This window comes from Hyla sarda, chromosome 5 (genome assembly GCF_029499605.1).
Source record: "Hyla sarda isolate aHylSar1 chromosome 5, aHylSar1.hap1, whole genome shotgun sequence".
Taxonomy (NCBI): domain Eukaryota; kingdom Metazoa; phylum Chordata; class Amphibia; order Anura; family Hylidae; genus Hyla; species Hyla sarda.
Genome location: NC_079193.1, coordinates 190,146,082 through 190,290,260, shown reverse-complemented (window position 1 = coordinate 190,290,260; position 144,179 = coordinate 190,146,082). Strand labels below are relative to the sequence as shown.

At 42.5% G+C, this 144,179-nt stretch overlaps 1 protein-coding gene across 3 annotated transcripts; it reads left to right on the top strand.

Moving 5' to 3' along the window:
- Positions 1–57,455: 57,455 nt before the first annotated feature.
- BASP1 (brain abundant membrane attached signal protein 1) lies at positions 57,456–124,988 on the top strand. Of its 3 annotated transcripts, none has more exons than XM_056520949.1 (2): positions 57,456–57,605; positions 123,382–124,988. In XM_056520949.1, exon 2 carries the CDS (start codon positions 123,392–123,394, stop codon positions 124,103–124,105), a length of 714 nt encoding a protein of 237 aa, XP_056376924.1. In that variant the 5' UTR covers positions 57,456–57,605; positions 123,382–123,391; the 3' UTR covers positions 124,106–124,988. The 3 variants fall into 3 exon arrangements, with proteins under 3 accessions (XP_056376924.1, XP_056376923.1, XP_056376925.1); XM_056520948.1 differs by lacking the exon at positions 57,456–57,605 and adding an exon at positions 57,946–58,081; XM_056520950.1 differs by lacking the exon at positions 57,456–57,605 and adding an exon at positions 59,128–59,179.
- Positions 124,989–144,179: the final 19,191 nt, after the last annotated feature.

The window sequence follows — 144,179 nt, the reverse complement described above, 5'->3', positions numbered from 1 at the left end:
ATATGCGAAAATAAAACGAGAATATAACGAATATGCGAATATTCGCGAATATATGACGAATATTCGTCCATATATTCGCGAATATTCGCGAATTCGAATATGGCCTATGCCGCTCAACACTACTGGTGATCACTAGATCCCAAGCTTTTGCCTATAATGACAACATATACCAAATCCCCATTTGTGAATACCTAATCCAAAATGGCCTCCCTCAGGGTTGGCTCCTCAACCATGTTTTGTAGAGATAATCCCAGTAGGGGATTAAAGATTACAGCTAATTTTATTGTTGCAATTTTGTTTTTAACCCATATAAGGTTTAGTTTTTTGCACGACCAATTGTACTTTGTGACATCCTTCACAGTTCATAAACCAAAACTTTTTGGTAAGGTGAAATAAAAAAAATTAAAAATACTATTTTGCAAATTTTTTGGGGGGGAGGGGGAGTTCTCTTTTTTTTACACCGTTTAACATGTGGCCAAACTGATATGTTATATTTACAGGTCAATGCATTACCTATGCCACAACATTTGTGAGGTAGGAGCTCCGTCTGTTGCGACAACAGGTCTCTTGACAGCATTCACACAGTGACCGGTGAATCCAACCCCCTGCACCACCAATGATAGCTGTAACATGCATTTAGATGCTGCTGTCTACTTTAATAGCCGGCCACAGCGACCACATGCTGGTTATTATCGGCATTGCTACTGAAATCAGCCAGGAGTCACCAGGTATGGAGCAGGCTCTGTACACCCTTAGTGGCACCATGACAAATCCTTCATGGGTCGCAAATTGGTTAAAATAGTTACAGTGACCCCCCGACCTACGATGGCCCCGACATATGATGAAATCGACATACGATGGCCTCTCAGAGGCCATCGCATGTCGATGTCAGCATCGACATACAATGCTTTTTTATGTCGGGGCCATCGCATTAAGTGCTATCCGGCAGCGCCAAATGCTTAAGCTGCTGCTGGATAGCAGCTTAATGTTCCCCGTGTGGTGCGGTAAGTATTACTTACCCCTCCACGATGCTCCGGGGTGCCCTCCGGGTCCAGTGCTGGTCTTCCGGTGTCTTCTCGGCCCTCTCCGATGACGTCAATACGCTGCTGCACACACCATCCAATAGGAATGGCGTACGCAGCGGCGTAATGACGTCACTACGCAGGCCCAGTAAGGCCTTGCGGAAGACAGAAGAGGACCGGAGAAGACAGAAGAGGACCGGAGAAGACCAGGAGAGCCCAGCGGAGGCCCGGGATCACCATCGGGAGCTGCGGGGACACCATCTCGAGGGGCAGGGACAGGTGAGTACAGCTTCCTATACTTTACATTGCACGAATCCCTCAACATACGATGGATTCGACAAACAATGGCTCGTTTGGAACGAATTACCATCGTATGTTGAGGGACCACTGTATTTAGTTAAATAGTCATTTTACATGACAAAGCTACACCCCCCCCCCACCCACACACACACACAATTTATGGTGTATAGTCCAATATCAAATGAAAAATAATCTGTTGCAGAAAAGTGAAAAGTCTATCGCAAACTATCCCATACATTTTAATAGGGTTTGTAAAAATGCCATTTACTTACTGCAGAAACAAGCCATTTACATGCATGAAACATATTGCTGCAGCAAATCTACATCTTGTGAAGTCACCATAAAATACTTTTAGGATAAAATGAAAAAAGCTGTTTGTAGCTGACTGCTCAACCAGTCATGAAGAACAGATTCTCTACTGTAGACTGTCCATCAGGTCAGACATCAAAAAGCCCCCTAGTTATACATCCCTCTTTGAATATTAAAGAAAGACCTGTAGAGTCTTAAAAAACGTTAGCTGTTATCTTCAATACTTAAAGGGGTACTCCGCTCTAAAAATCTTATCCCCTATCTAAAGGATAGGGGAAAAGATGATAAATCGCGGGGGTTCCGCCACAGGGGACCCCTGCGTTCTCTGGGCCAACAGCAGTGGTGTCAAGAACATGGAAGCTTGCAGCTTCGGTGTTCGTGACATCATGCTACGCCCCCTCCATTCATGTCTATGGGAGGGGGCGTGGCGGCTAGTACAGATTACATGAGGAAGGTCTATTTTTTTTTTTTTACAGTATGTCGCCCCTGTAGTAAGGTAATTAGGTAATTACATGAGGAGGTTTGTTACAGTGTGTCATCCCAATAGTAAGGTGGGGTGTGTCAAAGGGTGGAGACAATAGGAGTCAAGGGGTAAGCAAAATTAGCTTTTGCCTAGGCAAAAATCCTTGCACCAGCTCTGCTTCTAACTAGTTTGAGCACCATGGCTGGGTTATACAAGTGGTTAGGTAAAAACCTCCATACAAGGGTCACTGGTGAAAACCTAAAGAATTCCTTAGACTGTCTGCTTTAGTCAGTGCTTGACCATCGGTTTAACACTCAGTAAAGATAAGTAACGCAATGAATTAAGTAGACATAGATATTGTCACCCAGTGTCCCAGAAAAAAAAAATAATTATAAACAGATTAACAAGAAAGCTTTACATGTCATCTGAATAGGGAAATGCTTTTTAAGGAAGTGAAAGGTCAGAAAAGTTTGTAAAAATCAGAGAATTCTATTTTTGCTAGAACAGAATTTTTATGTGTGTTACTATACATATGTATGACTATTATAATAAAAAGTATCACACACAAAAAAGAATTCAAGGTTGCAGCGACGCCCATAAAAAAAACTAATGCAAATTTTATTGGCAGCTAATATGAACAATTAGGCAATCTAAACTAAACTGTATGCCTTGGTGTATTCTCCAATTCCCACACTGATCACTTTACAGAGTGCCTCAGAAACATGAGAGCTTGTCAGCTTTTTACAACAAAAACTGTCATGGATATTAAGGATTTACTTTCTCACCAGTAACTCCTCAGAATATTACCAAGCAAGTCTCACAATAACACTACTAGGAAAGCTGCATTGTCATATAAGCACTGCCCTCGGTATGGCATTTATGGAATTTCCTTAATGACTTGCTTAGGAATAAGACACCTTCCAATTCTTACTAAGGTGAAAAACTCAAGTGGTTGGATATTTCGGTGCCTACTTTTATGAGTAATGCAAACCGTTGCCATATGAATATAGCAGGTGGCTATAGATGTCTGAATGTTCTAAAGAACGTACAGTGAAATAAATATTGTAGTTGGATATACAGCTCTGGGAAAAAAATTCAGAGACTACTCACAATTTTTCTTTTAAGTTATTTTCAGTCTGACCACAGTGCTCTCTGATGACACCTCTGTCCATGTCAGGAACTGTCGAGAGCAGGATAGGTTTGCTATGGGGATGTGCTCCTTCTCTGCACAGTTCCTGACACAAACAGAGGCATCAGCAGAGAGCACTGTGGTCAGACAGAAAAGAACTATACAATTTCCTCTGTAGTATACAGCAGCTGATAAGTGCTGGAAGGATTATGATGTAATAATAGAAGTAATTTACATATCTGTTTAACTTTCTGGCACCAGTTGATTTGAAAAAAAAAAAAAAGAAGTGTTTCACCCAAATACCCCTTTAAGGGTATGTTCACACTGCGGAAATCCTGTGGAATTCTGTGAGCGGAATTCCGCAAGTGGAATTCCATGCAGAACGTTACCATCAGTGTGAATGGGTCTTCCGTGAGACCCGTTCACACTGCGGAATTTCAGCTGCGGACAATTCCACTGCTGAAATTGTTCCGCGCAAAGAAAAAACATGTTCATCCTTTAAGCGGAAGTTCGCGAGCACTGCATAGCCTTCAATGGTGACGGCGCAGTGCCATGCAGTCTTACCGCCGAAGTTTTTTCGCCGGTGGTCGCCATACAGAATCTCCTCTCACTTAATTCAGCGAGCGGAGATTCCACAGTGTGAACATACCCAAGGGTTGGGTCACACTTGCCATATTTTGCTGTGTATTTTGCTGCATATTTTCCTACTCATTGAAGTCAATGATTAGCAAAATCCGCTGCAGAAAATATGCAGCAGAATACAACACGTGTGACCTAACTCACCTAAACCAAAACTAATTTAATGAGAAAAAATATAAAAATCTCTGCAGTTGTCAACACTATCCTCTCACAATAGGATTGCAAAAAAAGGAAAGTAGTACCTTTTTAAGGTAATTTGAAAAAATAACAGTTCAGCTATTCAATTATTCAAGAATAAAAATAAAAATAAAAAAAAAGCTGGCTTTACTGGTGGAGGGACACAGTGTACATCAGGTTTATTCCATCTTAAAAATTTCGAATATGGCGATTCATAAAATCCAAGTTCAAGCTACAGATATTGGGTACAACATAGCTACAGACTACAGGGTGAAAAACACAGTCCACTCCACAGTCAAGATGACCAGCATATCATTTGAATATGACTCAACAACTGTAGGACCTACAAAAAGAATGGCAAACAGAATCTGGGGTGAAGTGCACGGCTGGGCTCATATTCAAAACAGGCTCCTAGGGGCAGGACTTAAGTTGTGCAAAGCTGGAAAAAAGCCCTTCTTCAATGAGAAGCGAAGAAGAATAGAGTATGATAGTCTTCTCTGACAAGTCACACTAAAAGGGGTACTCCGATGGAAAAAAAAATGTTTTCATATCAACTGGCCCCAGAAAAATAAAACAGATTTGTAAATGACTTATATAAAAAAAAATCCTTCCTGTACTTATCAGCTGTTCTATACTAAAGAGGAAGTTGAGTTGCTCTTTTCTGTCTGACCACAGTGTTCCCTGCTGACACCTCTGTCCATGTCAGGAAATGTCCAGAGCAGAAGCAAATCCCCAAAGCAAACCTCTCCTGCTCTGGACATTTCCTGACATGGACAAAGCTATCAACAGAGAGCATTGTGGTCCAACAGAAAAGAACTATACAACTTCCTGCGGAGCAAACAGCAGCTGATAAGTACTGGCACCAGTTTAATTTGAAATGTTTTTTCCCACCGGAGTACCTCTTTAAGCTGTGCCTGACACTTGTAACCTGAAAGTGTAATTACACACTTTTATTATTTTATCTACTGAAGAGGGGGTCGTGCAATTATTCTAAGTACCCTGAAACGCGTCTAGACTTCACCTTGTCTGAATACAGCACTACATGCACAGTTACCTGCTTTTGGACACTTGCATTCATCCATGATCTGCCGGAGTGGCGGCTTAGACAGCTGTGCCGGGATCCAGAGAGCGCAGTATTAGTACATAGCGCATATTGCCAGCTGCACCCTGGAAAGATCTCCCAGTGCCCACGCTAAGACAACGAACCAGCTAGAGGAAACAGCTGCAGACAATTCAATCAGGTCCGTCACAGTACAGGACCAGCGGCAGGCAGTATACTGGTGAGACTTATCTGAACTGTATCTAAGATTGCATGTAACCAGACATATCTACTACAATATTATTATATGGACATTTAATTAGATTGCAGGTCTATTAGGACACTAACACTATATGTGAGCAAGTGATATTATAAGATCCTAAATTGCTTAATGCAGTAATGGTGCTGTTATTAATTATACATATCCATCACTAGGGCCCAGTGGTAGGAATATTATTAGTGCTTTTAATATATCACACACACTGGTAGAAAGCAGCTGGCACTGCTGCCCCTTTCGAGCACACTCTCTCCCTTCTTCCCCTCCAGCCTTGAGATTCCAGCACAGTCACTTGCTGTCACTTGGATGTCGGTGGTGCACAGCTCAACAGCCAAGGAGATGCAATATAACTTGAGATGGAAGAAACAAGTAGCAGCTCACCAAAATAGTAGCAAACAAGCTGGTTTATTACAACACACGTGGGATACAAAGTAATGCAGGATGCAGACAAACACAAAGGAGCAACATCCGTTTTGCACGAAATGTACTTCTTACGGCTCAAACAAATGACATACAAACACTCTCTTATATGCAACCAACAAATGACATCAGCTGAAGGAGGGCGCCAACTACTCCGCAGGAGAAGAGGGTTGCAGGTTGCCCGTGAGGCAGAAGCTGAGCCAGTAAGTCGGTAGCATGGTTGCAGTCAGCACGGTGGCAGAAGTGGAAACTCTGGACCCAAACTTGCCTAGGGGAGACCACCTGCTCCGCGGCAGTCTACCTTCCCAGGAGGTAGTGGAAAAGGGGTTCCTGGAGAAGGCGGCAGTAGCAGTCAATTAGTGAAGACTGTTGGTGGGAAAATCAGCTACTCGGCGGTGTGGCAGTTTTTCATCAAGCATCCAGAGGAGGTTAACATAGCCACATAAAAGATGTGTCTGCAGAAGGTGAAGCATGGCCATGGTCCCAATGTTGGCACCACGGCCTTGAGTCAACATATGCTGCGCCACCATAAAGCGGTCTGGGAGAATCGTGGCTCCAATGTGGTGATCCAGCCTGCTTCATCACCCAGTGGCAAGCCGCTCCCTCTTTCATCCAGCCAAGGCTCCACCACCTCAGCCAAAGGGAGTTGTGTGTCATACCCTCCTTCTGTCACTCCAAATGCTCATGCTCCTCCTACTTCGAGTAAGTCATTCTGCCAGCAATCCATTGGCGCAGCCATGTCCAAGAGACAATAGTATGCGCCCACTCATCCAACAGCGCAGAAGCTAAATGTGCTCCTGTCCAAGTTGCTGGTGCTGCAGTCCACCCCAAGTGGTGGACTCGGCACCTTTCAGAGAACTGATGGCTTGTGCCGAGCCGATGTGGAGAGTCCCAAGCCATCATTTCTTTGAGAATAAGCCAGTACCAGCTCTGCACAATTTTTTGGAAGAGAAAGTGGGCCAGTCCTTGAGCCTGGCGGTGTGTACCAAAGTGCACGGTAGTGCCGACGTCTGGAGCTGTAACTATGGTTAGGGACAATACATGTCCTTTATGGCCGACTGGGTGAATGTGGTTCCTGCACTGCCACAACACCAACTTGGACAGGTCACACCGCTTCCTCCTCCACGCTCTCAGGCCGTTGGTCCTGTGACAGTATGCGACTACGCCTCCTCATCCTTCACCGTGTCCTCAGCCTCCAATGCATGCAAGTCTCAGTGCCCCTTCAGCATACCATGTTTGAAGGGCACGGCGGTGTCAACACAGTGGAGGAACTGCTAAAAGTCATTCATAAAGAAATTGGAGCATGGCTTACTTCACGAAAACTGGAAATGGGAACCATGGTGACTGACAATGGGAAGAACATCTTGTCTGCGCTGCGACAAGGAAGGCTAAGCCATACACCCTGCATGGCACACGTGTTCAATCTGGTTGTCAAGCGGTTCCTGAAGTGTTCCCCCCATTTGCAAGACATCCTAAAAATGGGAAGGAAACTTTGCATGCACTTCAGCCACTCGTACACCGCAAAGCACACCCTCCTTGAGCTGCAGCGTCAGACCGGTATCCCCCAACATAGTCTGATTTGCGACATTGCCACATGTTGGAATTCCATATGTTGGACCAACTGTACAAACAGAGAAAAGCCATCTCTGATTTCTTGATGATCCAAGCGGATAGGGGTACTCCTTTGTGTAACTTCAATGTGAACCCGTGGCAGCTCATAGGTGACAACTGCCATTTGCTCAGGCCCTTTGAGGAAGCCACATTATTAGTCAGTCACCAGGATTACGGGATGAACAACATCATTCCACTGCTTCATTTCCTACAACACGTGTTAGAAATGATGGCTGGTCAGGGTACTGGAGACCCGGTGCTTACATCTCACGGACACATGAACTCTGTGGGGCTGAACTGGAGGAGGATGGGGAGGAGCACAGTGGAGCACAGTTTAGGTTTCAAGAAATGGGCGGTTTTTCTAGTCATCTGACAGGAGAGGAGGAGCAGGAGCATCCAGAGGTGCTAGAGGGTTATGAGGAAGGCGAGACAGAGGATCCAGACACACCATGGCAGTATGCAGTGTAGATGGAGGCAGGGAGTCCCTCCGAATCACTTGCACAAAGGGCACGATGCATGCTCAGTTGCTTGTGTAGTGACTGCCGAATTGTTACCATTCGGCGGTGGGATGACTTCTGGCTCTCCACCTTATTGGACCCTTGCTTCCGGCACACAATGTGGGCCTTTTTAACACACACTGAGGGGGAGGACAAACTGACCTACTACAGAGACATCCTACGTAGTCAGTTGGCCGATGCCTATCGGCGCCATCATCCATCCTCTCGCAGGTCTGACTCGTGGGGCCCTCTGCGCTCACTTTCCACTGCCATGACTGCTGGGGAGGGGTGGGGTAGCAGGAGCAGTACCAGCTCCATCAGCAGCAGCCTGAGTCTACAGTTGCTGATGAGGACCTGGACCAGCATGTGGTGGTGTGGTGTCCCGGTATAGTACCTTGTACCGTACCTTGTGTGCTAAGTCCCCAAAGTCAGAGTTTCTGCATACCGGTAGGATCCTCCTAGTGGGATAACCCTTGTCCCCTCTTCCTTCTTTAATTTTATGTTATTTGATGTATATAAATTGTATATGTTTTATTATGTGTATAGTACTTCCAGGACCTTAGGTCACATGACTAATAAGTCTAATCTTAGGTTAAGCTTAAGGACCTTCCAGGTCACGTGATGTGGTCATATGATGTACCATAATGCTTTGTGAAAGGACTGACAGCTGGTGGGAACCAATAAGCTTTATGCCTGCCCCTCTACATATAAGGGGCCTGTTAACCAATCCTCGTTCTCTTGGGTTCCGGACTAGCAGAGAGAGAGGAGATCCGTGCAAACCTACAAGACAAAACTAGGCCGGTGGCCTACCAATTCAGCAGCTTATTAAACATGAGTCTATCAACTCTAAATCCCATTAATCCTGCGTGACTGCTGGACCTAAATAATTACCCTAAATCCAGCATAACCGCATAATTCCAGACTCAGATCTTATATATTACAAGGCCGAAACCAACTGTGAGGAACTTACAGACTACTCTTCTGTATAGACTGTTTGCCGTTATCAACCTGCATAAAAGCTGCAGTAAAGTACAGTTTACTAAACCTCCGGTTGTGGACAATCCTTTATTCCTCCCTATCGTTCCTTGGACGGGTGGCGGTAGGATATATATATATATATACTGAGGAAGAACCCGCACTCTGGCGTCACGACAGTTAAGGGTTAATTCAACACCCTTTCATCACTGCACAGCTACACCACCTACACCCTACACCCCCAAGCTACCACAGTGGCATACGTTGACATGCCTATGCCAACACACCTTGAAGATCCGCTGGACTTCTGGGCAGCCAAACGTGTTTTGTGGCCGCATCTATCAGAGTTTGCCCTGGAAAAGCTGTCCTGCCCGGCCAGTAGTGTGCCATCAGAGCTGGTGTTTAGTGTGGCAGGGGCCATACTCACCCCAAGGAGAACTCGTCTGTCTACAAAAAATGTGGAGTGACTTACCTTTGTGAAGATGAATCAGGCATGGATCAGCCAGAATTTCCATCCACCAATGCCTGATGCATCAGAGTAGATTGACCATGGTGCCACACCAACACTTCACCAATATGGATAGTGCCAAACAGATTTAAGGCGCTGCTCTCCAGTTACAAACAATCCTCCACATCAGACCTTTTTTCACCCACCTTCGTCACCGGGCACTGGTATTGCCACTCTGTCACCGGGTCACTTTCAGGACTATTGATGCTGCTGCTGCCACCTCCAGGCTGTCTCATTCTTCCACCATATGTTCTGCTCATGCTGCCGCCACCTCCACGCTGTGTCATTCAGCCACTAGAGATGTCGCGAATTGTTCGCCCGCGAACAGTTCCCGGCGAACTTAGCATGATCCCGTTAGCATCGCCGGGCGAACATATGTGAAGTTCAATCCGCCCCCTATATTTTAACATTGCGGTAAACTTTGACCCTGTGAGTCAGAGTCAGCAGACACATTAAAGCCAATCAACAGCAGTCCCTCCCTTCCAGACCCTCCTACCTCCTGCACGGACGCCATTTTACCTTCATTCGGCATGCTGCAAGCTTAGAAAGTGGAGGGACAGAGAAGCTGCTTCTGCTGTAATAGGGAAAGCGATAGCTAGGTTGCTGCTAGGTGGTGTATTCAGGGTCCACTCTACTCCTAAAGCACTAGTCTAACATCTGCTTTAAGGACAGCAAGCAAAAAAGCCCTTTTTAGGGCTCAGATATCAGTCCGTGTGTCTTGCAACAGCTGGAGGCACCCTGGTTGGGAGGGGACCGCTGGATAAAAGGGGTACTCCAGTGCAAAACTTAAGTTCCTTCAAGCAACTACCTACAGTATTAAAAGGGCTATAAGTTCAGTCTGTGTGTCTTGCAACTGCTGGAGGCACCCTGGTTGTGGACCTCTGCTAAAAAGGGGAACTCCGCTGGCAACCTTTTTTGCTCATTGTCACCCTAGTGAAAATCACATTTGGTGTGACACTTGTGCAAATAATAAAAAATAAAAAAAATACCTTTTTTGGCTGTGAAATAAAACCAGTAAGTTCACGTCACAGTTGTGAGTTTTTTTTGCCTGCAGGGCTAATTGTGTCACCCTAGTGCAAATCACATTTGGTGTGACACTTGTGCAAATAAAAAAAAAATATATACCTTTTTTGTCTGTGAAATAAAACCAGTCAGTTCATGTCACAGTTGGGATTTTTGCTTGCCTGCAGGGCTAATTGTGTCACTAACCATTACACCAAGGAACGCTTGTTACGTGTGATTTTTTAACTTAAATTTTCAAAAATAAAATACAGAGAGGGATGAACTCTGTTTCTTTATTTGATGAAAAATTTTATTTAGAAAATAATTTCTTTGTCTGTTTCTCTGTCCTGCATTATAGAGTCTTCTGGACTCTTGGATATGCGCTTGTTCTTATTTTTCAACCATGTGTATATGCCTAATTTTTCTGGTACTCTCTGCTGACATCTCTGTCCATTTTAGCAACCGTGCATATTAGATGTTTGGTAAGGGTAGCATGGTGGCTCAGAGGTTAGCACTACTGACTTGCAGCGCTGGGGCCTTGGGTTCAAATCCCACTATGTGCTGCCTAAAGGGGGGTTCTAACTATGTGGTGCCTAAAGGGGGGCTCTAATTATGTGCTGCCTAATATGGGGGAATCTATGTGCTGCCTAAAGGGGGGATCTAAATATGTGCTGCCTAAAGGGGGCTCTATGTGGTGCCCAAAGGGAGGCTCTAACTATGTGCTGCCTAATATGGGGGAATCTATGTGCTGCCTAAAGGGGGGGCTCTAACTATGTGATGCCTAAAGGGGGCATCTAACTATGTGCTGCCTAAAGGGAGGCGCTACCTATGTGCTGCCTAAAGGGGGCTCTAACTATGTGCTGCCTAATATGGGGGAATCTATGTGCTGCCTAAAGGGGGCTAAAGCACATTATTCCAAAGAATTTAGGAATAATAGGTGATTTATGCCCTTTATGGATTAAAACCAGACTCTGCATCAACTATGTAATTTTCCATGGGAGTTTTGCCATGTATCCCCCTCCAGCACACCACAGTCCAGTTATTAGTCCCCTTGAAACAACTTTTAAATCACTATTGTGGCCAGAAAGAGTCCCTGTGGGTTTTAAAATTCGCTTGCCCATTGAAGTCAATGGCTGTTTGCCCCGTTCACGAACATTTGCGGAAGTTCGCGTTCGTCGTTCACGAACCGAAAATTTTATATTCGCGACATCACTATCAGCCACTATACGTCATCCTCATGCTGCTGCCAACTCCGGGCTATGCCATTCACCCACTATATGGTCTCCTCATGCTTCTGCCACCTCCAGGCTGCATCATTCAGCCGCTATATGGTGTTCTCTTGCTGCCACAAACTCCAGGCTGTCATTCAGCCACTATATGTTCTGCTCATGCTGCTGCAAACTCCAGGCTGTGCCATTCAGACACAATATGGTCTCCTCATGCTGCCACCAACTCCAGGCTATGCCATTTAGCCACTATATGGTCTCCTCATGCTTTCGCCACCTCCAGGCTGTGTCATTCAGCCACTATATGGTCTCCTCTTGCTGCCGCAAACACCAGGCTGTGTCATTCAGCCACTATATGGTTTACTGATGCTGCTGGACCTGGGACATTACCTAAGCATTTTTATGGTAGCATTAGCTACCATTAATCTTCAATTTAAATTTGAAAATTCATCTTTTAATCTTAGGGATTGTGAAGCCCTATCGTGTCCTCATGCTGTCGCCAACTCCAGGCTGTGTCATTCAGCCACTATAGGGTTTACTCTTGCTGCCGCCAATGCAAGGCTGTGTCATTCTGCAGATTATGGTCTCCTCATGCTGCTGCCACCTCTAATCTCTGTCATTGTGCCGCCATGTGACTCCTTGTTAGATTGGGTTTTGTGGTCATAAAGTATTAGTTCAAAGTAAATGCAAGGACATTAAACTTGGGAATCTCATATAAATCTTAAATTTAAAAAAATCATAATCTTTTCAAGACTGAGGCCCTTTGGTCATTGACGTCATGTTACCTGTGAAATTATGGCAAGAATGCAATGAAACAGCTTGTAGCGATAACAATGGACCTTAACTGATTAAATGAAACATTCACACTTTCACAGTCAGACAGGGGCTGAGAGGCAGGGGCTGGAACAGGTGCTATCTCGTCTGGCATCTGAATGCTCACCAGTATGGGTAATCAAAAAATTAAAATAAATTAAAATTAAATAAAATAAAAATTATGTAAAATATCTGCCACATCCAGACGCTCTGTGGCAGTGATTCTAATAGCGATGCCTGTAATGTGCATGTCATAGTGAATAACAGTATTATTTCACTAACATGGCACACTCCCTATGCATGTTAGGACAAGGCAAAAAGTGTTCCACACCACTATTGAGCCTCTTTTTAGGCCAGAAAGTAGACATTTTTTATAGCGATTCGCCGTAAATAAATTTGGGGGGAATCGTCCGAATTGAATTTTTAAGAAATCTCCTACCTGTGTTTGTGGCCGCTTTTACATAGGGAAGACGATCCGGAGCCTGAGCGTTAGGATAAGAGAACGCCTAAAATCTATTACTACAGGAGTAGGATGCCCTAGACTTATTCAGCATGTGAGGGAGGTTCATAATAGCGAGACATCGGTCCTCAAATTTGCAGATTTGGAACTTGTCAATTGCGCACTAAATGGGGGTGATAGGGATAAACTCCTCCTGCAGCGCAAAACTAGATGGATCCTGAGCACGGGTGCCATGGGCACGGCAGGTCTGAATAATAAGACAGACATGAGTATGTTTCTGCAATGTACTTTCCTTTTGTTTTTAACTTTGTTTTTAAGTCACAAGTTTCAGTGTACTTTTTCACTCTTTTTTGCCCCTTCTTTTTAGTGCTGAGATGGTCATGTGATGCCGGGTTGCTGTGGAGACGAGGGGAAGCCACGACGGGTCAGCTAACAAGGTTTGCCGTTTTGCGCCGGTGTCGCATCCAGCCCGTATCCACTGCAACAGAGCACTTGATTCATGCCGTTGTAATGAAGATGTCACCTGAAGAATATGGGCAGAGAAGCCTGCGGAGTAGTTGGCGCCCTCCTTCAGCTGATGTCATTTGTTGGTTGCATGTAAGAGACTGTTTGTACATCATTTGTTTGAGCTAGAAGTGCTAAACGGACGTTGCTCATTTGTGTTCATCTGCCTCCTGCATCACTTTGTGTCCCATGTGTGTTGTAACAAACCAGCTTGTTTGATACTATTTCGGTGAGCTGCCACTTGTTTCTTCCATCTCAAGTTGTATTGCTTTTAATATATGTGTATATTTTTATTTGATGTAAATAAATAACTTGTTAAATTGAAGCACGTTCTGTTTTCAATCTATTCTTGCCATTATGTATCATATTTTATGGTGGGGTCTTTGAGGTGTGGTTATTAGCTTTTACCATTAGATTTGTAAATTCATTCTATTAAAAAAAAAATCGTAATCCTTTCAGTACTTATCAGCTGCTGTATGATCCACAGGAAGGATTAAGATTTTTAAGAGAAGTAATTTACTAATCTGTTTAACTTTGTGGCACCAGTTGATTTAGTTATTTTTTTTTCCATTGGAGTACCCCTTTAAACAGAGTAGCCAACCTGATGACAGAAGCCATTTAGTTTCAGATTTTTTGCCATTTTTCCCATTGATGTCAAAGAAGAAAAAAAAGAAAAGAATGATAATATAATGACATGCTGTACTTTAGATTGTTCCTTACTAAAAGCATGTTTCTTTAAGTAACATATGCCATTGCCACCATACTGATGATGCATTTTGGCTAACTATACAGACTTCAGACTATTCCCCCCTGCCTTGCACCTGACTCAGAGATCATTTGAATTATGCATGGAGCAGGGTTCCTAACTAACAATGGGATGTCTAACTTCCCTACATGGGCCATTTCTAATAGAATACCAAACCAAATCAAAGAAGATTTGGATTGTGGAGGATAGTATTGTGAAGCCAACTCTCCAGTGAAGATATAAAGTGATAAACATAATAATGTAGTGAGGTATTAGTTACTGGAGAAATATTTTATGTTACTCTTCAAATTGCAAAAATCCTGGCAAATCTGTCAATGGTAAATGAGTTTGTTAGTGACTGGAGGTCTCATTGAATGCAGCCTTTAATATTATCCATTCTATTATCTCAGTGTTTGTGCATTTGTAGTTAGGATGTCAGCTCTCATCGGATCAAGCAGAGCTGCAGGCAGTCAGTGGACACGCATCGATTCTGCTCCCCCACCCATTTAAACTCTAAATGACCGAACTACAGTTTTTTTTATTGCTGTCTTAGGTCTTGTGCTGTGTTCTTGCTGTCCTCTTTTACTACCTGTTCTTACCTTTGGATGTTATACCTAGTTTTTAAAATCACAGATGCAGTAGAGCTGAATTTTTTTTTTTATCTAGCTCGTGTTTAGAATATTATGCTATAGGATCTATGGTAACTCCTGTTAAACATCGGGACCAGTCTTATCCCACAGTCTTACCCCACAATGATGGCTTATCTAAAAGGCCCCAGGCTCCCCCACTACCAAACCTGGTACAAACAGTGTTGATACTGGCACTTAGAGTGCATTCACATATGTAAGTAAAATCCGACTAGTTTACCTCTAGTGTCACATACTCTGCATTCTTAATAATCATAATTGTTACATTATTGCCCAGCAAGACAGACATTTGCTTTTATCATTCATTGGCAAAGGTTACAAAAGTATGTCAGACAGATTGGTTATATATGATCTTCCCATGGCTGACCCTGACAGTGTTGTACTATTTGCCCCCAGCTCTATACTGAATTGTACTGCAGCTGTATGCTGACCTAGATTTTTTACCCTAGACTGATAACCACTAGCACTTATTTCCAGCGTAGTCTCAATCTGCACACCCAAGTTCAGTGAAAGCCAAAACCAATGACTCCATTCAATACACATTTAACTTGAGATTTATGGAAACTGTTATGCATACTATAAAAAAGGCAGAACACCATATTTCAATGAGCATCTTTCCATTAAATTGTATCAATAATCAGTGTTCAGGGCAGTAAAAAGTACTGTTGTCAGGGGCCTAGTCTAATTAAAGGCTTTACTGCCAGATCACCATCCACTCAAGCAGTCACCCTCTAAAATCCTAAAAAACTAATAAAGTTCTACCTGCCAGCACATACCACTAAGGGGAGCTCACTACATTTTCTGTTGTGTTTAAAGGGGTACTCCGGCCCTAATATATCTTATCCCCTATCCAAAGGAAAGGATAGGGGATAAAATGTATGATCACGGGAGTCCTGCCACTGGGGACCCCCACAATCTGTCATTCAGTACCCACCTTTGTGAGCTCTCCGCAGCGCTGGAGGCTCCGAGTGTGAAGCGTGATGACCACGGAGCCGGAGTATCGTGACATCATGGCTCCACCCCCGTGTAAGGTCATGCCCCCTCAATGCAAGTTTATGGGAGGGGGCGTGATGGGGCGTGATGTCACACGGGGGCAGAGTCGGACGTCACGATACTCCGGCCCCATGGTCGACATGCTTGACACTCCAGTGCTGCGGAGAGCTCACAAAGGTATGTGCGGAATGACAGATTGCGGGGGTCCCCAGCGGGGGGCCCCCGCGATCATACATCTTATCCCCTATACTTTGGATAGGGGATAAGATGTATTAGGGCCGGAGTACCCCTTTAATAGCTGTAATGTGTCCAGCTAAAAAGTCGCTAGCAATTGAGGGGGCTTAGAGTTCTACCGAGATAAAGGACCTGACCATATATTTATGTAGTCTTAATATTACAACCTAAAAGACATTTAAAATTGAATCAACACAAATGCCCCTGTAATTATATATATACTACTTTATGCCCATTGCATTTTATAATGTTTTATACTGTTCATAATACTATGGCTGCATTATACCAGATATGGTTGTGAGCAGAAGGGATTAATATACACACAGCTAGGAATTTTTCAGGGAAGGAAGGAGTTGCTCTGGTCCAGCATCTCTACTGCAGGGGAGGAAAATGATGAGTTTGTCTAATGTGTATAAGCGCGGCATGCACTAACCTCTTTTCCTGTCAGAGTTTGTTAGGAGTCCAGGACAGCTCCTGCTATGATCACAATCCACAGGACACCACTTCAGCCTCGTTCCCCATTTGAGGGCAGAAAGTAGAATGAAAGGAAAATACAGATAAGTTGCGCAAGGGCCCTATAGCAAGTCACATTGTTTTAGGACCTGCACTCCATCAGTAGGAACTGCAGCACCGGCAGGAGACAAGTGGATATAGCTTGCCACCTCTTAGCTTAGCCAAAATAAGGTACTTTCTGTGAAAGGTGCAAGCCAAACAACGTTAACCTGTTCCAGGGAGAAAGACACATGGACTAGCAAAATCATCAAAGGCTAGAGTGAAGTGGACCAGCTCTAAGTACCCTAGGAACCAAGCATTGTGGGTCACCCTATATGTTAAAATGTTCTCCAGTAAAGAAATTGTAAGTCTGTTTTAGTTTATTACTGTGTCTTGTCTAATCTTTGCACACTGTAAAGAAAAAACCTTGTGACCATTTAGAACTATACTGTAACCACTAAGGGCTACTACTTCAATCATCTCAGTAATACCCACTGAGCCTTTAGTCATGAAACATTTAACTCCTAAGCTGCTGCAGAAGGAAAGGGTAATGTGGTGAACTAGCATACTGTAACTGTACCCTCTACTTTGCCAAACTTGGCTAGGGTGGCTGTAGTTTTATAGGGTTTGCTGGACAGTTTTGTGTCTGAAGTGCTGATGGCCTATATGGCCTATTATTGTATTGCATGTGCTTATTTTTGTGTTCCTGTGGCAAAACATGCATGCACTGAGTATTCTACAGAATGTAAGGGGTGTGCATGCATTGACTTTGCAAAATGTATTTTTTGTACAGAGAAAAAGAAAAAGCTGTATTTGTCCCATGTCTAACTCTTGTCCAATAGTTGTCCGCTCTAATCCCTTTGCCTAGGATAGGATGTAGAACCAACTCTTTATTTAGTCAGTGCTAGCTGTTGCTCAAGTACAGTAAGATTTAAATGTATAAGAATGTATTGCAGCTCACAAACGTTTCTAGTAAGTGTTCAGGTTAACTGAAAGATTGTATGTATATATACCAAATATGCAGAATAAATGAAAATAGACTAAAGACAAAAGGGCAGTCCTCAAATCAGCCCCAGAAAAATAGACTGTATAACAATGAATGTAACAAGCACATAATGTTGATTTTACTAAGCAATAACTTAGATATCTTTAATGTTTATAATACAATGATTTGTTTTGCCACAGGGCCCTTGTGGCTAGAGATGAGCAAATTTTAGAAAATTCTATTCAGCCGATTCGGTCCGAATTTATTCACAGTGAATCTCTATTAAAAACATCTAATTCTGGGAAACAGAGAGCCTCAATAGGGGTGTTGAACACTTTGCCTTGTCGTAACACGCATATGGAGTGTGCTGTGTTAGTAAAACAATAATGTTATTCAGTATGACATGCAGATTACAGGAGTCGCTATTAGAATCACTGTCACAGAGCGGTACAATCCCAGAGCCTGGAGTTGGCACCAGTATGAGGAGACCATATTGGGGCAGAATGACACAGCCTGGAGGTGGCGGCACCATAAGGAGACCATATAGTGGCTGAATGACACAGCGTGGAGGTGGCGGCAGCATGAGGAGAATATATATAAAGTTAGCTGAATGACACAGCGTGGAGGTGGCGGCAGCTTGGAGACCATATAGTGGCTGAATGACCCGGCCTGGAGGTGGAAACAGCCTAATGAGATCACAGGGCCTCACAAATGAAAAGATTAAAGATTTTTTTTTAACATTTGAATTGAAGATTTCCAAGAGATGAACTTAAAAAGTTTTATTTAATGTGCCAGAAGCATGAGGAGACCACATGGCAGCACAGTGACATAGCCTGGAGGTGGCAGCAGCATAAGGAGACCGTAATCTGGCAGAATGACACAGCCTGAATTTGGCGGCAGCAAAAGGGGACAAAATAATGGCTGACTGGCACAGCTTGGAGTTGGCAACAACCTGATGAGACCATAGGGCCTCACAATTGAAAAGATTAAAGATTTTTTTTTAACATTTAAATTGAAGATTTCAAATAGATGAACCTAAAAAGTTTTATTTAATGTGCCAGCAGCATGAGAAGACCACATGGCGACACAGTGACACAGCCTGGAGGTGGCAGCAGCATGAGGAGCCCATAATCTGGCAGAATGACACAGTCTGAAGTTGGCGGCAGCAAAGGGAGATCATATAGTGACTTAATGCCACAGCCTGGAAGTGGTGGCAGCATTAGTAGACCATAATCTGTCAGAATGACACAGCCTGGAGTTGGTGGCAGCAAGAGGAGACCATATAGTGGCTGAATGACACAGCCTGGAGGTGGCAGAAAGATGAGGTGAACATGTGGTGGCAGAATGAGACAGCCTGGAGCTGGCATCAGCATGAGGAGAACATATGGTGGCAGAATGAGACAGCCTGGAGGTGGCATTAGCAGCATCAGGAGTCCAGAAAGTGACCCGGTGACAGAGTGGGGTGGTGGGTGGCAATACCAGTATCCGGTGACAAAGGAGAACTTGACATCAGATGTGTGGCATCAGGTGGGTGGCAGGATCAGAATAGTAGCTGAGGCAGAAGAAAACGTTCTCTTTTGCAAAGGCTTTAGTGTGCACAAGTAAGTATTGAGGATATGCATTACGTAAAACTTAACTTTTAATAATATTCTTAGGATAAAATATATGTACCCCAATTTTTTTTATTTAACAAAAGGAAAGGTGGGCAAAAAAAACACCATGTGCCACCTATACCACCAAGTATTGATGTGATGCAAAGACCTCTAAAAGGTGGAAGGGAACAATGTATGGTCTGTTGTAACAGGTGGGGGTAAAATCTTCCCCTGTAGGGCCCTACCCTTGCACTATTAATTCCCTTATTGGCAAGTGTTACTCGCCCCAAAAAGGGCAGCCCCACACAGGAACCTCTCCCTATTTCCACCTAAAAACACTGCCATTTCCCAGGGTTTTCAGGTGAAAATAGGGAGAGGTTTCTGTGTGGGGCTGCCCTTTTTAGGCCAAGAAAGGAATTAATAGTGCGAGAGTATGGCATTACAGGGGAAGTTTTTCCCCCACCTGTTACAATGGACCATACGTTGTTCCCTTCCACCTTTTAGAGGTCTTTGCATCGCATCAATACTTGGTGGTGTAGGTGGCACATGGTGTTTTTCGCACACCTTTCCTTTTGTTAGATTTCAAAAAATTTATATATATGTATATATATATATATATTATCCTAAGAAAAGGTAAGTTTTAGCTAATGCATATCCTCAATACTTACTTCTGGTCTAATGCGGAGGAATTTCTGCAACTGGGGACCAGCACCTTAATTATGTTTTGCAGCATCCATGGCAGCACAATGAGAGAGCCTGGAGGTTGCAGCAACAGCATGAGGGTCATGCCAAATGAGGGTTGAGTCTGAGGAACCCATCGACTGTTGACTGGGGGTGTCAGATGTCAATTGGGATGAAGTGGATGACCGAGGGAACCAATCAATCACGGCTGCTGGGTTTCTGGTCGAGACAGGACTGCTAGCTGGCACCAGGAGCTCAGACCTCTCGCTGCGACTAATGCTGCCACATGCCCCTACACTGCTTCAACCTCTGCCTGCGCCTGATGAATTTAGGCCACTCCTCTGTGCACGTCGTGGCACTTCTCTGCCTGACATACTGATACACTAGCGTATATGTTATACTTATGAGAGGAGGACAATGCGCTCCACTACGCTTAAAACTGTATTAAACTACAGAAACAAGTGTGTGGCTTTGTCTGGCCTTTCACTGTAACTAGGCCCAAATTAGTTAAATAGGAACATCTATAAAAAGGACACCACGTAGGTGTACGTACAGTTTACACTTTTGAGAGGTGGACAATACACTCCCCTACAAACTGTGTAAAACTAAAGAAACAAGTGTGTAGCTTTGGCTAGCCTTTCACAGTAACTAGGCCCAAATTGGTTTAACAGGAAAATATATACAGGACACCATGTAGGTGTACGTACAGTTTAAACTTGTAACTTTTTACAGCACAGGACCAGCGGCAGTATACTGGTGAGACTTATCTGAACTGTATCTAAGATTGCATGTAACCGGACATATCTACTACAAAATTATTATTATATGGACATTCAATTAGGAGTGCCGGAGTAACGATTGCAGGTCTACTGGACACCAACACTATATATGAGCAAGTGATATTATAAGATCCTGAATTGCTTAATACAGTAACGGTGCTGTTATTATACATATACACTACTAGGGCCGTCAGGCCCAAGGCCTGATTATTAAAATCCTATATGTGTATTATAAATTATATTTGTGTATAAACTAAGACATGGGTGAGGGGTCATTCAGACTGTATTTTGTGTATTGCATTTTATTGGGGTCTGGCTGTTTGTTTACATCTCCTTTGAAGTCAAAGGCTTTTTTGAAGTCATGCACTCTGGTCCCATCATATAATCAAACAGATAAGGGCCCAGGAAGAGAGAAGACCCCCTGGTGGGATCAGAGGGGAGGGGGGAATGGAGTCTCCCTCCTATAAGGCAGATATATGATATTTAAAACAATGCTAGACTCAGGAGGTGGAATGCTGTGCAACAAGCTGACAAGACCATCCTAAGAACAGCTGGACTCTCACTGACAAGGACTGCTATACAATCATGCTGTAAGAACTTCACCTTTTGTTTTCTGAACTTGCCTTGCTAAACTCTTTCATATTTTTGTAACTGTATGTCATTTGTTTCTGTATTTTTATATAGTCAGCACTGTGATACCTTTTATCAGATTAAATGTTTAATTAATCAGCTCTGGTCTTTGATCTCTAAATATATGAGCTCACCTTTCTTAAGGAGGCTCTGGTAAAACACGTTTATCTAAGGGTTAATTTGGTGACTTGTTGGGACTAGTAGTGGATACCCAGAGGTCTGGCAGCTTTAACCCTTGCACCATCACACTCTCTCTAGCGTCTTGGCTGGACCGATAGGGTGTGATCGTGACAAGGGCCCATTGGTAGGACATATTATTAGTGCTTTTAATATATGTGTGAATATTTTATTTGATGTAAATAAATAACTTGTGAAAGGAATGCACGTTCGGTTTACAATCCATTCATACCATTATGCACCATATTTTACGGTGGGGTGTTTGAGGTGTGGTTATTAGTTTTTAACATTAGCTATTCTTGACCGGTGTGGATCGGTACTTAAAAGGGATATTCCAGGATTTTTTTTTGGGACTATGCTACAGGGGCTGTAAAGTTAGTGTAGTTCATAATATAGTGTCTGTACCTGTGTGTGACGGTTTTCTCAATTCTTCTGTGATTTTCACCCCAATATTTATTTTTTATCAGCATACAAAATGACTGTTGTCTCAGATTTTTCCCAGGTTGCAATGCGGCTGAGACCTGACTCCCCAGTCAGCTGATGACAGGGAGCCTGTCTGCTTCAATGGGTGGAGGGATCGCTTGGTGGGAGAGAGATCAATCTGCAACTAATACAACAGCTGTAGGCACCCTGATTGAAAACCACAGGTCTTTTGAAAGGATCCAGCTCATTTATGTTTCATTGGGTGGGGTGGCTGATGTGTGGGAGGGAGGAAAATGGAATTGTGGGATTTGTAGTAAAAAAAAAGAATAAAAAGTCAAACAGGAAATACCAGTTCCCAAAAAGCTAGCCACAGTATTATGGTAATCTCACAACATAACCATTTAGCCCCAAGACAAGCGCAGATCCTTCCTAATCATGTCCATTACTGTATGTCAGGTAAGTAATAAAACCACCTTATGGTGGATAACCCGTTTAACCACGTAAGCCTTCGGACTCTATAACTTAGCTGCACACACCTGTTTTATAATTTACAAATCTGTTTATCTTTCTGACAGCAGTTGATTTAAAAATGTTTTCCAATGGAGTACCCCTTTATGTATGGGGATAAGTCTACTCTCATAGTAGCACAAATAGGTAAAATAAGCATAATTATGAGCCACTGATTTTATCTCTGTGTCTATTCCCTACCTCTTTGTCACTATCAGCAGTGCTTAACAGGACTGTGTGTATGCCAACAGACAGAAGCCCATCAGTCACTACAAAGAGAGGCGAGGAGAGTACTTGCCTCATGAATATACAGGAATACAGCAAATTTTAGCTGAGAGCGAGTTCACTGCACACTATGTAACCTTCCAATCTACAGCTGTATTCCCTGAGATTGTTTCTCTGAAGCCATATTATAATGCAGTTAATTTACATATTTTGTTCTGTAGAAATGTGTGGTCTCATTGAATTGAGCTGTAAATAATAGGCACACATTGTTATATTGTTACAATAATATTTACAGTACATCTTGGTGTCAATATTCCATTCTTACTTGTTGTGGTTTGTTTAATAATGAATGCCATTCTTCTCAGGTGCTAGATAACATTAGTTATTCAAGAAAACAATCCCGGTAGCGATTTGTTTGAAGACTTTTACTCCTGTAGGTCAATAAATAATTTACTGAAACTGAATGCCTTTCAATTTTCTTGGCCAATTGTCTTGTCCCCTGGATACATAATACATTTACCTTCTTTCTGATCGCTTTGATTTGGTTGCGTTATTAAAGAGTCACATGGTCAATGCAGACTCGTACTTTATGTGAAACATCTATTCAACTCTATAAAACAACCATGTTTCATATTAATGGCCATATTCTTATTTACAAATAAGATACATTCAGTAAAGCCACCCAATAGAAATTATTCTCAGTAGGCAGTATGACTAGAAGCTAAGCCATTACAGATTACTGGAAACAAATTAATATTTTTTTAACAACAAAATACTAATGGTTTAAAAGGGGTTATCCAGGAAAAAACTAATAGATTATATATCTATATCTATATCTATATATATATATATATATATATATATATATATATATATATATATATATAGGTAAAGAGGAGAGACAGCACCGATCCCAATCAGCGTGTGCAAGTAATCATCCGGGAATGCCAACCCGGAAAGGCATGCATAAGTCCAAAGTGGATACAGCACCAAATAGCTGAGGACTCAGGCTAGTAGATGGAATGAGACTTTATTTGCTATCCATGTGCAACGTTTCGGCAATAAACTGCCTTTTTCAAGCATTTTATGCTAGGGACGTTAGGGACCCACTCTAAATAGGTGGCCTTGACGTGGCGAGTGGGCTTTGTACTTTTTGATCAAAACGTATATACTAACAACCGGTTAGTTTTTGAAATTATGCTGAGAAGAAATTGGATCATTGTGCAAGACTGTAGATGTGCACCATGTCTGTTTTCTACTTGAGTACATATATATATATATATATATATATATATATATATATACATATATATATATATATATATATATATATATATATATTATATATATCTCAACTGGCTCCAGAAAGTTAAACAGATTTGTAAATTACTTCTCTTAAAAAATCTTATTCCTTTCAGTACTGAGTTGAGTTGTTCTTTTCTGTCTCTCTGATGACACCTGTCTTTTGAACTGTCCAAAGTAGAAGCAAATTAGAATCAAATCCCCTTCTACTCTGTGCAGTTCCCAAAACAAGCAGAGATGTCAGCAGAGAGCACTATGGTCAGACAGAAAAGAACAACTCAACTTCAGCAGATGATAATTATTGGAAGGATTAAGATTTTTTAATAGAAGTAATTTACAAAACTGTTTAACTTTCTGGAGCCAGTTGATTATATATATATATATATATATATATATACATATACATATACACACATATATACAAAAAAATGTTTTTTCCTGGAAAACCTCTTTAACCCCTTAACGACCACGGACGTAAATGTACGTCCTGGTTTGGCGGGACTTCCCGCACCAGGACGTACATTTACGTCCTGTGTATGACCGCGAGCATCTGAAGGGTGCTCGCGTCATACACGGCAGGTTCCCGCCCGTAATGGCAGGTTCCGGCCCGTAATGGCCGACATCCGCGATCGCGCGGATGTGTGCCATTAACCCCTCAGATGCCATGGTCAATACAGATCACGGCATCTGCGGCATTGCAGTACTTTGATTGGATGATCGGATCGCCCGCAGCGCTGCCGCGGCGATCCGATCATCTGTAATGGCGGCCGGAGGTCCCCTCAAAAATGTAAAAATAAAAAGTAAAAAAAAAAGTGAAAATATCCTCCCCCAATAAAAATGAAAATTGTCAGTTTTTCCTATTTTATCCCCAAAAAGCGTAAATCTGTTTCATAACTCTTCCTACTTACCATATTTTCTGACCACATATGTCGAACACTTTTTAACCAATCTCCCAGATCCCAAACTATAATCTCAACGGAAGACTTGCTCTGTATTGCTAAGAATCGCTGAAGGCAATTACTTCTCGTTGTCAATTATTTTCTTCCATTGATATGTTTTATGCATACTTAATTATATTTGCTGTCCATTACTGTTCTTGCTGCGGAACAATATTGCTCCATAACGGTGAATTTACATGTGTATCTGCAATATTCTTTCTGTTGTTCTATGTCGGTTGGATATGTGACGAGGAGGCTTCCTTTGGACTGTTGCTTACTGCCACCTGTCCTCTTCCTACAATCCCTTCCCTTCTTTTTATTTTTACTTACTTGCTGTTATGATTTTTTTCTTCTTTCATTATATGTACTTGTTTTCCCTTGTATTGGAAAATTTTAAACTTTAGATAAATAAACAGTTATAAAAAAATTTAAAAAAGTACAAACAGTGAAAATTCAGCAAAGTGAAACCATAGAACCTGATCTCCTACCCATCGTTTTGCTTCCTCATAGCTCGTCAGGGAGACCCAAACATAGGTGGTTACATCTGAATAGACAAAGTTGCAGTGGCAACGTAACATAGACCTGTGGCAAACTCCTCCCATAGTATAAACATACCTACACATAATACATCCATCATAATACATGCAGCAATCCTCACATCCAGAGGTGAACTCACATCAGGTTACAATCTCGTAGTGCAGCGTCAAAAGGAACATCTCCCAGAGTCCAGGCCACGCCTCCTCCCCAATATCACTGCCTGAACAACGCAAAGGGGGAGTGAAAGTGAGTTACTTACAGATCAGCGCGTCCCCGGCCGAGAATTAGATTCAAGTCAGCCTCCCGCAGGTTAGCCCGGAGTGTTAGATCAATTCATAACAAGTATGTCAATACAGTGGTCCCTCAACATACGATGGTAATTCATTCCAAACAAGCCATCGTTTGTCGAATCCATCGTATGTTGAGGGATACGTGCAATGTAAAGTATAGGAAGCTGTACTCACCTGTCCCCGCCGCTCGAGATGGTGTCCCCGGGCCTCCGCTGGGCTCTCCGCTGTCTTCTCCGGTCCTCTGCTGTCTTCCGCAAGGCCTTACTGGGCCTGCGTAGCGACGTCATTCCTATTGGATGACGTGCGCAGCAGCGTATTGACATCATCGGAGAGGGCCGAGAAGACACCGGAAGACCAGCACAGGACTTGGAGGGGTAAGTAATACTTACCGCACCACACAGGGAATATTAAGCTGCTATCCGGCAGCAGCTTAAGCATTTGGCGCTGCCGGATAGCACTTAATGCGATGGCCCTGACATAAAAAAGCATTGTATGTCGATGCTGACATCGACATGCGATGGCCTCTGAGAGGCCTTCGTATGTCGATTTCAACATATGTCGGGGCCATCGTAGGTCGGGGGGTCACTGAACTAAATACAACAATCTAGATGGTAGTTTTGATTGATTGTAATTTTGTGAACAATACAAACAGGGGTGATTGCCATATATCGGCAGGATGACAGTTAGTGAATACACAGATGACGTCAAGGTAATCCGCTGGGTTTTACAACTGCAGTTACATTTATTATCTGTTGTATGTTTTGTTGGGGTTACCTGTTTTTATCTTTCTAACCTCCAAATAAAAGTTAAATTTTATCTTTTCAGTCATACCCCAGTTTTCTATACCTTTTGATATTCACAAGGTGGGGACTTACTGAGCTCATATGGTACATCCCATTAAGCTGTAAAACATACCAAAAGCTAAACTGGTTTGATAAGTAGAACTCCTCCACTTTTTGTCTTTAATAGTTATCATACAATGAGCCCACAGCATGGATTCTGCAATGCAACACAGTCATAACATGATTCTTTGTGACATGAAAGTGTGGTTTCCTGCATTGCAACACACGGCTTACAACACAGGCGATCATCATGAATAATTGTGTGATTTAATATTTTTTGCTAAAGTGTCATGTTAATTTTACTTGCTAGGAATGTCAGCAAAATATCAAAATATTATACAAATAAAATGGCTACAACACCACTAGAAAGTACAGCTCTGGTTTAGGGGGCTAGGAGGAAACATAAATTTCCATATAATGCCTAAAAAATGTTTCTATTCATTGTGGTGAGGGTGTGATGAGGGCAGATGGAACTACCCTAGGGGCAGATGGCATTAACCCCTTGTGTTTATGATGCCAGGGCATGGTTTATCCTCTACACCACCGAAAGGTATACCGCTGGATCCTGGGCTAGGCATGGGGGCAAATAATGACTCCGACGCCAAGTTATGGAACAACGGCAGCTTTACTGAGTTAGTCAGATGGAGCAGTCTATACAACTTGGCTAGGCCCAAGTAGGTGACCAGTAACTTAAGAGGCCACAGGGCCTGCTGGGACTTATGGTGGACTTGGACAATTTGATGCAGGGCCACGCTGACTTGAGACAGATTAACTTGGACTGACTTGACTGAGACTGACTAGACAGACTTTACCCCGTCTGTAGCTTCCCAGGTTTTGACTTTGACCTGGGGGGTAGTGGACTTGTGGATCTGTGGCTGCATAGTAGACTTTAGGCCTCTTTAGTAGTGTTGAGAGCGAATATTCGAAATGCGAATGGGAATTACATATGAGATTTTTTGAACTTGTAACTGCTTGCTGGAGAAACAAGGAGAGTTCGGTTCGGGCTGCTGGGAGGCTTTCTACCCGAATGCCTTTGCTGCTAGTGCCCTTCGGCTTTAGCTACTTCTCCCCAGAACGTTATACAAATAGATATACATTTTCTGACAAAATATGACACTATTACCTATACATAGTAACTCTGCCTCTACACATGTTTACTTAGGCTTCCAGGAGAACTCTCTGAACAGTAGAGCACCCTGTACACGATGGACAGGAAAATAGTTAGACATTAGACATGACATTTGATGACTGATGTGGACTGGAAATATAAACTGGATAGCTACAGTCCTAACTAGACATGACATTTGACTAGTTTAGATACGCACAATACCATTGTACAACACTGACTATCTGTACATGAAATGATATTAGAATTATGTATTCTATACTGACTATGGGCATACTATGGACAAATAACTTTTGTGCAAAGGCACTATTATTCTCTGCACCTGGCTGGTAACTGTCCTTGTGTAGGCCTTTGGGATCTGCGCAGCACCACCTCTGGAGAATCAGGAACCCAGGCTCTTCTTCAGCGAACTCAGGACCTGGAATTGGTTCAGAACTTGCTGGACTCAGGATTGCTGGCATTTGTACCCGAGACACTGGAGACATTGTTGGTGCTCTGGAGACAGGTGTATAAGCCGGAGCCAACGGTGATAGAGCAGGGACTGGCGTGTTGACTAACGTTGGTTGGCTTAATCCCGGGGTTGGAGACACATAGAAGAATGCTGGCTGATTTGGAAATCCATGGATGGGTGGATCCCCTCGCCAGGGACATACTCCCTTGCAGGTCGGACATCTGGGGGAGGCGGCGATGAAAATACTGGTAAATCTTCTTTAAGACAGCCTTTGATGTGATTTTGATGAATGACTTGGTGCTCATACCCAGGCTTCTGGACCTCGTACACATTGGACTCAGGATAGGGTATGGCCATCACAGTATAGGGTTCTGTCTTCCAGATGGAATCCAATTTGTTGGTTCTCGGGAACTTCCGCAGCCAGACTTCATCACCCACCTGCAGTGGTTTAGCAGAGGCATGGCGGTTGTAGTGTTCTTGTTGTCTTTGTTGGGTCTCACCCATTTTCTTACTGACAAATCTCCTTGGCCTCTTGAATCCTTCTCTCATGGTCAGAAACCCACTCCAGGGGCGCTTGTGGAGAATTGTTGATCGGGGCCTGCAACCCAAATGTCCGTTCTTTTGGCAGCTGCCCATGTTGTCCTATAATCAAGAAGAAGGGGGTGTATCCGGTGGATCAGTGCACTATATTGTTGTAAATTTCCAACAACTCGGGTAGTAACAGGGGCCATTTTTTGTTGATGAACAGCGCCAGAACAGCCAGATATATCTCTGGCTGTTCTGGCGCTGTTTATCGGCATCCTGACCGGGACTGATTGATGCAAGCTAACGTGGAGGGGGTATATCTGGTGAACTATACACCTAGATTCCCCACTGTGGAGTAAGTGAGAATCCATCTTACCCATTATTTTATGTCTACCTAGTCACCCTTCATTGAGCGCTGGTCATTTTTCTATGGTTGTTTTTTTCTATTTACTGGTATTCTACGGGCATTCCTTGTCCCCGGAAGACCACGTGCTCTCCAGACCTGTGGATATATGAAGAGGCCACGTTATATGTTGATTGATCTGACTTCTGTATAGGCTCGTGGGTGTTAGTGGGGTTGGTCACCTGTTTCTGGGTGCCGCTCCACTCACACCGGGTGAGTCCTCTTCCTTATAATAACAGTGGTGGTCCTTGGATTTGAGCGCTTCTACATATTTTTATATATATATATATATATATATATATATATATATATACACACACACACACACACACTTCTCAGGTGGGCCAACTGGTTATTATCAGTGTAGACAGTAAATGGCATGGCAGCCAAATAATCCTTGAATTTTTCTGTCACGGCCCATATCAGGGCAAGAAGTTCCAATTTGAATGAGCTGTAATTGGCATAGTTCTTCTCTGCTCCTCGCAGGTTATGACTGGCATAGGCAATCCCTCTCTCTTGTCCTTCTTGGACTTGGGACAGAACAGCTCCCAGACCTTCAAAACTGGCATCAGTATATAGCAGGAACGGCTGACTGTAGTCTGGATACGCCAAGATGGGTGGTTCTGTCAGCAGATGTTTAAGAGTTCGGAATGATGTCTTTTGCTCTTCGGCCCATTCAATAGGTAGTCTTCCATTATAATTCTCCTTCGCCGTGCCCCGTAGGAGAGCTGTGAGGGGTTCTGCAATTTGGATGAAGTGTGGGATGAAGCGATGGTAGTAGCCGGCGAATCCCAGGAAGCTCCTGACATCTTTCTCTGTGCGCGGGGTCGGCCAGTTCTTGACAGCATCCACCTTTTTAGGATTTGGCTGGATTCCCTTTGTGCTAACAACATGTCCCAAGTAATGCACTTGAGGTTTGAGCAAGTGACACTTGGATGGTTTGATCTTCAACCCATGCTTGATCAAAACTTGAAAGACATTTGACAAATGACTAAAGGTGTTCCGGTTAAGACTTGGAATACACGATGACATCAAGACACTTTGGAAATTCAAATGACCCAGGCACCTTTCCATCAGATGCTGGAATGTAGCAGGGGCATTATATGGCCTGAACTGCATACTTTTAAACTAGAAAAACACCATGGGTGTCATGAAGGCGGTCTTCTCCTGATCCTCCATGGCCATGGGCACTTGCCAGTATCTGCTTGTCAAATCCAGTGTGGAGAAGTAAACTGTAAACCTGAGGGCCATAAGCGACTCCTCGATCCTTGGCAAAGGATAAGCATCCTTATGTGTAACATTGTTCAGTTTCCTGTAGTCGATACAGAAGCGGATGGTTCCATCTTTCTTTTTGACCAGGACAAGTGGTGCTGCCCAGGGACTCTGACTTTCTTGTATTACATATGTCTCTTTCATGTCGGACAGCATCTTCTTGACAGTCTGGTACATGCCTCTCATGACTGGGCAGTGTCTCTCCTGTGAGAATCCGATGTTGGATCATGAACGTTTTCCCAAAGTGGGTGGGGTGCTTGCTGAAATGTTCAGGATATCTGTTAGCGACAAGGCGGCAAGGGGAAACAGGAAGTGCTGACACAGTGTCAGCGAGTAGCAGTAACCAATTAAGGGTGTACTGGCCCTTTAAAATCGCAGCAAGCCGGAGCGCCACACCCTAGAGAGCAGACACACACACGCATTTGCAATTGGGGCGTATCCCGCAATGCAAACCGCAGCACTGCCGGCAGAGGAGGACGGGGCAGGAGAGCACTCGCGGCCAGCGTGTCCAGCTGGAGCGCTAGTTGTAACAGTACCCCCCTTTGGTCTCCCCCTCTTTTTAGGTTGCAGGAAATTGAGGACCAGGTAACGGTCCAAGATATTCTCCTCCGGCTTCCAGGACTTTTCTTCAGGACCGAACCCCTTCCAATCAAGAAAATACCATCTCCCTCTAATGGTTTTAGTAGCTAAAATTTCCTTAACCTCAAAGACATCAGAGGAACCAGACACGGGAGTAGGGGTGATGTCCTTTTTCCGAAAACCGATTGATGATGAAAGGCTTGAGGAGGGAGACGTGGAAAGAGTTCGAAAATCACAAAGAAGAAGGCAGATGATGTTTGCATGACTTAGATTAAGGCAATGCATAACCTTGTAAGGAGCCTGGAAGTGAGGACCCAACTTGTAGCTGGGAACCTTAAACTGATATATTTGGCCGAGAGACAGACCTTGTCGCCAGGAGAATAAGTTGGAGGGGGGTCTTCTCTTATCTGCCTGAGACTTCATACGGGAGGAGGCGAGAACTAAAAAGAGCGCCTGGTCTCTTGCCAGATGGTCATAAAATCCCGTAATTGGTCATTAACAGCGTGCACTCCAGAAAAGGAAGAGGAGGACAAGGGTGAGGGTGAAGTTTGTGTACACTCAGAATCCTTGTCGTTATAAAAGAGAACTCCGCCCAAGATAAAAGGTCGACCCAATCGTCCTGTCAGGCTGAAACAAAATGACGAAGATAGTCTCCAAGGATTTGATTCACTCTCTCAATCTGGCCATTTGTCTGGGGATGGTAGGCAGAAGAAAAGTCCAGTTAGATTTTAAGACATGAACAGAGGACCCACCAGAACTTTGAGACGAACGGAACTCCTCAATCAGAGATGATGTGAGTCGGAAGACCATGTAGGCAAAAGATATGCTGAAGGAAGTGTTTTGCCAGCTGTGGAGCAGAGGAAAACCAGGCAGAGGCACGAAATGAGCCATCTTGGAGAAACAATCACCCAGATCACTGTGTTGTTACAGGAAGGTGGTAGATCAGTGATGAAGTCCATAGCAATATGAGACCATGGATTTTCCGGAATAGGCAAAAGGCTGTAAAAGACCTGCAGGTTTAAGCCGAGGAGTCTTGTTGCAGGCACAGGTAGTACAGGAAAAGACAAAATCAGTGACAAGGTTCGGCCCCCAGAAATGCTGGGAGATAAGTTGTATGGACTTCCTTACTCCAGAATGCCCAGCCAGCAAAGAGGAATGTCCCCAGTTCAACACTCTGCTTATAAATTGAGAAGACACAAAAGACTTCCCCGGGGGAACATGCTGAAGATCGACAGGCGCTGCTGAAATCAAACACTCAGGTGGTACAATATGCCGTGGAGTCCAGTCCTACCACATTAGAGGACCTAGAGAGAGCATCGACTCTGACATTCTTGTCCACAGGACAAAAATTAATAAAGAAATTAAACCTGGAAAAGAATACAGACCATCTGGCCTGCCGAGGGTTCAGTCGCTGTGCAGACTGGAGATGTAAAAGATTCTTGTGATCCGTATAGATGCTGACTGGATAAGATGAACCTTCCAATAGATGTCGTCACTCTTCCAAAGCAAGATTAATTGCGAGAAGTCCCCGGTCTCCAATAGAATAGTTCCTCTCTGCAGGAGAAAAGATCTTGGAGAAGAAGCCATAGCGCTAGCTCATACAGATGAGGTGTCGACCTCTAGGAAGAAAGGTTTCTCAGGATCGGGTCTTGACAAGACTGGCGCCGAGGCAAAAGCCGATTTTAATCGGGAGAAGGCTTCTTCAGCCTCAGGAGACCAGGATTTGGGGATTACAGTTCTTTTTTTAGTAAGAGCCACAATCGGTGCAACCAAAGAAGAAAAGTGTGGAATGAACTGACTATAATAATTGGCAAACCCCAGAAAGCAAAGCATTGTATTGCCCATAGGCCAGTAGGTCGAGGCCAGTCCAAAATTGCTGAAAGCTTATCGGGATCCATCTGGAGACCTTGGTTGGAAACAATATACCCAAGAAATGGAAGACTTGACTTCTCGAAAATGCATTTCTCGAGTTTGGCATATAAATGATTGGTCAAAGGAAGAGAGGTAGAATTCACACCTAGGGATGCACAATAGAGACATAAGTTTTCATTGCGCCAGCGGGACCTATCCTGCTGGGTTAATCGAGCACGATCCACCTGCATAGCATCTTTGTCAGAGGGCAAGGAGGATGGTTGAGGTAGACGTTGGAACACAGGTGCCAAACGGGGAAAATGTTGTGTCAGAGTAGGTTCACGCTCTTGACGAAGCTTCTCCTGCCTCTAGGCAAAGCGCACATGAATTTGAGTGGCCAACTGAATAAGATCACTCAGGGAAGATGGAGGATCCCGTGCAGCGAGAACATCCTTGACTCTACTAGAAAGTCCCTTTTTAAAAAGGTGGCACACAGGGCCTCGTCATTCCAGGCCAATTCAGAGGCTAGGGTGCGTAATTGAACTGCATAATCACCAACAGAAGAGTCTCCTTGGTGTAAGTTCAGTAGTGAAATCTTGGCTGAGGTTCAAATAATTTTTATTGAATTTTTCCAGAATTTTTTTTTCACAAAACAGAATTGGCCAATAGATAACAAACACAGCCAAAAGAACAATACAGAAATAAATAGAACAGAATCATACAAATTCTTTAGAAATGATCACTCAGTTTAGAGACACTGGAGGGGCCACTGGAAGTGGTTGTGGCTGTTGCGGCTGTTGTGCAGTGAGGAGCTGCTGCATCATTGTGGATAACTGGTTCAGTTGTTGCGCTTGTTGCTTTATCTGCATAGACTGTTGTGCCACAATAGCATAAAGATCAGTGACATCCAGCAGTGGCATCTTGGTGGGATCCATGGCCGGATCTTACTTTAAGCGGCCCTTAAGAAGTGTATCCGCTGAACCTATGTGGATGATGGTGTGCGCCGTACCAGAGAGCGGAGACTAAGGTGCCACTGGTATTCACCAGAGCCCGCCACAAGGAACGCTTTCTCTTGGTTAATGAACACAAAGATCTGGCAAGGGGAAACAGGAAGTGCTGACACGCGCTCCCTAGAACGACCTGGGACAGTGGAGGAAGCAGGAGGTTTGGGTAGGACAGTAGTAGAATCAGACAGGTTTACTAACCGCAAAGTGAATCTCCCGTTGGTGACAGAGACAAGGCTTCTTGCAGCTCGGACAAGAGGATGATCTTCTAACTGCATGGGTTCCAGCAGGGCCTGATAGTCCCTATTCTTGATTCCGGGATGTGCACGACACCAGATGATGGTCTCAGTGTTGGGTTGTAAGGTCACCGACCTGATATCTTAAACTTGTACTCTGCAGATTTCACCTTGCTTGTTGGCAAACTTCTGGTCCGCCTGTAGAACTTTCAATTGGTGCTGCACAGCCCGCTGGTCTCAAGGGGACATATGGGGAAGAGAGACATATAAGGCATCTAATATCTCAGTGAAACAATTTTTCATAATGTACATCCCCAATATAAAGCTCAGCAGACCCCTTATCTGGCACATTATTTGCAATCACTCCCTACCCGGTAAGTACATGCTCTCCTAACTGAATAGTTGGCTCCCAGTATCCATGTCTGGAGACTGCTTGCCCATTACCTGCAACTACCCTGAAATTAACATCATCAGGCTCACATAATAAACTAGCATCCCAATGTTGATAGAAAACACGTTTAGATATGGTAGAAACTTGTGAACCTGTATGTATCAATGCCTCTAAAAGGTACACCTTCTACAATGACTTTTACAAAGGGGCAGGAGGCGACATAAAGGGAGAGCCCTGATTAAGGTTGTTCGGGGGTTTGACCTGATGACGGTTTTCTTGAGGGCCGGTCCTCAACCTCATGGTGAATTTGTTTAAATCCCAGCACTGCATTTTCCAATGGCCGGGTTTATTACAATAGGTGCAGAAAGGTCCGAATATTGATTAGGTGGAGGATTACAGTAATTGGGATTGCTGGGATCAGGAGCATGGTCAGGTTTCCTAGGCAAGGGTGGTCCACGGTCAGGTGGAGTAGGCCGGGTGGCAAGCCCCTTAACAGCCTTGGTCAATTGCTCAATGTCCTGTCTAACACTTTGTAAATCTAAGGCTGTGGTGGCTGACAAAGTAGGTTGCACTGCGGCAGGGACAGGGGACTGTGATGGTATAGGCCTGGCTACCACCCCTAGAGGCTCTTGAAGAGGTGTAAGTGGAGTACAAACTAAATGAATCTGTCCATTAACACTTTGTTGCCCTTTTCGGGAGTTATACCATCTAACTTTTGTACAGTCTCTAGGGCATTCTGTAAGGCTACAGCATACGCTCTTGTGGTGCCTTGTGGGTGTGAATGGTGGTTGGAATGTTGCTGTGCAGGTTATAAAGGGTGCTGTTAACCCTTGTCAGTCGTGATGCCAGGGTGAGGGTTAAATGCTGTAGTCTTTGTAACAGAGTCTATGAACAGCTTAGCTTAGATTGATCGTTGGTTGGGACTTTTAGTAAGTTGTTACGCCTAGCGCTCCGGGTCCCCGCTCCTCCCCGGAGCGCTCACGGCGTCTTTCTCCCTGCAGCGCCCCGGTCAGTCCCGCTGACCGGGAGCGCTGTACTGTCATGGCCGTCGGGGATGCGATTCGCACAGCGGGACGCGCCCGCTCGCGAATCGCATCCCAGGTCACTTACCCGTCCCGGTCCCCTGCTGTCTTGTGCTGGCGCGCGCGGCTCCGCTCTCTAGGGCGCGCGCGCGCCAGCTCTCTGAGACTTAAAGGGCCAGTGCACCAATGATTGGTGCCTGGCCCAATTAGCTTAATTGGCTTCCATCTGCTCCCTGGTTATATCTGATCTCCTCCCTTGCACTCCCTTGCCGGATCTTGTTGCCTTGTGCCAGTGAAAGCGTTTAGTGTGTCCAAAGCCTGTGTACCTGAACTTCTGCTATCCATCCTGACTACGAACCTTGCCGCCTGCCCCCGACCTTCTGCTACGTCTGACCTTGCCTCTGCCTAGTCCTTCTGTCCCACGCCTTCTCAGCAGTCAGCGAGGTAGAGCCGTTGCTAGTGGATACGACCTGGTTGCTACTGCCGCAGCAAGACCATCCCGCTTTGCGGCGGGCTCTGGTGAACACCAGTAGCCTCTTAGAACCGGTCCACTAGCACGGTCCACGCCAATCCCTCGCTGACACAGAGGATCCACTACCTGGAAGCCGAATCGTGACAGTAGATCCGGCCATGGATCCCGCTGAGGTGCCGCTGCCAAGTCTCGCTGACCTTACCACGGTGGTCGCTCAGCAATCGCAGCAAATTGCCCAAAAAGGACAGCAGCTGTCGCAGTTGACCGCCACGTTACAGCAACTTCTGCCTCTGCTACAGCAGCAACCATCTCCTCCGCCAGCTCCTGCACCTCCTCCGCAGCGAGTGGCCGCTCCTAGCCTCCGCTTGTCCCTGCCGGACAAATTTGATGGGGACTCTAAACTCTGCCGTGGATTTTTGTCTTAGTGTTCCCTGCATATGGAGATGTTGTCGGACTTGTTTCCTTCAGAACGGTCTAAGGTGGCGTTCGTAGTAAGCCTTCTTTCAGGAAAGGCCTTGTCTTGGGCCACACCGCTCTGGGACCGCAATGATCCTGCCACAGCCACAGTCCAGGCCTTCTTCGCTGAACTCCGGAGTGTCTTCGAGGAGCCAGCCCGAGCTTCTTCTGCCGAGACTGCCCTGTTGAACCTGGTCCAGGGTAATTCTTCAGTGGGCGAGTACGCCATCCAATTTCGTACTCTTGCTTCCGAGTTATCATGGAATAACGAGGCTCTCTGCGCGACCTTTAAAAAAGGCCTATCCAGTCGCATCAAGGATGTGCTGGCCGCACGAGAGATTCCTGTCAACCTGCAAGAACTCATCCATTTAGCTACCCGCATTGACATGCGTTTTTCTGAGCGACACCAAGAGCTCCGCCAGGAAAAAGACTTCGATCTCTGGGCACCTCTCCCACAGTATCCGTTGCAATCTACGCCTGGGCCTCCCGCCGAGGAGGCCATGCAAGTGGATAGGTCTCGCCTGACCCAGGAAGAGAGGAATCGCCGTAGGGAAGAAAATCTCTGTCTTTACTGTGCCAGTACCGAGCATTTCTTGGTGGATTGCCCTATCCGTCCTCCACGTCTGGGAAACGCACGCACGCACCCAGCTCACGTCGGTGTGGCGTCTCTTGGTTCCAAGTCTGCTCCTCCACGTCTCACGGTGCCCGTGCGGATTTCTCCTTCAGCCAACTCCTCCCTCTCAGCCGTGGCCTGCTTGGACTCCGGTGCCTCTGGAAATTTTATTTTGGAGTCGTTTGTTAATAAATTCCGCATCCCGGTGACCCGTCTTGTCAAGCCGCTCTACATTTCCGCGGTCAATGGAGTCAGACTGGATTGCACCGTGCGTTACCGCACAGAACCCCTCCTGATGTGTTTTGGACCCCACCACGAAAGGATTGAGCTCTTCGTTCTCCCCAACTGTACCTCTGAGGTCCTCCTCGGTCTGCCGTGGCTCCGGCTTCATTCTCCCACCCTTGATTGGACCACTGGGGAGATCAAGAACTGGGACTCTGCCTGCCTTAGGAAGTGCCTCTCCCCCCCTCCCAGTCCCGTCAGGCAAGCCTCTGTGCCTCCTCATGGCTCCCGTCCTTGTGTCACCCTGCCCCGTGCCAAGCTTCACCCTCTGCCCTCCCTCCCCATTCCTACTCCTGCTGCTCTGCCTGCCGTTGAGGAAACCCTCCATTCTTTCCCGGTGTCCTCATCCCAGGGGAGGCAGTTACCGGACAAAAAAAAGGGGAGACCTAAGGGGGGGGTACTGTTACGCCTAGCGCTCCGGGTCCCCGCTCCTCCCCGGAGCGCTCACGGCGTCTTTCTCCCTGCAGCGCCCCAGTCAGTCCCGCTGACCGGGAGCGCTGTACTGTCATGGCCGTCGGGGATGCGATTCGCACAGCGGGACACGCCCGCTCGCGAATCGCATCCCAGGTCACTTACCCGTCCCGGTCCCCTGCTGTCTTGTGCTGGCGCGCGCGGCTCCGCTCTCTAGGGCGCGCGCGCGCCAGCTCTCTGAGACTTAAAGGGCCAGTGCACCAATGATTGGTGCCTGGCCCAATTAGCTTAATTGGCTTCCATCTGCTCCCTGGCTATATCTGATCTCCTCCCTTGCACTCCCTTGCCGGATCTTGTTGCCTTGTGCCAGTGAAAGCGTTTAGTGTGTCCAAAGTCTGTGTACCTGAACTTCTGCTATCCATCCTGACTACGAACCTTGCCGCCTGCCCCCGACCTTCTGCTACGTCTGACCTTGCCTCTGCCTAGTCCTTCTGTCCCACGCCTTCTCAGCAGTCAGCGAGGTAGAGCCGTTGCTAGTGGATACGACCTGGTTGCTTCTGCCGCAGCAAGACCATCCCGCTTTGCGGCGGGCTCTGGTGAACACCAGTAGCCTCTTAGAACCGGTCCACTAGCACGGTCCACGCCAATCCCTCGCTGACACAGAGGATCCACTACCTGGAAGCCGAATTGTGACATAAGTTCTTTAGCTTGTAGGCATTTAGTATGTGCAGATCCGCTGGATTTAGGGTTATGTTTAGGTCCAGAGTCCTTGCCAATAATTGCAGGGAATTTAGAAGAACTCACTGTGTAATTCAGCCGAGACCGCAAGGCTTTGGCCTAGTAATTGTCGTTGAAAGTTGCGGAGGTCCTACCTCATTCAGTGACAGCAACCCAAGAGAGAGAATAATGGCCGCAGCTCCCTCATATGGGCAGGGGCTGGCCGTTTCAGGATTGGTCCACGCCATCTGTCAATCAGCTTCACAAAGCATGGTGGGTATCATGTGTTCTATGAACCTCCAAAGGTCCTGTTCATTTACCATAGAGACTAGAGCCTCGTCACGTGACCCGCAGGTCCTGCGACGCAAGCGCAAGGTAAGTACACTTTCTATATACAGTTACCTGAGTAATATATTAATTATTTAAGGGGTGACTAGGGGAAGACTAGACCTGAGGACCCCACGGTTCCTAGGAACTCTGACTTTGGGGACCCCTACCAAGGTACTGTATGTAATATGGTACCGGGACACCACACTCTCAAGGTCTCACCTGGCTTTTGTCCTCTTTCATACAGACGGAGAAGTACTACTGATGGAGAACGTGACTCAAATACCTGGTACAGTCCTTCAAAGATCTTCTCCACCATCGCCTTTTCAGATGCTGGGCAGGTGAGGACTTTCTCTAGTACCGGTCGCCGGAGTTGTCCTGTTAGTAGTTGCACCTGTTGGTTAGGAGGGAAAGAGTACTCTGGATCCTCTCTTTGAAATCCCTCAGGGTGAAGGGGTCTCCATTGTAGGTGGGAAGGACAGGATTTCCCATAAATACCGGTGCTGTCGCTGAAACACCAGGATTGTTGATGCTTGCAGGGGCCAGGACACTGGCTGCTAGAGCAGGTGATGACCTCACCGCTGGAGATGAAGGGGCACTAGCGCCCTGTTGGTCTGTGGTGCTGGGTGAAGACGTCCTGTTGATTTTTGAGTGCGCTGTCGCTTTAAGAAGAATGAGGTGTGTTCCCCTTTAAGAGAACTGAAAGTGCTGTGATGGCTCCAGTTTGATTGATGTGGGTACTGCAGTGGGCACTCCCCCTCTATTTTGCAGGTACCCTGTGATGAACAGTCTTGTGACCAGACTTGCAGACAGGGACGTGACAGTAATGACAGATTCGGGCACCGGAGACTTGATACTGATGATCGGTGGTGGTCGCGGAGCCTGTGATGCAGCGTGGCTTTGCAGGTGACTGCCAGAGACAGGCGCAGCCGCCAGAACCTCCATGATGGCTGCACCCAGGGAACTTCCTGTCTAGGTCCGGTCAGCAAAATCTTCCCCTGTCCTCCTCACTTGATTGAAGAAGAGTCCCCGCCAGGGACTGAGGCGCCTGGGAAACGCCGGACCAGATTACCTCTTTCAGGTACAGACTCTATACAGTTCACAATGGCAGATGCCAGTCTTTTCTTCACCTCCCTGTCTATTTCACAAGCGCCTAAGAATAAACACTTTTCACTGATGAAGTCCCGTAAACTTTCTGGTGCAATTTTTGCTCGCATCTGCATGGAAATTTTTGGCAACACTGGCTACAGTTCAGACTGGGGGGGTACTTTTTGCATAAGGTGCACATCCATATACTGTTTGTGATGCCAAAAGTTGTGGTGAGGGTGGGATGAGGGCAGATAGAATTACCCTAGGGGCAGATGGCATTAACCCCTTGTGTTTGTGACACCAGGGCGTGGTTTATCCTCTACACCATCCGAAGGCATACTGCTGGATCCTGGGTAAGGCACGTGGGCAAATAATGACTCAGACTCCAAGTTACGGAACAACGGCAGCTTTACTGAGTCAGACAGATGTAACAGTCTATACAGCTTGGCTAGGCCTAAGGAGGTGACCAGTGACTTCAGAGACCACAGGGCTTGCTGGGACTTATGGTGGACTTGGGCAACTGATGCAGGGCCACACTGACTTGAGGCATATTGATTTGGACTGACTTGACTGAGACTGACTAGACGGACTTTACCAAGTTTGTAGCTTGCCAGGTTTTGACTTGGACCTGGGGGGTAGTGGACTTGTGGATCCGTGGCTGCGTGGTAGACTTTAGGCCTCTTTAGAACACAAGACACTCTCTCCAGACTTGACCTCACTGCAACTCAGCAGCACTAAAGAGACTGAGGAAGCTCCACCCAGGGCTTAAATGTGGGAGACTCAGAAGGGGTCCCATAGGTCACCCTGTAGGTCACATGGTCACTGGTACCTTCCTTAGTTACAATCACATGACAACACTTAAAAGGTATATCCCATTTTATGTACAAATACACTGGATAACATAGGTACTTAGGATTTATATACAAGATACAAGTGTAGGGGGGCCCATGGGTCACTAATGGAGTCTGCCAGACAGGGCAGCAAGGGTACAGGGTTGCAACTCCTGTACTGGGCCATCACATCATGATATTGTATACAATGATAAATAACATCATAATACTAACATTCCATGTAATCTATGTATATGTAATACTATAACAAAAGGATCCAAATACAACAGATATACAGAATAAAGCTGTCCAATTGAACCTTCATTGAAACACTATTTTTTTGATTATTTTTCCCAAATTTTGTGTATTAATATCAGCACTTTTTATAAGGCGTGTTAGCAGAATGCAGCCTTGTGATTAACGAGAGGAGCAAACAGAGGACGAGTGCAGCAGGCGCTGCAACTTTACTGGTTGTGCCATAGTCTGCTGTGAAATGAGATGTTCTGCTAGATCTCTGGGTGGGGAACTGGAAAAAGTGCTGGGGAAGTAAAGTGAGCAAGGTGGGTGGGTTGCGATGAAGAGGTGAGGAAACTGAGCAACTATTAAACCAAGAACACCAAAACAAAATTCTATTTTGGTGGTTTCAGAACTGGAGCAGACAGGTAAGCAATGATGTATTCTTCTGCAATATTTTTGTTGAAGAACCACTTTAATTTCCCTATGGCTTTTTATTCCCAAGTATAACATGCATCAGACCAAAAATTAAATTGATCAAAGAATAATATATATTTTTAGCATATAGTATAAATTAGGCAAAGATTTCACTTTGTATTTTCTTGTGTCTTGCAATAAATAAGTCCTTTACTACATCTAAAACAATGTAGTTAATTTAGTTACCATTAAGTAACAGATAGCTAGGCATCTACAGTGCGTACTCCTATATAAGGCTCAAGGTCAGGTTTCTTAGTTCTCATGTTATTCACTCATCCAAGTGACACAGATAGAGTTCTTAGTATTTGAGCTTCAAACAATTAAGGCTATTTATCAAGCATAAATTCTATATTCCAAGCAAAATGTCTTCCACATGACATCCGGGTTGATTAATGAAAAGCCTTTTGGCTGCTAACACTTGAGAAGTGGCAGGACATCGCAATGATGAATATTGCAAGACCAGAAATCTAAGAGGCAATGAATTTATCTGCTGGTTATCCAGTTCAGTAACAAGCCTTCAGAAATGAAGAGCTTACAGTAAAACATAGAGATGACTAAGTGATAGGAGCCCATAGACCTTAAAGTGTCTTACATTTTAGCAAATTAATCCCAAATAAATAAGCCCCTACTTTCAGACTGCATAGCATCAACTGCAACATATCATGGAGCCTGTCATCACTCAGACTGTGTCCCCAATGGACCTTCATTAGACCATCTGATTGCCAAGAGCAAAAGAAAAAGAGTCAAGATGTATAATAATTCCACTAAAGAGACATTGAGGGGAAGTTTTCATTGTGTGCAAACTGTATTTTTGTTCTAAATTTGTTGCAGTTATCATGTGAGTTTTTGGATGAAAAGTCGCAAAGTCCTCAGTTTGTCTTAAAACTGTCTGGCTTAGAAAACTAGCTGTGGACAGCATTAGTACAAAAGTCACACACGCTGTTCCAATTGGTTAAAAATTTGCCAAAAAAGTTGCAGAGGAGGAACCATACAAAGTGCTGAACTGAAGCATAAATAAAAAATAAAAATAAAAAAAAATAAAATAAAAAAAGGTGTACCTGCACCATATTTCTCACATGCCATGAAACCATTTAATAGATTTGGTGCACGTACACATCACCATTACACAAATTATAGGGGTAGAAAAATTGTTCACCTACACTACCCTTGATAAATCCCCCCTCAGTAAGGCTTCCTGATTTGGATTCAGGAGTGTGCTGAGGTTTTTCTACTGTAATCTAGTATGGGTTGTAACATACTATCTGCACCTGTTAAGAAAACACCAAAGTACAATGATTTTCTATATACGCCTATCACCAGTGGGACACCCAATATAGAGATACATGCACTATACATTAAATGGAAAGAGGAAGGGTATTCATGTGAATTACATTTTTACAATAATGCTGAGATAGGTGCTCAAGCTAAATAACGCTATACTTACCTTTCTTGTCCCCCTGTGGTTATCACACATTTTTATATACAGTATATCTATGGTCAGGTTAAAGGGATACTCCGGCAAAAAACATCTTATCCCCTATCCAAAGGATAGAGGATAAGATGTCTGATCATGGGGGTCCCGCCGCTGGGGACCCCCACGATCTCCGGCGCAGCACCACGATCATCCATGCACGGAGCGAAGTCCATCACTACAGGTATCACGCCCCCACCCATGAATGGAGGGGGCATGGCGTGACATCACGAATGCGGTAGCTCCAGGCTTCCGTGTACCAGGTGTCGCTGCCACTGCTGGCCCGGATATAACATCCGGATATAACGGCGGGAACCCCGCGATCAGACATTTTATCCTCTATCCTTAGGCTAGGGGATAAGATGTTTTTTTGCATGAGTACCCCTTTAAGCAGATTGGGCGACTCCAAATATTAACATGACCCTGGAAGCGCTATGAAGCGAAGTATGAAATTTTTTACCATAAGCACAAGGTATGTTGTTACTATAGGTTTGGTTGCATCATGTGCCGGTATCTTAAGTGATATCTTACAGTTGATGTCAAAGCTCTGCAGTCGTATGGTAATATGGCGGAGAAGCCTCCTTCTTCTCAGCTTGTTAGGAATGTTAAGCAGCGCAGATTATCTGCAGCACCAGAGGGGACATATAGAAGCAAGAGAGGACTGAAAATGTATTATTTATGACACTGCCAACAACTTTAGAATTGGCTATGTGCAGTATTTCTTTTTATATACAATGTTGTGAACAATTCCTTTAATTGCTGTAAAGAAACAAGACTTGACATATGCCAATAAGCACATTTAGCTACTTCCATTTCCAATGTAGCCACCAGCTCCTTGCAGACTCTACCAAGCAGAATGAAATTAATTCCTCTTTTTCACACTAATTCTGCTTTTCGCAGCTAATCTGCAAGCATCTTCCCCTTTTAAACTTCCCTTTAAGATTTGCTGTGCTAGTTTTATTGTTTCCAGTCAATGTGGCTTTTAGCGAAAATTCATCTGTGGAAGGAACAGTCATGTTTTAGGATGGGGCCTATATATTTAGCACATGACATATGATTTTACATGATACAAAATGCTGCATTTAGTGGAGAAAAACATAGCAATTACAATGACAAGGGATGATTTTTCTTGGTCAGTTTTCCATTGCCATGCTGTGTGAGAACAGCAATGTAGATAAATAAAGCAACATGCTCAAAAGACACGTCTTCAGGGCCCCCTGTACTTTTGCTCCTGAAATCGCTCCAGTTTCCATAGCAACTAAAAGATCATTATTCCAATCACACTATCCTCAGAGCATGGCATTCCTCTTGATCAGACAGGAGGGGCACAGCTAGTACACAGCACATATGCATTCACAGAGACGCAACAGTTGTGTCATAGGTTCGCTTTAATATGCTGATGGAGGGTGCTGAAAAAAATTAGGGTGAAATCACGCTCGAGAGATTTGTAATAGAAATCTTTGATACTAAAAAACACAGTTCCATTCATCTGAAGTGGGATATTCCAGATAAAAAAAATGACATTGGCACAAATCTGCAGTGTGTTGATTCACCCCGAAGCTAACTAGACCTCCAAAAACTCAATGTAATCCTATGCAAAATGCTATCCTTATGTTACAGGCTCTATCTGTGCACTTCATTCATTCAGTATCTAACAATAGTAATGTTTCCAAAACCAGCGTGCCTTCAGTTGTTGCAAAACTACAACTCCCAACATTTTAGGAATTGCAGTCTTGTAACAGCTGAAGCGACTCTGGTTGGGAAACATTGCATTAGGAGGTACCGTTTCTCCTTAAAGGGGTACTCCCGTGGAAAAGGTTTTTTTTTTGATCAACTGGTGCCAGAAAGTTAAACAGATTTGTAAAATCACTTCTATTAAAAAATCTTAATCCTTCCAGTACTTTTTAGGGGCTGTATACTAAAAGAGAAATACAAAAAAGAAATGCATTTCCTGTGATGTCCTGACCACAGTGCTCTCTGCTGACCTCTGCTGTCCATTTTAGGAACTGTCCAGAGCAGCATATGTTTGCTATGGGGATTTTCTCCTGTTCTGGACAGTTCCTAAAATGGACAGCAGAGAGCACTGTGGTCAGGACATCACAGGAAATGCATTTCTTTTTTGGATTTCTCTTTAGTATACAGCCCCTAAAAAGTACTGGAAGGATTAAGATTTTTAATAGAGTGATTTACAAATCTGTTTAACTTTCTAGCACCAGTTGATTTAAAAAAAATAAAATAAAAAAAGTTTCACGCGAGTACCCCTTTAAGAAGGGCAACTCAGAAACAGAAAAAAAAAATCTCTGTTACGCCGAGCGCTCCGGGTCCCCGCTCCTCCCCGGAGCACTCGCGGCGTTCTCCTCTCTGCAGCGCCCCGGTCAGACCCGCTGACCGAGAGCGCTGCACTGTCACTGCCGGCGGGGATGCGTTCCGCGTAGTGGGACGCGCCCGCCCGCGGGTCGCATCCCAATCTACTCACCTGTCCCGTTCCCCGGCTGTCACGTTCCGGCGCGTGCATCCCCGCTCTCTAGGGCGCGCGCGCGACGACTCTCTGAGATTTAAAGGGCCAGTGCACCATTAATTGGTGCCTGGCCCAATCAGTGTCAAATAGCTTCCATCTGCTCCAGGCATATAAAAACCCACTTCCCCTTCCTGTCCTTGTTGGATCTTTTTGCCTTGTGCCTAGTGAAAGCGTTTTTGCGTGTGCCATTACCAGTGTTTCCAGACCTTCTGCCGTTGCCCTTGACTACGAACCATTGCCGCCTGCCCTGACCTTCTGCTACATCTGACCTCGCCTCTGTCTAGTCCTCCTGTACCACGCCAGTCTCAGCAGTCAGTGAGGTTGAGCCGCTTCCGGTGGACACGACGTGGTTGCTACCGCCGCAGCAAGACCATCCCGCTCTGCGGCGGGCTCTGGTGAAAACCAGTAGCAACTTAGAACCGGTCCTCCGGTACGTTCCACGCCAATCCCTCACTGACACAGAGGATCCACCACCAGCCTGACGAATCCTGACAATCTCTCCCTCTATTTCTCCCTATTGGAAAGAGCCAATAAGTAAGTGCCTGATCCTTTAACAAGCCTTACAAAATGACTAGAAATATCAGCAAGACCTTCTCCAAAAAGGAAGAAAACCCCATCTAGAGCTTTGGGGTTCTTGCTAGAGATGAGCGAAGTTACAGCACTCCGATCCTGCACGAATCGAAGTGCTGTAACTTCGCTCATCTCTAGTTCTTGCCCCTCATCAGTATAGACTAGAGTGTTGGTTGGCTAGATGAGAGGCCTTTAATGTAGCTTGTAAGATTCAAATGCTACCATTTCTCCTGGCAGAGACCACCAGCTGACATAGGGAGTCTTCTATGCCAGGTAAAGTTTCCTAAAAAAAAAAAAAAAAAAAAATATTCATGCAAATTCTCTCTCCTCCAAGAAGAAAGATGTCCCTCTAGTGCCACCTATACAGCAAAGCTTGTAAAAGGCTCTCACATTGATGTTGCTTGTTTCGAGTGAAGAAAGTCAGGAGAATGTCAGGGGATACACTAGTCCTCAATAATTCTAGGTAAACGGGTAGTAATCGGTACCGTCTCTACCCAGTGGGGGATCAACGTGTTGGTACATCTTCGGCCAGGGAGAAGTACTGCCAGACAAAAGAGGAGTGCTACTCGGAGAAAAGGAACACCATGGGGCTTGAGGTCGATTAGGAAAGGGGGTTCTGTAAGTTGCTGAGGCTAGGAATATTATATGAGCTTTGCTATGAGAATTCTGGCTGCACGTCAGTGTTTGTGCATGTGTCCAAGTTCACAAACCTCCCCCAACCTTTCTGACAAAATCCTGTGTGCCCCTGGGGGTAGTGTCCTGGATACATGAGGAATTTGCCCTTGAATATCTCATAGATTGAATTTGCTGGTATCACTTTCTATTTGATGACAAGGATAATTTACTGTTAGTTGGACACCTACGGTATTGGGGACAACAAAAAGACTAAAGTTAAAGTCATATAAAAACACCAAGGAGACCAGATAAAAAAAAAAAAGAAGTATAAAAAAAAAGAAAAGAAAAGCAAAACAACATTTAAATGGTTAAATTACCACATTTCAGAAAGAGGCTGAATAAATTCCAGCTTCTGGAATTGTTCTAATATCTTTCTATTTACACAGTCTATTGGGCAAGGGCATTTTGACCTGAGTTTTGTGTTTTACCCATTGTTTGGTATGATTAGGGCAAGTCTTACTATGATTTCTTAACCCTCCACTACATTACTTGATTTAATGTTAAGTAGATAAAATACTTAAAACGTGGTTGAAGACAAAATACACACATTTATTATAAAACCAAATCTAACATAATCACAGTAGTTAAATACAAGAGGCTTATTCACAGAGTTTGGGTACACTCCGGGAACAATAGACAACAATGTGTAAGAAAAATGGCATTAACAATTTCAAGCAGTTTGTGAAAACACAGTTTAACCTCATGTGGGCGTAAGATAAAACAGTGCTGTAAAACCAATAAATGGCGTGGGGGGGGGGGGGGGGGTGCGTTTATCTAAATGAGGTAGAAAAAAAAAAACAGGAAGTGCTGCCTATACCAAACATCAGATTCTACATCTTATTTTGCATTATTTTATTTTCTAAACAATGACATGACATATTGCGGTGAGAATTTACTTTCATTAGTTTCTATGCACCAATTTTGAGAACTTTCCCCAATGTATAACATGTCTATAAATCATATTATATGTAAGGAGATATGTCATTCAGAATGATAATACTGTCACCTACATCAGTCAGCTACTCCAGTCCTGCCATGGTGACACGACTATGATGCTACCATTACAATAGTATACATGTTAGTAACTGGTATAACACATGCACAAAGTACATCACTTAGACTGCTAGTCCTCTATAGACGGCAATGCTAAAATCCTGAGAGCATACACAGTGCTATAAATCACAACAAAAGCGGAGTTTTTTTTTTTTTTTTGCCTGGAGTTACATTGTCACTTGCGTATCACTCCATTTAGAACCGAATGTTCTGTACAAAATATGGTTCCCAGTAGTGCTTTGGAAGTTTATGGTCAGTTTTTAGAATTAGCACAATAACTCAATATAAAAGTCAATCATGCAAGCTAGGTCCAAATATTGATGGTCCTAAATACAGAGCTAAAGCAACGATTCAATGGCTAGATTTTTTATGCCCCTATTTCGATTATAAAGCATATGCTGATGTAACGGAGCCAGAATAAATGTGTGGTCCTCCACTTTATGCCTGTCTGTGATCTGTACTTGAGGATACATAATGGAAGAAAATACGAATGAAAAATGGTGCTAGATCATTGACATATCTAAAGCCATAAAATATATGCAATTACAGGACATACTATATTAAGGCTGTTTCCACTTTTTTTTTTTCTGGCAGTTTTTGGATATCTGCTACTGCAGTTTTTGAGCCAAAGTAAGAAGTGGATCCATAAGGGAGAAGTACAAGTCATTCCTTTATATGTCCTATTCCTTTTGAATACACTTCTGGCTTTGGCTCAAAAACTGCAGTGGCAGATCTCCAAAAACTGCCAGAAAAAAGCCAAGTGGAAACTTAGCCTAATAATGCTTGATACATGCATGCCGCAGCCTTGGAACCTGCCCCTATGGAGCATTTATAGACTAGTCACATCCTGTGTGCTATAAATATATCAAGTTCTAATCCATCAGAATTCATACAATACTTATTGTGAAAACAACACACTTAAATGTACTTGTATAAACAAAGCCGTTGGCTAGGGCTACATGGTAACTATGTTGGTATGAGATAAAGATCGCATCTACTGACATGTAGTCAATGAGACTTGTGGCATGAAATGAGTGCGACACTAACACAAAATCCAACCTTGATGCGTTTTCGATTGCAGGTTGCACCTAACTTTACCAACGTTGACCTCAGTGCAAGTTGCATGTGATTGTGACACACGTCTATTTATTTTTATTTTTTTTAAAAGCAAAACCACAACCGTAATTAAGTCACATGACAGCAAATCACAGATAAGTCAAATCAGATATTTTGGTTGAGCATCTTAGATGCGATTTGTATCACACAATACATGTTGCTGTGTTGCCCTGCATGAGTAAGAGATAACAAGGGAGAACCAATGGATTCATAACCTTATCCGATTGATTTTTATTTTGTTACTTAGGTGCGGTCATGCAGGATGGATACACTGCAGATTTTCCATCTGGTTTTGCAGGAAGAAAATCCTCAGTTGCATCATTATAATAGTTCCTGCCCTCTGTATATATACAGTATAGATGCCATCTGTGTGAATTAGGTGATTTCTCAGAGATATAGCAAATAGTTGCATAGCACTGATCTAGGGGTAGTTTGAGAAAGAAGCTTAAAGGGGTACTCTGCCCCTAGACATCTAACCCCCTATCCAAAGGATCGGGGATAAGATGTCTGATTGCGGGGGTCCTGCCGCTGGGGACCCCACGATTTCAATTGCAGCACCCCAGACATCCGTGCATGGCAATGCGGAGTATCGTGACATCACGGTCACACCCCTCAATGCAAGTCTATGGGAGGGGGTGTGACAGCAATCACACCCCCTCCCATAGACTTGCATTGAGGAGGCGTGGCTTTGACATCACGAGGAGGCACGGCCGTGATGTCACAAGTCTCCGGAGCTGCATGCAACGCTCTAAACAAATGCTGGGTGCAGCAGAGAGATGGCGGGGGTCCCCTTCTGTTGAAGTCAATGGGTAGGAAAATACGCAGCACCAAATACGCAGCAAATACGCAGCAAAATACGCTACGTGGGAATGCACCCTAAGTGTGTAGTTAGATGCAGATTTTCTGACATTGATTTTGCTATCCATTGACTTGAATGTATAGCAAAATCTGCAGGAAAATATGCGTGTTTGAATGTACCCTTACAGCGATGAAGCAACTCTGTGTAGCCGGTCTCCAATATCTAGGCTGAAAAATAAGTGACCGTAAATAATGAATTGTTTCCATACTGTTATTCTAAATGAATGATTTCTAGTCAGTATTATAGCATTATTAGATCATTTTACAGCATGTACAGCTCTGAAGTTACAAAAATAGTTTTATAAAAATTAGGTAAAAAGGTCAAGGTAAATGTATAGGTGTATACAGTGGGTAAAAGCTATTTCTACTGTATTATGAAGCAGCACTCCGCATTCTTTGTTTCTATTAAACCTATTTTCAAGCAGAAATGTATTGGTTCTTTTGATAATTAAAATCACAGTTGCTGAAGAAAATCAATGACGGCTCTGAAACAAATGGTTAAGTTCACTACTCACAAGCTGTAAGAGAGTAAGGGTTTATTTTATTATACCTAGCGGACTTTCTGAAATGAAGCAAGTGAGTTGATTGCCTCAGTCATGGTGGAGTCAACTACTGTTTGCGGGTTCAAGCATGTAACGCCCAGCAAGTTAGAACACGCTTCAAGCGGACAGGGATCATGGTCGAAGTACAATAACAGGAGAGACAGGTCAAGTTCCAGGGGATAAGACAGAAGCAAGGTCCAGTAGTAAAGCAATGGTAAGGAACACTAGATCAGCAGATAACTCAGAGACCTAAGCTGTGCAGGAAACTACAAAGTTGCCACGGCATCAGAAACAGGTGGAGCTGCTATATAAAAGGGGTGCCTAGTAGGGATTGGGGGGGGGGAACCATTATGAAGTGCACATTAGCCCTATAAGTTCCAGGCTAAGTTCCAGACATTACTCACGTGCGGCTCCTAGTGGACTAAGCAGAAACTGCAGCAAAGGCTGCAGCAGGGGAGAATTCAGAGGATGTCGTATGATCCTAGTAAGAACACAGTTAGCCGGTGGCTTTCAACCAACGGTGTTACAAAACATCAGCTGCCCGTAGCCTAATCACTACCAGGACAGCGCTAAGGGTCCTTTTAGATGGACACGCCACTGCTCAATACAAGAAATTGTGCTGTTGGGTGTCAATCGCAGCCCTGAAGGGACCAGCAATAGTTAGATAACTCTTTAAATGCCACAGTCACTATTGACCACAGTATCTGGGGGTTAAACAACCAGCATTATGGCATCTGCAAATAGCAGCTGAGTCCTGAGCCCACTCCATTCTCACTTTACAATGTACCTATATATTAAATGTTGGGAAGGGGGTAAAGGAAATATTAATGAATACCAGTTTTATAAACTTCTGAGAGGTCATAGTGACATGTAAAAAGCTTTGAATGGTGCAGGTACAGAGACCCCCACTGTCACTTAAATGAAGGGGCAGAGGGGCTCTGCTAAGTGCTGTCCCTCTTTGTTCCTGATCAGTTGTGCTTGGGTTTCCTTAACATGTATTTAGGCTAAAATAACTGCTATTAAACCAATCGGTATAGAAACTGAGCGATTATAGTCAGCAAAGCAGATTTCATCATCAACACTGAGCTTTCAAGACATTGCCTTTCATAACAGGAAATGTAGTAAGAGATCAGGAGAATGTCCAGAATGTTAGGTAAGTGACGCGAGTGATATTTTACCATGAGGCTATTTGCACTCAGCTTTTTGAACCTTTGTTTTGGAATGTAAAATGGCCCAAAACACAGCTATTTTATGCCCAAAAAAACGTAACTAAAATGTTGTTGCGGTGGCAAGATACACTTTTAAAACTCCCAGCAACCACATAGCCTGCTGCTAAAGCGACTGCCAGCAGTCCCATAGACAACATTGTAGTTACTATTTCAGTGCCAGACTTTTTTCCCTCTAAATACGTGGCAAAAAAAAGTCAAAATGTTTCAGATTTTTCCTGCCAGCATTCCTCCCCTCCCTACCCCAAAAAAGCAGACAATTTTCAGCCATGAAATCTGTCCTGGAAAAAAGTTGTTTGCACATTGTCTAAATATTTTCAGGGGAAAAAAAAATGCAAGTCTGCTCAACTCCTCCAAAACAATAGAAACCCGACAAACCTCATTAAACCCCCTAAGGACTCAGCCCATTGTGGACCTCGCCACTATTGTTTTTTCCTCCTCCCATTCTTTAAATCATAACACTTTAAATTTTGCACCTATAGACCAATATAAGGGTTTGATTTTTTGCATCACCAATTGTACTTTGAAATGACATCACTTATTTTATGACACAATCTTCAGTGAAACCAAAAAAAAATGTATTTAAAAAATAAAACGCCATTTTGTAAATTTTGGGAGCTTCCGTTTCTACGTAGTGCACTTTTTGGTAAAAATTACAACCTTATCTTTATTCTGTAGGTCCATACGGTCACAAGGATACCCAATTTATGTAGATTTTTTTTTAATCAACTGGTGCCAGAACGTTAAACAGATTTGTAAATTACTTCTATTTAAAAATCTTAACCCTTCCAATACTTATCAGCTGCTGTATGCTCCACAGGAAGTTGTTTTCTTTTAAAATGTTTACACCTTATCTTTATTCTGTAGGTCCATACGATTAAAATGATATCCTGCTTATATAGGTTTGATTTTGTCGTACTTCTGGAAAAAATCATGAATACATGCAGGAAAATTTATATGTTTAAAATTGTCATCTTCTGACCCCTTCTTATTTTTCCGCGTACGGGGTGGTATGAGGGCTCATTTTTTGTGCCGTGATCTGAAGTTTTTAGCGGTACCATTTATGTATTGATCGGACTTTATCGCTTTTTATTCATTTTTTCATGATATAAAAATTATCCAAAAATGCGCTATTTTGGCAATTGGAATTTTTTTGGGCGCGTACGCCATTGACCGTGCGGTTTAATTAACAATATATTTTTATAATTCGGATATTTCCGCATGCGGCAATATCACATTTTTTTTTTTCATTTACACAGTTTTTTTTTTAATTTTTTTATGGGAAAAGGGGGGTGATTCAAACTTATTAGGGAAGGGGTTAGATGATCTTTATTAACTTAACTTTTTTTTTTGCAATGTTATAGGGGGCTATAACACTGCACACACTGCTCTTTTACACTGATCTTTATTATCCCATAGGGTAACATAGATCAATGATTCTGCCTCTTGACTGCTCATGCCTGGATCTCAGGCACTGAGCAGTCATTTGGCGATCGGACACCAGGAGGCAGGGAAGGGGACCCTCCTCATGTCCTACAGCTGTTCGGGATGCTGCGATCCCGATCAGCCCCCTAAGCTAACCGGCAGCAGTTTAGTTTCACTTTAGACGCTGCGATCAGTGCCGTGTCTAAAGGGTTAATAGCGCACGGCACCGCGATCAGTGCCGTGCGCTATTAGCCATGGGTCCCGGCCGTTGCTAGGTGCAGGGCCCGACCCGCTACCCAACTGCGTTATAGTAAGGGAGAGGATTCTGGACGTACCAGTATGTCCTTGGTCCTTAAGGGGTTAATATAGATATATATGTAAAGGTCTGTATCTTTTTCCTTTTTTATATTGTATTTTTTTTTATGTGTTCGCCATCGACCGTGTGGTTTAACTAACCTTACATTTTGATAGTTCGGACATTTATGCACGCGGCAATACCACATATGTTTGTTTATTTTTAATTACATTATTTTATTTAAAAAAAATGGGAAATGTGAGGGTGATTCAAACTTTTATTAGAGGAGGGGCTTATTCACATTTATTAACTTAACTTTTCTTTTTTCTTTTTTACACTTTCAACTTTTTTTAGTCCCCATAGGAGGCTATGCCATGCAATCTTTCGATTGCATACACTATTGAATGTTATGCTATAGCATAGCATGAATCAGTGCTCTGCTGCTACAGTCTGCCATGGCTGGCTGGGATCTTCAGAGCACCGATTAGACAAGGAGGAGGCAGGTAAAGGCCCTCCGGCCATCCTCTCAGCTGATCGGGACATCACGATTTCACCGCGATGGTCCCAATCAGCTCCTCTGTGCCTCCGGGATCCTTCTCTTTATATTTCAGACGCCACGATCAACTTTGATTGCAGCATTTAAAGTGTTAATGCTGGGCATTGGCCCTATCAGCAATCCCCGGCATTAAGCCTGGGTCCTGGTTGCTGATAGCAGTCAGGACCCACTGGGTATGAAGCGTGCTCTGCTCATGTGCACGCTTCAAACATCGTTAACAGGACCAGGGTATACATATACGCCCTGTGTCCTTAAAGAGTACCTGTCATCAACAAAACTTTCCCTGATCCCCCTCCCCATCTGTCCCTTACTCTAACTGTGCCTATCCCTGTGTTTATTGAGGTTTAAAATGCTGTGGAAATACCTGTTTTTATTCCTCTTCATTAGCTCAGGAGCACTGTCTTTCTGAGGGGTGGAAGGAGGCGGGTCCCGGCAGGCATGATGTCACATGAAGCCTGGCTGGGAGTCTGCTTCTGCCAGTCTTCCTGTATGCTGCTCTCCCTCTGCAGAAGTGTTTCCCAAACAGGGTACCTCCAGCTGTTGCAAAACTACAACTCCCAGCATGCCCAGACAGCCAACAGCTGTCCGGGCATGCTGGGAGTTGTAGTTTTGCAACAGCTGGAGGCACCCTGGTTGGGAAACACTGCTCTGCAGTGTGCATACAGACTAAGTACAGGGGACGGACGGCAGCCTCTGTCCCTCTGCACTAAAAAATCAATGCTAAGAACCAGGGGTAGTGGGGGGGGGGGGGGGGCACAGAGCAGGGAGTGCAGTGACATAATACAATGTATAAGATGACGTGTGGTGAGGGGCAGGGAGAACACAGAGCAGGGGGAGGGGGAGGTGACTGGCCTCTGTTATATGAGAGGCATGTGCAGGCTTGTAGCTCACAGTGAGCTGAGAGTACTGAACTTCCTGTGGAAGGACCAGTGCCCTTTCAGCATTAGTCCTAAAAGCTGTAGACTTACTATGAAAAGCATAGGAAGCTGCCTGCAGACCAGCCATAGAAGAGAGACCCCTAGTGGCCAAAAGTATAAAATGAAAAAACTGGTATCAATATTAATATTTTTTAATGAAGATATATTACAATATGTCTTCATTAATGATTATGAACAACATATTAAAAGTTTTGGTTGATGACAGGTACTCTAATTATCAGGACGCAAGAGCATACCCATCCGCTCTGCATCCTTAAGGAGTTAAGTCAATGAAATCTGTTAGGACCTGTTGTTATCCATTGTGCAAAGGACCCGTTTGGCTCCATTTCGTGACACTGAAGGGACCCTGTGACAAAGCTAAACAATAGTGTGAATGTAGCCTAAGAGATAAGTGAACCCCCAATTATTACCAAACTCCAAATATGCAGAAAATTACAATACAACATGGGGTTTCTTGCAACACTGCAGATTTGTTGCAGATAATAAACTTCCCCAATAAAGTCAAATGGAAAAATTTGCATTACATTCAGAGCATGTCCAGCACAAAAACGGAGATGCTGTGAAAATTTAATCTACATCACAAGTCCATTTCCATATGTATTTTGTAAAAAAAAAAATCTGCAGCATATGGATGAGATTTTTTTTTATTTTTTTTATTTCAACCACTTCACTGCTAATGTAAATGCTGCGAAAATCTGCAGCAAACATGCTACTTGTGACCCTACCTTTTGGCTAGATTTCCATCCAGGTTCTTTCTGGCATCTTTTTGGAAAACTGCCACTGCAGTTTTTGAACTAAAGTCAGAAGTGTATTCAAGAGAAATGGGATCCATTGGATCCACATTTGACTTTGGCTCAAAAACTGCACTGACAGTTAAAAAAAAAAAAAAAAAAGAAACAAGCAATAAATAAATAAATAAATAAATAAAAACACACAATACCAGAAAAAAACCTGTGTGTAAACCTAGCCTAATAGTGGTTTCACAAAAGACATTGGGGGGGGGGGGGGGGGGGGGGGGGTTGGGGGGGATAATCGATCATTAATATAAAATCTGTAAGGGTGCTTTATCAAAACCTGTCCAGAGGAAAAGTTGCTGAGTTGCCCATTGCAACCAATCAGATCGCTTTAAAAAAATGTAAGTAAATCTGATTGGTTGCTATGGGCAACTCAGCAACTTTTCCTTAGGGCAGGTTTCGATAAATCTCTCCCTGTATTTTTGCTTTAAAAAGTGTCCCAAGATTTTGTTCAGCCTACAAAAGGTTAGAACTTTTTTTTAGAGCTATACGTGACTCGTGTTGATTTTTGGTAATTTTTTAAATTTTTCTTTTCAAGTTTACCACAAAAAAAAAAGTTGCGTTCTGGCACCACACATGGGGTGCTTTATTTTCAAGCCTAAATCAATGTATTACAGTGATCCCTCAAATTACAATGGCCTCAACATACAATAATCTATTCCGGACCATTGTAACTTGAAACCAGACTCAACATACAATGCTATAGACAGTCCAGATCTGTGAAACGTGTCAATGGCTGGAAGAACTGACCATGTACTGCATGTACTGACTGGCTGTCTGGTAGCGCCCCCTACAGTACAGGGAGGTATAACATGTTCTGTATTACTCTTTAACGGTGCGAGGGTTAGCTGTTCCTTTTGACACCAGGTGGGGGCGGCTCAGAACAATGGGGGATGTTTATCAAAGCGGTCTAAGTCCTGCATCAATATAGACCAAACTACAGAGGGTTAGGCTGGTCTATTGTGCGCCTAATTTATCAAATGGCGCATGGCTCTTGATAAAACCTGTGCACAGACTTTGTGATCTATGCTTTAGTCTAGATTTAAACCTGATCCAACATGGTCTGACATTTCGGCGTACTTTCAGCCGATGCTGAAAAGTCGCTTTTGATAAATTCAGCACCAATGCATTTTCCAATGCATTTCCGTCTAAAATAGACTAGAATGCATCATGTTCTAAAAATCCTCTACAGCAAAAGTCACAAAAAAGTCGCACATATTTAGACTGCGACAAATTTAGACAGGAAAAAACAGTCTAAATCCTTTGATAAATCTCTCCCATTGCGTGTACTGCACAGGACCCTGAAGAAGCTCCTGTCCTTTTCATAGACAGTAATTTACAACTCCCAGTAGATCTTTCTTACTTTTATATGTAAGGATTTGCTTTATCTATATTAGTTATCTACTTATTTTTCCTATTTTTGGATGACATTATGGTAGCTTCAGAACCAGTTACCAGATTTCCATAGAGATATGGTCTCAACATACAATGGTCATCCTGGACCCAATTAATATTGTAACTTGAGGGACCACTGTATAGGATTTATGTACGATCGGCACACAGGCCATGAAATAAATAAGTGCGTCTAACTAACGAAAAATGACACACAGGAAAAATATCTAACACCACCTTTAGCAACATACTAGCAACACAAGAAACTGAGCAAATGATAAATCCCCCACATAATATGTAAGAAAAAAGGAACGCCACTGCAGTTTTTGCTAAATATTTTGTGAGCCAAAAGGCAGAAAAGGATCCAGCAGGAAGGAGAAGTAGATGTCCCTGCTGTTCCTAATTCCTTATGAATCTACTCCTGACTTTGACAAGAAAAAAATAATAATAAAAAAAACAACATTATATATATATATATATATATATTCTCATGAAAAACGATGTATGTGAAACCAGCCTCATCAAAGTTTAATGAAAATACCAAAGAATCCTAAACACCTGTGGAAGGCTGCAGATACCTGAACACATGCGTGCAGCATTGATGTCAGTGACTCTGGTGCACAGCATGCCCTGCAGGGGGAGCCAAAGTGCCGAACATCTCAAATTTACCAAACATTTTCAATTCTTTTAAAAATATTGAAATAAGCCAAGGAAACACACATAAAAAGTTACTTCTCCATAGACTTCTTAACAATTAGGCGACTAATGGTGTGAAAACACCAGCAGCAATATAACCCAGAACACTCCATTACTTCAAGCAGGTTGGCTAAAAACCATTGAGCATGTAGCTGTAGACCTGGGTATGTCCTGGAAGGCACGGCAGCCCTCTGCAAAGATTCATTCCACTAAAAAGTAGGGTCCAAGTAGTGCAATCTCCATAGTGGACGCGGATCAGCTGGCCTGTAATCACCCTGTGGGTTCTGTGCAGAGCTGTGAGCAGGTGTTCCCCAGCCATCAGGTAAGAGGAGCACATACAGTCATATAGATCTGCAGCATCACATCCAAGGGTACCCCAATATCCACTCCAGTGCTGTAGAAGGAAAGAAGCCCTCCACACTGTGCATCCTGCCATCCCTATCTACAGCTCAGGGTAGGTAGGGTGCTCTCCTAAATTTGAGAGCAAGTATGATCAGCACACACTTTAATATTTATTTTAAAAAAAAAAAAAAAAAAACAGACCCACAGTGGCTTATGGACGGGGGAGAGGGAGGGAGCTGGAGAAGAGAGGGAAAGGGGGAGACGGGGGAGGAGAAGCACAAGGGGAGGAGGGAGAGGGAGAAATGCAGAGGCAGCAGCAGCAGAGACATTGCTACAACGCCTGCTAATCATTACAGTGCCAGCCACCGAGCAAGGGAGACACAGGCACCCAGGGCAGGACCCTCTGTGACACCAGGGCACACTTACACCCAGGACAGGCACAGGCTATACTACAAGGTAAGCTGCAGACTATGCTTCCATTGTATGTCTAGAAATGCAGCTCATCTCTATGGAGCTGGCACTGTGCAGCCTGGATAGTGGAGGGGGTCATTAACCACTTACCTCCCCGTACCTATATTTATTAATAATAGATAGAAGACAAGCCTTGTATTAGAACAGGGAGATCGCAGTGCAGGGCTAGGCAACCTACACACGTGCTGTATATAATGGATGGATACAGTTCTGGATGGCATAAGGGGGGGTGACTGCGCTGATCCCAGTACAATAAGCTGGGCACACTGGTGGAGGGGGGGGGGGATCTACACACATTAATCTGGAATGCCTCCATTTCGGGGATGAATGACCTAAATACTGTTCTTTTCGTGTGTCCTTTGTCTTGAGCTTCTTGTATACTTGGATTATGTGGCTTCTCTGATACTGGGCGTTTCTGCGCTGCCGATTGCTTGACAGCACACGGGGGGGTTAACAGTGCCCTGGCACCACGGTTAGAATTTTGTCATTCCCCCCCCCCCACCAAAAAAGAAATAAATATGGCACAATTAATGGCTGATGTGCTTAGTGCATTTCGTAGCGAAACCAGAAGGACTGTGATCCTTGATGAATTCCTGTTTAGTGGGAGGCTTGGCTAGATGCATATGCAACAGCTGGATGACATCTGTCCAGAGAGGATCTGCTGCAGCCATTGCGAAGCCCACTATTGTCTTGTCGTGTAGTACTGGTCAGACACGTGAAAACATGGATCAAGGCACATATGTGTCAATATATATATATATATATATATATATATATATATATATATATATATATATATATATAATCAATCCTGTGCATATAGATTAGAAAGGCATCTCCAGAAATAATGGGATATACACAGACTGACAGGTATGAAGATTGATCAGATGATCCATCCATGCCAGAGTCTTGTTACATGAAGAATACTGCAGTGCAAATGAATGAGACTTTACAGTAATTACCAATTCCTTTGTCTTTGACTCACGCATGCGCAGAGGTGTGGGGCGTGGAGAGCTGATTTCAGCAACCCTTGCTTCCACGAGTAGCTCTCCTTGGTACCCTGCATCTGGCTCACACCCCACTGTAAGTGATTGGCGGCTGTGGCATTGAACTGAATGCTACTTAAGTAATCTTGTGAAAAGCTGACATTGCCATGCAAGATGGCACCATAGCCTTGAAGATGTGAGACAATACATAAGGCACTGAGTGATTTAAATGCCACCATCTATGGATGATATCTGCCACTCTTGGCATTGTATATGACTTCATGTTCATACTTGAACCCAGTATTTCCCTACCAGGGCACCTCCAGCTGTTGCAAAACTACAACTCCCAGCATGCCCGGACAGCCTTTGGCTGTCCGGGCATGCTGGGAGTTGTAGTTTTGCAACAGCTGGAGGCAAACACTGCATTAACCTAACATGCAGAGTATATATGTGCAGACAATTTTCCTCATGTTCATACATCAACCCAGTATTTCCCAACCAAGGCGCCTCCAGCTGTTGCAAAACTACAACTCCCAGCATGCCCGGACAGCCTTTGGCTGTCCGGGCATGCTGGGAGTTGTAGTTTTGCAACAGCTGGAGGCCAACACTGCATTAACCTAACATGCAGAGTATATATGTGCAGACAATTTTCCTCATGTTCATACATCAACCCAGTATTTCCCAACCAAGGCGCCTCCAGCTGTTGCAAAACTACAACTCCCAGCATGCCCGGACAGCCTTCGGCTTCGGTTGATGTAACATGAAGAAAATTGTGAATGTGAATATGTGCAGGCAAATTATTTTTTTTCTCGGAATGGCGACGGCTGGATAGATTTTGCGCTGCTCACGTGTTGATAAGGTTGCCACACTCATTCATCAGAATGGGAATGTGCGACCAAAATGGGTGGAGCGTAGGTGACAGCGGTCGTGCCCACTTGTGCATCTCGGGTAGATAATGCTGCGCTGATGGTAGTCAGTCTTGTGAATCATTTTGATTCTTCTTTTCCACCTAAGATTAACTCTTGCGAAAAATTTTTGATAATCTCTGGAAGTACAAAATAACAAGAAACGTGATTTGTTTCCCCATATCCTATAAATGGATAGTACTTTGGGCAGGATTTTAGGACCAGACAGACCCGAGACGGGCTGGTTGCTAGGAATTCTCTGCCCGACAACCCTATATATTAGGTGTTATTGACATGGTTGTGGTATGGGTCCTTGTAAACACTTACGCCAAGATTTATCTGACTGTATTGGGGAGATTTATCAAGACCTGTCCAGAGGAAAAGTTGCCCAGTTGCCCATAGCAACCATTCAGATTGCCTCTTTTTAACAAGGTCTCTGAAAAATTTAAGAAGCTATCTGGTTGCTATGGGCATAAATTTTCCTCTGCACGTTTTGATAAATCAACCCCAATGAGTGGAAAAAATGTCAGATTTGTCCATATCGACCAATCACAGCTCAGCTTTCATTTTTTAGGTTGCTGGTAAAATGAAAGCTGAGCTGGGATTGGTTGCTATGGGCAATGTCACTTCAGTTTTTCTCTCACACAGTCTGCTAAATCTGGGCCTATGTGTTTACAAGGAGCCGTACCACAACCATTACAATAATGCCTACTATATAGGGTGGTCAGGCTTTATTCCTAGCCACTGGTGTGTCAGGTCCTAAAATCCTGGCCAAAGCACTATCCTTAGGATTTGTTTTCCCATATTCTATCTATCTATGGATGGTACTTTGGCCAGGATTTTAAGACCTAGTTGCTAGGGATGTTCTACCGGACGCTATAATATTAGGCGCCATTGTGGCATGAGAGAAAAGAAAACAGTTTGTTTTGTCCATATCAACCAATCACAGCTCAGCTTTCATTTCTCAAGTTGCTCTGGTAAAATGAAAGCTAAACTTGGATTGGTCGCTAAGGGCAAGATTATTCCAGTTTTTCTCCCATACAGTTCGATATATCGGTCTGATTCCCCATAGCAACCAATCGCAGTTCAGCTTTCATTTTACCAGAGCTCATTGAGATAGGAAATCTGAGCTGTCATTGGTTGCTATGGGGAAATCAGATGGTTTTTGTCTCGGACAGATTGTTGAACCGGGTATCTGTAAGTTTAGCGAGAAGGGGGGAGATTTATCAAGACCTGTGCAGAGGAAAAATTGACCAGTTGCCCATAGCAACCAATCAGCTCGCTTCTTTCATTTTTCAGAGGCCTTTTCAAAAACGAATGAAGCTATCTGAATGGTTGCTATGGGCAACTCAGCAACTTTTTCTCTAAACAGGTTTTGCTAAATCTCCCCCCAAACTCCTTACTAGCCCCATCTTTGGAGGGCCTTTTTTTTTTATTTTTTATTTTTTTTTTTGAGTGGAAGAGGGGGCAGTTTTCCTACTTTCTCATGATTAGTATCTAATCCTGTTGATGATGGTGATTTAATATACAGCCTTCACGCAATGCTATAATATGGCCGAATGAATAACTCGTAAAGGCTGTCGCTGCTAGGCAGTGTATCCATGGCAACCATTTTGTCTCACATTGCTCAAGGCAGAATTGGCACTGTGCTGACTGCGAGGGGAAAATGAGCTTGGCAGCATTTACACTCTACTATTCTATATCACAGCCAGCAATATTAATCAGAATTTTTTTCTATCGATATACCGTTCATACTAGACTTTTCTTTTATAAAAATTAAATGAAATAAAATAAAATAAAAATGTAGTTTCTGATCAGAATTTTTATCTGGAATTTTAGGTCCATTACACTTATTTTTTTTTTTATTTATTTATTTTTTTTTTTTAGCATTCTGGCACTGGCTGTTTGTTATAGTCACTGGCAGATAAGTCATTGACATCGTGTAGCAAAGTGTGAGAATTGAGAGAGTATCTAGTTTATTTATTAAAAAAAAAAAAAACTTTTGTAATTTTTCAAATATATATGAGATGAGCGAACTTACAGTAAATTCGATTCGTCACGAACTTCTCGGCTCGGCAGTTGATGACTTTTCCTGCATAAATTAGTTCAGCTTTCAGGTGCTCCGGTGGGCTGGAAAAGGTGGATACAGTCCTAGGAGACTCTTTCCTAGGACTGTATCCACCTTTTCCAGCCCACCGGAGCCCTTGAAAGCTGAACACAATTATTCAGGAAAAGTCATCAACTACCGAGCCGAGAAGTTCGTGACAAATCGAATTTACTGTAAGTTCGCTCATCTCTAATATAAATATATGTGTGTGTGTGTGTATATATATATATATATATATATATATATATATATATATATATATATATATATATATATATATATATATACACATACATATGTGTGTGTGTGTATAATTATTATAATTTTTTTTTTTTTTTATGTAAAGAAACCTGATGCTCACCTTCATTTGTACATGCTTGCAATCCTATGCAGATCGACCTGTGCACTTATTTATAACACAGCCTGTGCCCTGAATGGAGTACTTCTGGACCACTATAGTACAAACCAGAGGTCTTCAGATTGTAGACCTCCAGATGTTTCAAAACTACAACTCTCAACATGCCCGGACAGCCGTTGGCTGTCCGGGCATGTTGGGAGTTGTAGTTTTGCAACATCTGGAGGTCCACAGTTTTGTAGGCGTTAGACATCATCCACTCAGTTTGACAGAACAAGACATTCTTGTAACTAGATGGGCATCGTTCTGCTAGAAACATTTCAGATACAACCTATTTGTTGACTCCAGTATATGCTCCATTATCCACAAGTATGCCTGAACCTGGCAACCTCAATATTATTCTGTACGATCCGATCTTGTTCAGAATGTAGGGTGTATTATGAATGAAAGGCATGCTCTTCACACAAAAAAATACAAAGATCATTGGATTCCTTTATATTCCGGGGTAAACAGCGCTATTAGAACTTGCATTCCAGATCTGTTAAGGAGGATTAATCTTGGTGATAAGCTGAAGCAACTATACAAGCACATGAAAGTGCTAATGTGTGTGACCCTTGTACTTGTCTTTTGATTTGTGAATTACTATATCATTTTAGTCACACAATCTTCAAAAGGAAATATTCTTATTTTGATAACATTGGAGATGATGATAGAATATGTCATAACACTTGGAAGATGGATTCCTCCTCCCTCATAAACCTTAAAGGGGTATTCCAGCCAAAGTTTTTATTAATCCTATATGCTCGGGCTGCAGCCATTAAAATTAAAACTTTTTTTTTTTACCTTCTGGGCCATTCCCGGTGCCGCCGATATCAGTCTCCCGTCCTCTGGCCACAGTCTTTCTTCTGGTTATGGGGCCTGACACGTAACTGTGCTCAGCTAATCGTCGGCCACAGCAATGTCCTACCTTGGTCGGTAAAAGGTTGAGCGGCAGTTGGATGTATTGAGCTTGGGGCCGGCCTTCTTCATGGTGCTGGAGCCCGTTACATGATACCGCCTCTTAGCCGATCACCGGCCAAGGCGGGACATGGCTATGCCTGGCAAATAGCTAATAGTGTTACGTGTCTGGCCCCATAACCAGGAAGAAGACTGGGGATGGGAAACCAATATCGGTGGGAGTGGCAGAAGGTGTGTTAAAGTTTATTATTTTATTGGCGGCAACCTGAGCATATAGGATAAATAAAATTTTGGCCAGACTCCTTTAACATAAGAATGGGCTAGATGTATTCCAGTTTTTTCCTCGGGCTAGGTTTCCAATAGTTATTTTTTTGTCTGAAAAACTGCCATTTGTGTTTTCCTGCATTGTGTTTTAATTTTTTTTTTTTTTTCCTGGCTAGTTTTCTTTGTGTGGAAACTGTATAATTTTTCTCCTTAGGGAAATTTTTCCTGTTCCAGTGTCCACCTTTTATTTATTTATTTAATTTATTTATTTATTTAAATCTTAAATAAATAAATAAAATGAAAACACCAATGTAAAACCCACATTGCATTTTAATAGCAGTTTGTTTCTCTCATAAATTCAAATGGGGGAAAAAAAAACTTGCCTCAGGTGTCCTGATTCCATTTTTTTTATTTTTTTTTTAAGCCAAGGTTTCAGAAAACATCTGTAAACTTTACTTTACTCCTGAGGTAGATCAGTACAATGCAAATACTTGGAAATGGGGCTGCAATTTTGTACAGTTCATTAGAATACAATGTTGAACCAGCGAAGCGGTATTAGGTAACTAGTCATTGTCCCTTAAGGATAATCTTACAGGCAGACCTTAGCTTTGTGCAGATTTGAGCTGCGGTTGTGCTATTCTTGTACTTGTTGTTCTACTTGACTTTAGTAAATGTCTTCCTACTTCAGTCATCTTTCTGTACCTGGACTTGAGCATGTCCCATGAGGATTTAGGCTGACGTGTATGACTAGCTTATGTCCTATTAAACTTAGCAAACTGACAGAATCCCATTGAAGTGCACCATGGCAAATGGTATGTAGAGCCCTCTTCCACTTCTGCATGGACTATGCTGTGACATGTATTTTTTTAAATATTTTTTTATTTTTTATTTAGTACATCCAAGAGTTGGATTCTTCCAACTTGTCGGTATGTAATTGGACCAGGACTGGGGGCAAGCAATGCCCAGTTTACTGTTGCAATTGGGTTCTAGAATACCTCTCTAATGCTACCCCTTGATTCTTTAGCTTCTTGAGCTGAATGTAGACAGCAGCAGGACGCTAGGCAGAATAGACTTGGATATTGATTGTAGGAAGACTAGGAATGTTTTGGCCTACTTGTATGCTTGACTTAAGCTATACCTACCGTAAGAATCATTGTTTTGCAGGCTTCTAGTGTAGTGACAGGAGCTGCTGCACATGTGTGATCTCCTTTTTCTGGTCAAGCCAGACAGGGGAACGCAGCAAGATGTGCACCCCCCCCCCATCCGGTATCTAAAGTAAGGCATTGGATGAATGTGAACTGGAATGAATGGAATCAATTCTACAATCCGTCTTCCTCTGGGGGCCTATGTTGACTGTCTGCACCTCTGCCTGAATAGTCAGGTGGGCTTGAACTTCATTTCAGTTAAGGATGTGAATGAGGCTGAGGGGGCATTAATCCGGCTCAGTGGGGTGTGAGAATGAGGTTGGGGGGGGGGGGGGTGAATTCTACTTAAAGGGTGTGACAGTGAGGAAGAGGGGGCATAAATAAGGCTCGCACCCTTGTTCTAGCACCCAACACTTAAATTCTGTAATGAAGTTTATGCCTACCTGAATATTGGGTTAGTCAACTATATAGTAAAATCCCTATATTTTAGGATAGTAAAAGAAGGGGGAGGGGGTTGGTAACAATAAAATTTTATCCTGACCACAGATCCTCTTTTATGGCATCCTCTCCTTGGGCATCCTCTGTATTTTCAGATTTGTGTTTATTTGCATAAAGAACTTTCTGTTGATGTCATATCCGTCTCACAGGGTCAGCACTACATCACAGTCAGCCTTACAAGCCTCCTGCTTCATACTTTTGTGGTATCCCAGTAGCGCATTCTATACGGTACTTGTTTATTTATGGGTACCGATAGCCAGAGTCCATAGGACTTAGGGATCCCTGTTAGCTAGTCTACCCCTAGTCGCCTCTATTCTAGTGTATAGATCTCTAATTTATTCATAGGTTAATGTAAATAGAATGATATGTGTAAATAAACGGTTACTTACTTGTTTCCATTAGTGTTGCAGAACCTGCGGGTCATGTGGCGAGGTGAACTCTATTGTATTTATCTTAAGGACCTTTGGAGGCCCTGTGACGTAAGCAATCCCATCACACCATGTAATGGTGAATGGCAGACGTTTGGACCAATCAGATTCGCCCCGCCCCCTGCCCATATAAGGGATCGGCGGCCATCTTCTCTCCCTCTCTCTTGTTCCCGGGTTGCTGAGCTAGCAACACCTCTCTTACCTCGTGGGCTGTCAAGCAAGCAAGACCTGTACAGCAGTAATCGCAGTGAGTTAGGCCTGAGCCTTGCGGCAACGGCTGAACAATTATAACTATAGAGTGTATCAATTCCCAAACACTCTGCAGCATCACCGGACCTAATAACTCCCCTAAATCCGGATGGATCTGCAAATCTCTTCCTAAATTCAGAGACTTTATGTTTAGCTCAAGGTCCGCAACTACTGCCAGTCACTAAGCAACCAAAGGACTGTTTATATGAGACTGTTACTGTGCTGTGGTTATTGCAAGCACTTCAGTAAAAGTTATTCAAGTTCAAATCTCCTTGTGGACCTTCAGTTATTTTATGCACCTATCGTTACTGGGAGGGGCGGCGATAGGCCTGAGCATTGATTCAGCATACCAGCCCTCAGCCTGGCGTCACAAACTCTAGGGTTAACATTAACCCCTTGAATATCTATACCATACCACCACTACCATACACCCCCCAAGGGCTACCACACTTTCTCCTCCGAATATAGCCTTTCCTACTTTACTCCTAAGGAGTCTGTGCTACTACAACTGTATTTCTTTAAGGCAGCATGGTTGGACAGTGACTAGTAAATTTTATATTAATATTATCATCATTATTATATATATATATATATATATATATATATATAATTTTTTTTTTATTTATTTTTTTTTTTTTTTCAGTGCTGCTTCAATCCCCATATATCCCCATATACAGCCTCATAGTAAGATTATGTTGCCTTGGAATGGAATGGTGACATGTAGTACTCGCAAGCAGAGAGCTGAGATAGCCTCTTTCCATATTACAGAGAGGCAGCAGTGTCCTGCCACTATAGATCTTTACAATAGAATAATGATTCCTTTACTTATATAGCTCCAACTTATTCGGCAGTGCTGTTCATAGATTGTGTTCATTCACATTGGTCATAGTTCCCGATGGGGGATGTTTTGGAATGTGGGATTAAACCAATGCAAACATTGGGAAAACATAGAGACTCCTTTAAAGATGTCGTCCTTGGTTGTATTTGATTCCAAGATTTCCGCACTGCAAGGCAACACTACAAACCACTGAGCCACCATGCCACCCACAAGGTAGTTATCAGCCCCTGTTCTTCTCCACATTATGCTGCCCTTACTGCTGCAGTTTCCACAGGGCTCCTATGTTAGTTTTGGCTTCAAAAGGGGACCAAAATCTAGGGATCGACCGATATCTGTTTTTTAGGGCCGATACCGATACCAATAATCGGTGCAGGTTATGGCCGATAGCCGATAACTTATACCGATATTCCGGTATAAATTATCGGCTATTTAACCCCTTGCGACACCGCTGCAGATCATTGATTTAAAGCGGGCGCTTTAAATCAATGATCTGCAGTGGCTTTTGCGGGGCCATAGGCCGCCGCCACCCGCTTCTCTCCCCTACCTGTCCGGGTGGTCCGAGCCATCCATCCATCGTTCATGTAGTGTCCGGGGGCGTTCCGGGTGGAGGGTGGTCCGGTCCGGGCTGTCCTTCTTCTCCGGCGGTCATCTTCTCCACTCCGGGCAGGCTCCGGCCTAGTACGCTGCATAGACGCCGCTGCGCAGTGACGCCCGTGCGCAGCGACGCACCTGACGTCACAGCGTAGCAGCGTCTATGCAGAGTACTAGGCCGGAGCCTGCCCGGAGTGGAGAAGAAGACCGTGGGAGGACAGCCTGGACCGGACCACCCTCCACCCGGAACGCCCTCGGACGCTACAGAAACGATGGATGGATGGCCCGGACCACCCCCATTACGGGTAAGTTTAATTTTTTTATTGACTGGGAGGGTGGGGGAGGGGCCCGACCGGTATAGTGGTATGGGAAAAAATCCATACCGGTATACCGCCCAGCATCACGGTGGGGGGTGCGACGCGGTTCGGTGGGTCGGCGGTGCGGTGCGGCGGGTCGAGGGGGTGGCGGTCGCGGTGCGGTGGGGGCGGTGCGGGGGGCGGGGCATTATCGGCTTATCGGCAAGATAATTGCCGATACCAATAATGCCCAAAATCGTGATTATCGGCCGATAATATCGGCCATACCGATAATCGGTCGATCCCTACCAAAATCTATATGGAATGCCAGCCCATGAAAGATGTCTGCCCCCGCACACCTTATAACTCATCCTGTGACCCCAACCCCCGTGTTAAAACCCCAATCTCCCTAAACATATCTCCCCTAAACATACTTGCATGCCGCAGAGTCCTGCAGCAACAGCGGCCAGGGAGCCAATGCGCTCGCTCCCGCCTGCCTAATTGACAGGCAGGGAGCGTGCGCAGGCTGAATGAATTTGGCCGATTGCTCGGCCGGCATCGGTCCGAATTCAGGCGTGACGTCGCTCCAGCCTGCAGCTGACCCCTAGTGGCCGGTTTTCAAACGTGAATTAAAAGGTTTAAAAAAAATAAATAAATAAATAAAAAAATTAAAAATATATCTCTAATATATATATTTATATATTTATATATATATATATATATATGTATGTATGTATGTGTGTTGTAGTACATATGTACTACAACATATAAAAAATATTTTTTGATGACAGTGCCCATTTAAAGGGGTACTCCAGTGGAAAACATTTAAATCAACTGGTGCCAGAAAGTTAAACAGATTTGTAAATTACTTCTATTTCAAAATTTATCAGCTGCTATATGCTCCACAGGAAGTTTTCTTTTTGAATTTCTTTTCTGTCTGACCACAGTGCGCTGTGCTGACACCTCTGTCCATGTCAGGAACTGTCCAGAGCAGGTGATTGGGTTGCTACGGGGATTGGACAGTTTGTGAAATGGACAGAGGTGTCAGCAGAGAGCACTGTGGTCAGACAGAAAAAAATAAATAAATAATAATCCTGTTGAGCATGCAGCAGCTGATACGTACTGGAAGGATTAAGATTTTTAAGTAGAAGTAACTTACAAATCTGCTTAACATCCTGGCATCAGTTGATTTAAAAAAACAAATCACTGGAATACCCCTTTTTAAATGGGGATAAAGTTGTACTACCAAACACTGCACATGGACAAGAGTGGTGCTCTTTCTGGACATAAATCCTGTGTCATGGGCAAACATGACGTTCAGTGGAGAATGAATGTAAATGCTAGGCCTATTCCAGCTGAAATAATGCACAATGGATGACTCTCCCCAATGAGTTTGGGCTGTTGGCAGAAACTGTCCCTGTAGTCTTCAGGTGACAATCGGTAGCCTGGTGTTTTCCACAGTGCCGTGCCACCAGTATTTTCTCCCAATGATTCCTTTTACTTCTATCAACTTCAATTTGCAGGAAGTGTGGTGTATCAAATATTATCAAAATGTCCAGGATGCTAGGATTTGCATGCTTGTATGCAAAATTCCTTTGGGTAAGCTGCTTTACCTTCTACATACATAATGGTATGCAAACATAACACATTAGCACATCCACTAAAATTCACTTCACACTTACCCATTTCAAACCTTTTATGTGAATTTGCATACTGGAGTTTTTGATGCTTTTTATGTATGTCAGCTGACAATCTGATATGCAGTTTATCCTGGGGTGAAGATACCTAGATAAACCGCAATAGTCATGAATAATCTTCCAGATCTTAAAGGGGTACTCCACTGGAAAAAAAATGTTTTAAATCAACTGGTGCCAGAAAATTAAACAGATGTGTAAATTAGTTCTATTAAAAAATCATAATCATTCCAGTATTTATCAGCTGCTGCATGATCCACAGGAAGTTCATTTATTTTTGAATTTCCTTTTTGCCTGACCACAGTGATCTCTGCTGATACCTCTGTCCAGAGTAGGAGCAAATCCCCATAGCAAACCTATCCTGCTCTGGACAGTTCCTGACATGGACAGAGGTGTCAGGAAAGAGCACTGTGGTCAGACAGAAAGGAAATTCAAAAAGAAAAGAACTTCTTCTGTAGTATACAGCAACTGATAAGTACTGGAATGATTAATATTTTTTAACAGAAGTGGTTTACAAATCTGTTTAACTTTCTGGCACCATTTGATTAACATTTTTTTTTTTCTCCAGTCGAGTACCTCTTTTAAGCTTTTTAAACCACAGGCACTTGCCGATGTTGCTATGTGAGCAAAATATATTTAATGTTGACTGTGACTATAAATTTCTTTTTTAGCATTCATGCCTGCAATTCTGCTACCCTTTTTTATTTTATTTAATTAATTTTTTTACTTTTAGCAAAAACTTAATCCCACTTCTGTCTTTAATTCTGTCACTCTTCATCTCTGTGAAGTAGGATTTGCCTGTGAAGCTCCATTGCTATTGAGCGACCTGTTTATGATGCGTTTAGAGTCTCATGACACAGGCTTCAGCTGCACCCTAGAGGTGTACAGTAGAGGTCTCTACAAAGGCTGTACAATAAAACAATAAATATGTAGAATAAATATATAAGTAAAATAAATATTAGTGTGTTGTAAAGTACTATTACTCCACACTAAAGTATGTTTGGTTTTTGTTTGGATTTGCACTTTCAGAGATGCTTTAAGAGCATTTAAAACTTATACATTACTTATAGGAGTTGTCTGGCGAAAAAAATTTGCCAAATGGCTGGGGGTGATATAAAAATACTAAATATGCTATCCAGTCTCCTGCAGCTGCCCCGTTACTGATCTTCCACTGGTCTCTGGTTCTTCTAAGTCTTGTGCTGTGCCTACTCCACAGGACAGGTCATCTGTAGGGTTGAGATGGCACAGACCCTGGAAGTAGCCAAGACCAAAGAAGGACCAGGAGTGTAGGCGTGGCAGCTGCAGGGTATCGGAGGAGGTGAGTATAGTGTATTTATAATTTTCATACCCTTTTAAAGAATCTCTTATTTAAACCTAGTCGTTCCATCTTCTTCATGTTTTGATGACCTTATTCCCCTCCGCTATCAATATCGTACTGTATCACTGACCATGCTGTCTATACATGGAATAAATAAAAGTTTACCTCTCGCCAACAAAAACTTTTTATACAATGTAGAGAATACCATAATATGTAATTTTGTAGTATACATTGGTTAAAAAATGTGTATATTTTTGGCCCTGCAGCTATTGCCTGTGTGTCTCTATGAGTAGACAAATACAGGAAGTGTGGGCAGGGCAAGTAGGGCTCTGAACACTGAGGACGAGCAGGGCTCTGTGCAGTGAGGCTCTACGACATGCTACCAGATGATTGACAAACCAGGAGCCTGCACAGAGCCCTGCTTGTCCCGCCCTCACTTCCTGTATATCATCACCTCATCGAGACACACATGCCATAGCTGCAGAAACCGTATTTGTTCACCAAAAAGTAAACACTTTTTTTTTAATGTATATTACAAATATACATATAATGGTATTACCTACATTATATATGAAGTTTTTGTTGATGACAGGTACACTTTAAATATTCACGGTCAGTGGTAATTATTCTGTGCATTGCAGAGGTCTGGCCAGAATACAGACAAAAAGAAGCATAACCCATACTAGTGGTGCTTACAGATCTAAGCCATGCTCAGAATATATACTGTAAAGTGAGTGAACTACATAAAGAATATGCCTAAAAAATTAGCAGTATCTCTTTAATGATAGATTTGGACATACTATCGTCCTCCAGAAATCTTCACATTAACATATACAGCAGATGACCACACTTCAGACTGGCCTACATCTGTATTTATAGAAGAATGTCAAATGTAGCCTTCAGAAATTCCAGCTGTCATATAGTGTATCCTAAATAAAACATCATGTGCTGACATTAACATGCAAAAGAGACACAAATGTCTGTATGAATGATTTATTTATAGACAAAATGGCTGACGGTGCTTCAATAGACATTTGATGAAAATCCTTAGCTATATTCACATCTTCACCGAGCATCAAATGGCAGTTTAGAGCTGTATTGAATATTACAAAGCCATCAACTTTTCAGCGCTTGCTTTTCTTTATGACCCACATACATACATAATGCTCAAAGAACCTGTGCGGAAAAAACTGTTGCCATAGAAATCAAATAGACCAGCTCTAGAAATAAACAACGAAAAGCCATTGCATTTTTAGTGATGCAGTGCATTTAATCAGTAATGGTGTGACCATAGTGAGCTTTACATTAGATTTACTCCGGAGAAGGACAAAGCTGTGCGCTTCACTCCCTGGCTCTTCACTCAGTCCAACTCATTATAGGAGACAGGCTCCATTATATATCTTAAAATATTGTTAGAAGAGGGGTACGTTAAGCCTAAAATGAAACCTATTTTGATTCAAGAACCTGCCCTCACTTTTTCTACTGCATTCCAAAAAGATCCCATGAGATCTCCAGGCAGACTGATTTATATCTGGGATAAACTCAGTAAAATCAAACCTATCCCAATATATTGACATTCTTTTACAACGTTATGTCATCAAATTTTACTAATACCTCAGAGACACCTTTTAAAGTAAGATACAGAATTAATTTGTTACTCTTTCTCCTCACGGTCTCGGTCGTAGAACATACCATAGAGATGAATGCAATAGTGTACTATCTCGAGAGAAATGATACAGTGCCAGTGGCCCACTAGGATTCTATACAGAAAGGTATCACATTCAATCGTATGCACAAATATTTTGAGTTTCACGATACAATCTTTATGCAAACTACGGGAACTGCAATGAAGACACCATTTCCCTTTTGTTATGTCAACCTCTTTGTAGGGCTGTTTAAATGATATTTTTAATGTTTGGGACGGCACTACTGACCTCAGTGTCGTTCTTACTCATCTTAACATCAACAATTGGGGACTCCCTTTTTAACCAATCCCTATTTAAGAATTACACAAAATGTTCACAATTTTTTTTAATTAGGCTTTTAAATTGTGCATATAGGCAATGAAAATTTGTAGCCAGCTCACCGCTTGTGATGAATCAGTCTTAGGCACTCGTCACTTATCTCCGGAAGACAAACCGTTGTCCTCAATAGCATATTGGAAAAGGAAGGATTTCCAGCTCCCCGGAAAATTGTAGAAAAAAGTTATAAGTCCAAAGTTTATTTAGTCCATTTTAAAAACCAAACGAAAAAACACAGTGAGGATGAAAAAAACCCGGGCCAACGCGTTTCGGACTAGTCTGTCATGGCCAAGTCCGAAACGCATCGGTGCGTTTTTTTTTTAATCCTCACTTGGTGTTTTTTTTTTGTTTAGTTTTAAAATGGACTAAATAATCTTTTTCTACAATCTTCAACAATTTTCCGCGGAGCTGGAAATCCTTCCTTTTCCTTTTAAATTGTGCACCAAAAACCATTTTAAACAAGTTGATATCTTCCTACACTTGCATATGAAGCAATATCTTCCTACACTTAGTGAGCTCACACTAAAAAATAGCGCTCAGATATACCGTTTAGCCGACTTAAAGGGGTATTCCAGGAAAAAAACTTTTTTTTATTATTATTATTATTATTTTTTATATAAACTGTCTCCAGAAAGTTAAACAGATTTATAAATTACTTCTATAAGCATTTTTAAATCCTTCCAGTACTTATTAGCTGCTGAAGTTAAGTTCTTTTCTTTCTGACAACAGTGCTCTCTGCTGACACCTCTGCTTGTCTCAGGAACTGTCTGAAGGATTAGAGGTTTGCTATGGGGATTTGCTCATACACTGGACAGTTCCTGAGATAGACAGACAGGTGTCAGCAGAGAGCACTGTTGTCAGACAGAAAAAAACTCAACTTCAGCAGCTGATAACTACTGGAAGGATTAAGATTTTTTTTAAAGAAGTAATTTACAAATCTGTTTCACTTTCTGTAGCCAGTTGATATATACATATATAATTATTATTATTTTTTTTCCTGGAATACCCATTTTAAGAGTGTTGGAAGAAGCTGTAGATTTTATCCATCAGAGCAAACTTTTAAAACCTTGGTTTAAGGCTAAAAGCTATTCAAAAAACACTCACCTACAATCTGAAGCTCATAGAGACTGAAAACACAAAACGGTGACTAAATTCCTTTACTACTTACTGCAGTAATAGTCTACATATTAAATCCATTTTATGGTGTTTATGTTCACACTATGGAATTAGGGAGAAAAATTTCCTCACATATTTCCTCTTGGGACTCGCACCTTTCGGCTCAATGCTAAATGCAACAAAAATGATGCAGAATCTGCCAAATTAAAGAAAAGAATTACACACCTGTTTATTCTTTCGTCAGATCACTTTCTGCAGTGGAATTTTCTGCTTCTGACATTTCAGTGTGAATGGTTCAGCAGAAGACCAATTCTCACCAATGTTCAGGTTCATGCGATGGAATTCCTGAGCACAATTACGCATGTAGAAATTCTGTAGTGTGAACATACCCTCTGCAGCTCCATTCTATTGAAGTGAATGGGGCAAAGTTGTAATACCACACACAATCTGGGGACAGACATGGAGCTGTTTTTCTATTCCTGGATAACCCCCTTAACATTTCTGGATATAAAAGGATCATATGCAAGTGGAAATACTGTGAGAAAATCCCTTAAGGTGCTTTCCCACCTGGCGTATACACAGCGTATTTCACCCTGTGCAAAATTTGCGGCAGCAGTGGGAAATACGCTGTGTATTCCTTGCTCACTATATGCGGCAGTCCTATGCGTGTTGTGAGTTTTGGAGGCGGGGCCGTGTGCTCGCGACACTGACAAGCGGCTCCACCTCCAAAACTCACTGCAGGACAGCCCTGTGTGTATAGTGAATGAGGAATATGCAGAGTATTTCCCGCTGCTGCCGCAAATTTTGCGCAACGTGAAATACGCTGCGTATACGGCAGATGGGAACGCACCCTTAAACTAAAATACTATTAAACAGTTATAAATTAAAACACATATGACATGTAGCACACAATTTGAAATATATTTGCTTAAAGGGGTACTCCGGCCCCGAGACATCTTGTCCAAAGGATAGGGAATAAGATGTCTCACCAAGGGGGGCCCGCCGATGGGGACCCCTGAAATCTTGTATTCACCACCCACCAGTTTGAGCCGCACGCCGTGGTGCCAGCTCGCAAACAGCTGGGTGGCAACCACAGGGCCGGAGTATCGTGACATCACAACTCCGGCTCGGTGGTTGCCACCTGGTAGTTTGCGAGCTGGCACCGTGGCGTGTAGCTCAAACAGGTCGGTGGCGAATACAAGATTGCGGGGGTCCCCAGCGGTGGGACCCCCCGCAGTGAGACATCTTAACCCCTATCCTTTGGATAGGGGATAAGATGTCTCAGGGCCGGAGTACCCCTTTAAGTACCTATGTGGCCACCAATATGTTGGCAGGACAACCCAGTGCCTTAGGAGCCACATCAACAAACACCAGAGTAACGTGACTCTACGGTATCAGCTACACCGTGTTTCTAGACATGCTGTAATTTGTCATTGATACTTCACTGTAACCCCAATTGAGACCATAACAAAAGATATGACTTATTGTTTTAATACTCTACGCAAAAGAGAACATTTTTGGATCTATAAACTTCAAACATTTTCTTGGATGCATGATGTACTCAGGTCTTTTCGTCGCTCCCATAGAAATGAATAGTGCGCATGCACATGCTGCTCCCTGAAAGCCAGGTCCTTTTCCAGAGATTGCGGGTTGACACCCTGCGATCAGCTACTTATCCCTTTTCCTGTGGATAGGGAATAAGTTGGTTTTGACTGGAGATCTTCTTTAAGATCTAATATCGGTGTTCATATGTAACTGCATTATGTGATTACAATTAGCTTGCACCTATCCCCTTCCTGTGCCTTTCTGCATGCCCTGTTTTAGACAGCATTTTTGAAACTATATACAAGGCTGCACTGTATCAGTTTGAAAGAGAGGGTTGCCAAAAAACTTATTGTTTTACATCTGGAATAAATAAGTTTCATGGGCTCCTGCATCTCCTTGGGGATTGGAGGCAGATCCCCATTTTTGACATGTCTGCGCGATATGTCCATCATTTCTTTAAATGACAGTAACACTTTTAACTGGTGCCATGAAACAGACTTTTTGTGTATAAAGTCTAAAATCCTAGTTTAAAGAAATTGAAATTCACCTATAATTCTTTGTCCCGAGAATAAGGTCCAATTCAAGATACTGTTAAAAAAGGTACTCAACCAGCATGTGGTTGCTCTTTCTATGCCTTAAGATAGTTTCTTTTAAAGGAAAGTTTCATAAGAAAATTACCAATTTTTTACATCAAATTTTTATGTAATCCTATTTTAAACCCCTTCCTGACCCTTGATGTACCTGCAGAGTTTGCTCAGGGGTCTGCTTTTTTATTTTTATTTTTATTTTTTTTTAAACAATCAATGGAAAAATAAATGTATTCAAGTTTGGTATCATTAGAATTTTACTAACTCATAGAATAAAGTTAACTGGTCAGTTGTACCATATTGTGAACTCTAAAAAAAAAAATATTTCCATATATTGCCATACATTTTTTTTTCTGCCTTCTTAATACATTATATGATGATAAATAGTATAAAGTTTCTCCGCTCTCCAAGTAGGTGGAGCATGGCTTTGTACAAAAGGGGTCCCCCTGTTCACCAAATTTAACACAGTTTACACCAGCTACCATACATAAACTGTTACTTTCAGGGAGAACGCACAGGCAGCCTTCATGTACAGGGATTTTTGTAGAGGCACATGCCTCTACATTAAAGGGGTACTCTGGCTATAAGACATCTTATCCCTTATCCAAAGGATAGGGGATAAGATGTCTGATCGTGAGGGACCCCCGCAATCTAGCATGCAGCATCCACCTGTTAGCACTATAGGAAGCGCTGGAGACTGCAAGTCTAATGCCTCCCGACCACAGGGACTGAGTATAGTGACGACTCTGCCCCGTGTGACGTCACTCCCCGCCCCCCTCAGTGCAAGTCTATGGGAGGGGGCGAGACTGAGAAGAGATGCCCAACCATGTCAGATTGAGGATGTCCGCTGAATATATTTGCTTGTGGCTCATTGGTTTTGCTGACCCCCACTGTGCTGTCCAATTACTGCACTGTGAGCGCTAATGCCGGCGGCGTGAGGACACAGGAGATCCTGTGTCATCACGCCGCCGATATTAGCGCTCACAGTGCCGAAGTTGGTTTTTGCTGCAAGAACAAGGAAACCCTGTGTCTTGTCCTTTTTCACTTTTTAAAGCAAGCTAAAATATTAGCCCATATTTATCATTCTGTCTGAGTCAAAAATGTCTGATTTTTGTCCTGGGCAGATAGCAACCGATCACTGCTCCTCTTCAGTTTTTTCAAAATGATCCCTGATTGGTTGCTATTTGTCTGACAGATTGATAAACCTGGACCAATATGTCTTCTTTACCTTTTATGTTTTGTTAACATAAATTTCATTGCTTTTCATTTTTCTTTCTTTGATTGGTGGGGGCATAAGGAAGCTTCTGGGACCCAATGCAAAATCTGTATTAGGGATTGCTCTCCTGGTATGTGGCAGAAGGGCCCTATATCTCCTATAGTTATATCATTGGATTATTTGTGTATGGATTTGCTCCCCTGAGTAATAAAAAAACAAAAACAGCAGAAAGGAATTACAGGGAATGGTGAAACCTTCTGTAGACAATGGAAGGAAGTTTTTAATTCTAGTTATAATTTTTCTGCTTGCTAAATGACCCTGCAGTTGGGAGTTGACTTTAGACTAAATAAAGTCCGACTAGGAATGCAGTTGTTTGCTATTTTAAATATTTGTTTGGGATTCGTCCCACATATTTTCTGTCTCGAAGAAATTGTGTTCTTAAATATGAGTATTTTTATAATAAAGTAGAGGTCACACATTTCTCAGAGGCAGACATTGTCAAAAAAAACAAGCCGAGGCAAAAGGATAAGATAACTCTGTAGAATTTTTTATTTATTTTTTTTCTTTTTTAAATGCTGAGCACATCCTTGGTTCACCACAGGAATGGTAAATAGAGAACCATTTGTGGAACATGTCATCTTCAATGAATCTACATTCTTTTCCAATTACAAAGCTCCAGTACAATGTGATTAACATCATCCGGCCTTCTGGAGACATTAGAATTTTCCAGATTTCAGCCAAGTCTAATAAACTTAAACATAACATGAACTCATTTTGAATTCATCTGGTTTTGTGAAAGGCATTAACATCCAATACTAGTCAAAGTCCTTTAACATGATCCAGACATTCTTTAAGGCTACAAATACAAATATTTTGCATTGTATATATTTTGTTAAACAAAACAAATTTTACAATTAATTTTCATTAAAAAATGCTTGACTGTTCTGTGACGGACCTGTCTTATATTACATGTCAATATGCTGGACACTGTTCAGTGCGCTTTCCGTCAGATAACCTCTCTGATGGCTCAGTCCACAGAAATTGTTTAGGGAGTTCCCAGAGATCCAAGGACATCAAAGAAACTGCAGGTCTTTCTAGCTTGTCTCTTATAGGGGCATAAAAACTGACTATATTTCTATAAAACTAGACTGGGATATCAGTTTTGTGTTCAGAAGTACAGCTTTTTTATAAAGTTATCCAAATAATGCCTTATGTCCCCAGGCAACCCCTTTAATTTACATGCAAATAACTAAACATTCTGCCTAAGAATTTCCTGTTGCAGGGAAGAATCATGTTTCCTTAACAATCTGCAAATTGCTTATGCCTAAAAGTGTACCTGTCATTAGCAAAAACTTTTAATATAATGTAGAAAATAACATTATATGTATATTTTGTTATATACTGCTCAAAAAAATAAAGGGAACACTTAAACAACTATAGGCAATTAGCAAGACACCCCCAATAAAGGAGTGGTTCTGCAGGTGGTGACCTGACCACAGACCACTTCTCAGTTCCTATGCTTCCTGGCTGTTGTTTTGGTCACTTTTGAATGCTGGTGCTGCTTTCACTCTAGGGTTAGCATGAAACGGAGTCTACAACCCACGCAAGTGGCTCAGATAGTGCAGCTCATCCAGGATGGCACATCAATGTGAGCTGTGGCAAGAAGGTATGCTGTGTCTGTCAGCGTAGTGTCCAGAGCATGGAGGCGCTACCAGGAGACAGGCCAGTACATCAGGAGACGTGAGGAGGATGTAGGAGGGCAACAACCTAGCAGCAGGACCGCTACCTCCGCCTTTGTGCACAGAAGAGCAGGAGGAGCACTGCCAGAGCCCTGCAAAATGACCTCCAGAAGGTCACAAATGTGCATGTGTCCACTCAAACGGACAGAAACAGACTCCATGAGCGAGGTATGAGGGCCCGACGTCCACAGGTGGGGGTTGTGCTTACAGCCCAACACTGTGTGCAGGACGTTTGGCATTTGCCGAGAACACCAAGATTGGCAAATTTGCCACTGGCGCCCTGTGCTCTACACAGATGAAAGCAGGTTCACACTGAGCACATGTGACAGACGTGACAGAGTCTGGAGATGCTGTGGAGAACGTTTTGCTGCCTGCAACATCCTCCAGCATGATCAGTTTGGCGGTGGGTCAGTAATTTTGTGGGGTGGCCGCACAGCCCTCCATATGCTCACCACCTGCCAGATCAGTGGGCAGCCTACACCAAAGTGGCACTTGCTGGCCTGAGGATCTGGGAAAAGTGTTTTGATTTCCTGGCTAGCAAGTGATTATAAAGTAGACAGTTTAGACAACCGCCCACATTATAATCTGCAGGGCCAGGTGAGTTGTATTGGGTATCATGTACCAGAGCCTTTGTTACTTCAGGAGATAAGACACTGCCAGACCCCTCTAACCAGCTACATACGGTTTCTTTCCCAATTGATAGGCATGCATGTATGTATATAGGGAAGCTGAGTGTAGTTGTTTCAATTTATAAGCAGAAGCATACATTTTACAATACTGTAGCCTGCGTGGCTACCTGATTCTTTTACATAAAGACTATCATACAAGATGGTTATGCAGCCCCCATCATTAGAAGAGGAAAGTAAAACCATACAGAGCTATAGAATGGGAGTCTGGTGAAAAAATAATTTTGAGTGCAGGTATGCCAGAAGATGTAGAAGACCGCTTGTGCTGCAATATAGAGTTGACTATAGCAGTGGATTAGGAGGTAGAGCTTCAACCCCCTCAGCTGGGAAGTGGATTCACGGCCACATTAGAAGCAGCTATCAGCTTTGCTTTTACCATAAGTCAATATATTGACATAACTGTGCAGAATACACATAGTTTTCAGGTAAATTCCAAAATAATGCTGTGCTCAAGTTTTTAGTAATTTGTAAGTAAGCTTTGCTGCTGAATGAGAATATCCAGCCTGACATTAAAACCAGATCCCGCCACATTCTTCATTGTGAAGTGATTACAAAATGTTCAATATAAAATATTTTTTAAATAAATCTTAACTTTTTAGGTCTGGGGAATTTAATAAAATGAAAATGTCTATAGAAAAAAAGAATACTTAGAGCAGCTGGTTTAGGACTAGAAACTTTGAATTGCTGACAGGTCAGCTATGCAGGATAAAACTTTGTTTTAAAGAAAATCCACAGAGAAAAGAGTCAGAGAGGTTGCACTCACTATCCACAGATTTTATTCACTGGAGTACAGGCATGTATGGCGGAGGCAGGGGCACAATGGAACAAGTTGTTTCGCGCTAGTATGTGCTTTTTCTAGCCGGTGTGTGACGTTTGAAACTGGAGCCGTTCCTTAAGAGGGCATCAGAGGGTGTCATCAGCACAGGCTTGTCATGCACCTGCTGATGCGATCCCAGATCAGGTGGTCAAGGACCACCCACAGGTGATGAGAACAGCGGACCAGGTAAGAGGGAACTACTTCAATATAACAGACACATATAAAAAACAAAATGCATAAACACAATATTTTTCAGATCGCAGCATGCTTCGCTTTAACGTGTTTATGCATTTTAGTTTTTTTATATGTGTCTGTTATATTGAAGTAGTTCCCTCTTACCTGGTCCGCTGTTCTCATTACCTATGGGAGGTCCTCGATCACATGATCCGGGATCGCATGAGCAGGTGCATGACAAGCCTGTGCTGACGCCAGGTTCAAACGTCGCACACCGGCTAGAAGAAGCGCATACTAGCGCGAAATAACTTGTTCCGTTGTGCCCCTGCCTCCACCATACATGCCTGTACTCCAGTAAATAAAATCTGTGGATGGTGAGTGCAACCTTTCTTTGACTCTTTTCTCTGTGGATTTTGCTACTTACATTGAGCTGCACCACCGATGTCCACACCTGTGCCACACCTGCACTGTCATTAGTCCGCGCTCCGGTATCATACCCTAGTCCTGCAGTGCCGGGTCCTCTACACTACAGTTTTGTTTAAAAGAATTCCCATGCCGATAAGTACAGAAAAACGTATCCCCTATCCACAGGATAGGTGATACGTTTTAGATCACGGGGGGGGGGGGGGGGGGGGGGTCAAAGCGCTGTGGCGCCCCCCCCTATGATCTCCTGTATGGAGCCCCGGCTCTCCCACAGAGTGGCGCTTCACAACCCCCGCCAAAACCGGGGGCTGCCACAGCCCCTCCATATATGTCTATGGGAGAGCCAAGGGCAGGGGTCGTGATGCGCCACTCAATGGGAGAGTCAGGGCTCCGTACAGGAGATTGCTGGGAGCCACAGCACTTTGACCCCTACGATTAAAATCTTATCCCCCTAAACTGCAGATAGGGGATATGTTTTTCTGTACTTATTGGCATGGTACTTCTCCTTCAATCCAGTTGTTTTTTATTTTTTTATTTTCAAGATCAGATTGAGATCTAGATGCATTATCATCATAGAAATAACAATGGGGGAGATTTATCAAAACCTGGCCAGAGGAAAAGTTGCCCATAGCAACCAATCAGATCGCTTCTTTCATTTTTAACATGGCCTCTGCAAAATGAAAGAAACAATATGACTGGTTGCTATGGGCAACTTTTCCTTTGCACAGGTTTTGATAAATCTCCCCATTATTCATACTAGTCCTATTTTATATCAATACATAAAGATAAGTATTTACATGTACTCCTGTGCATTGACTCCTTGTACATTGCTGAGGTAATGATTACCATCTCCGTGGTCCTTTTTATTTGACAGACTAAATTTTCTGGATCCTCTCCATGTCTAATGCAGATTGTTGATTTAGCATTGACTATAAGGTTCATCCAATTTTTCCCACTCCATAACCTTTAGCCTACTCTTACCTTGTTTACTTGTTAGTTCTAGTTTCCATCAACTTTTCCATATACAGGTGAAAAATTAGAGTATCGTGCAAAAGTTAATTTATTTCAATAATGCAATTCCTCTGCAGAAGGAAGCCTAAAGTTCTCCAAAATCTCCTTGTAGACTGATATGTTGACCCTGGACTTAAAGGTGTATTCCAGGCCAAAACTTTTTTTTATATATCAACTGGCTCCGGAAAGTTAAACAGATTTGGAAATTACTTCTATTAAAAAATCTTAATCCTTCCAATAGTTATTAGCTCCTGAAGTTTTCTGCCTAACTGCTCAATGATGATGTCACATCACGGGAGCTGTGCATGATGGGAGAATATCCCTTGCATGATGGGAGAATATCCCCATAGGAGCTGGACAGCTCCCGGGACGTGAGTCATCAGAGAGCAGTTAGACAGAAAACAACAACTCAACTTCAGAAGCTAATAACTATTGGAAGGATTAAGAATTTTTAATAGAAGTAATTTACAAATCTGTTTAACTTTCCGGAGCCAGTTGATATATAAAAAAAAGTTTTTGCCTGGAATACCCCTTTAATGAAACACAGTGGAATTTATTTTTTTCCTGGCATACCCCTTTTAAAAAAGAAAAAAAATGCAAACTTCACATTTGTTCCTTTTTCTTGATTTGGAGATGCATGTATACCATTCATTTACTTTCATTTGCTTAATATGCACATTCTGATGTCCACCATTAACCCCTCTGATGCTGTGATCAATACAGATCATGGCATCTGCAGCACTGCCACGGGGAACTGATCATCCAAGATGGCGGACAGATGTCACCTCACCTGCTCTGGCTGTCATCTCGGAGTCTTCTTCTCTGGTCTGCCTTTCAGCAGACCTGAGCAGATTGACAATAATACTGATCAGTGCTATGCATATGCATAGCTGAGCAGCATTAGCCATCTAATGATAGCTATAAATAGTCCCCTATGGGGACATCAAAAAAATAAATAAATAAATGAAGCCCCTCCCCCAATAAAAATTTTAATTGGTCCCTTTTGTCATTTTTTTTTTTCTTTCTCTCTTCTTCAAAAAGCTTAACATTTTTTTTATAAACCTATTTGGTATTGGTGCATGCATAGATGTCCTAACTGTCAAACTATAATGTAAATGATCCCATACAGTGAACAGCCTAAACGTGTTAAGAAAAATATCCATTAAAAAGTCACATATATGCAAATGTGGTACCAATAAAAACGAGAGATCATGTCACAAAAATGAGCACTCATTCTTATTTTTTGTAAAATTTTTTTTTTTTTTAAAGCAGTACAATAATAGAAAAGTATGAAATCATTGTAATTGTATTAATCCATAGAATACATATAACGTCATTTCTACTGTAAAGTGTACAGCACGAAAACAAAACCTTCCAAAATTAGCAACATTTAGGTTTTATTTTTAATTTCGCCAAACATAATAATTTTTGGTTCTGCGATAAATGTTATGGTAAAATGAGAGATGTAATTACAATTGGTCGCGCAAAAAAACAAGGCCCCATATGGGTCTGTGGATGGAAATATATAAGAATTATGATTTTTAGAAGGCGAAGAGGAAAAACAAAAATGCAAAAAAAAAAAATGGTCTGTGTCCTTAAAGGGGTACTCCATCCCAAAGGATAGGGAATAAGATGTCATGCCACACCACCTTCAATCATGTCATCAGACATCTCGACCCCCGCCACGGGAACCCAGCGCTCTAAACTGACTGTTTAGAATGCCTGGATGCTGCAAGGAAATTGTGCGTGGGACCCAGCGATAAGACATCTTATCCCCTATCCTTTTGGACATGTACAGGAGTGGATTACCCCTTTTAAGGCCAAAATGGTCTGTGTCCTTAAGGGATTAAACACTGTTGTGTCACAGGTATTTATATACTGTAAAGTAAACATCATAGTGTGGCAATTCCAAAGTTTTTGCCAGTGGTTGTAAACTAGGACACTTAATTAGGCCGCTGTTTTCGTCGAAAAGTTCCCCTTTCTTGTAAGCATTTTGTTAGCCAAAAATCCAGAAAAGAAAAGTTGTGCGAAGAAGGGCCCTGTTCAGCTGATGGAGATTATAACTGCACAAATAGCATAAGGAGAGCCATCTACTTTATGTGGGTAACAAAATATTGTAATAATGACTAAGCAAGTATTTGGCTGCCATGCATTTATATTTAGATATCACATAAGTTGAAATACAAATCCATCCTTATCAAGTAGGTGTGGTGCTATTTGCTATCATAGATCTCTATTTGTTGGGAACGGGGTGGTAATGCCAGCAGGTTGTTTTCAGTGTGTGGTAACATTGGAATTGCTATTCAGAGTATTTGCTTACTTTATTTTATGATTTGTCTCTTATTATTGCAATAAAGAATGGGGAAAGAAATGTGTTTATATTTTAAAAGGGAATATGACAGCCACTTCTGAAGATATCTGTTGTATCGGTCTCCTTTTGCCAATAGGCAGCTTTGCACCATGGAGGCGGCACCCGGCACACTCAGTGTGCCATGTCCCTCCTACATTATAAAAAGCTGTCTAATAACAATGGAGGCTGGTACAATGAGTATCTCTGGAAGTGGACCGTGAATCTTGGTAAATGATAACTTGTTGTAATCCAGTTCACGCGCACTATGACCATGTGTATTGAGTATAGTATGGGGAATCTGGCTGTCTGTTTCCCTTCAACCTTTTTTACAACAGCAATTCTTCCACATTTTGATAGAAAGAACATTTCAAAGGACTTAACTACATGAGCCGTATATGTGAACAACTGCTGGCAGTTCTGAATTTTGTGAAAGTCAATGTGACCTGCTGAAAAAGTTCACACTGCTGCTATACCTTGGATCCATTTTTTCTTTATGCCAAATGGATCCAGAATGGGTCGGAGCATGACTGACACCAGTGGGTCCCGACAGATCCCTTTGACTTAAATGGGGCCATCAGGTATCCAGTTTTTGCCGGAGTTGAGTGGAAAAAAATAGGACATACACTCTTTATTATTCTCCGCTCGACTGCTGTGGCTCTGACGGAGCTCCATTTACCGGAGCACATCAGCAGTTTGAACTAACTTAAAGGGATACTCCCCTTGAAAAAAATGTTTTAAATCAACTGGTGCCAGAAAATTAAATAGATTTGTAAATTACTTCTATTTAAAAACCTTAATCCTTCCAGTACTTATCAGTTGTTATATGTTAACACAGGAAGTTCTTTCCTTTTTGAATTTCTTTTGTCTGACCACAGTGCTCTCTGCTAACACCTCTATTCATGTCAGGAAGTGTCCAGAGCAGGAGAAAATCACCATAGCAAACCTATCCTACTCTGGATAGTTCCTGACATAGACAGAGATGTCAGCAGAGAGCACTGTGGTCAGACAGAAAGGAAATTCAAAAAGGAAAGAATTTCCTGTGGAGCATACAGCAGGTGATAAGTACTGGAAGGATTTAGATTTTTTTAAAAGAAGTAATTTGTTTAACTTTCTCGCACCAATTTATTTTAAAACAAAATGTTTTCCAGTGGGGTACCCATTTAAAGTATCGTGTAAAATCAAAAATTTGTATAAAAACTTTATACAAGACCTGATACAAAGGTCCTCATGTATCAATATTATTTTTTTTTTCCTTTTTTCATTGTTCATTTCTATTGAGTTTCCCTCATGAATATGTTTCACATAATGGTAACTTTTGGTGCATTGGTTATTTGGGCACACTTTGTCACATGACCAAACAAACAGGTTTTTTATTTTATTTAACCACCCTTGTATGTGAAAGATCACAGGGGTAAAAAAAATGTTAAAACTAGGGTGAAATAATTCAATAAATGACTTGGATTGGAAAATGTAGAACCCCCACCCCCCCTTCCATTTCAGATAAATATCTAAAAGTGACAACTTTTTTAGGAGAAGGGGAATTATTGGTGCATTACATTAATAAAGTGAAATGCATTTTCCCATACTTTTTTACACCAAAATTCAAACAGAACTCTAGTAGTAAATGAGAGTCTGTGTGTATCTAAATACATATAATTTATGACACTGTTATCAGCAAAGTATCTTTATGGTGCCTCGCAGCAATAATACCAGCTGATTTCCTGGTAGTATATAGATAGTACTAAGACCTTTATTATTTACTATATAACTGTTTTCAATGTCTGTCGGATTTTAAATTCCAAATACCAACTACAGGCATGTCCCCTGTGTGCTATTATCCTTAAGAAAACAAAGCAAAGGTCTGATCTGAACTGTAGTGTCTGCCATAGAGCAGTTAGCAGCAGGGGTGATTTATTTTTATTTCTAATAGGGACCAGGCTGGGCTGAAAAGAAACAAAACAAACAGTACTCCCCTACCATGATCCAGACTAAAGCCATGCCAATGGTGACTGGCCCCGGTTGCTTACTGTTTGATACCTGTCTTGACATAAAAAAATGCTCACTGGCTACATTCACACCTCATTTTCAGCCTACGGTTGCCAGATCCGGCTGGGGGAGGGGAAAACTGGGCACTTTCATACCACAGCCGGACCGGTGCTGAAATCCATTTACTTTAATGAGCCCACCGGAGTCAAACGGTGACTTTGGGCAGCTCATTTTTAACATGTATCCGGTTTCCTGACATTTCGTTTTTACGTAGTTGAATCTGCTGACAACCAAATTCACACACAAATTGTCAATGGAAATCAAATTTATCAACCAATGGAGGTCTGGATATGGAGTCACACTCAAAATCAAAGTGGAAAATCACACTACAGGCTGATCCTGTAATGTCCTTTTAAAACAAGTCAAAATGAGGCTCAATAGTGTGTGTGGCCTCCACGTTCCCGTATGACCTCCCTACAACGCCTGGGCATGCTCCATATGAGATGGTCTCCTGAGGGATATTCTCCCAGACCTGGACTAAAGCATCCGCCAACTCCTGGACAGTCTGTGGTGCAACGTGGCATTGTTGGATGGAGTGAGACATGATGTCCCAGATGTGCTCAATTGGATTCAGGTCTGGGGAACGGGCGGGCCAGTCCATATCATCAATGCCTTCCTCTTGCAGGAACTGCTGAAACACTCCAGTCGCATGAGGTCTAGCATTGTCTTGCATTAGGAGGATAATAATATGCTTCTTTCTATTTAATTTTCCACTTTGAAGAAATGACCACTAGGGGGTCTCCCTACCAGTCCTGGCAGAAAGCATTTCAGACTCATGCTGGAGTCCTAAACACTACGAGCTGCCAGTCTGCTTTGTTCACGAAGGAGAACACTCAGAGCTGCCAGCCTGCTTTGTTCACAGCCTGTTTGGCTGTGAACAAAGCAGGCTGGCAGCTCTGAGTGTTTAAGACTCCAGCATGATTCAGAAATGCTTGCTGACAGGACTGATCGGGAAAAATACAATAGAAAGAAGCATATTTTTCATTATCATGCTGGAAAGTTATTCAACATTCATTAATCTAAAATATATCAAAAGTTTATTTGATGAGAGGTAACCTTTAACATTCATGATTCAACACCTTGCCTTTATTTCCATGGGATTATGTTGCAAAGTATTTTTCATTAAATTAACAGGAATTCTTTACATCAGGTTTTGATATTTAGTTGGTTGGCCTAAATATTAGGCAGAGATATAAGGGAAGACAAAAACTGTGTAGAGGAATTGTGGTGCAGTTTCCTGTAGCAACCAATCAGGTTGCTTAATTTATTTTGAAGAGGCCTTTTAAAAATGAAGTAATCTGGTTGCTATGGGCAACTGCATTACTCTTTCTCCCACAGAGTACATTCTGTCACTCTCATAGAAGAATAATTTGAGTAAGAAAATGTATTTATATTTGGCTGACCGGTGATATATGCAAGACCCTTATAATTACAGGAGCTTGTCAGAAGTCAATATTTTGACCATATCATCATTTTTATGCATAGTCTCCAACTCAAATCCAATAAGCATTCAAGCTTATGCAGCTTGAAGCATATCTGGTTATATGTATTTGTGTAATGAGGAAGGTTGGGGCTTAAGAAGAAAAAAAACCTATATCAAGGTCTGCATAATTATTAGGAATCTTTGTTTTTCCTTTTTTTTTGGCGAAATATTCCCCCAAAAATGTAACTGACTATGAAAAGTCAAAAACTGTAAAAAGTCTTTCAGAGGGATACAGCACTCTAAAAACTGATCGGATATTGGGGTGTAATCCCAAAAGCATGTTTTATTGCAAATAGTCAACAGGGTTGAAAAAAAGACTCTCTAATTAAAGGAGTACTCCGGCGGTAAGACATCTTATCCCCTATCCAAAGGATAGGGGATAAGATGCCTGACCGCGGGGGTCCCGCTGCTGGGGACCCCCATGATCTTCCACGCCGCACCCCATTAGAATGAGCCCCCGGAGCGTGATCGCTCCAGGTCTGATTACTAGCGATCACAGGGACGGAGCATAGTGATGTCACGGCTCCGCCCCCGTGTGACATCACGCTCCGGCCCCTCAATGCAAGCCTACTGAGGGGGCGTGACAGCTGAAGCCTCTGTGTTTTTGGGACTTGAGACATGACTTCACGCCATGCCCCCTCGTGATGTCATACCACGCCCCTTTGTGATGTCATGCCACACACCCTCATGATGTCACACCCCCTCCATTCATGTCTATGGGAACATAGGAACACGGGGACATAGGAACATTTCAATTTAGCTGCATAAATATTCTGCACACTAATACTGCCCAATAAATGTGCATACACAGATATCCTCTAAAGAAAGCTAATACCTCACTTGTTTACTTTCTTTAAATATTCAGGTTCAAGGCTTACTAACATTTTGGATTGAAAATAAAATACATTCTCAAAATACAACTTGCCTAATAACTGTCCACACAGTGTATGTGAGAAACTACCAGCAGTCATGCTAATAATGTAATGTCATGTGAAATGATTCTGAAGAAATGATTTGCACATGTTGATTATGATGATGTCAGCATTTCAACATGTCCTGCCTGAAGGAAGTTAACATTGCTAATATAGTCATACTAAACCGAGAAGTCTGTATACCTGAAAACCCAGAGCTAGTTTCACCTATTTGCTCCATATTTTTGCCTCTGCTTGAAAAAAAACAAACCAATTAGTTATTTTAATTGTGGTAAGTAACAAAATAATGGTATGCTTTGTATACACCCTTCTATTGTACAGTAATTTTGATTTAGTCATTGTAGTTCTGTAAATAGGATCTTGTGTAGTTGTGGGATCTTTTTAAAGCATTTTATGGTCTCCCAGCATGTATGGGTTATGGGCAGCATGCCTGCTGCTTATGAGGTGAGATTATTGCGTGCATGAATCTATCGGAAGATCTGCTATTGCTATATTTAGATAGAAAAAAGTACATGAATATTTTAAAATGAATGTTTGAATATAAAATTGTATTTTAGGCTAAGATTGCATGATCAATAGTGGTGGACAGAGGATGGCTTGACCCACTTAGCTGGTATTAAGGATATTACTTAATGCAAGGTACCCATGGTTCCCCATGCAAATTAGAGAAAAGCTCCCTTCCCTTCTCTTGCAATAAGCCTCCACCAAGGATGCCTGACAATTGCTAACACTTGCACTTAGCACTAAGGCCATGACTTAAAGGGGTACTCCGGCGCTAAGACATCTTATCCCCTATCCAAAGGAAAGGGGATAAGATGCCTGATCGCAGGGGTCCCACCGCTCCGGGTCTCATTACTGGCGATCACGGGGCCGGAGCATTGTGACGTCACGGCCCCGCCCCCATGTAACATCACGCCCCGCCCCCTCAATGCAAGCCTATGGGAGAGGGCAAGACAGCTGTCTCGCCCCCTCCCATATGCTTGCATTGAGGGGCCGGGGCCATGACGTCACAATGCTCTGGCCCCCGTGATCGCCAGTAATCAGACCCGGAGCGAACATGCTCCGGGGACTGATTGTAACCGAGTGCTGCGTGCATGATCACGGGGGTCCCCAGCGGTGGACCCCTGCGATCAGGCATCTTATCTCCTATCCTTTGGATAGGGGATAAGATGTCTTAGTGCCGGAGTACCCCTTTAAACTTGTCATTCTGATCTTTTCTGGTGACCTGGACTTGCTGCTTTAATAAGTGACAACTCTAGGTGCAGCATGCAACTCTTGGTGAATAAAAAGTGGTAGCTACGGCAATTCATGGATAACTACAGACTGCACCTAGCTTGGTCAATGTTTATATAGACAACTCCAGGTCCCCCCCTCAGGTTGTATAAGATTAAGAAATAAGTCCAGAAACAGCAGCACTTATGTCAATGCATCTGGTAATGCATTTCCAACTCATTCAAGAAAAAGAAGCCGAGTTGCAGTGCCAGATACAGCCCATTGACAAGAGTGCTGATGTTTCTAGAAAAAATAGCCCTTATTTATTCCCAGATAATGTTCTTAAATGTATTTATCCTGTATAATAACTGTAGATTCATATTGATTGAGCTGGAAAACATTTTGTGTGTGTCTTCTGCTTCAGGCAATTGATAGGCATATTTTGGAATTATATTGAGAATTATGTATCACTTTCTGCCTTCCTGTTCCTTAGAACAAGACATTTGAGTAGAACAGGAGATAATTGTATTTGCATCTTCTTACAGCCTTTAACGTGTACCTTGGAAACATTTGTGGAAATTCACAGTAGGATATATGATAGGTTGATATGTTTCAAATCCTGTTTGTGCAGTGAAATTCCGCGTTCTTCCTGCCAGTGGTGGCGGGAGGGGGGCAGGCACTGTTCACCTGTGTTTACATTGCCCTATGTAGTTTTGAATATGCCAGAATAACTATTTGCAAATATAAAATTTTACTTTGTCACTGCCTGCTTGTACATTAGTGTTACAGAATGCTATCAAACCTTCCAGGAGATAGAACATGTCTCCATGCAGTTTGCTTGGACACGCCTAGAGATAACATTTCACAATTAGATTACTATAAGTTCCCTGAATTAGGTTAAAAATGGCAGCTAAAAGGATCACAAATCAATAGTAATACAGCAAAGATCAGTCTCCACCGCTACACCAGAACCATATTATACTCCCGGACGATAAAATGTAACATAATGTAAAATACTGTAACATGAATTGTGATTTTTTTTTTCACTTGAAAAAATATTCATATCTACAGAGAGGTAGAATTCACTCGAAAGGCAATGTAGTTGCTCCTTAGTATCATCATAGCAAAAAGCAATGCTGTATACAAAAGAATGGTGCAGGGGCAAAGGGGGAGGGGGGTTGTAAACTACCTCACCCTATGCAAGTTTCCTAATGGACCCTTTTTGGTGACTGAATTCAAAACCTACAAATGCCCTTACTGTTTATTAGCAGTGTGAATAATCTCCTGCTGATCTCATCCATTTTTGGCTGGTGATCAACTAAAGGAAAGGCCTTGGCTCCTGCTCCAGCCACAGGATTTTGAGGAGGAGATGGGACATGGCTGATCTCCTGGGACACAAAAAGACCTCTTTACTACTTAGTTTTATCGTAATAGTAGCAGGGTACCCGGCATTGCCTGGTCTTCCTACCTAATCCTTTTGGGGAGAGAAAAAGCAACAATGACGCTCCTGTCATTGTATACCCTCCTCTTATCCCCACCTTGTATCCCCACCTTGTATCCCCGGCTTATATATACTGTTCTCATACTTGTATCTCGCCCTCATGTGAGGCTGAGCTGTAATGGAGAGATTGTAGGCTGAAAATGAAAGGGTGGGAGGGGGCAAGCCAGACCAACACATTCATCTGGAGATGCAGAGCTTGTGGAGTAAGATGGGGCTGAGCTGTGATGAAGAGATTGTGTTGAAGGACCTGCGATGTGGGTAAGTCTGGCAGCTTTGAGACGAAACAAAAAAGGGACAAAAAAATACAAGAGACGTGGCTTGGGAGCTGGACCGATGCACTCACCGGGTGATTCGGAGCTAGTGGACTAAGGTACTGGAAGTCCCATAGACTTGCATGGGACTTTAGACAAAAGCCCAAACCCTCGCAAATGGGGGTGGGTAAAAGTCAATTTAACAATCCTATATTTTTACTTGACACATACATAATGTTTCCCAACGTTCATCAAAATACAAACACAAACATTAAATTTTTTATATAGAGAGGAGACAGTAGAATCATGTGAATGGATATTCTGTGTTTTGTATTTCTTCACCCTATAAATTTTGCTTCGTATTTGTTGTGGCAAACTTTGCTGCAAAACTTGCTAGAGCCCTGCTACATGTGGTTTCCTACAATGGGGAGATCTTAATTTGGTTACTGTACTCTCACTATTTACAATTTGACTGTCTCAGGGTTTGTCTGTAACAACCATATGCAGGGCCAGATTAAAGGGGTACTCCCGCCCTAGACCTCTTATCCCCTATCCAAAGGATAGGGGATAAGATGTCAGATTGCGGGGGTCCCGCCGCTGGGGACCCCCGCATTATTTCATGCGGCACCCACCTCTTTTTACACCGGAACCGCTGGAGGCTCTGAGTCGCGAGTCCGAGACGGAAGTCCGTGACGTCAGGAATCCGCTCCCGTGTGACGTCACCCCCCCCCCCTCCCCTCAATGCAAGTCTATGGGAGGGGGCGTGACGGTGGCGGGACCCCCGCGATCAGACATCTTAACCCCTATCCTTTGGATAGGGGATAAGATGTCTAGGGTGGGAGTACCCCTTTAAGGCTTCCTAGGAGACAGAACACTTCACTATGATGGGGCCCCCAAACACCCTGCCCCAGACAGTCCCCCTCCCCTCCCACTGAGACTTGTTGCCAGAACAGACCGAAAATAGGCCCAGGCATATTAGACTATGCAATCCTTTTTTTTTAATTTTTTTTATTTATTTGTTGGCCATTAAATTAAAAAGGGCTGCATAGTCTAAAAATCACCTTTGTTCAAGTTGCCCTTTCCAGCTATTATGTCTGGAGAGCTTCAGATGAGTTGTAGTTTTGTAACAGCTGGAGACTCTCTCAAATTTCAAGTTTCATCCATAATTACTGCAAAACTTAGAAGTGACTACAGCACTGATGGGACAGTCATGAAAATATACAATGATAAAATTACTCACAGGAGACGTCTTCTCTCCTGTTGTTCCTTTTCTTGTCTTCTTCATCTGGTCCAGATGCCGTGTCTTCTTCCAGCTAAATTTTTCACTGTAAAGTTTGATGCCTGGACATCATTGGTTCCTCACTTTGCCAGCTGATCCTTATCCTCTGTATCAAGACAACAATCATTATAACCCTGCCAGACACTGTGCTTCCTAAATATAATATTGCCAGACCTTGTGCCCCCTGTATACTGTCAAACATCATGCACTCTGAAAATACTACCACACACTGTGTCTTCAGACCCCTAATTCCCCCCTGACCCATCTTTTCCCTCATCCTTCAACTCCTAAGGTTTTGTCCACACTGTGGACATTGAGCCAGCAGAATGTCTGCTTGCAACAGGTCCTGCCTAAGGGTGCATGCACACTACGTTTCTTAAGATACGGGACCGTATATGGCTGGGGAGAGGGGGGCGGAGAGTTGGGGGTGGAGAGTCGGGGGCGGGGCAACCGCACGCTGCCGTATGCGGTCACGTATCTAATGTATTTCAATGAGCGACCGGAGTGAAACGCTGCCTCCGGTTGGCTCCATTTTGCCCCGTATACGGTTTCCCGACCGGACCTAAAAACGCTGTTGGCAAAATGGAGCCAACCGGAGGCAGCGTTTCACTCCGGTCGCTCATTGAAATACATTAGATACAGGACCGCATACGGCAGCGTGCGGTTGCCCCGCCCCTGACTCTCCGCCCCCCTCTCCCCGGTCCCGTATTTTAAGAAACATAGTGTGCATGCACCCTTAGTCATTGGTCGTAGGATATGCACCATCTCACAGACGGCAATGCAGTCCAGCGGAATTTAGCCCACAGAATAAACATTTTCATTCTTTGGGTGAATGTCCATTACACTGCCAGATTTCTGCTGTGACAATTCCGTAGTGTGCACAGAGCAGCAGATTCTCATTGAAAACAAGTGGAATTCTGCTGGTAGAAGTTCATAGTGTGGACGAGCCCTAAGTCCCCCAGACTCCTCTGTCATAGTGGGACGTCCTGATAGATATCAGCTGGGACCCCTGGCTAATGGCGGACATTAGCAATTGCGGTGATGCCCAGCATTAAACCTTTAGACGCCGGGATCTAAGATGATTGTGACATCTAAATTGTAATAAAAAATTATCCTAGCTTCTTAGTGGAGCTAATCAGGACCACCACGGTGCATGTAATAGTCCCCTACGGGAACTAAAAAATTGTGTAAATAAAGTAAAAGTGAATAAATGTGAATTAACCCCTTAATAAAAAAAAATATTCCTCTTTTCCTATGAAAAAAAATATGTAAACAAAAATAAACGTAAACATACACCACTTGCGTAAATGTCTGAACTATAAAAATATAATGTTAATTAAACCACACAGACAATGGAGTATACGTAAAAAATACCAAAGTCCAGAATTGCGTATTTTTATTCAATTTATCTTAAAAAAAAATTCATAAAAGCGATCAAAATGTCCCTTTAAAAAAAAAAATGAAAACTACAGATCACAGCACAAAAAATTAGGGCCCACGCATCTCCATATATGGGAAAAATATAAAAGTTATAGGGGTCAGAAAAGAAGGATTTTAAGCTTACTAAGTTTTTGTACAAAAAGTTATTTTATTTTACAAATTTTAAATAAAGTATAAAACCTATATAAATTACTGGTATTGACCTACAGAATGAGTATAAGGTGTCATTTTAACTAAAAAGTGCGCTGCATAGAAACTGAAGCCCCCCAAAAGTTACAAAATGGCAGTTTTGTTTATTTTATAAATTACATGCAAATGAATATTTCACTTTGACTATAACTTTTATTTTTCTGTATACAGTGATGTGTGAAGACTTTTTTTGCGCTGTGATCTGTAGTTAGCAGTACCATTATTGTATTGATGGGACTTTTTGATTTTTATGAAGTTAAGTTTTTTTTTTTTTTTTTTTAACATATGAAGTGACCAAAAATCATCAGTAAATCTGGACTTTGATATTTTTTTTTTACATTTACACCATTGACCGTACAGTTATATTTTAATAGTTCAGACATTATGCATGCGGCGACACCTCATGTTTATTTTTGTTTACATTATTTAATGGGAAGGGGGGGTTGAGGTAAACTTTTTTTAGTGTGGGGCTTATTCACTTTTATTTAAAATTATTTTACTCACTATTTTAGCACTAGTTTTGGGTCAGCTGCAGAACCATAGGCTGTGTCAGGGTAGTTCCTAACTACAACTCCCAGCAGCTGACCCAAAACAAAACTACAGCTCCCAGCATGTTGCATTATATAGTAGAATAGTGGGGATGGAGTGCTGCACTCAGGCTTGGGCCCTCAGTCCGCCCCTGGGCACGGCAGCGGTGAGGCTCCGGTGGTAGTGGTAAGGTTCCCTTCTTACACGGAGCGCAGCACAGGCAGGAACACGCCGGTGATGTCACACGCTGGACGTCTGCAGCCTTAAAGCAGCAATGGGCAGGAGTGAGTACACTGAGTGAAGCCCCCATAAGAACGGCCAAAGAAGGAGGCCTTGCATGTGGTGGGGAAATGGGGTGATGAACGGCAAAAAAAAAATATTTTTCTCTTTTGCTTTTTTTTATTATTATTTTGGAAGCGGGTCCCCTTTCTTTCCTGGCTCCAATGATAATCCGGCCCTGACCAAATGCACTGATTTGCATCAAGCTATTTGCAACCCTAAAGCTACATTCATTCTGATTGGTTTCACATGGCCTCATTTGACCCCCTGTGGAATTATAGAGGCATCTGCACATATTTTGGTATATACAGCAGGTGAAATAAGTATTGATCCCGTCACAATTCTTCTCACTAAATATATTTTTAAAGGTGATATTGACAACAAATTTTCACCAAATGTTGGTAACAACCCAGGTAATCCATAAATACAAAGAAACAAAACATATAAGATCAGAAATAAAGTGGTATGTAATAATGTGAAATGACACAGGGAAAAGTATTGAACATGTTTTCTTGCATAGTATATATTTAATACTTTGTACAAAAGCCTTTGTTGTTAATAACAGCTTCAAAATGTCTCCTGTATTGAGTAACTACTTACATGCATTTCTCTGATGTGATTTTGGCCCATTCTTCCACACAAACAGTCTTCAAATCTTGACTGTGTGTTGGGGATCATTGCCTTACTGGAATGTCCACCCTCGTTTCATCATCCAAGTAGATGGCAGCCAATTTTTGTGAAGAATGTCTCTGTAAATTTGCTCATTAATCCTTCCTTTAATTATTTGAAGTTTGCCAATACCATTTGCTGGAAAGCCATCCCACACCATAGTGTTCCCACTTCCAAACTGCACTGTTGTTTTAGGGTGATGTGCAGTGCCATTTCTCCTACAAACATGGTGTGTATTATGGCATCCAAACGGTTCCATTTTGCTCTCATCTGACAAGACTATATTCTCCTGGCATTTCACTGGCTTTTCCAAATGCTTTTTATGGAGCAATGGAGTCTTGCATGTTAAGAATGTGCCTACAGGCCATGACTGCGGAGTGCATTACTTACTGTTTTCTTTGAGACAACAGTACCTGCTAATTCCAAGTCTTTTTGAAGCTCTCCACAAGTAGACCTTGGCTTCTGGACAACTCTTCTGTTTGTTTTTTTTTTTTCTACTCCTTGCAAGGAGCACCTATTCATGGCATATCTATTGTGAAATGATTGTCTTTCCACTTCCGTAATATGGCCCAACAGTGCTAACTGGAAGATTAAGAAGCTTAGAAATGCGCTTGTAACCAAGGCCATTGTTATGTTTTGCAACAATCAGTTTACAAAGGTCATGAGACAGCTCTTTAACCCATCATTAGATGTGTCGTGTGCGACACGTTGGCAATGAGACCTCTTTTGAAGGTGATTAGTTGTGACTGAACCAGCTGATATAAATATGCACTGACTAAGGGCTGGATAGCTTTTTAATTACTGATAGATTTCAGCGGATGTTTTGGCTTTCCATGCCTTTTTGCGCCTCCGTTTCTCTGTGTTAATGTCAATACTTTTTCCTTGTGTAATTTCCCATTATTACTCATAACTTCTTTGTATGTATGGATTACTTGGGTTGTTACCAACATCTGGTAAAAATTTCAAGGTCAATAGCAGCTTTGGAAACCTATTTAGTGAGAAAAATGGTGATATGTTCAATAGTTATTTCACCCGCTGTAGATTAACTGTGTTTGTTTATTTTGTTCTGTGCAGGCAAACAGCATTTACAATCTATTTAATACATCAACCAGCATAATGATAGGCTGTAAAACATGCAGTTTGTAAACATTTCCTTTCTGTATATCAGATTATTAATATTTGATGTCTCATTGACTAGGTAACGTTCTATGTAATGGTCTATAAGGACACACTGTCTGTAGAATGCTTCAGTAGCATTACTAGACTGAGCTTCTTCTGTAAGGCTAGATTTATAGTGCATTTTGATTGTGACGGGCATCCTTCCGCATTTCACCAAGAATGGGATGCCAACGTCTACTGGGGCAGAGAGCAGCTGGTGCCATTCATTTCAATGACTAGAACAGAGCCATCTAGTGACTCCATTTGGGCTGTGTGCACTATTTTAACTGGATGGTCCATTATCCAGCCTGGTTAACCCTTCCCGACCTATGGCATACATGTATGTCATGGATCGGCCCCCATTCTTTAACGTGGGGCCACGGCGTGGCCCCTCTTCATAGCGGGTCGGGCCCAGCACCTAGCAACGGCCGGGACCCGTAGCTAATAGCGCGCGGCAGTGATCACGGTGCCGCACGCTATTAACCCTTTAGACGCGGTGTTATAAGTTAAATGCCGCGTCTAAAGTGAAAGTAAACTAATGCCGGTTAGCTCAGGGAGCTGCTCGGGATCGCCGTGGCAAAATCACGGCATCCCGAACAGCTTACATGACAGCCGGAGGATCCCTACCTGCCTCCATGCTGTTCGATCGCGAATGACTGCTCAGTGCCTGAGATCCAGGAATGAGCAGTCAAGCGGCAGAATCAATGATCACTGGTTTCCTATGAGAAACCAGTGATCAATGTAAAAGATCAGTGTGAGCAGTGTTGTAGGTCCCTATGGGAGCTATAACATTGCAAAAAAAAAGTGGGAAAAAAAAGTGAATAAAGATCATTTTAACCCCTTCCCTAATAAAAGTTTGAATCACCCCCCTTTTCCTATTTAAAAAAACAAACTGTGTAAATAAAAATAAACATATGTGGTATCTTCGCGTGCGGAAATGTCTGAATTATAAAAATATATCATTAATTAAACCACACGGTCAATGGCGTACGTGCAAAAAAAATCCAAAGTCCAAAAAAGCTTATTTTTGGTCACTTTTTATATCATGAAAAATGAATAAAAAGCGATCAAAAAGTCCGATCATTACAAAAATGGTACCGCTAAAAACTTCAGATCACGATGCAAAAAATTAGCCCTCATACCGTCCCATACGCAGAAAAATAAAAAAGTTATAGGGGTCAGAAGATGACAATTTTAAACGAATACATTTTCCTGCATGTAGTTATGATTTTTTCCAGAAGTACAATAAAATCAAACCTATATAAGTAGGATATAATTTTAGCCGTATTTACCTACAGAATATAGAGAGAGTGTCATTTTTACCGAAAAATGTACTGCGTAGAAACGGAAGCCCCCAAAAGTTACAAAATTGTGTTTTTTCTTCAATTTTGTCGCACAATGAATTTTTTTCCGTTTCTCTGTAGATTTTTGGGTAAAATAACTAATGTCATTACAAAGTAGAATTGGTAGCGCAAAAAATAAGCCATCATATGGATTTTTAGGTGCAAAATTGAAAGAGTTATGGTTTTTTAAAGGTAAGGAGGAAAAAACAAAAGTGCAAAAATGGAAAAACCCTGGATCATGAAGGGGTTAAAATGATGTATATGGCCCGAACTGAGCCATTGAAATAAATGGCACCAGCTGCTCTCGGTAACAGTATATATCTGCATCTCATAATGCTTATGATTAGCCTGCTGCATCCCTTCCCCCATACCAACATGTCAATTTTTTTCTCTAGTCAAAAGTTGGTGCTGCTTTGTGAATGCTCAGTTGTTGGTATTTGTACTGCCTTGTTGGTGGGCATGGTTTCCTATGAGAAGTTGGATATTGTTATTTTTCTGAATATGTCTTGGAGATTTTTTTTTCTCAGTTACTTTTTTAAAAAAATGTGTGGTATCATAGCCAGACCTCCTTACTATTATGGACCCTTCCCTTGTTGTAGTAGCATATCTCTTATTTTGGTGGTGAAGAACAAACTGTCTATTGTATACATGTTCTTCTCTCGGCCTATCTTTTTTTTTTTTTTGTTCTGTTTTTTTCCCCCCAAGATCCTTATACCATGCAGTTGCGGGCTCACTATTCATGTCGTCTTCTTGATATATTGCTTTACGATGTCTCCTCAGGGGAAAATCTTCTTTACCTATTTGCCCTATTGTCATATCCCATATACACCTCGTACAATTTTTGAGTGGTATATTGTCTACTTTTCATCAAGGGAAGGATTACCTTTTATTTGCCCCTAGAGGCTATCCCTGCTTACCCTCTTTGGGCCTAGTCAAGCTCATTCTCTGTTCTTCTATCTCCTCCTCCCTTTTTTTTCCTTTCTTCTCGCCCTCTATACTTAGTTACTTTCATGTTTCTCTTTCTTTTTAATGCGGTTTGTCTTTGTTGTCCTGCTTTAGTTTTTGAGTTTTCCATTTTGTTGGGAGATGCAGTATTTATGCCATTTCTGGCTAAGGGTATGTTCACACTGCATAATGTGAACGAAATTTCCACCTGGCGGCGGCCGCCGAAGTACTTTGACGGTAGGACCAGGCAGCACTGTGCCATCACCATTGACGGCTATGCAGTGCTCGTGGGCTTCCGCCCAAAGAATGAACATGTTCTTTCTTTGGGCGGAGGAATTTCAGTGGTGGAATTGTCCATGTGAACAAGTCCGTGGAAGACCCATTCACACAAATGTTCGTTCACACAGTGGAATTCTGACGTGCAATTCAGTGCAGGGAATTCCACGCTAATTACTCAGTGTGAACATACCCTAAGGCTGCGGCTGTTGGCCCTGGTCGTTTGGTACCTTTTTGTCTTCAACCTCCACGCGTGATTATTCTCTTTATCTCTTATTTGCAACTGTTACTCTCATCTCTGACATGTGATATGGCATTGTACCACCTTTTTATGGCTCAGGGATATACCGTAATTACGTTTTTTGCCTCCCCCTTTTTTTTTTGTGCATTTGTGTGCTTTTGTGGTCAATTTAATAAAAACTGATGGACCACTAATTTAGCCTATAATGTCCTATAATATTACCATGCCTAATACCACTGAAAATGCATTGTAGATATGCAGTGAGACAATGATGATTTGCCGCAAGAAGAGATGAAATAGTTTGGCATAATTAATTTCACTGGCTGCCAATTAGGTTGGGCACATATATTAGACACAGTTTAAGTAATTTAATGAGTTGCAAATGCTTTCTGGAAAGTGCCATGGTCTGAGTGCTCTGAAATAGAGGCGGATTTGCCAGCCAGGCTGCTGTTCTGCTTGAGATGTGTGTTTGGGGAGCAACTATCCTTGATCTGTAATTCAGAATGTATCATCTGTACATATTGTACATTAGACTAAAATCCCATAAATATGTAATTAACACCATTGCCAGGTCTTTAACTTTTCTACTTTCAAAACCATACAAACTTTTACAATCTTTCCCCAGCAGGCTATAGTTTATTTTTACCTGTGCTAAAGTCGGATGTAATTCGGTCGCCCTTGTAGGCACTAAGCATTGTAATATCTAATATTCCATACATACTACTGCTACTGTATATACTAGTTTAGTAAGATATATATTACTGTAACATGTACAGTTGGTTCTTCCTGAGGTATTAAAACTATCCTAAATAAATTTAGGTAACTTGTACCTTGCTGTCTAATACACATTAATTACACGTGTTTCCAGTATAACCTAAAGCCTCTCTCAGCCTCCACTGAAAAGCAATACAAAAAGCTTCTTGCACGATAAATCATTACAAAATAGACTTCTTTCTGTGAATGAAATATTTTATCAGGTTGCAAACTAAATACATGAGTTCACCTGTGGACACAGTTCACATTTAAGTAATCTGCATAAATAGTTGAGTAACTTTGTGAGCTCTTTGCTTTTCATCTGGTGCTGGATCTGCGTTGCAGACTGTCTAGAGCAGAAATTACAGAATTGCAAGTTTTTTTCCCCCCATAAATCTCCCAAGATTCCCTTTTTTAGTTTAAATGGTTGTGTTCTTCCAGGGACAGTATCGCACCAGTCCATGGACTGTATCTGATACTGCAGCTCAGCTCCAATGATGTGAATGGTGCTGAAGTAACACGCAAAACAAAATGCTAAGACTTAAAAGTTTACTACACCGCTGGAGCCTGCTAACTGTTGTAAATGTATGATATCAAATATACATTTACATTTTATATCTTCCCCTATCTGTTGGCTAAGCCATTCCTTTAACATGTCTAGGTATACACAGATTGGAAGAGACCCGCCAGTCCGGCCAGCTGGGTGGGAGGCAGCCATCGGTACCTGTGCTATGACCACCTTCAACTTTGATTACTCAGAAAATTTAGCCAATCAGTCAATCATGACAAATCAGTCAATCATGGTGTCCTGGAATCATGCTGCTTGCACCAGTTTCATGGTTAAGCAGTATAAAACTGATGTCAGATTTTGCACCCTGACCCCACCTATGACCTGTCACTAGTGCTGGGACCCCATTGCTACCCCACTTGTCCAGCAAAAAATCAGGTTGCTTGGCTTTGATCTTAGCCTACCTACCCTTGCTCCTCCCTCCAAATTGTAGCAAAAATGCAGAACAATGTTTTATGACACTTTCCCTTTAATCACAACACTAAAATTAGAGAATGCATTTTTGACCTCTTGGGGAGCAGCAACAAAGATATTAGCCCCTGTCTGCTACACTGCCTAGGTTATTTTATTATTATATTTTTTTTCTTTTAGCAGGTTATGTAGGTCACACTTCCTATCTCATTCAGCACCAGGAATTCTCTAAGCAGTAGTCCCCCGGCAGTTGCCCACTTCTATGGCTGGAGCAGCTCTTCCCTTCTGACAGTCATAATCATACAGCAGTGTTGGGAGTGGGTAGGGCCTATGAAGGACTTTGCATCCCTTAAGGGTAGAGGTGTCAGCAGAGAGCACTGTGTCAGACTGGAAAGAACTACACAGTTTCCTGTGGAACATACAGCAGCTGATAAGTACTGGAAGGATTAAGATTTTTAAATAGAAGCCATTTACATATCTGTATTATGTTCTAACACCAGTTCATTTGAAAACATTGGTTTCCCATCAGAGTACCCCTTTAAAGGGGGTTACCCAGTTCTGGAGATCAGTCAGACATCTTGTGATTAAACAATGATCTGAAGGGACTCTCTTTGCCAAAGTCTTAAAATATATTTGAAACAAAGTTTTAAGAATTCCTGAAAACTGACATATGATTGTGCAGGCATAGGCCAACTAGAATCACATACCTTCCAGTTCAATAATATTAGCACCCTAGTTTATCATTATTGGATTCTACATCTCCCATGATCTCTGAATTGATATTGGTTTGTTCAATGATGTCTCAAGGTTGCACTATCCAATCGATAATAATATTAGAATTGTGGAGCTCGAGCATGGTTCCTCTATTAACGTGCTATGGGTTTAACAATTGGTTCACAGTGTTTTGTTATTCCCCTAAAAGCCTGAAATGAGCTTTGTGTGTGCCAGTCCAGTCTATATTCCTACCTATATCTTCTCTTGAAGGTATACTTCTCGGGTATTTTTTCTTATTAACTTTAGTTTCACAATGTTTTTATTGAATTTTATAAACATAAGAAATGTAACATATAACATATTATGACATCAGATTATTAACTTTAGGAAACACATGCTTCTAGATTGCTTAGATTCAACTGAATAGGACCTAGCGTAGCTACTTTCTGAAAGTACAGTGCCTGGTCTTATCCAAAAAGCTGTTAGGCCATCCGTTTTTTTAAACCCTTTAGGCTTAATTCACTCATATTTATCATTTTGTTTAATGATCCATATTCTGGGTGTAACATCCGGATAACTATATCAATTCTACTGAACTTCAGAAATACAGCACCATAGCTTATTGTTCAGTTGAAACATGTAAAGGAAAAATAAAGTGCTTGTACAACATTAGAAATATGTAGAAGCTATCAAAAAAATAAAATAAAAGCACAGCTATCCATATCTATTATTATTGCAGCTTATATTGAGATGAATGGTGCTGAGCTGCAATACCACACATAACCAGTGGACAAGTGTGGAATTGTTTTCTCCAAAACTGAAGTGACAAAATATTAAAATTTACGCCTTTTCGTTTTTTTTTTTTTTTTTTGATGTGGCAGTCAGTACTTTGTGGCATGGTGTCCATGATAAACCCTAACATCTAAGCAACTGCAATCAATTTATTGATATCAAATTATGACCTGGAGATTGATATAAACTTTTTTTTTTTGCATTCTTTGCTTAGAAGGATGCAATGTTATCTTCAGTAACTCCCACAATACTTGTTCTCTTGCCTTTCCCACACTTGTTCCATGCTCCTGTTGTTTAGTTTGAGGTTCAGTTCTTTGCTTCCTCCCAGTTCTCACATAAATTGTATTGTTTGTCTTGTTTTGTTTGTCCTTGTATGTGTATTCAAGTTACTTTAAAAGTGTTGATTTAGGATTCCATGCCTGTGCTTTTTAACTGTAAAATGAAGACATTTGCTCCTGTTTTTTTATGTTGCAAAGGTATGCATTTTTTTAAAATATAAAATCAATTATCAGGGCATTTATATTGTTGGCCTATCTCTAAGATAGCCATTAATATCAGATTGGTTTGGGTCCCACATCTGACACTCCTTGATTAGCTGATTGAAAGGATGGCAGCGATGGAGTGCTGAAGCCTCCTGATTGTTTGCCGGGCACAGCGCCATACGTTTCCTGGCACAAACAATATATTAAACTCTGTAGCGCTCTCTGGGTCAGTAGATATTATCTCAAATACAAAAAAATCAAGGGAGCTCATCGATTATTTAGTAAAGAATCACAATAATCCCTGTCTGGCTGAACATTTGTTCATAGACCAGGTCCACATTGTTGTTGGGAATGTACAAGGCAGAAAAAGGAGAACAACAGAAACCTTTGCTAAAATTTAAATGGTATTGGTAGGAACCCATGGTGTATCAGTGTGTTACAGTGTAGCTGTCACTGGTAGTAGGTAGCATCCACATATGTTTGTGCACTTTATGGCGATAAGGTACAATGAGTTTAATATACATTGGTTAAAAATGTGTATATTCTGTCTCTACAGCTATTGCCTGTGTGTCTCTGTGAGGAGTCCAAATACAGGGAGTGTGGGTGGACAAGCAGGGCCCTGTGCGCGGAGGGCAAGCAGGGCCCTGTGCACTGAAGCTCTATGACATGCTCCTGACTCACAGCAGGATGATTGACAAGCCAGGAGCCTACAGAGTCCTGCTTGTTCTACCCTCACTTCCTGTATTCGGTCTCCTCATAGAGACACACGGGCAATAGGAAATATAATTTCCTGTCCGTGGCGGCGTCCCCCTTATGGTGCCACATGTACCAACCTATACCATTTCCGTGTTCTATGCTGTACCACTGTGACTTGAAAAAGGGGGTGGCCCTTTGTCTCTGAAACATATTGATGGGCATATTAAAATATTTTATACATCTCTATTTTTATGTTTTTATCTATTGTCAGAGCGATTTGTTGAAATAAGAAGTATTTAGTCACTTCAAAGTTGTGTTTGAAAGTAAATTGAACCTGGTCAATCTTTCTTTTGCTGTATAATTCAGACTTTGTAATGGTAATGGAGATCTGTAAATGAGCATTCATTTGCCCCCACAGTAGTGGACTGGAGTAATTGCGGGTTTGAGACACTGCACTTTTTATTGTGACCAATATCCTAGAAACGTGTTTACGATTCTTAGCTCTCTTGTCTTGTCCTTTGGCCCCATCCCTCATATTTGGTGGTCTCGGTCCCATTTAACTGAACACCCCACCAGTACAAAAAGTATGGACCTGTGCCTAGTAATTAGGCTCACTAGAGCATTGCCTTCTCTTCAGTCAGCCAATTGGTTGTAGCCCCATGACCCCTACCTCTATATATCTAATATTTTTAGGCCCTCAATATTAACCCCTTAAGGACGCAGCCCTTTTTCACCTTAAAGGGGTATTCCAGGCAAAAACTTTTTTTTATATATATCAACTGGCTCCGGAAACTTAAACAGATTTGTAAATTACTTCTATTAAAAAATCTTAATCCTTCCAATAGTTATTAACTTCTGAAGTTTTCTGTCTTACTGCTCAATGATGATGTCACGGGAGCTGTGCATGATGGGAGAATATCCCCATAGGAGCTGGACAGCTCCCGGGACGTGAGTCATCAGAAAGCAGTTAGATAGAAAACAGCAACTAAACTTCAGAAGCTAATAACTATTGGAAGGATTAAGATTTTTTAATAGAAGTAATTTACAAATCTGTTTAACTTTCCGAAGCCAGTTGATATATAAAAAAAGTTTTTGTCTGGAATACCCCTTTAAGGACTGAGCCCTTTTTCGCAATTCTGACCACCGTCGCTTTATGAATTAATAACGCGAAAACGCTTTTACCAAATATTCTGATTCTGAGATTGTTTTTTTCATGACATATTCTACTTTATTTTGGTGATAAATTTTCGGCGCTACTTGCAACCTTTTTTTGGTAAAAAATCCCAAATTTTCATGAACATTTTGAAAATTTAGCATGTTTCTAACTTTGAAGCTCTCTACTTGTAAGGAAAATAGATATTCACAATAAATTTTATTTTTCTTCACAAATACAATATGTCCACTTTATGTTGGCATCATAAAATGGACATATTTTTGCTTTTTGAAAAAATTAGAGGGCTTAAAAGTAGAGCAGCAATTTTCCAAAAATTCATGAAAATTGCTAAATCTGAAGGGACAGATGTTACAGAACTACAACTTCCAGCATGCCTGGGCAGTTCAGACATACTGAGAGTTGTAGTTTGGCAACATCTGGAGGGCTACCGTTTGGGCACCACTGTGCCACCACAGTTGCCATGGCAACCCCTTGTCCTGCGCTGCCATTGGTCAGAACTCCGTTCTGCTAATGGCAGGGGATAGAAGGAGATCGCAGCTCTGCGACCTTACTCCTATCCCTTAGGCTGATCGGGGCTGTCGCCGACCACTCCGATCAGCCCTATTTTCCGGGTGATCGAGTCACCAGAGACCCGATCAGCCCAGAATTTGAGAAAATCGCATGTCTGAATTGACATGCGATTTTCTCCGATCGCCGACATGGGGGTGTCTCAGGACCCCCCTGGGCGATGTGCCGGGATGCCTGCTGAATGATTTCAGCAGGCATCCCGATCCGGTCCCCAACCGGCTAGTGGTGGGGACCGGAATTCTCACGGGCGTATGCATACGCCCTCAGTCCTTTAAGGACTCGGGATGCCCTGTGTCATGAACAGGTTAATGTTCCACAAATCCATTCTTTTATCTTCACATAATTATTTTTATTGGGAAAAATATGAACCTTTGTATATTGCTCAATATCAATATGTGGTATCATCAATTCTACTTGGTCTATATGGTGTTACGAGGAAATAATGTGTTACGAGCCCTATGATACAATAAACCCATTTGTCAGTACTTATGAATAGTTTTTATGCTAGATACCAATTTTTTTCTAGCAGAAAATAAATGTATTTATCCATGGCTCCAGGCAGAAAATGATATGTACTGAAGGTGGCAGGCCAGAAACCCCACTAAAATATAATTATTGCACAATACATAACTGTCTAAAAAGTTGTGCCTAACTGATATTGGGAACATACTGGAAACAAATTCTGGAAACAACTCTGTGCTGCCACCGGGCATTCTGTGCCGGGCCCTACCTCTGAGACGGGGATGTGACATCATGACCATACCCCCTATTGACATCACGCCATGCCTCCTACATTCATGTCTATGGGAGAAGGTGTGACAGCCGTCACGCCCCCTCCACTAGACATGAATGGAGTGGGCATGGCCGTGACTTCACATCCCCGTCTCTGAGGCAGCGCTTGGCACAGAATGCCGGGGGCTGCACAGAGATCGCAGGGGTACCCAGTGGCAGGACCTCTGGGATCATACATCTTATCTCCTATCATTTGGATAGGGGATAAGATGTATAAAGCCGAAATACCCCTTTAATTGTTGCTATGACATGATACAAATGGGTACGGAGTGGAAAAAATTCAAAGTTTCAAGATTAGACTATGGACATAAAATTTTTACCTGGCCTTTTTTCTCCTGAGTTGGGATAAGGACAGCTGAGCTGTTCCCATAGAAATTTGTTGGGATCCGCTAACAAAATTCTTATCTGACCAATCCCCTTCTGTTATCCATTTTCCTCCATAGGTATACCATAGATCTTTGGCACACGGAACAGGCCTAAGAATAGAGCAAAGACAGCTTTTGGTCAAACATTTATTTTGACCAGTCAATATATGTACATCCAGCTTTAAAGTTTATATTGTATTTGTTCAGATTAGTATTGATGACTGGCTCGAAGATAGTTTTTCGTGTTACTGGACCCTGTACATACTTCAGTATGTTTCTAGTCTATTATGTTTGTGTTTGCACTGCAATTCATGCCCAAGTGTAATAAAACAAGTCTCTGCAGAACACCCTCTCCCATGGAGAACAGCCATACTCTAGTGATTTCTGTTTTGCAATGCCTTCTATGATACCAGTATACACAAAGCGCAATAAAGAGAGCAACATAAAAGATATCATCTAAGGACACGCTTAATAAACTTGATACAAGTGTAGAATATGTCATCATATTCATACAATTAGGGCTTTATGTTTTAAGGCTGACTAGCAACTATGAAAAAAAAATATTCTAGGGAAGTTTACACATGGCAGTCAGTTCCTCAGGTTTTCCTTTGGATTCCTTCATTTTTCTCTTTTTTTTTTTTTCTCATATTCTGAGCTTCTCTTTTTTGAGTGAATAATTCTGCTTTTTACTTCTAAAGATAGGCCAACTTTATTTTTTTTTTGTCTCTGGTCCTTTAAGGGATAACCTTTAGATGAAAATCTTGTATGTGGGCATCTGTGCCCTATGAAGTGAGCTGATCTCTCTTCATGGAGATCGGGTGTCATCCGCTATGACAGATGCCACTCCTGTCAGCTGCTCAATTGCCCCCCCCCCCCCAATGCGATCACAGGGTACCAATCGGGTACTGTGGCAGCCAGAGACCTTTTACTAGGCCTCTGTGTCTGCCATAGTTATTTTGCTAATATAGCACTAATTTAACTGACCAATGCTATGCTAGGCTATATATGATTGCCCAAAGAAAAAACTTTTTCAAGGCCATGTTCACATGACAGAATCCATTGGAAAAAATTCACTTGACAGTTCAGATGCAGCAGAGTGCCATTGTGTTTAATGGAATTCTGCTGAACCGTGCCGATGGCGGAAACATCTGGTGCAGAAATTCCGATTAGTGCCTCCGCCAAAAGAATTGACATGTCCATTATTTTGGTGGAATTTCCTCAGAAATGCATTGTCTTCTATAGAGGCAGCGCATTTCTAAGCAGTCTCAGCACTTGCATGGTCTGCTGGCGCCTGTTGCTTGCTAAATGTCTAGTCATGTTTACTGTGCGGATATTCTCCATGTGAACATAGTCCAATAATAGGAGGGATTTTCTTTTTCTTTTTTAAGAGCCACAGAATTACTTAATGGACTACGTAAGGGTACATATAAAATATAGTATACCTTTTCTTTCAAACCCCCCCCCCCCCCAAATTTAGACAATATATAGCCGTTCCCTTGGTTCTGAACTCTACCTCTTTGATCAGCTTGACTAGATGTTGGAGACTGAAGAGGTTATCTGTTTTGAACAATCCATACTTGTCAGAAGGGGTTTACAAATTGTCTCCCTCCTAGGACCTCCTGCAATTGCCTAGCACTACAGTGCCCATTGACTTGTGGTGCAGGATCTTTAGACCAAGAGACCCTATAACCACTCTTGCTGTGGGTGGTGAGGATCCTCTATTATGTCACATTTGCCTGCAAGGGTGTATAACAATGTTTGGTTTTATTTTTTACTGGAAAACCCCTTTTAACAAGGCAACATTTCTATCATATAGACTATAGACTATCATTTACCTAGGTACTGTAGATTATTTGGAGGCTTTGAGAACTGGATGTCTGTGAGGCTGGGTTCACACTACGTTTTTGCCATACTGTTTTTAATCAGTTTTTCCAAAGAGAACCGTATGGGGAAAAAGTAAACCGTATGCGTTTTTAAACTGTATACTGTTTTTAAAAGTACATACGGTTCCGTCTTTTTTTTTGTTTTTTTTTATGAAAAAAAAAAAAAAAAAAGCATAAGTTTTTTAAAATTTTTATTTAAAATAATTTTTTTTCGTTTTGCTTTCAATTTTTTCACGGTACCTCCCATAGATATGATGTCTAGGGGCAGAGTACCCCTTTAAAGTAATTGAAGTAAAAATAAGGCAGTTAATTTCCGCTGTGTATGATGTGGCTGTTTTAACGTAACAGAAGTTTGCATTACACTGCAGATGTATACCTGGTACAAGATTAGGTCTACTGTCCCTTTAAAAAAAAAAATATATTTTTTTTCCAATTTTGAAATTTGGGGAAAGAAAGGAATGGAAAACCTAGGATATATTGGGTCGGAACATCTACAAATCTTTATCGCAGACTGCTTTATCGCTGACATCTATTTGTGTCTGTTTTATGTTAATTCTTATAGTTTAGGTCTCTCGCTCAGCTGTGCCGTTTCCTGCCTTCACATATAATGACATTTTGGCCATTGAACTTGTGTTTTGAACTTCTCATTTCACTATGCTTGACCAGCCCTCCTCTGAAGCTCTCTGAATTTGCCAAATCCAGGACACTACTGTTTGTGCCATGGCCTTTTCATGTGTGCAAAGTACTAATTAAATTTGCTTGTCCACTAGAAGACTGGCCAGGAATGTCCCACTGCCAGAGCCTGGAGACTATATGAATCGCTTTATTGTCCTAGTAATGATTTACAATAGAACATGTTTTACATTCTCCTTTGAATGTGTTGGCTCACGAAAGACCTTCCATTGATGAAGACCTATACTTATATAAGTTCACATCCTGTTACAGATTACATTCAACTTGGTAGAAAAAAAAAAAAAAGAAAGCACAAACTGCTTTTCTTATCAGTCTGCTAACATTATTGTACTAACACGTTTCTTATCAGTCTATTGTATGCATGCCATAGTTAGGTAAAAAATGATATTTTATATACTTTTGTCTTTATTACATTTCTTTTTTAATATAAACTTTCATATAGAAAATCTGCTCCATCTGTGCTTGTTTTAGAGACCTGTATATTCCTGACCTCATGGTTGAAGAATAATGGCAGTCTTCCACTGACCCATCATAGGAGGTTGACCCAAGTTACTTATGGGTAAAGGCCTCTTTATATGGTCTGAGGGATGCACAATGACTATTGCTGATCTCGTTGACTTTACATGGCTTAACCAATTGAAGCCCAGTTTATGCCAATGATTGCCAGATCGTTCGGGTGTTCCTTTAATTTTAGAATTATTGGCCACACATCCTCTTGTTTAGACAGAGCGATGTGCAGCCGAATAATAATAATTTTATTGACTGCACAAAGATGTGATAAGCTGAAAAACAACCAGTTTCTCATTCATCAGCTGATCACCAGCCCTTTTACATGGGCCGATTATTGGGGACCAGCATTCCTACAAATGCTTATTCAGAAGTCACAAGCAATTGTCCTGTGTTAAGGGGCTTTTAAGCTGGTTATATACTTAAGCCAACTGTTGATTAACGACTATTTCTTCTGACCACCGCATACACATGCTTGTTCTACTTGGCCAAGCATACATGTGCTTTGAATAGTAAGGGTGGTGGGGGGGTGTAAGCTGCTGCCAGACACATCTCGTGGTGGCTTATCCTCCTTGAAAAATAGAGGATTTGGCTTGCTGAAATCCAACTGCCTGATCCTTCTTTCTTCTTAAATCTGTAATTGTGGGGATAGTTGGAAGGGCCTTTATACTCTTTAGATGGTTAGAACTAAAATGGAAATAATTCTTTATTGGTGGCTTCTAGCTACTATCATGATCGTGGATGTAAGCATGATGTTGGGCTACTGTTTCTCCCAAGTGGCAATATGTGTGAAGTTGTACACTGTTCTGGTGCCATCAATATAGTATAAATAAGTGGCATACTCTGTTCTTCTTTCACTCCATTCTACCTGTGGTCTAATTGAAAGGAGCCATGGGGCATAGGAATGAGAGGAGTATAAGTGTTTCTTTAAATTTTTGTAGAATGTGAAGCTCCTAATAAGGCTAGGGCTACACTGTGTCATGGGACACCTAATAACATATATGTTACACAACTATAGCATTTGTTTGGCTTTTATCTGAGACTTGCCTTTACCCAACTTTATTATAGTTGTGATTAAGTGGTACAAATTTGGAAAAAATCGCAGAGACAACGCAAGTAGTTGGCAGTTGCACCTAAACTGAATTGCTGGCAAAGAGACTTGTGACCTGCAACAAAAATCTAAGTTTGAATTCAGTATGACTGTAGTGTTGTGGTCGTATCATGTCACACTTTGCATTTCGACCACTTTGACAATCATTAGACACAATGTTGCACTGTGGCATTGTGATCAACGAAAGTCCTAGCCTAACTGTTCAGTGAGGGTCTGGACATTGCCATTATGCAGACTCGCTGTAAAGTATTTCTAGCGATAGTCTTTAATCACTACACAAAGATTTCTCACCTATTTTGTTACTAATAGAACACAAATTGTAATAGGAGTGATTGAGAAATGACTTAGGGAAGCCAAGTCAATATTTTATATATTCTTAAGGTTAAAGATTTATGTAGTTATATAAATGAGAGGGAAAGTTTGTTACTTTAATGTGAACAGCTGCACCTTTACAGCATCCAGCATTGAGATACAGTGTGACAGACTGTCGCCTTCAGCATAGAAACAATGCTAAATGGAACTTCGTTCTGCATGGCTGGTGCTTTACTCCCATAGGTAGCGGGGAGCCAGAAGTAAAACAATGTGCACTCTTGCTGTATTCCTTACCTGGCCAGAGCTGAACAGTAGACTTATTCATACTGTGCACTCGAAAGTCAGTGAAAATATTTACAAAATCCCAAGATTAACAAGACAATCATACTACAAACATTTCCACTATCTCTGGGAATGCTGCTTGTTCTAGCAAAGCTTATACAACAAACCAAGTCATGCAAATCCTCATATAATAGTTTATCCTAATGATACACAATGGTTTAAAAAAGGATCATTATAATGATACTGGATGGTTAAAAATGTATAGTTTACCTGTGAACCATACAGAAGAGGACAATAGTCCCAAAGGAGTGATGTCATTCACCCAATGCAACCTAGATAAAAACATTAATGTAGTGGGGAAAAAAAGTGTGATGTGACACAAACAAACAAAACATTCTATCCAGTTCTATTCTGTCACTGTTTTTTTTTCTTTTTCTCACTTGTCTAAACTTTGTTTTCTTGATCCACGCATACGTGACTACATATTTAGTTTAGAAGCTGTTTGGTGAGCAATAAAGCAAATCACAAGGCAGTGGTAAAAATGATGAGAAACCTTGCGGGACGTGTCACATGGAATGCAAAACTTCTTAGTCTTAAGAGTAGTAAATACTGACTTTTAAAGGGGACCAGTAAGGATTGCTTTGTATGTGGGGTACAGGAGTTTTTACATTTCAGTAAATTGTTCCAGAGCCTTAAAGGGAAGCAGCTTCCTTAAACTGAAATGAATAATAGGTACTTAACCAAGGCACATAGAATTGTCAATGATAGAATGACTATTCCAGATATTCATAATGAAAAAATTTGCATTCCTATGAGTCAAATGACAAATCCAGCTTTGCCACATCTGTGTTACTGTACATTCCGTGTTTACAACTGTTTACTTATTGATGTATACTATCACTTAGAATTGGTTTAGCATGGTAAAACTCTGCAGTTCATATATATGGTGCACATGGTTGGTATCTATAGGGCCCTGTTATTGCATGACTTAAAGAGGAACTGTGACCAAATTGAGAATATACTATTTTAAAGTGCTTGGGGCGCCCTGATCACACCCTTTTTTTTTTTTTTTTTTTTTTTTTTTTTAGAGTTTCTTTGTATGACAAGTCAGGGACTCAGCCAGATGGGTGTGATTGTGTGAACTTACTTTTAAATCATGGGTCCTCTTTAAGTCATATATTATGCATCAGGCCTCCCTAGTATTCCAAATTGCTGGCATTGCATTACTTTTTTGGTACCCCATTATTCTGTCCAATATGAAGTGATTTATTACAGTTTGCTTCTCATTTAAATCTAGAACAGCTGGCTTTCCCTCTAATATAAGAGGGCGGGGAACTGCGACTAGTGTTCATAGTGCTATACATATTCCTAACCCCTCTTTCTGCCTCTGGAAATCTGGACATAATATGAGCTTAAAATTTTGAAGTGAATCACAAATATGGTTTCTGTGTAATACAGATGATTTAGTACTTTGGTTATTTCGGTTCAGTACTAATGGAGGGTGAATCTACAATGTAATACCCGATTTGATGGGCACTCTTCATTGTTCCAGGAATTTTTGTATGTTTAACAATTTTTATAAACTTTCACTGACATAAAAATATTTTGCATGTATAAAAGAGCCTTGTTCTTAGTTTGGGTGCCAATCGTTCCTAATGTCAAGATTTAAAGGGGTACTACCGTGCTGACAACTTATCCAATATTTAAAGGATAGGGGATAAGTTGCCTGATCGCGCAGGGTCCCGCCGCTGGGGACCCCCGCGATCTCGCATGCAGCACCCCGCTCTCATCAGGCCCCAGAGCGAACCGCTCCGGGTCTGATGACGGGGCCGGTGATCATGACATCACAGCTCCGCCCCCGTGTGACATCACGCTCCGCCCCCTCAATGCAAATCTATGGCAGGGGCGAGACAGCTGTCTCTCCCCCTGCCATAGACTTACATTGAGGGGGTGGAGCGTGACATCACATGGGGCGGAACCGTGACATCAAGATACTCCATGATCGGCAGTCATCAGACCCGGAGCGATGTTCGCTCCGGGGCCTGATGAGAGCGGGGTGCTGCGGGCGAATTTGCGGGGGTCCCCAGCGGCGGGACCCCGTGCGATCAGGCAACTTATCCCCTATCCTTTAGATAGGGGATAAGTTGTCAGCGCGGTAGTACCCCTTTAATCACGGTTATAGGAGAAACATTTTAATCCTGTAAAAAAAATTTAAAAAAATGCATACAAACCATTGCACTGAAAGATCTTCAGTTTGGATATTTAAACATTCTGGGAATTGTAGTTTCTCATAATCTAGAAAGCCACAGGTTGCAGACCACTAATGTAAACTCCCATTGTACAATGATACCCAATCCTTGAAATAATTGGATCACAAGTCAGATCTTTGCTAAAGCAGAGCATATAATCCCAGCCTTAGTAGTGTTTATTAAAGTGGGTAAAATAATGTAACAGCTGACTAAAAGTCCCATTGTAGAAGTAATTCTTTTGCATATATTGCATTGCCAAGTTTGGCTTTCTCTTGTTTGTGGATGGCATTTTCCAGTTTAGGGATTTTTAGTACTTCCGTACCATGCCCTGTTGTAGTGTAAAACAATGGTTCATTTTGTTAGATAACATGCAAGAGAAAGAAAATACAAAAGGTTGGTAGCTGTGTTATCCGTATCTATGGGTCTGTGTTTGACTAAAAGAGTAACAAAACAAACCTCTAGATGATCAAGTTATGAACTTTTTTTTTCTTATATAGGGTGCAACTGACTTTATTTTTTTTGACAAGTCAAAGGGGCTTGTCAAAGTTTTTGGTTTGTCTGAGTCCAGGTACTGAGACCCCCACTGTTCATTAAACTGCTCAAAGGGGTACTGCGGTGCTCCAGCATTCTAAACCTTTTGTTCCGAACACAGATGGAGGCTGCGATTGTGACAACACAGCGACGCCCCTCCTGACGCCATGGCACACCCCCTCCATTCATGTCTATCATGGGCGTGGGGCGTGGCGTGACGTTACGAGGGGCATGGTTGTGTCATTTGTTTAGAATGCTGAGTGCTACAGGAGATCGCGGAGAGCCCCAGCAGCGGGACCCTTGCAATCAGAAATCTTATCCTCTATCCTTTGGATAGGGGATGATATGTCTAGCAGAGAAGTACCCCTTTAAGTGCTCTTTCTGAGCCATGGAGAGCCCATCAAAACTGGGGTAAGTGGTGTACAGATAAATAAACAAAAAACTCTTTAGTCTGTACATTGCTCCCTCTGTGTGTGGGGCATCCTGGTTGTTTAAAACATATATGGGGGGGGGGGGGTTATTGGTGTTAAAAAGATCAGGAATGTTGGTTTTGTTTGAAATCCTATCTAATGTCTCGTCCATGACTTGAGCTTCTGCGATGTCTCTGCCTAATCCTTTTACACTGCAGCTCTTTGTGCCAACAATGGCTATATAACCACAACCCCACCACAAGCTCATGAGGAAGCCAGCGGTGCTTTCTGTTAGAGCCAGGACAAAAGTAGTACAGGCAACTATTGAATTGGCATGAACAAGTGTGACCCCCGACATCTTCAGTATTTTGGGGTGGGTACAAAATAGAGAATATATATATTTCCATTTTATATATATATATATATATATATATATATATATATATATATATATATATATATATATATATATATATATATATATAAATTTTTTTTTTTTTTTCTGTGTTCAATTTCTGATTTGGCTAACATTACTGACAAAACTGAGACTCAAAATAGGGACCAAATACTAACCGAAATACTATACGTGATCCAAGCCTCTTGAATCAGAAAAATGTTTGTAACTACATGTTTGCGGTATGATTATGAGTAATAAAATGATATTTTGCTAAACAGAAATGCTATTAGAGGAGTACCTTCTCATACTTCTCTACTCTGAAGCATACAGCATATGATAACAGCAATAGGATTGGGATCCCACAGGGCTTGATATAAATTTTATAGGAATGGGCGTTAGTCTTGAATGGGCGGTCACAGAGCAGATTCAGCAAAATCCTGCACAGTCCCGCTAACCTCTGAAATTCCATATGGGGCTGATGAAATGGCACAAGGGGGCTATCCGCAGGAGCGGAGGGGATTGGACACACATGTTGCAGGAGCTGAACACACATCTTGTGGAAGCAGGTGGTGATGGAGCATACAGCAGCTAATAATTACTAGAAGGCTTAATATTTTTAAATAGATAGAATTTACAAATATATATAGTTTTCTAGAACCAGTTGATTTGATATCCCCCCCCCCCCCTCTCTGGAGTACCCATTCAGATTTAGCAAGAGGAAGCATTGATGAGAGACTGGTGAACGTATTAAAATTGAAATTTGTCCAGAATTTCCAGATAATTATGCAAAGGTCAGAATTTGAAAGTGCCAAATATGAGTGGATACCATGCAGGAAATGTATTATTGTTTAAGTGTTAGACATGCGACAAGTGTTGACTGCATTATTTTGGAACATGTTTGTTACCAGATTTGTTTGGAAAACGAAATCTAGCCATGCCCCCTTTCCAGGAGTAAAAGCTCTGAGAATACACCTGAGTGTACAGCTAAAAAGTGTCATACGAGTAATATAGGATAATAGTAAATGACAGATATAATTGCCATGTGCCAGATTTTAATGCACCAGGGGACAAAAATGTGGTGGATGCAAAATAGTACATTCCCCCATTGTATTTACTTTGCAGTTAAAGGGGTATTCCAGCTTTAGACATCTAAAGTCTGATCATGGGGGTCCCATGGAGGGGGCGTGGTGTGACATCATGTCTCAGTCGGAGCGCCGGGCACACAATGCCGGGAGCTGCACCGAGATCGCGGGGGGTCCCAGTGGCAGGACCCCCGCATTCGGACATCTTATCTCTTTTACTTTGGATAGGGGATAAATGTCGATGGCCGGAATACCCCTTTAAAAGTCACGTGGCCTGTTTAGTAGCACTAGTCTGGCTTAGCGTACCCAGCCTTGGCAGTGTATTATTAAAGAGTGAATACTTGGGGAAAATGTGTGTAAATCAAAAAATATATTGCCAGTTTAAAGAGCTACATTTATTTGCATTGTATTGTGCTCTGTTCATGCCCGTCGCTACCGGACAGGCAAACCAAGCAATTGCTTGGGGCCCCGAGCTGGCCCGGGGCCCCGAGCAGAGCTGATGCTTGTCCTGTCGGTCATCCTTTTGTCCCATCCCGGTTCGGCAGCTCGCCCTTTCGGCCGGCCGGGCCAGCAGTGTGAGAGCCAGGAGCGGGACGGGAGGCAGAGACTACAGCCCCTCCTGTCCTATAGCATGGTGGAGCGGGAGCTGTCAGCTGTCCCGCTCCACCATTCCCTCACCTTTCTCTTACACTGCTCCGTTCACGCAGCATCAGACGCGGGGACGCCATCCATGGCAGGCAAGCGCGATGACGTCACACCATCGCGCCGGCGCACGGAGATCACGTCCCTGTGGCTCCCACTGCAAGAACGGAGCAGCGTGTGAGAAAGGTGAGAGCTGCTTGGGTGCTATGGTACAAGGGAATTATTAAAACGCGGGGGGGGGGGGGGGGCACAGGACATGGGGCATTATATGTGAAGGGCACAGGACAGGTGTTATTATAAGTGAGGGGCACATGTCAGGGGGGCATTATATGTGAGGGGCACATGACAGGGCCCCCCTGTAATGTGCCCATCACATATAATGCCCCCCTGCCATGTGCCCCTCATATATAATACCCACTGTCCTGTGCCCGACACATATAATGCCCCCCTGACATGTGCCCCTCACTTATAATGACCCGTACTGTGCCCCTCACATATAATGCCCCTTGTCCTGTGCCCCTGAGGGGGCAGGACAAGGGGCATTATATGTGAGGGGCACAGGACAGGGGGGCATTATATGTGAGGGGCACAAGACAGGGCCCCCCCTGTCATGTTCCCATATAATGCCCCCCTGTCATGTGCCCCTCACATATAATGCCCCCCTGTCATGTGCCCCTCACATATAATGCCCCCATGTCATGTGCCCCTCACATATAATGCCCCCTGTCCTGTGCCCTCCACATATAAGGCCCCCCTGTCCTGTGCCCCTCCCCACATATAATGCCCCTGTCATGTTCCCCTCACATATAATGCCCCCTGTCCTTCCCCCTCAGGGGGGCATTATACATGAGGGGCACAGGACATTGGGCATTATATGTGAGGGGCACAGGACAGGGGTTATAAGTGAGGGGCACATGTCAGGGGGCATTATATGTTAGGGGCATATGACAGGGGGGCATTATATGGGCACATGACAGGGGGAGGGCTGTCATGTGCCCCTCACATATAATGCCCCCCTGTCCTGTGCCCCCCACATAATGCCCCATGTGGGGAAGGGGGGCCTCCATGTCTATTTTGCTTGGGGCACCCAAATTCCTTCAAACGGCCCTGGCTCGGTTTTATTTTGGTGTACAATTAGGGAATTAATACTTATACATTTTGTTGGCCAACCTATGATTTTTTTTTTTTTGTTTTGTTATTGCATACTCTTTATTCTGGGCCTGATGGAATCTATTCTTCAAAGCTAAACTATTCTTGTTTTTCAGTTTTAATCCCTGCACTACTAGAGGAGATTATTCAATCATGTGTCATAGAGGATTATGATCCTTCCTACAATCCAAGCCTCTATGCTCTTGGAGTCCGTCGCCTGTACAAATGGCAATTGTGTCTTCATGCTGCCAGCCAGTAGCCATGGCTTTGCCCTGGTCTTTTTAGCCTAATCCATCACATGAATCACATGTTTCCCTGTGGCTCCTATTATTGGAGTCATTATTTACTTGACTACTCTCCTTTTCAGACTTTTTTTTTTTTTTTTTCACACAATATAGTCAATTCAAAGGAAGATAATCATTAACGTGCAATAGTGGTCATAGGGTCAGAATCACATGGAAAGAACAGGCGCTCATAAGGTCGTATGTTTCCATCAATACTGTAATGCCCTATATCTCTTGCTGCACCTCATTCTTATCCTTGAAGAGAAACGATTAGTGCCATATAACTCTATTTCCCCACAGCAGAAATGGGATCATTGTATAATGGTACAGCTAGTTACATTTGTTCCAATATTGATTAAACCCCATCTAGAGTTTTGTAAATGCTTTTGCCTTTTCAATATGTTCACCATTTAAAAAATCCGAATAATATAAACAAGGAATAGAGAGAAGTAAAATTTAGACAAACATTTGAACAGGTTTACACATTAGTCATCAACGCGTACAATAATCAGTGCTAAAAAAAAAATCGCTAATACGTTGTCTGTTATGAAGCGGTAGATAATTTAAACTTTGTAAAATATCAGTTCAGATAATAATGCCTATTCAGGGGTATAGCTAGAGGGACTGCATAAGTAGTTGTTGCATCAGGGCCCTAGTGCTACCCCTTTACTACATAAGAAAACAGTATTATAAATTACATTAGGTAGGCAGGTTGTGGGATTATTAGAGATTTTGTGTAATAGGGCTGGGTTCCCTTGTAGTATTTTTGTCTGTAATTTTACACAATGGCTTCCCTCAGCTCTTCACTGTCCTTTGCCTACTTCTCTCCCAAAGCTCACCTGCCAGTTACCTGCCCAGAATAGCAGATACGAGCACAAGTAATTAGGCTGCAACCACTTATTCCCGGTCTGCTTCTCTGCCTGTGACATTGCTCAGCACAAAGAAGTATTGTCAGAACCTATAGAGTTAAAAGGTTCTGACAGGTTCTTTGTTTTTTTTTGTTGATGGGTTACGCCCAGCTGTCTGGACTGGTCAGCTGACCTTGATTGGAGCACCTGTTTTGGCTCCATATAAGCTGGCAGTCTACTCCCAGTCTGAGCCTGCTAAAGAGTTATGTTTGTCTCCTAGCTAACTTTATACTGTATCTGTGATATCTGGCATTTGATCCTTTGGCTCTGCTCTGACTCTTCTGTCTGGTATTAGTGTTTTTGTACTGTGTGCTCTCCTGGTTTAGACTCGGCTCTCTATGTATTTGTGTGTGTGTTTAGGTTTGTTTTGTTAGTTGTGTGCCTCCAGCCTTTCATGACCTTTTGTCAGTTTTGTAGTTTGTTTTGAATTTTTGACTGTCACTCACTTACTTGGGGATGGACCGTCATTGTGGTTATGGTCCTGTCATCTAGGGCAGGTACATGAGTAGGCAGGGACTGGGGAGTGGGCGAGAATAGTGTGCACTCCTTCTCTGCCCATACGTGGCAAGTATGGTGTATATACCTCATTCTCCCTAAATGTCTCAGAAAAAAATTATTATAAAAATAAGTGTGTGTATGTATATATATATATATATATATATATATATATATATAATATATATATTTTTATACAGATACATATACACACACAATGCATGTATACATGACCAGGAGATGTAATGTAAGCTGTCGGGGCTAGTGGGCTGGTCAGAGATGGTGACATCATTCAGACCAGATCCAGCCAAGCCTCCTGAGACAACAGGGAGTGATGTGTCATCTTGGGAGAGAGGGAGGAGCCAGAGAGCTGGAAACAACATCACATTGAAGATGAAAGAACTGCACAACTTCTTGTCAGGGGTGAATAATGCTGACACCTCTGTCCATTTAAGGAACTGTCCAGAGCAACATAGGTTTTTTTTATAGGGATTTTCTCCTGCTCTGGACAGTTCCTGAAATGGACAGAGGTGTCAGCAGAGAGCACTGTGTTTGACAGAAAAGAAATCCAGAAAAAAGGAATTTCCTCTGTGGTATACAGACACTAATAATTACTGGAAGGATTAAGATTTTTATAGTAAAAGAAATTTACAAATCTGTTAATTTTCTGGCATCAGTTGATTTAAAAAAAAAAATCAAGGAATACCCCTTTAAAGGCAACATTTTGTACACACATTAGTTAATTCTGACTAAGGGTATGTTCACACTGAGTAATGTTTGTGCAGAATTCTCGCAGAAAAAATCCGCTCAGAAATTAGTTTTTTTCCGTGCGGAATTCCGCACAGAAATCAGTGCGGAATTCGCGCGGCATAGGAGACTTTTTTTTTTTTTTGTTTTGCGAATTCTGTGGGAATTCCACGCGAAAGTGTGGCGGACTGAAATTTTTTTTTTTTTACATTGAGTTCTATGGGGTTAGGACGCAAATTCCGCATGAAGAAAGAACATGTTCAGTCTTCATGCGGAACGAAATTCAGTGACAGAATTCCGCTAGCGGAAATTCCTCAGTGTGAACTGAGCAGAAATGTAATTTCATATTATAGGGTTTTTCACTGCTGAATGAATTGGAGAGGAATAAGCGAGCATAATTACTCGCGGAAATTCCTCTCCAAATCTTCAGTGTGAACATACCCTTAATGGGGGTAAGGGGGAGAGAGGTTCTTCATCTATTATTAAAGTCAATAGAGGTAATAGAGCGCATCTCGCTCTGGTGGACCTGTCCTGTCCTGCATTTCATAGACAACCAAAGTGAGATTAAAATTTTTAACAAGAGATTTCCTTATTTGTTCAACTCTAATAAATATACCAATCAACAAGTCGGGTTAATGCATGCTATAATACCTTTTACCATGTGGAATTGTGGAACCCAATATGACTTTGACACATTGGGAGAGATTTATCAAAACCTGTATAGAGGAAAAGTTGACCAGTTGCCCATAGCAACCAATCAGATTGCTTCTTTCATTTTTGAAAAGGCATTTGAATAATGAATAAAATAAGCAATCTGATTGGTTGCAATGGGCAACTGGACAACTTTTCCCCTGTACAGATTTTGATTATACTCCCTTATTGTGCCTCAGAAATATAACACTGCCACCTACTGTATCCCCTGAAAACAGCTCCACACACGGAGCACCCTAAATAAAATGATGAAGTAAGATGAGCGGAAATATTAGCTACACTCCATTGGGATGAGTGATTCTGTTTCTAGAACACAACAGCCGTGTTTTCTGTAGCACATACAACCCCTTTAGAACTTAAACCACATTTTACCATGCAACATGGCTGCCTTCTTCTCTGATATAGGTTTCCACTGCAAGACCATGGTTTTATTTACTTTATAAACCAGATTAAGGGTACGTTCACACATACAGGATCATGCGCAGAGTTGATGTGCCGGATTTGTAAGTGCAGATTAGAAGCTGTGCTCAGTCATTTAGTTTACATTGAAATCTGCAGCAGAAAATCCAGTGCATCAAATCTGCGTACATGTGAACATACCCTAAAGGTCTATAATCTGCATCAAATGTTTTATACTCTAATATACATTATACTCAGGACGTGAAATATTGGTACTGGAGAACAAGTTACTTCATTTTGTTGGATTTTGTTATTACGCAACAGTAGCCCTTAAAGTAGTGAAATCAGGTTTATAATGCTTGAACCTACCTGTCACTTGACATTAAAAAATCGTGTTTCGTTGCTTATTTAATGTGACAGTTAGTCAGCCCTGGATTTTGTCGAAGATTGCTTTAGTGTTTTTGTGTGGCAGAATGAGGACACTTTTACATATTTAGTTAGATGACTTTTGATGTTTTTTCTTTTATATCTATATGTTTTAGTTTACAGTTTTAAATTCTGGAGATAAATGATGAACTTGGGTAAAGCTAACATTGCATATAACCTTGACTTTAATTTGCTTCTGGGTGCAATAACCAACACTATGGTCTCACTGGGAGAGGTTCTGTGTTTAAGCCAAAATCGGATATTTTATAATGTCTTCTTATTGTCTCTATAAATATTCCATTTAAGCGTAACATGTGCTGCTTGATCTCAAAGAAAAGATTTACTTTTTGTAATTTGTTGGCTTGTAATAAATGCCAACATAACAATTGTAACATCCATGTTCATATGGTCAATAGATAAACATAAAACATGGTTTACTGACTGGCTAATCAGTAACTTTTATAGATACTATGTCATATGCCTGGTTCATTTTTGCACATTCCAAGCATTCTTTTTCTGATTTTAGGTTATTGTGTCAGATCGATAATAAACTATTGAACACAATGCTAACCGTTGATTCTAGTGTAAACAATTTATGTATTGAAGTAAAGAATGTATAATATGCACGGAGTACATTAGTAACCTTTTTTGTTCTTTTATTACAGGGCTTAAATCATGGGAGGAAAGTTGAGCAAGAAGAAGAAGGGATACAATGTAAATGACGACAAATCAAAAGATAAGGACAAAAAGGCCGATGGAGCAAACACAGAGGAAGAAGGAGCAACTAAAACTAATGAGGAGACTCAACCTGTAGAAAATGCTGATGCAAAAGAAAATAAAGAAGAGAAAAATGACAAGGAACCACAGGCTGCTGAAAACAAAACGGAGGACAAAGAAGCCGAGAAGGATGCAACAAATAAGGATGCAGTACAAAAAACAGAATCTGAGAAGACAGAGGCTTGTGCCGATGCTAAGGTGGAACCTCAGAATGCTGAACCTCCTGCATCCAAGCAAGAGGAACCAACTGCTACATCTCCTGCTCCATCTGCCAACAGTGAAGGCACTAAAGCCTCTGAACCTACCCCTGAAGCAAAAACTTCCCAGCCTTCAGAAGCACCAGCATCAAGCAAAGTAGATGAAAAGAGCAAAGAGGATGGGGAAGCCAAAAAGACTGAGGCTCCCTCCGCACCAGAGGCCAAAACTGAGAGCGCTCCAGCTTCAGACTCAAAACCTAGCAGTGAGGCTGCTCCATCTTCCGTGAAGTCTCCAGAACCCGAAGCACCTAGTTCTTCTACTAAGGCCTCTGAGCCTGCAGGACCAGCTGATGAAGTTAAAGCTACTGAAAGCCCAGCAGCTAATTCTGATCAAACCATAGCAGTTCAAGAATAAGACGGACAGCCTGTTTGAAATAACCACTTAAAACAACCTGCGATGATGTTTTCTTTGTTTTTGATTATATATTTTTTTTTCAGCTATACTAACAAAAACTTGGTTTAGATTTAAAATAAGTACATGTAATGCCCAAAAATGATATACGAATCCAAATAGTATTTTTGTGGGGGAGAAAATGTACAAATGCACATTCCACCAATTGTCAATTTAAGAAGTAAATTAAGAAAGATTTAGATATAAATGTTTGTGAACATTTTCTTAATTTTTTTACATCTGAGCAGCAGCTACAAAACAGAAAGTCCACAGTTTATACCTTTTTTGTTTTCCCTTCTGCAATAAGATTGCAGGAGAAACGTTTCTGAATTTGCCCGTAGGGCTTGTGCCAAGGCAATCAAATCTTTTTAGGATTTAGATTTCATTTGCAGTCAATTTTTTTTTCTAATGCAGTGAATAACGGCCAAACTTTTCCAACAGAACCTACTCTAGCTGTCTCTTATTCCTCTCCAGATATTTTGGAAGTAACAACATCCTCATTCTACTTAGTCTACCTAGATTTTTCATGATGAATTAATGCATGTCTGTGGTTGGGTGCACCTGTAGTTCTGTTTATTGGTCAGTGGAATAATAATAATAATAAAAAAAAGTCTGCGTTGATTTGCAGTTCCAGTTTTTCTTCCATTCTATGTCACAGACACCAACACAACACTCATTGGAAAGCAAGTAACTAATAAAAAAATAAAAATAAAATAAAAAAAAACCTGCAAAATAAAAAAAATAAAAAAAACATAAAAACAACGGAAGATGTAAAATGGATGCATTGAAAATATATGTAATTGTATAAATGGTGCAACAGTAATAAAAGTTAAATAATTAAGAAACACATGCTCAGCAGTTGAGTTGTTTTTTACCTTCATGAATTAAAACAAAGTATATTTACTTTGATTATAGTTACCTGATCCTATAATATAAATACTTTATTCAGGTATACAAACATTTTCTACTAATTTCTTCACCAGTAATGACACTAAGCTCTGACCGCCTTGGTACTTGGCAAGTGGCACCATAACTCTTTTTCATTGTTATAATAGCAATAAAGAGCCATTTACAATATTGTAGATGTAAGTGTGCAACATGGCCTCCAACTACTCAAACAGTGAAGTTTATTTCCCCCGATACACTACAAAGTACACTAACAAGTCTGGCCCCACCCACCAGCAATAAGCAGTCAGGCTAAAGAGTTACTATCATTTGAAAAAAAGATTTTGATATGTTGCAGGGACATGTCAAAAGTTTTGGTCGCACCAGGTCTCACTCCTGGGACTGCGCGATCGCTGCGATCACTAGTTATAAGCCGGGGAAGCGAGCAGTAGCAGGTTGACTGTAATTAACAGCCAGGGAGTGAAGTGAGTGCTCTGTGAACTTCCCTGCTTTATAACTAGTTAGTATGATCAAAACTTTTTACTTGTCTGGGCAACACGTCAAAAGTTTTTTCAATTGCCAGCCTGAATATGCTTCTTTTTAATACAATGTTTGCCACCAAGATAACAGGAGAAACACATGCTGTAATTAGCATATGGGTCAAAAGGGGAAAGGTTTCACATTAAGGATAGCATCATACCAATGTGGGGAGAATTATAGGCCAAAATTGCACCACTGGGAATTCTGGAAACAAAGACTATGCAAAGCAGCTCTCTCATGCCACTTTGTCCAGACTGTTTTCCCTTAAATGGGTACTCTCATTAAATGGGTATTCCGGGATCTAAGCTTTTATCTCCTATCCAGAGGAAAGGCTATAAAAAGTCTGATCGCGGTGGGCCCTCCGCTTGTACCCCCCCACAACCGCATTGTATGTAGGGCTGCGTCTCCAGTGTCAGAAACTTCCGGGTTTCCGAGACTGGAGACGTGACGTAACGTCTCGCCCCCTCCGTTCATGTGTCTGGGAGGGGGTGTAATGACAGTCACGCCGCCTCCCATAGACATAGAGGGGGAAAGTTTTTCTATGTGTTATTTGTGTTTAAAAAAGCTGCCACTAGGTGTCTCCCTACTTGTTCAGAGCACATTTTCCCCTATCTCTTGCACAGACTTTGGACTCCTGCTGGCCTGGCAGAAGTCCAAAATCAGGAAATGCAGTCTGGAGTGCTGAGGGGGAGGGGTGTGCATCCTTAGCCAATCATAGCTCATGTCACACATTGAACTGATCTCGGCTGTGTGTAGCAGAGTGAGGGAGGAACTTCTCCCCTGTATGGCTTCAGATGATGTCACGCATGCTGGGGAACACCCCTTCCCAGTCCGTGAATCTGACTGAGACTAAGCAGAAAATACAGAGCAATATCAAGGTAGAAAACGAAAAAATAATAAAAAAAAATAAAGGCAGGGGGTGGTTTATCATGATCGGGGCAGTGAACTGGGAGGATTTAAAAATTTTAAGAGTCTTAAAAACTGACTGGGAATTTGTACCAAGCCAGAAATCTCTTTCGAAAGAGAGACTACCCATCACCCTGAAACAGTTGTCTAAAAATGGGTATTCTCTCCTCCAGGAGAGATTACTGGCTTGGTATACGTTCCCAGTTAGTTTTAAAGACTCCTTGTTGGAGTTGAAACACTTGGGGGGGAAACTTATCAAAACTTGTGTAGAGGAAAACCAGTTGCCCATAGCAACTAATCAGATCGTTTCTTTCATTCTTAGCAAGGCCTCTGAAAAAAAATAGGGATTTGCTTGATTTTCTATGGGCAACTGGTCATTTTTTTCCTCTCCACAAGTTTTGATAAATCTCCCCCTTAAAGGAGTATTCCAGGAAAAAACTTTTTTATATATACCAACTGGCTCCAGAAAGTTAAACAGATTTGTAAATTACTTCTATTAAAAATCTTAATCCTTTCAGTACTTATGAGCTTCTGAAGTTAAGGTAGTTCTTTTCTGTCTAAATCCTCTCTGATGACACCTGTCTCGGGAAACGCCCAGTTTAGAAGATGTTTGCTATGGGGATTTGCTTCTAAACTGGGCGTTTCTTGAGACGGGTGTCATCAGAGAGGATTTAGACAGAAAAGAACAACCTTAACTTCAGAAGCTCATAAGTACTGAAAGGATTAAGATTTTTTAATAGAAGTAATTTACAAATCTGTTTAACTTTCTGGAGCCAGTTGATATATATAAAAAAAAGTTTTTTCCTGGATAACCCCTTTAATGTTTTAAGGGAAAGCTACCTGAAAAAGGTGGCATGAGGGAGCTGCTTTGCATATCCTTTGTTCCAATTATAAGCATATGTGATATACAATGATGGAGAAGATTGTATGTCCTTTTTGGCCAATCTTGTTTCTTTATATTTAAAGGGCCACTCCAACCAATAGTACTTTCCCTCTCCATTCATAAGTCTGGTAGGATAAACGGATGCTTTGCTACCCTTCTTACCAAGCAGCGATGTTTCCTTAACATCTTAACACAACTTCTAGCCCCTGCTGCTCTCCAGTGTGATCAGCTGATTCACACTGGGGTTTGTGTGGACCAAAAGTCACTTTACCAATCTAACCCTATGATACTCACTGAGATCCTCATAGTTACTTTGAACAAAAACACTTTTTGGCCCTAAAGCAATCTTTGTGTATTGGTAAATTAAAGGGGTATTCTAGTGGAGTGGAAAACAAATGTTTCCAAATCAACTGGTGCCAGAAACGTATACAGATTTGTAAATTACTTCTGTTTAAAAATCTTAATCCTTCCAGTACTTATCAGCTGCTTTATGCTTCAGAGAAAGTTGTGTCGTTTTATCCCGTCTGACCACAGCGCTCTCTGCTGACACCTCTGTACATGTCGGAACTGTCCAGAGCAGGAGAAGTTTGCTATGGGGATTTGCTCCTACTCTGAACAGCTCCTGACACAAACAGAGGGGGCAGCAGAGAGCACTGTGGTCAGACTGGCCAGATACTGAAATACTGGAAGGATTGGTATTTTTTTTAAATAAAAGTAATTTGCAAATCTGTTTACTTTTCTGGCACCAGTTGATTTGAAAACATTTTCCCCACCAAAATACTCCTTTAACTTTAGCAGAGGGGAATGAAGCCATGGTTGTATTATATAATAATTTTTTTTTGCTTTTATGTTTTTTTTTTTGTAAAAAAAAAAAAGAGGCTCAAAAATCTGTGTACACATAACCTATAGCAGTCAAATACTGTGGGAGACCTTTTTCAGTCAGTGTAGGTACACTGAAGTTTTACACAGGTTGGTAGTGTACATGCACCAAATTTTATAAATGGTGCAGGGCATGTGATAGAAATGTTGCTAGTACACTTTTTTTTTTTTTTTTTTTTTAAAGATTCACTTCCTAACACCACTTTGTACGATTCCTTCTCTAAGTTTTTTTGATACTTTTTCACCCAACGTGACATTTGTGAGACACTTTTTTTAAGGCTGTCTACAAAAAAGCAAGTGTGGACCAAAGTCATTTTATTCATACTCCCTTTAGCAAAAAGTCACACAAATTTCAGCTACATTTCTACACCAAAAAAGGCTTTAAACCTGTTGATGATTAATTCCCCCCAATGCATTAGAAAAATCTTCAGACCCTTTCATTTTTCACATTTTGTTATGTTGCAGACTTGTGCTAAACTAATATCATCATTATGCACTCAATACCCCATATGACAAAGTGGAAACAGATGTTAGAATTTTTTACTAATTTATTGAAATGGACATAAGTGTTTACTTACCCTGTACTTATTTGAAGCACCTTTGGCAGCCATTGTTGCCTCCAGCTTTTTTGGGTATGATGCCACTAGGTTTGTACATCTGGATTTTCTGCTATTTTTTTCTGCAGATACTCTCAAGCTCTGTTGGGTTTAATGGGTAGAAGCCATGTTCAGATCTCTACAGAGATGTTTTATTAGGTCAGGGCTCTGGCTGGCCCACTCCAAGGACATTCACAGAGTTGTCCCTAAGCCACTACTGTGTCGTCTTGTCCCTAACTGGGGTCCAGAGCACTGTTGATCAGGTTTTCATTAAGAATTAAGCTCTATTTAGCTTCCCCTCAACCCTGAATAGTCCCAGTTGCTGAAAAACAACCCCACAGCACGATGCTGCTGCAAGCATGCTTTACTGTAGGGATGGTATTGGGCAGGTGATGACGCTTAGAACTGAGGCCAAAACGTAGAATTTTTGTTTCATAAAAAATAAATTTCGAATCAAAACAGAATGACTGTAAATTCAGGAGTTAGTCCGACGCAGAGAGGAACAATCAGGGAGCCAGATAGAATCAATGGATTTATTAGATGCAACGCGTTTCGCTGCGCATGCGCAGCGAAACGCGTTGCTTCTAATAAATCCATTGATTTTATCTGGCTCCCTGATGGTTCCTCTCTGCGCCGGACTAACTCCTGCATTTACGGTCATTCTGTTTTGATTCTACTTCTACCCAGGAGGGCTGCAGCGGACCAATACATATATTCATTCTATGCTTTACCTTGTTGTATGTGGGCGCACAATCAACTCTGGTAAGCGGCTTGGGAATTATCTTCCCCCACTAACAAGACCTGCTGATCCCGCACATGAGGCACCTTCCTCCCTCTCTAGATTTTTAATAAATTTGTTAAAATTACTAACATTCTTTTTCGCATTCTTAGAATAGGATATTGACTGCAGAATCATGGGGAAAAATGTTTTTTTAATCTCTTTTTTTAGCACGAAGCATTAACAGAATAAAATGTGAAAAAAAGTAAAAGCATCTGAAAACTTTCAGAATACATTGTACTGTAATCTTTGTATTAAAATGTCCCTATGTGCCAGTTCTTTTCCCGACGTATGATTATGCTAGGGCTATACAGCAACACTTGTCATTACATGAGACAACAAGCGTTGTGTGCTTACTGTACAACTAATAAAAGTGAATGTGGTTGTTTTGCCATTTGCAAATGGCTATATCTGTGACCAGAATTCCATCCAGGATTTGTGGCTGCGGTCATGGCAGCTTGTAAGCACACAACACAAGTTGCAATATCAAAGATGGCAAAGTCATTGTGAAGCCATAGCCTTAAAGGGGTACTCCGGCGCTTAGACATCTTATCCCCTATCCTTTGGATAGGGGATAAGATGCCTGATCATGGGGGTCCTGCCGCTGGGGACCCCCATGATCTTCCACGCCGCACCCCGTTTGAATCAGTCCCCGGAGCGTGTTCACTCCAGGTCTGATTACTAGCGATCACGGGGATGGAGCATAGTGACAAGCATATGGAAGGGGGCGTGACAGCTGTCACGCCCCTCCAATAGACTTGCATTGAGGGGGCGGAGCGTGATGTCACAGAGGGCGGAGCCGTGACTTCACTATGATCCGTCCTTGTGGTCGAGATGGACTCCAGCGGTTCCGGAAGCCGCTAAAGGTGGGTGCTGCATGGTAGATCCTGGGGGTCCACAGTGGTGGGAACCCCGCTATCTGACATCTTATCCCCAATCCTTTGGATAGGGGATAAGATGTCTAGGGGCTGAGTACCCCTTCAATGTATAACAAAGAAAGAGCAGATGTATTATTATTTATTTATTTTACATTTTGAGGAATGATGATTCAGACCTCAATATAAGGGTACGTTCACACAGGAAAATTACCTATGAGTTCTCTTTGTGGGTTTAACACGTGGCAGAATTAGCTTCATGGCTAAAATTCACAAGTATCCCACACGTGCGAACATATCCTAAGAAAGGGTTCTTTATAATAAGCATATTATAGACTATCTTACACCAAAAGGTAGTCATGGCAGAGAACATTAAAGGGAACCTGTAATAACTTTCATGCAAAAAAGGTAGGCTTCTTATTACAGCAATTTAATACTGCTTTTAAGATCGGAATAGATGTGCTTGTCCCTGTTTCATTTAGTCCGTGGTTCAAACTAATGACATTTTCCCTTTAACCCCTTCCCTCTTTGGCCATTTTTCATTTTTGCACTTTTGTTTTTTTTTTTCCTCCTCATCTTCTAAAACTCATAACACTTTCAATTTTCCATCTACAGACCCATAGGAGGGTTTGTTCTTTGCGCAACAATTTTACTTTGTAATACCATTAATAATTTCACCACAAAATCTACGGCAAAATCAGAAAAAAAAATATTTGTTGGGCAAATATGAAGAAAAAAAACGCCATTTTGTAGCGGCTTCCGTTTCTACGCAGTGCAGTTTTTGACACCTTATATTTATAATGTAGGTCCATACGGTTGCAAGGACATCCAATTTATATAGGTTTGAGTTTATTTTACTACTAAAAAAATTATAAGTACATGCACCAAAATTAGTATGTTAAAAATTGTCATCTTCTGATCCCGCTAACTTTTAAATTTTTCTACATATGGGGCAATTTGAGGGCTCAATTTTTGTGCCATGATCTGAAGTTTTTTTATCAGTACCATTTTTTTTTTCATTGGACTTTTTAATCGCTTTTTATACATTTTTTAGGGTATACAAAATTACCAAAAATACGCATTTTTGGACTTTGGATATTTTTTTACGTATATACCATTGGCCGTGCAGTTTAATTAACATTATATTTTAATAGTTCGGACATATACCACATATGTTTTTTTTTTATTTTTGTTTAGATTTTTTTTTTTGGGGGGGGGAAGGGGGGTGATTCAAACTTTTATTAGGTAAGGGGTTAAATCACATCCACTCTTTTTTTTTTTTTTTTTTGCAATGTTGTTATAGCCCCCATTGCAAAAAAATACAAATAAATGATCAAGGAAATCGATCTGATTGACCTATGCAAGGAAAAAACTGTCTGTAGGAAATTTTGTTGTACCTTCCTTAAAGGGGTACTTCCGTGCTGACAACTTATCCCCTATCTAAAGGATAGGGGATAAGTTGCCTGATCGCGCGGGGTCCTGCCACTGGGGACTCCCACGATCTCGCACGCAGCACCCCGCTCTCATCAGGTCTAATGACGGGGCTGGTGATCGTGACATCACAGCTCTGCCCCCGTGTGACGTCAGCTGTCTCGCCCCTGCCATAGACTTACATTGAGGTGGCGGAGCGTGATGTCACATGGGGCGGAGCCGTGACATCACGGTACTCCGGCCCCGTGATTGGCAGTCATCAGACCCGGAGCGATGTTCACTCCGGTCCTGATGAGAGCGGGATGCTGCATGCGAGATTGCGGGGGTCCCCAGCGGCGGTCCCCGCATGATCAGGCAACTTATCCCCTATCCTTTAGATAGAGGATAAGTTGTCTGCAAGGTAGTACCCCTTTTAAGCACTTCTGTCTGACTAAACCTTAACTTGATGGAAGAATGTCCTTTTTAACCTAAGCCACTGCTATTAGTATAGAATCACACACAGCCAGTTCTGTTGCAGAAATCTCTGCAATTGTAAATTGGTTTTATTTATTGGGTGGCAAGATCATAGATTAACATGAATAGGATAGTTGCAGAAATTCCTGCAGCATGTGTACAGTGTCATCTGTATATTATACTTATTACGATTGACTAAGATTATTATTTACCACCTTTGGTACCATGGCACTTAACATATGATAAATGTTAAAATACATAATACAAATCAAGGTACAATAGGTGTGACAGACTAGATTGTAGACAGATGGAGAGGGCCCTGCCCATTAGGGCTTACAATATACTAGGAGAGAGGAAGGAAACAGTAGGTGTGGAAGATAGCTGGTTATCTGTGAGCAGGTGGAGAAGAAGGCCTTCATAGTGCAGTGGCAGCAGGGTTGATGCAGGTCATAAGCTTGCTTGAGGAGATTGGTCTTTAGGGTTGCTCTTGAAGGTCTTGATAAGAGAGAGCCTGATGTGTCAGGATAGCGAGTTACAGTGTATTGCGGGGAAATTACTGGAAACCCTACTAAAGGATAGGATTGTAGAACATCTAAAATCCCATGGTTTGCGAAATGAAAAATATTGGTTTATTTCAGGGAAATCATGTCAAACAAATCTTATAGATTTTTTTTGATTGGGTGACTAAAATAATAATAGATGGCGGAGGGGCAGTAGACCGCATATCTAGATTTTAGTAAGGCTTTTGACACTGTCCCACATAGAAGACTTATCAATAAACTACAGTCATTGAGCTTGGACTCCCATGGAGAATATTCAGAGCAAGGTCTTATTACCAGTGGGGTACCTCAGGGATCTGTACTGGGACCAATTTTGTTTAATATCTTCATTAGTGATATTGCAAAAGTTCTCGATGGTAAGGTGTGTCTTTTTGCTGATGACAAAGTTGATGTTCCTGGAGGGATACACCAAATGAAAAAGGATTTAGGCAAACTAAAAGAATGGTCAGAACTCTGGCAACTGAAATTTAATGTGGATAAGTGCAAGATAATGCACCTGAGGTGTAAAAACCCTCGGGTAGAATATTTGACACAGTCCTGACCTCAATATTCGAGGAAAGGGATTTAGGATTAATTACTTCAGAAGACTTAAAGGTAGGAAGACATTGTAATAGAGCAGCAGGAAACGCTAGCAGAATGCTTGGATGTATAGGAAGAGGTATAAGCAGTAGAAAGAGAGAAGTGCTCATGCCGCTGTACAGAACACTGGTGAGACCTCACTTCGAGTATTGTGCGCAGTACTGGAGGCCGTATCTCCAGAAGGATACAGATACTCTAGAAAGAGTTCAGAGAAGAGTTGCTAAATCAGTACATAGATTGCAGGATAAAACTTACCAGGAAAGGTTAAGGACCTTAACATGTATAGATTGAAAGAAAGAGGAGACAGAGGGGATATGATAGAGACTTTTAAATACATAAAGGGAATCAACACAGTAAAGCAGGAGAGCATATTTAAAAGAAAACTACCACAAGAGGACATAGTTTTAAATTAGAGGGACACAGGTTTAAAAGTAATATCAGGAAGTATTACTTTACTGAGAGAGTAGTGGATGCATGGAATAGCCATCCTGCAGAAGTGGTCGCTGCAAATACAGGGAAGGAGTTTAAACATGCATGGGATAAGCATAAGGCTATCCTTCATATAAGATAGGGCCAGGGACTATTGATAGGATTCAGATTATTGGGCAGACTAGATGGGCCTAATGGTTCTTATCTGCCAACACATTCTATGTTTCTATGATGGCCTTGTATGTTGTTTGAACAGTTTTTAAAGTGAAATTGTTGGACCAAAAATACTATGTCTTGCAGATTTTCTTTATAAATGTAGTATACTTTATTGGCACATTTAATGTGTTACACATGAAGATGAAGCAAACTTTCATACAGCACATGTGACTGTCAGCCAGGCTCCCACTGTAATGGCCAGAGTGGAAGCTAACTCCAGTCCTGGCTATTTAACCTCTTAGATGCTGCGGTTAGAAGAAACCATGCATCTAAGAAAGTTTATAGAGTTGTCTCCTGTTAACGTTGTCACGATGCCGGCTGGCAGGAGGTGGATCCTCTGTGCCAGAGAGGGATTGGCGTGGACCGTGCTAGTGGACCGGTTCTAAGCTACTACTGGTGTTCACCAGAGCCCGCCGCAAAGCGGGATGGTCTTGCTGCGGCGGTAGTAACCAGGTCGTATCCACTAGCAACGGCTCAACCTCTCTGACTGCTGAAGATAGGCGCGGTACAAGGGAGTAGACAAAAGCAAGGTCGGACGTAGCAGAAGGTCGGGGCAGGCAGCAAGGATCGTAGTCAGGGGCAACGGCAGGAGGTCTGGAACACAGGCTAGGAACACACAAGGGAACGCTTTCACTAGGCACAAGGGCAACAAGATCCGGCGAGGGAGTGCAGGGGAAGTGAGGTATACATAGGGAGTGCACAGGTGAAAACACTAATTGGAACCACTGCGCCAATCAGTGGCGCAGTGGCCCTTTAAATCGCAGAGACCCGGCGCGCGCGCGCCCTAGGGAGCGGGCGCCGCGCGCGCCGGGTCAGGTACGGAAGCCGGGGTGCGCATCGCGGGCAGGCGCCACCCGCATCGCGAATCGCATCCCGGCTGGAGGCGGTATCGCAGCGCACCCGGTCAGTGGAACTGACCGGGGCGCTGCCGTAGCGAGGATGTTGCGAGCGCTCCGGGGAGGAGCGGGGACCCGGAGCGCTCGGCGTAACAGTACCCCCCCCCCTTGGGTCTCCCCCTCTTCTTAGAGCCTGAGAACCTGAGGACCAGACTTTTATCTAGGATATTGTCCTCAGGTTCCCAGGATCTCTCTTCAGGACCACAGCCCTCCCAGTCCACTAGAAAAAAAGTTTTACCTCTGACCTTTTTGGAGGCCAGTATCTCCTTTACGGTGAAGATGTCTGAAGAACCGGAGACAGGAGTAGGAGAAATGAGTTTGGGAGAGAAGCGGTTGATGATGAGTGGTTTAAGAAGAGAGACATGAAAGGCATTAGGAATACGAAGAGAAGGAGGAAGAAGAAGTTTGTAAGAGACAGGATTAATTTGGCACAAGATTTTGAAAGGACCAAGATAGCGTGGTCCCAATTTGTAGCTGGGAACACGGAAGCGGACATATTTAGCGGAGAGCCATACCTTGTCTCCGGGAGAAAAAATGGGGGGAGCTCTTCTTTTCTTATCAGCAAACTTCTTCATGCGTGATGAAGCCTGTAAGAGAGAATTTTGGGTCTCTTTCCATATGGTGGAAAGATCACGAGTTATTTCATCCACAGCGGGCAAACCAGAGGGCAAGGGAGTAGGGAGGGGGGGAAGAGGGTGACGGCCGTACACCACGAAAAATGGGGATTTGGAAGAAGATTCAGAGACTCTGAAGTTGTACGAGAATTCGGCCCATGGAAGAAGATCTGCCCAGTCATCCTGGCGGGAGGAAACAAAATGCCGTAAATAATCACCCAGGACCTGGTTAATTCTTTCTACTTGCCCATTGGATTGAGGATGATAAGCAGAAGAAAAGTTTAATTTAATCTTGAGTTGTTTACAGAGAGCCCTCCAGAATTTAGACACGAATTGGACGCCTCTATCCGAGACGATCTGCCTGGGCAACCCGTGAAGACGAAAAATGTGTACAAAAAATTGTTTTGCCAACTGAGGCGCTGAAGGAAGACCAGGAAGAGGAATAAAATGTGCCATCTTGGAAAATCGATCAACGACCACCCAAACAACAGTGTTGCCACGGGATGGGGGTAAGTCAGTAATAAAGTCCATACCAATCAGAGACCAAGGCTGTTCGGGGACAGGCAGAGGATGAAGAAGACCAGCAGGCTTCTGGCGAGGAGTTTTATCCCGGGCACAGACAGTGCAGGCCCGCACAAAATCAACAACATCCGTTTCCAGAGTCGGCCACCAATAGAAACGAGAGATAAGTTGCAAGGATTTCTTGATGCCCGCATGACCTGCGAGGTGGGAGGAGTGACCCCAATTGAGGATTCCGAGGCGTTGGCGTGGAGAGACGAAGGTCTTCCCTGGAGGAGTTTGCCTGATGGAGGCTGGAGAAGTGGAGATCAGGCAGTCAGGAGGAATGATGTGTTGCGGAGAGAGCTCTACTTCCGAGGCATCCGAGGAACGAGAGAGAGCATCGGCCCTAATGTTCTTATCGGCAGGACGAAAGTGAATTTCAAAATTAAACCGGGCAAAGAACAGAGACCACCTGGCCTGGCGAGGGTTCAGCCGTTGGGCAGACTGGAGATAGGAGAGATTCTTGTGATCGGTGTAAATAATAACCGGAAATTTTGATCCCTCCAGCAGATGCCTCCATTCCTCAAGTGCTAATTTAATGGCCAGTAGCTCTCGATCCCCGATGGAGTAGTTCCTCTCCGCCGGAGAGAAGGTCCTAGAAAAGAAACCACAAGTAACAGCATGCCCAGAAGAATTTTTTTGTAGAAGAACCGCTCCCGCTCCTACTGAGGAGGCATCTACCTCCAATAGGAAGGGTTTAGATGGGTCAGGTCTGGAGAGCACGGGAGCAGAAGAAAAGGCAGACTTGAGCCGTTTAAAGGCGTCTTCCGCTTGAGGAGGCCATGACTTAGGATTGGCATTCTTCTTGGTTAAAGCCATGATAGGAGCCACAATGGTGGAAAAATGTGGAATAAATTGTCTGTAATAATTGGCGAACCCCAAAAAACGTTGGATGGCACGGAGTCCGGAGGGGCGTGGCCAATCTAAGACGGCAGAGAGTTTGTCAGGATCCATTTGTAGTCCCTGGCCAGAGACCAAATATCCTAGGAAAGGAAGAGATTGACATTCAAACAGACATTTCTCCATTTTGGCATAAAGTTGATTGTCTCGAAGTCTCTGAAGAACCATGCGGACATGCTGGCGGTGTTCTTCTAGGTTGGCAGAAAAAATCAGAATATCGTCCAGATACACAACAACACAGGAATATAAGAGATCACGAAAAATTTCATTAACAAAGTCTTGGAAGACGGCAGGGGCGTTGCACAGGCCAAAGGGCATGACCAGATACTCAAAGTGTCCATCTCTAGTGTTAAATGCCGTTTTCCATTCGTCCCCCTCCCTGATGCGGATGAGATTGTAAGCACCTCTTAAGTCCAGTTTGGTAAAGATGTGGGCACCTTGGAGGCGATCAAAGAGTTCCGAGATAAGAGGTAGAGGGTAGCGGTTCTTTACCTTAATTTTATTAAGTCCGCGGTAGTCAATGCAAGGACGTAGGGAGCCATCTTTTTTGGATACAAAGAAAAATCCAGCTCCGGCAGGAGAGGAGGATTTGCGGATAAACCCCTTTTTTAAATTTTCCTGGATGTACTCGGACATAGCAAGAGTCTCTGGGGCGGACAGAGGATAAATTCTGCCCCGGGGTGGAGTAGTGCCCGGGAGGAGGTCAATAGGACAGTCATAAGGCCTGTGAGGAGGTAGAGTCTCAGCTTGTTTCTTGCAAAATACGTCAGCATAGTCCATATAGGCCTTAGGGAGACCGGTTACAGGGGGAACCACAGGGTCACGGCAGGGAGTACTGGGAACCGGTTTAAGGCAGTCCTTGAAACAAGAGGTACCCCAGCTCTTGATCTCCCCTGTGGACCAATCCAGGGTTGGGGAATGGCGTTGGAGCCACGGTAGTCCAAGGAGAATTTCGGAAGTGCAATTGGGGAGGACCAAGAACTCAATTTTTTCTTGATGAGGTCCGATGCACATTAGAAGGGGCTCCGTGCGGTAACGTATGGTACAGTCCAATCTTTCATTATTAACACAATTGATGTAGAGGGGTCTGGCGAGACTGGTTACCGGGATGTTGAACCTGTTGATGAGAGAGGCCAAAATAAAGTTTCCTGCAGATCCGGAATCCAAGAAGGCCATAGTAGAGAAGGAGAAGGTAGATGCAGATATCCGCACAGGCACAGTAAGACGTGGAGAAGCAGAGTTGACATCAAGGACTGTCTCACCTTTGTGCGGAGTCAGCGTGCGTCTTTCCAGGCGGGGAGGACGGATAGGACAATCCTTCAGGAAGTGTTCAGTACCGGCACAGTACAGGCAGAGATTCTCCATGCGGCGTCGTGTCCTCTCTTGAGGTGTCAGGCGAGACCGGTCAACTTGCATAGCCTCCACGGCGGGAGGCACAGGAACGGATTGCAGAGGACCAGAGGAGAGAGGAGCCGGGGAGAAAAAACGCCTCGTGCGAACAAAGTCCATATCCTGGCGGAGCTCCTGACGCCTTTCGGAAAAACGCATGTCAATGCGAGTGGCAAGATGAATGAGTTCATGTAGATTAGCAGGAATTTCTCGTGCGGCCAGAACATCTTTAATGTTGCTGGATAGGCCTTTTTTAAAGGTCGCGCAGAGGGCCTCATTATTCCAGGATAGTTCAGAAGCAAGAGTACGGAATTGTATGGCGTACTCGCCAACGGAAGAATTACCCTGGACCAGGTTCAGCAGGGCAGTCTCAGCAGAAGAGGCTCGGGCAGGTTCCTCAAAGACACTACGAATTTCCGAGAAGAAGGAGTGTACAGAGGCAGTGACGGGGTCATTGCGGTCCCAGAGCGGTGTGGCCCATGACAGAGCTTTTCCAGACAGAAGGCTGACTACGAAAGCCACCTTAGACCTTTCAGTAGGAAACTGGTCCGACATCATCTCCAAGTGCAGGGAACATTGTGAAAGAAAGCCACGGCAAAACTTAGAGTCCCCATCAAATTTATCCGGCAAGGATAGTCGTAGGCCTGAAGCGGCCACTCGCTGCGGAGGAGGTGCAGGAGCTGGCGGAGGAGATGATTGCTGAAGCTGTGGTAGTAGCTGCTGTAGCATCACGGTCAGTTGAGACAGCTGGTGGCCTTGTTGCGCTATCTGTTGTGACTGCTGGGCGACCACCGTAGTGAGGTCAGCGACAACTGGCAGAGGTACTTCAGCGGGATCCATGGCCGGATCTACTGTCACGATGCCGGCTGGCAGGAGGTGGATCCTCTGTGCCAGAGAGGGATTGGCGTGGACCGTGCTAGTGGACCGGTTCTAAGCTACTACTGGTGTTCACCAGAGCCCGCCGCAAAGCGGGATGGTCTTGCTGCGGCGGTAGTAACCAGGTCGTATCCACTAGCAACGGCTCAACCTCTCTGACTGCTGAAGATAGGCGCGGTACAAGGGAGTAGACAAAAGCAAGGTCGGACGTAGCAGAAGGTCGGGGCAGGCAGCAAGGATCGTAGTCAGGGGCAACGGCAGGAGGTCTGGAACACAGGCTAGGAACACACAAGGGAACGCTTTCACTAGGCACAAGGGCAACAAGATCCGGCGAGGGAGTGCAGGGGAAGTGAGGTATACATAGGGAGTGCACAGGTGAAAACACTAATTGGAACCACTGCACCAATCAGTGGCGCAGTGGCCCTTTAAATCGCAGAGACCCGGCGCGCGCGCGCCCTAGGGAGCGGGGCCGCGCGCGCCGGGACAGGACCGAGGGAGAGCGGGTCAGGTACGGAAGCCGGGGTGCGCATCGCGGGCGGGCGCCACCCGCATCGCGAATCGCATCCCGGCTGGAGGCGGTATCGCAGCGCACCCGGTCAGTGGAACTGACCGGGGCGCTGCCGTAGCGAGGATGTTGCGAGCGCTCCGGGGAGGAGCGGGGACCCGAAGCGCTCGGCGTAACAAACGTCTTGTAAATATGATTGTGGGCCACCAGTGGTTGCCATGGTAGTCAGGTGAATAACTAAGACTCCTAGGCCTGCCATGGCTGTATGACTATGACTATAGTTCTACACTATGATTGTTTAAAGGAAAACTGTCAGCTTGCTCCACCCGCACTAACCAGTGGTACTGGCTGGTAGTGCGGGGGAAGCTGATCAGTTTGATGCGTACTATGCCTCGATCCGCCGCGCCGTTCACCCGTTATCTTATTTCTTCTTGATATGCAAATGAGCTGCTAACTGGCACAGGCGGAGTTACTGCGTTCATCTGGCACTGTGATGTATGCGCCGCCCGGCCCCCAGCACTGCCTAGCTTATGAATATTCAAGTTCTCTCTCATCATCTCCCTCTCCTCCCTGCTGATTTCAGGACTCCGCTGCACTGAAGCGGCTTCCGGCTATAGACAGGCACCTGGACTGATTGATGTGCATAGCTCAAGAGGAACCCTGTATGTCAAGATTAAAGGTACTGAGGAGCATAGGGATAATGGCATCCCAATGCGCATCTCGACGCAAACTTTATCTGGCATGTATGTTACGTTTGATCAAGCTTGGGTCTTTAATGTTACTTTATTGTTATTGTTGCATGTTACTGCATGGGTAATATATAAATTTATTTAGCATTAATTCCTGATCTTCTTTTTTGCATGTACCATGTGTACTGTGTTAAGCAGGGGGTGCTGCCTCTTTTCTCCCGTGTTTTGTAACTCCTCTTTCATTCTTTATGAGATATTTTACCATACATATATGTGTTTCAGCAAATTTTGCATAAGCCCACAATTTGCCCTAAAAGGTGTGTCTTTTGGAAAATATACAGGGTGGGCCATTTGTATGGATACACCTTAATAAAATGGGAATTGTTGGTGATATTAACCTCCTGTTTGTGGCACATATTAGTATATGTGAGGAGGGAAACTTTTCAAGATAGGTGGTGACCATGGTGGCCATTTTGAATCCAACTTTTGTTTTTCCAATAGAAAGAGGGGCATGTGACACATCAAACTTATTGGGAATTTCACAAGAAAAACAATGATGTGCTTGGTTTTAACGTAACTTTATTCTTTCATGAGTTATTTACAAGTTTCTGACCACTTATAAAACGTGTTCAATGTGCTGCCCATTGTGTTGGATTGTCAATGCAACCCTCTTCTCCCACTCTTCACACACTGATAGCAACACCGCAGGAGAAATGCTAGCACAGGCTTCCAGTATCCATAGTTTCAGGTGCTGCACATCTCGTATCTTCACAGCATAGACAATTGCCTTCAGATGACCCCAAAGATAAAAGTCTAAGGCAAACTTTTATGTGAATGGTGACGTTAACGAACAAAACCACCGCTATTGGTCTGACACTAACCCACATTGGATAGATCCCTCCAAGACTGTTGGAACACAAAAATTGATGGTATGGTGTGGTATATGGGGTACAAAGATAGTGGGGCCATTCTTCATCTATGGAAACCTCAAGGCCACTGGATATGTGAAATTGCTACATGATGATGTGTTTCCCTCTTTATGCACTGAAGCTGGCACGTTCCCTGAGTTTTTCCAGCAAGATGGTGCACCACCACATTATGGGTGTCAGGTCCGAGCATTCCTAGATGAACAGTTTCCTGGAAAGGGGAATGGTCGTCTTGGGCCAGTTGAATGGCCCCCAAGGTCTCCCAATCTGACCCCCTTAGACTTTTATCTTTGGGGTCATCTGAAGGCAATTGTCTATGCTGTGAAGATACAAGATGTGCAGCACCTGAAACTATGGATACTGGAAGCCTGTGCTAGCATTTCTCCTGCGGTGTTGCTATCAGTGTGTGAAGAGTGGGAGAAGGGGGTTGCATCTACAATCCAACACAATGGGCAGCACATTGAACACATTTTATAAGTGGTCAGAAACTTGTAAATAACTCATGAAAGAATAAAGTTACGTTAAAACGAAGAACATCATTTGTTTTTCTTGTGAAACCCCCAATAAGTTTGATGTGTCACATGACCCTCTACCTATTGAAAAAACTAAAGTTGGATTCAAAATGGCAGAATTCAAAATGGCCGCGATGGTCACCACCCATCTTGGAAAGTTTCCCCCCTCACATATACTAATGTGCCACAAACAGGAAGTTAATATCACCAACCATTCCCATTTTATTAAGGTGTATCCATATAAATGGTCCACCCTGTATATCTTCTTTTCACTCATACCATTGGAATCAGAGGCATCCGATTATACATCAACAATATGCTTGTTTATATACAAGGTTTAGATGGCAGGCAGGTTTGCATATGACTACTTGTAAACCTGTCACATCAGTTGATACACTGGTAATTCCCTGACTGCTGACAGCATTAAACGGATTTGTAATTGTCCTAATGTTCCTGCCATATGAACTGGAACTGCTATCTTTGTTTTCTTCATATCACATGGAAATTTGTGAGAAAAAAAAATAATTGTGCAAAATTAAAAATGTCATGACAACAAACCTCTTCAAACATTCAAAACTACTACAGCAACCTTTGAAAATACAGACAATAATAATAAAAAAATATATATATAAGACTACATTATATAAAATTCACTTGAATATGTCCCCGTTAACTATTTACTAGATGGCAGAACTAGACCTGTAGCAGTTGCCTTTCCTGGGTTTTAACTTTGACTCCAGATACCCCCAAGCAATCACAAAAAAAACATAAGAAAGCATATATCAATACTGGCAGATAATAAGAAAAAGAATAGCAACTCACCAATAAGTGACCAGAACTGTAGGTGATGGATAGAATGGTGACGTAAACAAATGATAATGTCAGTAATAAATCAGAAGATGACAAAAGCAGGGAAAAGCAGAAGGAATGGCATTATCACCAGACAAATTAACTCATTGGATTTGTGTGTGTGTGTGTGTGTGTGCGCGCGCGCGCGCGCACCAATTTAAAATATCAAAGCTGAGCAAATTGTAAAACACTGAAACTAGCCACAAGAAGAGCAATACTGCTGCAACTTCCATATACAAATACCAGGATTACACAAACGAGAACTAAGAAATAACTATGTATATAGAAATGATGCAGTTGGCACTACTAATCCCATCGCTCTCCTAGCTTCCCAAAGATGACACTCTCAAGTTCCCTTGCTGTGGAAAGTGCTGTGGGGCTCAGATACAACTGAATCATATAGAAAGAATCAATCACGGCACTCACAAGTATTCCAAACGTGCTTGAATCTTTATTCCGTGCCACAGGACATCAGGCTGTTACATCAAGGGAGCAGAACAGAATAGACAACGTCTGTATCACAGCGTGCTGGTACGCTGCGAAATGGACATTGTTCATTCTGTTCTGCTCCCTCGATATAATGGCCTGATGTCCTGAGGCACGGAATAAAGATTCAAGCACGTTTCGAATACTTGTGAGTGCTGTTGTTAGCGGCAAGGAGGTAGTAGATCCGCTGAGCCTGTGGGAATGATGGCTTGGGCCGTGTCAGGGAGCGGAGTCTAAGGTGCTGCTGGTTTTCACAGAGCCCGCCGCAAAGCGGGATGGACTTGCTGTGGCAGGCGGAAACCAGGTTGCTACCCCTGACACGACTCCTCCACACAGGCTGCTGAGGAGAAAACGTGGTGCAGCAGGAATATGGCAACTTGTAGCCAGGATAGTAGAAGGTCAGGGCAGGCAGCACGGTAGTGAGAACAGGGACGTAGGAAGAGGTCAGTAGGCAGGCGGCACAAGAACAAGGTCCGGTCATGGAGCAGGTAGGTCAGGAACATGGTAAGGCAAGACACAAAAAAGCTTTCACTAGGGCACTGGGCATACAAAGATCCAGCAATTTACTAGATACGTGTAACAGATGACAGTGACACCAGGCTGGTTTTGCTTTGAAACTCTCTCATTCCATTTCAGTTCTTGACCCATCTGTCCCATCTTCACAGGAGAGAAACTGAAACATGATAGTAGAAGGACTGGGTTTGAGATTTTTTTAATACGTCCCTGGATGTCCAAACAAAGACTTAGCTCCTACATCTTACAGTAGGTATGGCATACCAGTTTGAAATCTAAAACTTTTTTTTATAGTAATGGGGGGGATGTGGC

Excerpts from the sequence above, each read along its gene's own strand:
- BASP1 (XM_056520949.1), top strand. The coding sequence starts at position 123,392 with ATGGGAGGAAAGTTGAGCAAGAAGAAGAAGGGATACAATGTAAATGAC.